Below are 144,179 nucleotides of genomic sequence, written 5' to 3' on the forward strand. Positions count from 1 at the left end.
TGGAGAAATCCTCACTTTTCCATAAATTTTAGCAGTTTGCTCTATCCGTATTCTAATTTTTCTTATCATAGTTTCTCAAATAATTATGGTGTTGAAAGCATAAAATTTGACATTACTTTTGAAAATATAATAGGCAAAACATACACTCCTTAGTATCCTAGTAATCCGTTTTTACTAAATTGTATATACCTTCAGATAAATTGATCATAAAAGTAGTGATACCTAAAAATCAACACTTTTAAGTGAGTCAGCTTTACTGTTAATGATTAATCTTCTTACAGTGATTTCATTTAAGCATGCAGATATACAGTGGCTAAGACATGGTAACTTTATTTATTTATTTATTTGACTTTTTGTCTTTCTCAGGCCACACCCACGGCATATGGGGGTTCCTAGGCTAGGGATCCAGTCGGAGCCATAGCCGCTGGCCTAAGCCATAGCCACAGCAATGCCAGATCCGAGCCACATCTACAATCTACACCACAGCTCATGGCAACACCAGATCCTTAACCCACTGAGCAAGGCCAGGGATCGAACCCGCAACCTCATGGTTTCTAGTCACAACCTCATGGTTCCTAGTCGGATTCGTTTCTGCTGCACCATGATGGGAACTCCTGGAAACTTCATTTTGATAATTGATACTACCTACATAATATCTTAGATCACTTTAACATCAGCTTTCAGCAAGATGTATCTAAACTGGGAATATATGTGTTAACTTTTAATACTAGTTCATGCTCAGAGAGTTGTAAAAAGGTCATTTCTTCTTCACCTTGTGTAATGCTTTCTTGGGGAAAGTAGGAGTATATATTCTCCAGTAGGCTGGAGAAATTGTTTGGCAAATTTACAAGGCTACACCATATTATATTTAAATATCTACTTTATATATTGAACTCCAATATTAACTTTTCCCAAAATTAGTACCAGAGTAAGAAATTTTAAAAAGGCACATACGAAAATGCTTATATTGGACATAATGCTATGAAATTTTGCCCTAAACCTATTATTTTGCAACCCTCTATACTATATAGTTATTGATATCTTTTATGCCTTCATCTTCAAATTTTTAGAAGAGTGTCTAGGAGTTTTCAAACTGATTTTTTTTTTTTTAATTCAGCATGTTTGTGGACCCATTTTCTTCATAATTGCCTTGGCTTTGATCTTGGTTGCTGATTTTTCAACTAGTCCTGTGGTTCTGAATTTTTTCATATGTCATGGACAAAACTGTGTCTCTAGGGCTTCCACGTCTCCTGCATTAATAGAGCATTATGCCTATTGCCACTGTAACACGGTAGTCATAAGATTACTCTTGAACTGTCTCTAGTGTTTGTATCCATTGTACACAAGTACTGCTGATCACCTGTCAGAACTATTATAGATGCTAGTGATTCCATAGTAAGCAAGAACATCAAGCCTCTAGTGGGTAAGGGAGCAAAAATAAAATTAAGAGCATTAAATAATATCAGGAAATGGTAAGGGCTATGAATTAAAAATAAAGATAAGGGGATAGAAAGTGAAAGAGATGCCCCTATAGAAAGGACAGTCAAAGACATTTTCTCTGAGGTAACCTTGAACATAACACTCATGAAACAAGGCAGCATGCCATGTAAATGTCCCAAAAGAGGAAATGGCAAGTGCAGAAGCCCTAAGGTTTGTATGCTTTACATGCTTACTAAGAAGACCAGTGTAGCCTAAACAAGGCCAGGGATCTAACCCGCAACCTCATGTTTCCTAGTCGGATTCGTTAACCACTGAGCCACGATGGGAACTCCAAAAGGTACACATCTTTAAGCAGACATATTTTAGATATAGATTGTGTATTAATATCTAGTAGAGTCTTAGTTGGGTTTGGAGCAAGGTATGATCTGAACAAAGAAGTTAAAAAATAGTAACATGAATGTAACATACATATGGTAATATCTTCACTTGTGAATTCTTTTGAACATTATAATTAGTCTATGTATTTACAAAATGTGTATGTTTTAGATCTCAAGAGCAACAAATTATTGTTTCACAAAGCAGTGAAGATATGGGCACTATTTGAGAAACAAGGTAACTGTTTTTGTTTTTTAAATGTTAAGTCCTTGTTACTTATTGGTTTGGAGTCCACCTTGGTGCAAAACAAAGTGACTTTCTGGTGTTCCTGCTGTGGCATAGTGGGTTAAGTATCCAGCATTGTCTGTGTGGTCCTGTGTGTTTGATTCCTGGCCCAGGGCAATGGGTTGAGGATCTAGTGTAGCTGTGGCGTAGGTCACAGCTGTGGCTCGGATTTAATCACTGGCCTGGAAACTTCCACATGCTGTAGGTGTGGCCAAAAAAAGGGTAACTTTCAAAGATACATATAAAACAATAAGGTAGGAGTTTCCATTGTGGTGCAATGGAAATGAATCTGACCAGGAACCATGAGGTTGTAGGTTTGATCCCTGGCCTCACTCAGTGGGTTAAGGATCTGGCATTGCCGTGAGCTGTGGTGTAGGTCACAGATGCAGCTTGGATCCCCCGTTGCTGTGGCTGTGGTGTAGGCTGGCAGCTACAGCTCCGATAGGACCCCTAGCCTGGGAACTTCCATATGCCATGGGTGCGGCCCTAAAAAAAAAAGTAAAAAACAAGTAAAAGAGAAAACAAAGTAGAAAAGTAGAATAATAATATGAAGCCAGGGAATAAGTTATATACAAGTCATATATAAAATGGTCCTATTAGGTATTAATATATAATGTAATATATGCATATATTGTTTTATATACAGATATGTAGCCCTCCCCCATTATAAAAGCCAAGCCAAATGAATGGCTGGCTTTATGAAAGTTTGATTTAAATTCTTCGGCAGCATTAAGAATTGAATTTACTGATCAAAACCTGTCGATGTTTGGGACTGATAAGGTCAGAATCAATTTTACAAATAGTACAGAAATCGGTATGATTGTTGAAATCAGGTTTCTATTCAACTTCCTTGAAAAGGAATCATATTATAGGATTTCCAGCTGCCTTAATTGTAGTAATACCATGAGGAGGTAATGTGCAATTTGTTCTCAATTTAATTTAGAATAAAAGGCTCTAAGACAAAAGAAGCATTCTATTTTGTTAGAAAATGATTCTCCAGGAGACTTGAGAATACCAGTTAAATCATCCATTTGTGTTTCTGTGTTTACCAAAGCCTGTACTTAACCCAGATAAAGTATATGCTACTGGAAAATAAGATTTTTCAAGCAACATCTTTGATAATAAATGAAAGTATCATTGTAAGCCACACTGTCTTTCCACTGCTATCTTGAAATCCTCTCTTGCCTCCCTCCCACAGCTTTGAGGAATTCTTTCTGGTCTTCACATTTTTATTACCTTTAATAAAGTCCTTCACTTGTGTGGATTTTGAGAGTCATATTCATAAAAGAGCAGTTGAACATATGATATCCATAGCGTTTTTTAAAAAGTTATATGCTCTGTTTCATTGTCTACATTCTTCTAAAGCATCCAGTTCTATGTTATTCATATTTTGTCCACTCAAGGTGCTTGATTCATTTCTTTGTGTTCAGAAAATAGCAAAATATATGGTCCCAGAGCTTCTTTGCTTATGCTGGTCCACTCAAGGAAAACACGTTCTCCTCCTCTCTGCCATCTCTTCCATTACTTTAGAAATACTAGTAGAAGACCAGTCAACCCACTACCATGACCAAGTTTATACTGCTTGCATTTGGGAAATCATTTCCATTTGAGCATATTCTTTACAAAGATTGGGGCTCTTTCCTGGAGCAAATGCAAGTGAAGACATAAGAACGTTCCCTCACAGCCCTGGACAGGCTTAGTGCCCTCTGCTTCCACAGAAGTCCAGGCAACCCTGCATGCTAAGTTTCATTAATGACCTTTCAAACCTGAGGAAGACAAAGCTTTGAAGGCTGAGAGATACCGCCAAGTTACATGCCCAGTAAATGGCAGAGCCACGATTCAAACCCAAACCCAGAAGTGGCTCACTTCAAAGACTTTGCTCTTACTGATGATGCTTAAATACCACTCAGGCTTAACAATTTTAAAATACCCTCATATTTTAGTTACAGAAAATTCAGAGGCATCTTCCTGGATTTCCAAATACAAGTAATTAGAGCGAACATGAATTAAGCCCCCACTACAGGCAATGTTTTTTCTTTACTCGCATCATCCAACTTACATTGCAAAATGACTTTTAAGTCACATCCTTTAATTTTTAAAAAATTTTATAATTGAGGAAACAACTTCAGCAGTATTAAAACACTGCGCAAAAGCACTCAGTTGATAAATTATGTAGCTATGATTCAGACTCAGGCCTGGCTGATGATAAGAAGGACATATTTACCCATTTGTGCATGTTTAGGGATTTCTGAAATTGAACTGGGGTAAAGGACAAGCTTGGGTTCAAGGAAGTAAAAGATGACTTAGGAGGTAATGAGAAAACTTTAGAGAAAGACAGGGATTTATTGCTACACACATCTGCTTTCCAAAGGGGGATAAACTCTGGAGTTATGGAGCCATGTGCTCACATTCCAAACAAATATAAAACGGTAGTGAGCAAAGGAGGAAGAGTGGTAGTAGGTGGCCTATATCCTCTTCTGTGATATAAGAACTCTTCCTTGTGCACACAAGGTCTGTCTGCTTCTTTTCCATCACCTTGAAGGGGAAAGATGTAAGTAATAGTAGTTGATTCTTGATCCAGATCACTCATGTATGTTTTCAGGATAATATATAAATAAGTATAGACACAATAATCTTATTTCCTGACCTTGTATGAGACTCTAACCTTGTGCAAAGGTATTTCTTTTTAAAATTCTCCATAATCCACTTTTTATCTGATGATCACCTTACTCTACTCTTTCTGAAATGAACTTTGGTTCTGGTCTTCACTATCCCTTGAGAATGGGCACTGCCGTATTTGGAACATTATACAATTTATTCCTTTCTTCTGGTTTTCTTTTTATCCTTTTCTGTCTAATTTGTGAGTATTTGCAAAGTCAAGCTTAAGTCACACGTTCTGCAAAAAATCATTTTTTCGATCATCTTGCTTTTGAAGCTCACCCTTGGACTTCATGTAAGTCTTTCCTCCACTCATTTATCATTGTGCTATGCGTTATTTCCCTCTCTATGTGCTAAATCTGAGTTATTAGTTCCTTGAAAACAGGGTACAATTTTATACTTGTTTGGTTTCCCTCTAGCAACTATAGTACTGATCTCAGTACAGTTTCTTAAAAATATGCATTGATTCACGAAAGACAGAAATGCTTCTTCCTAATGAGCCAGGTTTCCTAGATTCTAGAACATCTAATACTGCTCTGTCTAGAGTCCCTTCAAAGATATTGGCTATTCCATTGAGAAATTTGATAGATATAAGGAACCAGAACGTCTATGTCATTCTGATCCTAGATTTTTAATTCCTGAATATTTATTTTATTGAAAATCAGTGTTCTTTTAATGTTATAGGCAATGAACCACTTATTTTACTAACCTGTGCTCATTTAGAGTAACTCAGGGTTTTTACAACAAGAAAATTTTATTCTCACATTTGTAGTACGTTTTTTCTTGTCCATAGTAATGAAACAAATAAACTATTTTTAATGTTTTCATTTTTCATGTTCTAGATCATAAACATGACTTTTCCTTAAACTAAAAATCTTCTTAAAGTATGATATATTTATTTGGTACCTAGCAATTTTTGAAGGTATGAACTTTAATATCTTTTGGAGTATTTCAAATATTTGTCATAATGCTTTGTTTTTAATGTTATTATTTTATTTCACCCCAATACTGGTATTTTCTTTACTCCATTCCATCTTGTTTTTATTTTTTCCCTCAAAATACAGCATTGTGATACTTTTAATAATTAATCATGAACTGTATTATTCTGATTTAAAAATTTTTTTACATCTTTTATTTATATGTGTGTGTATATATATATGTATATATTTTTTTCCTACTGTACAGCATGGTGACCCAGTTACACTTACATGGATACATTCTTTTTTCTCACATTACATGTTCCATCATAAGTGACTAGACAGAGTTCCCAGTGCTACACAGCAGGATCCTATTGCTAATATTCTGCTTTTTTTATTTCCTTTTCTTTCTGATTTCTCCAGAAAGTTAAAATTTATATACTTTATAATTCTTGCTTTGAGCATTTCATCTAAGGATGTTTCTTCCCATTTCAAGTATGTCCATTAATTTGTACTTTTCTTTTACTAGAAATTCTGATGTAATAAACCACCTATTTGTAGCAATGTTACCTTCTATTTACTTTATTGACAGTGATGATCAATTCTGTCATAGTTTTTGCATTTTAGTAATAAATTATGTTCAAATAACTTCTTTTAGGCATATATTTAAAGTACAGAATCAAACAATTGAGTTCAAATGAGTCAAAGACTTCTTTTGCCCTGGAATCAAAGACCAACTAATCAAACTGCCCTAATAATTTATTTTTCTGGGATTCAGTATTTGATGCCATTGTTTATCTTTGTGAAGTAATAAGAATCAGAATAAACACTTAAAAATGATGGTATTTTACATCACTATTTTATGAAAAATATCGATTTGATTTTTACTGCTCTATTAAGGAGTAAGACAATTTAGCAGAAATGGATTCTAGCATGAGCTAAGTTGTCATGGCATTGTGATAATGTCTATCAGGCTACGTTTAATATTCAAGAGACAAAGGCACAAATCAATTTGTTCATACAAGATGGTTTTAAATACCAAAATGTATCCAGAGACATGTGTGTGTGTGTGCGCGCGTGCGTGCGTGCCTGTGTGCACATGTGTGTGCAGTTTGATGAGCCAAGATTCTGGATTTAAGAGGTTAAACGGAATCAGAATCTGTCAGGTATTGAATACAAGAGCTAATTAGAAGTTTTATAGTGTCTGGTCTTATATCTAGGTCTTTAATCCATTTTGAGTTTATTTTTGTGTATGGTGTGAGGGAGTGTTTAAATTCATTCTTTTCCATGTGGCTGTCCAGTTTTCCCAGCACCACTTATTGAACAAGCTGTCCTTTCTCCATTGTATATTCTTGCCTCCTTTGTCATAGATGAGTTGGCTGTAGGTGCGTGGGTTTAATTCTGGGCTTTCTATCCTGTTCCACTGATCTATATTTCTGTCTTTGTGCCAGTACCATGCGGTTTTGATGGCTGTTGCTTTGGATCCACCTCTTAGAGTAAGGACAGTAAAAACAAAAACAAACAAATGGGACCTACTCAAACTTCAAAGTTTCTGCACAGCAATGGAAACCCTAAACAACACAAAAAGACAACACACAGAATGGGAGAAAATCTTTCCAAGTGAATCGACTGACAAGGGATTAATCTCCAAAATTTATAAACACCTTCTGTAGCTCCATACCAAAAAAACAAACAAGCCCATCAAAAAATGGGCAGAAGATCTAAACAGACAGTTCTCCAAAGAAGACATACAGATGGCCAAGAAACACATGAAAAGATGTTCAACATCACTCATTATTAGAGAGATGCAAATCAAAACCACTATGAGGTACCACCTTACACCAGCCAGAATGGCCATCATCCAAAAGTCTACAAACAGTAAATGCTGGAGAGGGTATGGAGAAAAAGGAACCCTAGTACACTGTTGGTGGGATTGTAAATTGGTGCAACCACTGTGGAAAGCAGTATGGAGACTCTTCAGATAACTAAAAATAGAAATGCCATTTGATCCAGCAATCCCACTCCTGGGCATCTATCCAGAGAAAACCACGACTCGCAAGGACACGTGTACTCTGATGTTCATTGCAGCACTATTTACAATAGCCAAGACATGGAAACAACCTACATGTCCATGGACAGAGGAGTGGATCCAGAAGAGGTGGTACATATACACAACGGAATATTACTCAGACATTAAAAAGAAAGAAATACCGGCATTTTTAGCAACATGGATGGACCTAGAAACTATCATGCTAAGTGAAGTCAGCCATACAATGAGACACCAACATCAAATGCTGGAATCTGAAAAAAGGACAGATGGAACTTCTTTGCAGAACAGATGCGGACTCACAGACATTGAAAAACTTATGGTCTCTGGAGGAGACAGTTTGGGGTGTGCGGGATGTGCCTGGGCTGTGGGATGGAAACCCTGTGAAATCAGATTGTTATGATCATTATACAACTACAGATGTGATAAATTCATTTGAGTAATAAAAAATGTTTAAAAAAGAGCTAAATAGAAGAAAGTAGGGCAGATACAATTTAGATATTAGACAATTCATTACATAAGAGAAAGTAGCAGGTTTTTAGGCAAAGGAAAACACTGACCCAAATGGTTTGCCATTATTATTATCACTGTAGAACCTTCAGAAAATGTCTTAGTAAGGCAATAGACCTTTCTCTCACTAGGGAAAATAGAAATTTCTTGAGTTTTAATAGCTAGAAAAAAATCTCCTATGAGGGCTACACAGAGAATGTGATGCAAAAGTGTTGTTGGAAAGTAATATAAAGGCATTAGAAAGGGTGGGCTATTGTCCAAGCCAGTGGAATGAGGTGGCCATGAAGCCTGTCTTGACATTCAGAAAACTAAATAAGGGAGTTACCGTCGCCACGCAATGGTTAACAAATCCCCATGTTGCGGGTTCGATCCCTGGCCTCCCTCGGTGGGTTAAGGATCTGGCATTGCTGTGAGCTGTGGTGTGGGTCACAGACGTGGCTCGGATCCCACATTGCTGTGGCTCTGGTGTAGGCCGGTGGCTACAGCTCCGATTGGACCCCTAGCCTGGGAACCTCCATAGGCTGCAGGTACGGCCCTAGAAAAATCAAAAAGACAAAAAAAAAAAAACCCAAACTAAATAAGGACAAGCAGCTTCTGTAGGATGAGTGGTGGCACTCTATGTACAAATAAAGTTTGGAGGGGCTCAAATTCAAAACTTTGTTGCCCCGTTTTGTCTAGAACCAACTCAGCCTTGAGGGGAAAATCCAAATGGGTATGGCATGATCATTTTAAAATAATCGGCTTATAAATCACTTAGTTTTGCCCTTTCTTATTTCATTTACAATAGAATGCATAATATAAATAATAGTTTAAGTTTAAAAACAAATGAATGAAATGTAAATTGTGTGTCTAGGTCTTATGTTGTATGTATGTGTATGTTTGCATATGTGTGCATGTCTTACATACTGTGTAGTGAGAAGAGTTTGGATCCAATATATCAGCGTATGAACTCTGCCTATATATCTAAAGCTTATACCTTGAGCAAGGTATTTAACCGCCTTGATCTTTAGTGTTCATATCTGTAAAATGGGAGTAATATTCTTTGCATTAAAATTTTGTAAAGGTTATATAAATTAATATACATAAAAAATATAATTCTGGGTCAAGCAAATACAAGGTGGTCAGTAAATATTACTTATTTTATTTATTTATTTGGCCACAGCTGCAGCATGTGGAAGCTCCTTGGCCAGGGATCCAACCCATACCACAACAGTGACCTGAGCCACAGCAGTGACAATGCCAGGTCCTTAAATGCTAGGCCACCAGGGAACTCCAATATTATTATTAATTCACTATACCTTGTTAATTATAACAAGATACAACAATTCTTCATGGTGCCAATTCTTTGTTTTTAGGATGGTGGTACCCGGTAGTTGTAGAAACCTAATATTTCCTTTTAACTACTTTACACATTATTCTTGGTAAAATATTAGATTCTCTTGTGTGTTTCTCAGTTTTCCCAAGAGTCATTGCATATCATACTTTAGGTCTTGGTCAGCCATCAGAGTACACATTTAGTTCATTTAGGAGTTTAGAAGCTAATGGCCTCATTGCAAATCCCTTGACATTTTAAACCAGGCTAAATAAAGAAAGCAGGAGAGGATTTTACATGAATTCTCCAAACTGAGAGGGTTATCAAGTTCATTTACATGTTTACCAAGGCTGCCAGCCATCCTGACTTGTTTAGAGGAGGACTGTTTTTATATGAACTGCACTCCATTTCTGATGGTCTGTTGGCAGTAAAACAGCATGAAATCTCACTCATCATTATTACTTACTCAGTGGACCTGTTTTTCATCAGTGAAGTTTGGCATTTAATCAGAGTTTGGGGTGCATCATTTCTGAACATGTATACAGTGCTAGAGGCAAAAAAAATCATTAAAATTTGGCTCTTGGTATAATGACGAGGTGCATGAATGGGGGTGGAAGTTGTAAAGGACTATAAAACTGTTAAATTTGGTGTGTGGGAAGAAGAAATTATTTGTAAAACCCATAAACCTCTGTAGCCAAAATATCTATTACATGCTAACTGGCACTAATGAGCTGTTCCTAAAGCCCCGGTCACTAAAATATGTATTTACTTCTCTTTTTGTGTGAGTACATTACAAAAAGGAACTGCAGGTTCTCCCCACTATTTCTGAAGGAAAAAACCAAGCAGTCTTAATACTACAAATTTAAGGCATAGGCCACATAAAAAAAAAAAAAAGATACTATTTTTAGAAACCTTTACTTCAGAAGCAAGGATTTCACATAAGCTTTGGGGCTAAGATTTTCTAAATAGGTTTTCTTATTTTTATCAACATTATGAAACAAAAAATATGAATTCCGAAAGGGACGATGTTTTAAAATGTTAATACTTTCAAAAGAAAAAGTTTCAGTATATATGTAAATATACGTAAAGCATACCATGAAACACTGTGATCATTTAGAGAAAGTGATGAAAAGAAAAAATAATATCTATAGTTTATCTGTATTTTTCTATGTCTATACCTATGTCTACATCTCTACCCATTTCTATAGTGCCATTCACTATCTTTATATCCATATTTATCTGAGAAGCCATGAAAACCAGTTTTTATCAGTTATAAACATCCTGCAAATGAATATGAAATAACTAGATAGAAAAAATTAAAGTCCCCTTATCACCACAGAGCCAAGGTTCCAGTCATGCACTTCAACATGCTACTTTGAATAGAATGTATCCAAATTATGATAAATTCATATCATTGTGATAAATTCAGATCCCAAAGGAGGGATTTGAAATATGGCCTGGTGATCTGAGATTATAGTGGGCTTGACTCTTAGACCAGACTCAATATATCCTTGGGAAAGTTAAATCCACTCATCCAATTCCATTAGTAAATTAGCACTAGCACAATTGTAAACCCCACAGCTACTGCTATTCATGTCAAGGGAATAAGGGTAACTCTGGCTCTGTTCCTGTAAACTGCCAGTAAACTGCTTCCAGATCTTCAGAGGTGGAAGCCTGAGTCAATCAATCTTTATTAAGCAGAGCATCTGAGCAGGAATAACAATAGCAAACCAATCTGTTAATTAATGGAAAGATACAAGAATTCAATAAAAATTTAATGCCTTCAGATTGGGGATAATGATAAATAAGGAGACGGAAGACATTTTTTTTTGTGGATGGTTTGGCTTTTGCTCCATTCTGATGTGGAAAAGCCTACCAGCGAGGATCTGGACTTCTTGGGCTATTTATTGAAAGAAGACAGTTGAAAACCGCCTAAGCCCATTTTGAAAATCTCCTTCCTAAATCTTTAAAATCAGCCTCTGATTTTGGTTATCTGCTTTATTTTATCCTTTACCTCATTAACTAACCCAGTAATAGTCACGACTAAGACTCATGTTCTGGACTTCATCTGCCCTAAAAATTTCATCTGTTTGACCCAAGTGTATTGAGTAATGACTTAAGGACTGAGAACTCTGGCTGCTGTGGCTGATTGGCCCAGGCAGACACATTCTCTGTCCTTTCTGAGGTTATAGGCCCCATTGGGATACATGAAAACAGTTCTAATACTGTGTTATTTGTGTGGTGATATGAAAGTCCAAGTTAAGGGATTCAGCAAGGCTTCTGGCAGGAAAACCTCTGAGTTGAAATCAGAAGGATGGATTGGAATTAGTTGCCTGAACAATGGGGACAATATGAACAGAGCTGGAGGATGTGTGGCAATTCCAAGGAGCTAGAAAAAGGATCTATGTGGTTAGAGGTGGAATTTAAGGAGGGAGAATGTTATAGAGATCAGATGACAAAGGAAAAGCCAGGCTTTGATCACATACCCTCTGTTAAACCAGGTCAAGGAGTTTGAAATTTCTTCAAATGGCAACATGATGCTTTCGAAGCACTGTAAACTCTCGAGAAAATAGTTATAGAAAGATTCAAACTGTAATGAGGATGATAGATTGGAGGGAAACAGGCTAACTATTTAGGAAACTGGGAGAAAATGTGGGTTTTGGCAAAAGATGACAGTCTGGATTAGGGAAATAACAGTGGAGGTGAAGATGAGCTGGTGTGTGTGCATGTGGAGGTGGAGCGTGGTTAATAATGGACACAGGTCACAATATGGGACAATGGGGTCAAAGGTGGTGCTACTTTCTGATTTAGGGTTTACAGTAGGGGAACAGACTAATGGGAGAAGATAATAGGTACAGATGAGACAAACTGATTTTGAGATGCCTGTGGAATAGATGGGTTGTATGGCATTAAAGGGTAGGGTTTGGAGATTAGGAAAAAATAGGGGCTTTAGATGTCGATTTAGGTAATCAGCACATAGATGGTTACCCATGCCGAAGAAGTGTTGGAGAGTCTGGAGGACAGAGTAGATGGAGTGAGAAGAAGAGACAGTTGAGGGCATGGGCAGCAGTTTCCTCTCTCAGTGACTCGCCCTCCTCTTTTATTGTCCTCCCTTCCCATGTGGATGACAGGAAGATGCACAAAATGACAAACACACAATGCCTCAGGTTATTCAGAGAAAACAGAGAATACTGTGCTGAAATGATATCAATAGACAAGGACCTGATCTATGCACATAACAATGGAATGATTTGAGATAACTTTTCTACTGAGGACTTTGGTCACACAGAATCCTGTTCCTCAAAAGAGCGGTATATGTATGAAAGAATAATTAACTCTATATCCCTGCCAGAGACGCCACCAGAAATGTTCTAGAACTGGTCATTGGTCTCTGTCCTAAAGGCAATCTTTTAGGGTTTGCCACAATTTCATTTATCACTTCCAAATAAGTCATCTGTAAGATTTCCTAAAGGATTCATTTCCTATGATATTCATTTGCGAATTTTTTTGTATCCTTTTAAAGAAAAATTTGCATGGTTCATTATAGATTGGAATATTTATAAATACCTGCATTGTTTTTCAATTCCAGAACATTCTTTCTCCTTTTGCAAGAGCTTGCCAGTGTATAGAAAGCCAAGCACCCTGTTTATAAGGCTCCCAAAGGTGTTTCATTTTTAAGAAATAAATCAAAAGTACTCAATCAATTAATGATTGCAGTGACAATAGAACGTATGTCATACAAATGACCACTGAATTCTGCCTTTACAATGAATGCATTAAAAGGGTACAATTTATGTATTTTACTTCGAAGAAGTTAAGAAATAGCGTCCATGTACACATCAGCAAAAAGTTACCAGAGAAAGGTTTTTGCTGCACACAAAACCTTAGGCAGTCAGTTCTGAGCGGATTTGTTTTACCAACAAGGAAGACTTATCCTGCCAATCAAGCCATGATGAGGACAGCCAACAGGGTTTAGCCTATACTGAAGTGCAGACTTTTTGAAACCCTCCATTATAATCCTCTTTTGTAATCTTTTTTGTTCTCTTTGTTTTTGTAATATAACATTTCTTATCTCACAATGGAGTAGCCCCTCTTTTTCTACTTTTCTTTTAGAAGAAAGAATAAACTTCATAATAATTCTGGGGTAAGCATAGATAAAACTGGCAGGAAAATGATAAAGCAGAGAATTGGGTAATAATATTGTGTCTTTCTTCTATGTTTAGGGACAAAAAAATTGTCTTGACAAGTCAGTGGATATGCCATTCATTGGCCCATGACTCAGCAGAGGTCACTTGGCAATTGCTAGAACCCCTTCCATCCTACTTGTGCTGGTTCCTCACTGAGAGTGTCACATAGCACAACTGGTGACTCCCAAACTCCCATCACAGAGAGTTGAAATTAAAAATGGAAAAAAATCCTGTCAATCAATGTAAGCGTTCAGGGACACATGAAGGAAATTTAACTGAATTCAGATACTATCCCTACAACAATCCTGATTTGTCTTGCTCTTCTTTACTTTTAAAGAAAGTTGTGTTGTTTTGTTTGTTTTCTGGTATAAGTTCTATTAAGTTCTTTCAAAATACTTGTTTTAAAATTTTTTCTAACTAAATACAGAACTACCATATGATCTGGCAATCCCACTCCTGGCCATATATCTGGACAAAACTTCGATTGAAAAGCATACATGCACCCCTATGTTCACTGCAGCACTATTCAGGATAGCCAAGACATGGAAACAGCCTAAATGTCCATCAATAGATGAATGGATTAAGATGATGTAGTACATAATACACAATGGAATACTATTCAGCCATTGAAAAGAACAGAATAAGACCATTTGTAGCAATGCGGATGGAAGTAGAGACTCTCATACTAAGTGAAGTCAGAAAGAGAAAGACAAATATCATATGATATCACATATCTGGAATCTAATATATGGCACAACTGAACCTGTCTACAGAAAAGAAAAACTCATGGACTTAGAGAATAGACTTGTGTTGCTAAAAGGGAGGGGGAGGGAGTGGGATGAACTGGAAGTTTGGAGTTTGTAGATGCAAATTATTTCCTCTGGAATGGATAAGTAATGACATGCTACTGTATAGAACAAGGAACCATATCTAATCACTTATGATCAGACATAATGGAAGATAACATGAAAAAAGAATGCATATAACTGTGTCACCTTGCTCTACAGCAGAAATTGACAGAAGACTGTAAACCAACTATAATAAAAAAAATAAAAATAAATATTTTTATACATCCTTAAATGGTTACTACAAGTTGAGTGAGCATCCATCATCTCATATAGATAGAAAATTAAAGAAATAGAAAAAAAATGTTTCCTTGGGATGAGAACTCTTAGGATTTACTCTTTTAACAAGTTTCAAAATGTACAAACTTCCAGGCATAAGATAACTAAGTACTAGGGATGTGACATACAATGTGATAATTATAATTAACACTGCTCTATGTTTTATATGAAATATTTATTTTGTTTCAAAGTGCTGTGGAATAAGTTTAGGCATTACAGAAGAAATTAAATGCAACCCATGAAGAATCTAATGAATGCTGAAAGTGGAATAAGCTACTATTGATTTTACAATGGCACAGGGATGCATATTTTTAGGTTAAAAACTCAGAATATTTGCTTATGTTTTTGTTTTTGTTTTTTTTCCCAGTGGGCAGTAAAACATTTCCTTAGACAATATTCATTCTAACATTCACTTCGTTGTAGCAATAAAAGCTTTTAAAAGAAAATAGGAAAATTAAGTGAAAACAAAGAAAAATATCTCATCAAATGGATGCGTTTTTTTTTTTTTTTTTTTAGGGCCCTACTCGGAGCACAGGCTAGGGGTTGGATAAGAGCTGCAGCTGCCAGCCACCACCACAGCCACAGCCACACCAGATCTGAGCTGCGTCTGTGACCTATACCACAGCTCACGGCAACGCCAGATCCTTAACCCACTGAGCAAGGCCAGGGATCAAACTGGCATCCTCATGGATACTAGTCAGGTTTGTTAACCGCTGAGACATGACGGGAACTGTTGGATGCGATTTATACTTGGTTCACCCACACAAGTGAAAAGCATTTCTAACTAAATGAAGAAACAATTGAGTATCATGATAGAACTATGGACAAAGATCAGTGAAGACTAGTGTGATGGCAGCATTGCAGGATGAGGGGAAAGCAGTGGGTCTGTGGTAGAGGAATTTGAAGTGGATTCACACTATGGCAGTGAGTGCTTCCCTAGACAGCTGGGTGTGTCTTCATGGAGAAGGGGAACTCCAGCTGAGGAGGAAAGGAAGGAGATGCTCTGCTTGGAAAAAACCGTGCAAGGCGGTGTGGCACAGAGAAAAAAAACGTGTTTTTCTGGAATAAGTCCTCCCTGAGGAACGTTAGGGGGACGTTTTAAACTTTTTTTTTTTTTTTGGTCTTTTGTCCTTTTTAGGGCCGCACCCACAGCATATGGAGGTTCCCAGGCTAGGGGTCTAATCGGTGCTGTTGCCACCTGCCTACGCCAGAGCCACAGCAACGCCAGATCCAAGCCGCATCTGTGACCTATACCACAGCTCACGGCAACACCAGGTCCTTAACCCACTGAGTGAGGCCAGGGATCGAACCTGCAATCTCATGGTTCCTAGTTGGATTCCTTTCTGCTGTGCCACAATGGGAACTCCTAAACTTTTTTGTATGAAGTGGTTCTAAAGGAATGTTATAATTCTGAGAACTCCAGTTCATTCACTGTAGTTTAAAAAAAATGGGGGCAGTTCCCACTGCAGTGCAGTGGGTTAAGGATCCAGTGTTCCTGTGGCATGGGTCTCAGCTGTGGCTTGGATTCCATCCCTGGCCCAGGAACTTCCCTACATCATGGGTGTGGCCAAAAAAAGGGTGAAGAATGTTTTCATCAACATTCCTCCTTCACATATATCCGAGCCCTGTTTTGTTTTGTTTTTTTCTGGATAAGATCCTTCAACTCTATCACTCTAACTCCACTGCTATACTCTTTATTTGAAATGTTTAAATATTTTTTATAATTTATGATAAAATTCCTTTATTTTAATTATACTATAAAATAAAATTTTTGTTTGTAATATCTAAGCATCCATAGAATAAAGAAAATCTAGCTCCTGTAAAAAATTTGATTTTCTATAATAAGAACGTCAAAATTCAATTTTACATAGATAGAAGGAAAGATAATTCCAACCAAAAGTAAATGAGGCATGTGCATTTTCTACATATGTGAAATTCAATAGGCATTTTATCTATGTGTGATATAAGTAGGTTATGAACGCAAACTCGATTTATTAGGTCAATGGATTTTGACTTATAAATTTGGATGAGAAGTAATGGAAGTTCTCACTTCAATGTACATATCCTATAAGATGATTATTTATAAGCTAACTTAAATTTATTGATAGAAATGTAAAATAGTGGAACTTACCAGGTTCTCTGGGGATAGTTCATCTAATGGTTCCCCTTGAGTATGACTTTGAAGTCCCTTATCAAATATATCACCCTTTTCTGGAAGAAAAAAAACAAACCCTCATTCAACCATCTGACAGCACAGTCCCCAGAATGGACATATTTCAGCAATGATCTAAGCAGAGTAGAGAGGGATTCTCCGCTTCTTCTTTGCAGAAGTCACATTCCACCGATAAAGCCCAAGATTATGTTAGTTTCTTCAGACGCAACTATTTGACTTGGTTGAAACCAAATGCTAAAACCTTTGTAAAATCTACTGACATTACCTCAGGAATGGGAAACAAATTGGATCCCTCTTAAAATCAGTTCAACGCAAAATGTAATGAAAGCCTTTTGGATCTGCTAGGAATGTGTTAAAACTCTATCCAAACACGCATCCCCAGAGTTCGAGGTGATGTGAAAGGAAACCATCAGGGAGAAGGTATATTTGCAAGTCATTTTCAGGATTAAAAAATACGTAAGGAGCATGTGGTGTTTATTGATAATAAGGGTGGGGAGTAACTAAAAAGTCAAGTGTTTACACTTTGAGCTGCAATTGTTTATAAAGCTGCTCGTTTTAAGCAATTCTGAGGTTGTATGTGTCTACATACACACACATACATACACATATATGTATGTATCTGCAATATTTATTTCATTAATAAACACAGGAAAATAAATGAATTGTTCTTTTTTTGAATTTTAATATTTTTATTTATTTCAAATATTCATAAAAACCTGAATTTATGATTCTGAAGTAAGTATGCCCATAGTTAACTCTTTTGAAAGTATACCTTCTTCTTGTTTTTTTTTTTTTTTAATTTTTTTATTTTCCCACTGTACAGCAAGGGGGTCAGGTTATCCTTACATGTATACATTACAATTACATTTTTTTCCCCCACCCTTTCTTCTGTTGCAACATGAGTATCTAGACAAAGTTCTCAATGCTATTCAGCAGGATCTCCTTGTAAATCTATTCTAAGTTGTGTCTGATAAGCCCAAGCTCCTGATCCCTCCCACTCCCTCCCTCTCCCCTCAGGCAGCCACAAGTCTTTTCTCCAAGTCCATGCTTTTCTTTTCTGTGGAAAGGTTCATTTGTGCTGGATATTAGATTCCAGTTATAAGTGATATCATATGGTATTTGTCTTTGTCTTTCTGGCTCATTTCACTCACTATGAGAGTCTCTAGTTCCATCCATGTTGCTGCAAATGGCATTATGTCATTCTTTTTTTATGGCTGAGTAGTATTCCATTGTGTATATATACCACATCTTCCGAATCCAATCATCTGTTGATGGACATTTGGGTTGTTTCCATGTCCTGGCTATTGTGACTAGTGCTGCAATGAACATGCGGGTGCACGTGTCTCTTTTTAGTAGAGTTTTGTCCGGATAGATGCCCAAGAGTGGGATTGCGGGGTCATATGGAAGTTCTATGTATAGATTTCTAAGGTATCTCCAAACTGTTTTCCATAGTGGCTGTACCAGTTTAAAATGAATTATTCTTGAATAAATGCAACATATCTGCTGCATTAAATTCACTTAGAAACATGTTGGAACTGATGTCTTCAAAAGGCAGAAAATCCAAATACATTGAAGAACATTTAGTTCCTAGCTCCTGATTGTAGATTATAACCCTGGTTGTTACATTTCAAAACTTGTTCCTAACCCCTAGCTCGGGAACTTCTATATGCCATGGGTGCGGCCCTAAAAAGACAAAAATCCACAAAAAAAAAAAAAACAAAAAACAAAAACAAAAACCCAAAAACCAAAAAAAAACAAAAAACAAAAAAACCCCCCAAAAAACCCCAACTTGTTCCTCATCCACTGTAGCCGGCAGAATCTGGGCTGAAAGAATCATCTATACAACTTATTGTTTTTTGTGGCTCTTTTGTTATGAGTACAGTCAGGTTTGCCTTTGTGATCCTCTCAGAGATAATGCCTCTTCTTTACACACCATCTGTAATAGCCCACAGGTAGCTCTTTCCATGGGATTTTCATGTTTATGCACAAATACTGTAGTCGGTGGGGTTAACAGATGCAAACTATTGCCTTTGGAATGGATAAGCATTGGGATCGTGTTGTATAGCACTGGAAACTATGTCTGGTCACTTGAGATGGAGAATGATAATGGGAGAAAAAGGAATGTATACATGTATGTGTGACTGGGTCACCTTGCTGTGCAGCAGAAAATTGACAGAACACTGTAAATTAGCTATAATGGAAAAAAATAAATATCACTATAAAAAAACCCAAAACACACTTATATGATATAAAAATGATAAATTGTACATTTAAAAAACCCCACAAATATTGTAGTTGATACTTTGAAAGAAAAGCAATTGTCTCAAAAATTATTTGCTATTTTCTCCCAATCTAGTTAGGAAGGACCCAAGATTCTATAATATAGAATTTAAATTTCAGGCAAAGCAACTGGAGAAAATTCTGGGAGTTTTCATCTTGAAAGCTCGCTTTGCCTCCCTGGGCACTCCAGAGCTCTCATCAGGTTTATTGCTCTTGGTTTCAATGTGTGTTGAGCAGTTTTGGCCACCAGAGAGCTTTCTTTTTTTTTTCTTTTTTTTTTTTTTTGTCTTTTTGCTATTTCTTTGGGCCGCTCCTGCAGCACATGGAGGTTCCCAGGCTAGGGGTCGAATCGGAGATGTAGCCACTGGCCTACGCCAGAGCCACAGCAACGCGGGATCCGAGCCGTGTTTGCAACCTACACCACAGCTCACGGCAACGCTGGATCATTAACCCACTGAGCAAGGGCAGGGACCGAACCCGCAACCTCATGGTTCCTAGTCGAATTCGTTAACCACTGCGCCACGATGGGAACTCCCAGAGAGCTTTCTTATCAGGGGTCTAGCCTCTTCTGGTTAGAAGCCACAACATCTGCCTTTCTTCATTATTTCTGTCCTTTTCATATTAGCCTGATATGCTACCCAAAATGGCCCAGCTATCATTCATTTTATGTACATTGTATTATTCACACAAAAATCATTTGTTGCCATTGGGAACAGCATAGATATTTAAAAGTATTTTTTTTTTCTGTTATCACTAATTACCTACATCCCCACTTTTAATATTATGTTAATTCAAAAGAGCCTATTAATGGGTTTACATTTTATATCTGCGAATATTTTTATGGAGTGTGAAGCAATGAGTATATTATTAAAAGCATCAAGAGGTAACTAAAGGAAATCTTATGTTAACAAAAAAAAAAAACTAAAATCTTATGTTAACTAAAAAAAAAAAAAAGAGTATGTTTATTAGAGAAAATAAGCTCAAGAGTTTTCATCCTGTGACTTATATATGTCTTCAAGCTGCTTCTGACAGCATAATTGGCAAAATTTCATTTTGGTTCAGAAGGAGGCATAATGCTCCTAAGTTTCCTGTAGTGGCAAGTGGAAGGAAAAGTTAATGCAGCAACTGAGGGCAAGCACATAAAGTGATAACTGAAGATGGAGTCTCAGGATTCCATGAGATCTTAATCCACACTGTGATGATTTACTGTCCCTAATCCCAATGGGAAGATCTGAACTGAGTCAGTTGATTGACAAATGAACCCTGTTTTTTGAGAGAAGATACTATAGCAGACTAAAATAAAATGTGTTTATTGAACAAAGGCATGGGATTATACTTTGAGACTTTTAAGTCATCCTCAAATTCTGAATTATATTTTAAGTATCTACAAATTTGTGAGATATTGTAAATATTATAGTATAAATTTGGTATTTATGCTTATCGATGTAATAGCTTAGATTGCAAGTATAGTGCAGGCACCTGGCACATGTTAAGGATTTTAGGCTGTTCCTATGAGAGCAAAGAGTGGCACATTGAAAATATCTGGCATTTATATGTAATAATGAAAAAAAACATTTTTTTTAAATGTCAAGGAAGTCAGTTTGTGGTTTCTGGATGGGCTAAGTTGATCACTGAAGTGTCTACATTTCATTACCACTTCTGATTCTAATTCCTTGGCATGCTTTGGTTTTAATTTAATTGCTAAAGAAATAAGGTCTACATATTTAATCTTTGTTCCATTTACCTATCACTTCAGAAATATTGTTTATTTCTTGTTATAGGACATACTGGATGACTCTGCATCCAAGATACAGGCTGTGATGTGGTTAGAGTTAGGGCTTGGCATCAGCTCCTCTCTGATGTGGCTGTGTTAAGTATATGCTAAAGATATATTGGAACTTTGTAGCAGTTTTAAAGAAAATTCAGAAATGTATAATATATACAAATACTAGTTTGTTTCTTCTTTCCTCCTTGTTCCTTTTGGAGAGTTACTGTAAAGTTTGGTTCTTTGGAGATACTTCTCCTTCCTGTCCTTTGATACTTAAACTATTTTATATAAATTTAGAGACAGTCACATTGGCTGTCTTCATTTCATTTCTTTGGACCCAATTTCCTCTTGATTGTAAATTTGTCATTGGGGAATCTTTTTCTTCCTTTAGGCCAAACAGCTGTTTTTAATTTTACTTTTCTTCTTGTTTCCCCCCCCCCCCCCCCCCCACTAAGGAGGTCAAGTTCCTTTGGGGGAAAACTTCAGATCGTTATGTTCTTTTCTTTTCTATCAACATGTACAACAACAAAATACAAATTGCTTTTGGGCTGAGAGTTGCTGCGGTAGATTTAGTAGTGTTCATTTAAATACCTTTGCATTTCTAAATGTTAATACCACTTCTAACTCTCAGATAAAGCCCAGTTAGAAGCTTATTATAGCTAATTTACTTTCATCTGTAAATATGAAAAATATATTTGTAGCCATGTGGTAGTGGGTTCCTGTAAAGAGTGACCTTTATTTAGCTTTCCTATTTTGCATGTGTCCACACTCCATTTGTGAGTACCTAGGACTGCTTAGCACAAATCATGAATCCAAAGCTTATTTCATAATGGCCATGTTTTTGGAACTACTTGTTTCCTCAACATATATCTTTGAATTAAATGACTCATTGCACCTCTGTTCTTCTGAACGGATAGACTCTCTTAGGAAAAAGTTAGAGAACCATAATAGTGAGTAGTACTATGGATATGGCTATTCAAGTGCAAAGAAATGTTGGTAAAATTTAAAAAATAAATGTTCATTTACATTTAATTTGACAAAAGCATAATACCTGAAATAGAAAAAGTCTGCCATATCTTTTTGAAAGTCAGACTGTCATCCAGGCCTACATGACCCTAATTCCTTCCTCTTTGTGAAAGCAAAATGGTCAGATAGAATATTCATTGAAAAGAAAATAAGCTCTTGGTTCTTGCTTTCCTTCCTCCCAAGAATTTGATATGTAGATTAATTCACATTTAACTGAGCTATGTGTTATAGAAACACAAATAGATTCAGTTGAACCTTGCATGGGGAAGCTCAGGTTAGCTTCCCACAGCCTTATAGTCATTTTCTGTATTTGAATTTGGGCAGAGAAATCCATGTGTGTGTTAGCTATGTGAAAGACCTTGCTTGCTTTTTGCTTATTCATTTATTTTTTTCTCTTTCTAAAGTTCCAGAGATTCAAATATTCACCACTTTCAAGGTTTGTAATTCAAGAATTGTGAGGAAAAATGGGCACATGGGGACATGATTTATCATCTCTTTCTTGTCTCTGAGATATAGAAGAAGAGAGAACTTGCATTTATGATTAAAACCATGGAAATCACTAAATTGCCAGTCCTTTTGAGAATTTCAGTCAAATACAGAATATATAAGGTCAGGCTCAGGAAAAATACTTGAGGGCAACATGCTAGTTAGACATTGTATCTCTAGTGATAGTACCAGGCAGTACCATTGCCATAGGATGCCAGGAGAAATAATTTATCAAATTGGCAAATGACAGCTCAGTAAATTGGACTAAGAGTTTTAGTGGCAGGAGCCATAACAAGAGATGGTGTAGATACTATAGAAAACAGAGAGGGGCTCCACTTAATTAAAAAGTAAATTCAATCCTAGTGGTCAATGCTATTCCTGTATTTGTATTTTGCAAATTCAACAAACAAATGCACACATAAAAACTATAGAGAAGCGGAGTTCCCGTCGTGGTGCAGAGGTTAACGAATCCAACTAGGAACCATGAGGTTGCGGGTTTGGTCCCTGCCCTTGCTCAGTGGGTTAAGGATCCGGCGTTGCCGTGAGCTGTGGTGTAGGTTGCAGACGCGCCTCGGATCCCGAGTTGCTGTGGCTCTGGGGTAGGCTGGTGGCTACAGCTCCGATTAGACCCCTAGCCGGGGAACCTCCATATGCTGCGGGAGCAGCCCAAAGAAATAGCAAAAAAAGCCAAAAAAAAAAAAACTATAGAGAAGCGAGGCAGAAGAGAAATGGAATGCAATTCTCCATATTTACATCTTCTTTTCTCTCAAAAAATCATAAAAAATATAAATCAATGGTTCACATCTACATTATGAAAGAGCCTATAAGGAACTGGGAAAACAAAACTAATAAAATAGGTTAAATAATAGATTTATCATTGTGGGGGCTTTGTAGGGGCTTATTTATCACCTCTCTGCCTATCCTTGACTTCTTAACTAACTGAGGTGGATGCAAGGGCCAACTGGACATTAACATATAACATCAAGCTATCTTTTAAAATGGTGATGGAAAGTACAGTGTTTATTTGCAGGGTGCCAAGCAAGGAGTTTGGGTGGCTCATGCTCAAAAAACCTGAACTCTTCAATGGCTTTTCCTCAAGCTATTTCTTGATTTGAGGAAACAGCTTAGTCTTACTTGGGGTATTTTACAACTTCTCTAAATGAATTCACCTGCTCACCTGTGGCTGAACAGCTGGAGACAGCAGACTTTCTCCCAAAGGGGCAGGGCTGGCCTTGGTGACATTACTTAGCCTTGGAAATAGAACAAATTTCATTCTGAGCAGATACCTACAAGAGAAGGAAAGCAGAAAGATACACGACCACAGGGGAGCAATGACTTTCCATACATTACAGACACTCAGTAGAAAAAACAAAGGATGCCTGGCTCTCATAAGTCTTTGTAGCTTCCCTTTCAATGAGGAGGAGTGAGAAATTGTATGCTATATCAAAATGTTTCACCATGATGAGAACAGTGCTGGTTGATGTTTCTTTGGTGGAAACATGCAGAAATATGATGACTGAAGCTGATATATTTTCCCCTGTCATCCTGAAGGAAGTCTTGAAGTTCAAGTACTCAAGCACAAAAAAGTAACATGTTAACTTATAAAGAAAGTGAAAATAAGGCTCATTTCAGATTTTGAAGAATTAGATACCAGAGGGCAATGAGCAATACGAAGTATAAAAGAAAAATATTGTGATTGGAGAATGTATCAATCTAAATAATCTCTCATGCCTGAAAGCAACCAAAAATATATTTTTAGATAGATAAATACTCAAATGGCACATCATGTAGTTCTGGTATAAGAAGAGAATAAAGTTTTTCTATAAAGAAATTTCTGGGTAAAATTACTGAAGTGATCAAAATGATGAAATTAGCCTTTACTATAATAAATGAAGGAATAAGACATTATGAATCTAATAATATCTTTTCAGAACAGTGACAACCTTAGCCTAAATGAAATACGACATCAAGAACCAACACATTTCCCTCCAGAAACAGCACAGATGGAAAGTTTCTTTAAATGTAAGGAAGAGGATCCTAAAGGTTCTAATCAAGAATTCTTTAGTTGGGAAAAGGCAGCCATGTGACTGAGTTTCTGCAATGGACTGGTGAACAGAGAGTAACATCTAATAGATGGGCTACTTCAAGAGCTTTTGCCTTTTATCAAAATGAGACTGGATTCATTGGCAGCTATGGATTGAAAAAGGCAGAGACATAAACTGGAAGGAACATGCATCCTTGAATCATGGATTAGAGAAGAACCATTGCTAATCAGAAACGCTTGGTTTATACTTACATAGAATAGGTTCTTTTATACTTGAAGCATTATATATGAAGGATGGTTGCTTCTTACAAAAACTGTGACTACTTGTCAGTATATGGAACATACATTTTTATTCCTTCCATCATTACTAGCATATATGCATTTTTCTTTTTTTTTCTATATAAATAATCTATTCTGTACTGTCAGTCCAAATATACGATTATTTTCCTGGAATTTTTTGTATAAAAATGTAGGATGTTTTTTAAAGATTTGATAAATATTTCCAAAATTCTGGACTAATATCTTCTTTCCACTGATTTGTGCTGAAACAACTTCTACAAATATTCTACATAAACAACACACTGTCTGCCTCAGGAATATGAATTCTGATTTCTGTTTGTTCTAGATGCAAGTCCCACTGTTTAAATTATTAGAGTTTTATCATACATCTTAATAATTGCTATTATGAACTCTCACTTATTTCTCTTTCTCAAGGGCCTATTTGTTTCCAGTCACATTCTTTTGATATTCTTTTCAGAAGTACTTTGTTAAGATCCTTAAAAATTCCATAGAGAGTATTATATGAGATGCATTTATTTAATAAATATTTTTAGGAAATTCAATATATTTATAATATTCAGCATTTCCAACCATAAATATAATTTTATGTTTGCTTTGTTAATCCACTTTAGTAGAAATTTGTACTTTTCTTCATGTACTCATCCATACTTTAGTCAAACTATTATTTGTATTGCAATATGAATGGAATACATGAGATTTAAACTTTTGGGAAAATGTATGTTTTAAAAAGCAATTGTATTTGGAATCATTTTCTGTACAAAAGATTCTGCTTTATAAAAATAAGTTAACATAGAAATCTATACACAGAATTCCATATGACCCAGCAATCCCACTCTTGGGCATGTGTCCAGATAAAACTTTCCTTGAAAAAGACGCATGCATCCACATGTTCATTGCAGCACTATTCACAATAGCTAAGACGTGGAAACAACCTAAATGTCCATCGACAGATGATTGGATTAAGAAGATGTGGTATATATACACAATGGAATACAACTCAGCCATAAAAAGAACAAAACAATGCCATTTGCAGCAACATGGATAGAACTAGAGACTCTCATACTGAGTAAAGTAAGTCGGAAAGAGAAAGACAAATATGATATGATTTCACTTATATCTGGAATCTAATATACGGCGCAAATGAACCTTTCCACAGAAAAGAAACTCAAGGACATGGAGGGCAGACTTGTGGTTGTCAAGAGGGAGGGGAGGGAGTGGGAGGAACTGGGAATTTGGGGTTAATAGATGCAAACGATTGCCTTTGGAATGGATAAGCAATGGGGTCCTGCTGTATAGCACTGGGAACTATGTCTGGTCACTTGTGATAGAGCATGATAATGTGAGAAAAAAGAATGTATACATGTGTGTGTGACTGGGTCACCTCACTGTGTGGTAGAAAATTGACAGAACACTGTAAATCAGCTTTAATGGAAAAAATAAAAATCATTAATAAGAAAATAAATAAATAAGTTAATATGAACCAACAATGACTAAAAAAGTAAAAGGCCCATTTGTTCTATGTTTAGGCTAAGTAGTTACACACTTTAATATATAAAAAATAGTAGTTTCATCACTTTTTTTTTTTGGTCTTTTTGTCTTTTTAGGGCTGCATCCTTGGCGTATGGAGGTTCCCAAGCTGGGGGTCTAATCAGAGCTGTAGCCTTCGGCCTATACCACAGCCACAGCAACGCCAGATCTGAGCCACATCTGCAACCTACACCACAGCTCATGGCAACACCGGATCCTTAACTCACTGAGCAAGGCCAGGGATTGAACCCTCAACCTTATGGTTCCTAGTCGGATTCATTTCTGCTGCGCCACGACGGGAACTCCTGAGCACACTTTTTAAAGGTCAAGCTATATCTGTATACTATGTCTCGCTATGGATGCCATACTTTAAGACAAGTTTTGTAAAAGTGAACTTGCCTAGGTGAGGAAGATAAAGATTTTGAAGATTCTGAAAGTCGTGCTAAACAAAATGGTAAAATTGGGGATGTTTTAGCCCCCAAGAGGGAAAAGCTTGATAATAAATGTAACAAAAATTGTGAAGGGTTATCCTATCAAGGAATAGATTTTTCGGGTCTCTGACATGTGGTAAAACCGGGACAAATTGATAAAGATTCAATGAGAGAAATGTTGAGACCATGTTAAGTCAAACCTTTCAACCTCTCAAAATGTCCAAAAGTAAGCTGGGCTGTTTTCTGAGGTGCTGAGTTCCAGCTGGCCTGTGCAGGTCATCTGTCAGGGACACAGGGTAAGACATTCTTACATGGGGTTGCAGCCTGGCCTCCGTGTCCCTAAGGTCCCGGCCAGCTGCGATTTTGTCATGAGACTGTCATGCAGTGAAGGTAGTCCCTATGGTTAGGGGAGCTACATTTTAGCCAGCTCAGCAGTCAGTCTAGAGCCAACTATGATTTTATTCTTCTGTCCATTAATTCTGTGCTGTAAATATTCTGTTTGTGCAGCAAATTCCCTACTCCCCACACCTGCAGTTGAAAATTTGAGTTACACAAGCAGGAGTTTCCTTCTCATGTGCAAACAGGCCATTCTAAGAAAACACAATTTCCCCTGCCCCAATTAAGTATTTTCCCCCTGAAAGAAAAATTCTGTCATATTATGTGGTAATCATATTTTAAAATTATCTCAGGTTCCTGGCCCCAAATGTAGACTTTTTAAAAAAAATTGTGGAATCTAGAACAAAAATCATCATCTTTATAATTTAGAGCATTTATTATATATACTTTTTTTACACAATAATAACTCCTTTAAGAAGCAATCAGAATTCCTGTTGTGGCTCAGTGGAAAAGAACCTGACTAGTATCCATAAGGATGAAGGTTTGATCCCTGGCTTTGCTCGGTGGGTTAAGGCTCCAGTGTTGCCAGCTGTGGTGTAGGCTGCAGACACAGCTCAGATCTGGTGTTACTGTTCCTACCATGTGGGCGGGCAGCTGCAGCTCTGCTTCGACCCCTAGCCTGGGAACTTCCATATGTTGCACCTATAGCCCTAAAAAAAAAAAAGAAAGAAAGACTCAATCTCATGAGACATCTCTCTTATATCTAAGCTCACAAACTTAAAAGTAAATTGAATCTAGAAACAATGTATTGTAGAGGATATTATTAACTGTTATAATACTGTCTTTATGTCCTAATTTCAAGCACAAGTAAAATGAAGAACTAAAAGAATCGGCCTCCCAAGACTTGGTGCTGCCCTTTGTTGGAGGGGAGGTGGTCATACCTTTCACCACAAACTGATTCACTTGGCTGATGCTTTTGCTATACTTGGGATTCACCAAACAATGCTATACTGTGGTTGCTTCTTAACTTTTTTTTTTTTTTTGTAGAAGAATAACAACAAAATCATCAAAATTTTGAAAGGACTTTCTTGTTTTCATATCAGGATTTTTTTTTCCTCCCATTCTCTTAAGTCCCTGACCGATCTGGGAAACTTTGGTTTGTGACGCCCTCTCTCTTCGTGCGGTGTCTTATGCACAAAGACTGCCCTGGCACACTGAAGAAGGAACTGGGAGCCTGGCAGTGCCCTCTCTGGATGATAGGACAGCAAGTTCCCATCGCTTTCCCTGGGATGCTTCTCTCTCTCTCTTTTTCTCGAATCCTCCTTGCTCTAGCTTCTGGGACTTACCCATGATGTCCTAGTTTATCTTTCCAGTCTTGTCACTGGTTTCCTGAGAAGACTGGGAGACTTGGAGTAAATTCAAATGAATGTGTTCAGTCATTCAGTGTGATTAGTTTAGTTGGTAGGAAGTTTATCCTGGAGGTGCTGTAAGAGTGGAAGGATAAACCATCTATTTTGATATGCCAGTTTCTTTGTCTACAAAATTTTATTGAATATAGTTGATTTATAATGATGTGTTAGTTTCAGGTGTACAGCAAAGTGATTCAGTTTTATATATATATGAAAACTGAATATATATATATTTATATACAAACATATACATACACACACATATATATACACATTCTTTTTTACATTCTTTTCCATTATAGGTTATTAGAAGACATTGAGTATAGTTCCCTGTTGATTACCTATTTTATAAATAGTAGTATATATCTTTTAATCCAAATCGCCTAGTTTATCCCTCTCTCCCCTTCCCCTCTGGTAAACACAAGTTTTTGTTTTGTTTTGTTTTGTTTTGTTTTGTTTTGTTTTTTAAGTCCCGAATTGGACCCAGATGAACATGAGGCAATGGACAGAGGTAATATTATGAAGATGACAACAGCATGTATTAGTGATGTGTTGGAAGCAAGGAGTAAAGAGAGTAAGATTAAATATATGAAAAGATAACTATGAGGGGGGCATGAAATGCAAAGATACAGATAAGCGCACGTCATGATGAGAGTTCAGCCTAGGGAACCTTAGTCAAATTCAGGGACACGAGGGAAGGCAAAAAATGAGAAGGCATCAAATTTAGCCCTTTAAAGGTCATTGCTAGGAAGTGGAGCCAGATAGTGGATTTTAGGGAATTGAGTTAGAGACAATGAGGAAAGCTGCTTTTTTAGATACTTCGCTATAAAAAGAAAGAAGTTTTGAGGCACAATCTAGAGAAGCATGTAGCGCCTGGAAGGGTTTTTACTTAATGAGAGTGATCAGAGAATATTTATATGCTGATGTGGAAGAGTCATCCATCAACAACATTAAGGTCTCAGGAATGATGGCTAATCCATGGATCAAGGTCTGGAGAAGACAGGTTTCAGATGCAGGTACACGGATGGCCTGGAAACTGCCTCCCCTGGACAGTGTAAACAAGACAGATGGAGGTGCCGCTATGGGTGAGGAAACAGAGATGGGGGAGTGTGTTCCTAGTGGCCTCTGACTTTCTCCTGTGGTGATGAAAGGGTGGTAATCTGCCATGAGATGAGAGCATGTTGAGACGGGGGCATGAGGGTAAAGGTAAAAGCTGGGAAAGAATGACAGCTGAAGGGACTGGGAGAGGGAGCTTTTTCAGAATTTACAACTTGGCGGCTAAAGAGTTTTGAAAGCCCAGATTAAAACACATAATATAGTTTTGTTGGAATAGCTAATGGTCTACATTGTTATGTGAACATGTGTTCTCTGTTTGAAGCTGTGCCTAACTTTGCAGCGATGGTTGTTTTTTGCAGAGGGACACTTTGGAAGAAGAGCAGGAGAGAAGGATGCAGGGCAATGGGTCATCAAAAATAGGAAGTAAATGAACTAAATAAATAGGGGAAATGGCTGATTACAAAGGGTTTGGCAAACTAAGAGAGCAAACTTAATGAAAACAGAAAATGATTGGGATAAGAAAAGGATAACGGAGTTCCTGTCATGGCTCAGCCAAAATGAATTTGACTAGCATCCATGAGGATGCAGGTTCGATCCCTGGCTTTGCTTAGTGGGTTAAGGATCTGGTATTTCACTGTGCTGTGGGGTGTACGTTGCAGATCCTGCGTTGCTGTGTCGATTCGAACCCCAGGCTGGGAACTTCCATATGCTGCAGGTGCAGCCCTAAAAAGACACACACACACACACACACACACACACACACACACACACACACACGCAAAAAAAAAAAAAAAAAAAGAAAAGAAAAGAAAGAAAAAGAAAAAAGAAAGAAAGAAAGAAAAGGATGTCAGTGCTTCTCTCTGTTGAGTTGGGACAGCAGTTGAAGGCTGACGATGTTGGAGAAGCAAAGTGAAAGTCAAGTGATCCCAGCTGAGGTAATTAACAAACCAAGGGCTTCAGGTCTTAAAAGAGGCATCTGAATGATTTAGGAGTCTCTCTAAATTATGACAGGGAGGAAAATGATGAGATGGATGCCACATCTTTGAGGTGGCAGGAACCTGAAGGGAAAACTTGCTTTTGAAAGACTTTAATTGTTAAACAGTAAAATGTAATGTAACATTCCATGAACTGCTGTTGCAACGCTAGGATCATTGTGCTCTCTGTGCCTAAAGTTCTCTTAAGTAACAGCCAGGAAAAAAAAAAGGAGCCCAAGAAAGGAGGAGGAACAAAAATGAATGAATGAATGGTAGGTCTATGAGGGAAATAGAAAAAAGGGAAAAGAATGATGCAAAGAGGGATTCCAGTGTTGGTCATGCTTCAGGTTCAGCTCCAGTTCAGCCAATTCCTGACCGATAAAACTGCCCAAGCTAACAATCAGATTTCTCAATCTATAAAATGGAGGGAATACTGCAAATACTGTACATGGTAGTAGTGAGAACTAAATCTCACATACAGAGTACTTAAAAGAGTGCATGGCACCTACCAAGTGCTTGAGAAATATTAACATTTATTATGATTACTATTATTATTATTCTCTGACTCACAATTAGGAAGACAGACTTTCTAGAAAAAGGAAAGCAGTGCCTTATAAAGCCAAATATATATGAGTATCTACAGAAATGTTCTCTTTAATCATCTAAATAATAGAGTCTTGACAGAGATCTCTTTCTGTTTTTCACAAACTCAAAAGTATTTGCTTTTGGATAGACTCTGCACCTGCTGTTGGGCAGCTTGGGTTGTACTTAAATCACCAGCCTCAGAATCACCAAGACCTGACCCTGAATGTCAGAGTTAGAATTTTTTTCTGGTGGAAAAGGAAAGAACAGGAAGACATCACTTACAATATCAATTTTAGGGACAACTCATTCATTTCAAAGAGATCAGGTTCTCAGCTTGCAGAAAATCTTGAGGTTGGGCTTATTTTTTTCCTCTTTCACTATTACCCTCTTATAAAAGTGAATTGAATGTATCTAAAAGAAAATATAACTTTGTAAATCATGTTCAATTTAAGTGTAAAGCAGTTAATGTGATTTAAAAATATGTTTGCCAGGGAAAAAATTTTTGCAAGTTTTTCCAAAGGTTGAGCCTCAGGTTCACATAAAGGAAAAAGAATGGACTCATAAACTTTTTCAACAAAATCATAAATATACACATTACTGAAAAGATATTATTTTTAGTGCAACAATAAGGAACTGCTGAAATATTTTTGTCCTTTATGAATCTATGCTTGTGTTGCATTCAATGCAGTGACATGCTGTGCATCTAGAATTGGCTTGGCTTGGCATATCTCATTGCCCAGAGATACATTCTTTTCTTAGGAATATTGTAGGGGATTCTGCTTCATGTGGGAAGATTTTTTTTCTTTTAATAGTCAATTCATCTACCCAATTTGTAAAAGTACAGATTTATTTTTGGAATCTATTGAATGGACTGTGTTCTTCTTACTCTTGGTACATTGAATGTATCCTCCTACAACCCTACCTCTCAAATAAACTGTATTTTAAGCCAAGATCATTCTCCTTCTCCCAATCACTGTATTTCTTTAGATGGCAGTAGAGGTTCACCTGAGAAGTGTCAATAGGAAGTCTTTAAAGACTTAAAGTTTTCACTTATAGGGAGTTCCCACTGTGGCACAGTGGGTTAAGGATCTGGTGTTGCTGCAGCTGTGGTGTAGGTTGCAGCTGTGGCTTGAATTTGATCCCTGGCCTAGGAACTTCCATATGCCATGGGTTGCAGCCAAAAAAGAAAAAAACATGATAAAGTTTTCACTTAGAGAAGAATTTTCCATGTACCTCTAGGTAATTCTTTGTATTACGAAAATAGATGGCCACATTACCCTCAGATTTGCTATATTCTCATCACAAATTCTCTTAACAAAACACAGCACTTATTAAACACCACCAAATTCAGCGTCATGTTAATAAGCACTGGGGTACAAAGATAAACATTTTCTTGCTCTCAAGAAATATGCTATCTGGTTGACTTCCAGTTTGGAGAAAAGCAGATAGCAAATTATATTATAAAAACTCATTAATATTTTTGGAAGACTCATGCCAGACCATCTACCCACTTCAGACCCAAGTTGTAGAATAGTTACATTATTTATAATGTTAGAGCTAAAAAATATTTTTGTACCACTGCATTCTTGAATTACAAATGTTCTGCATAAATACATGACTATAAATAATTCAAATAGTACAAAAACATACAGGCTAAAGGATGAAAGTGCTTAGCTCTCACTTTCCTTATCTCTCTCTCCAACTTCCTTGCCTAAAGGCAAAAACTATTGCCTGTTTAAAATGTATTATTTGTAAGATATATTGAAAAAGAATAAATATCTCAGTGTGCATCTTCCTATCCAAGAACATGGGATTTGGGCAGCATATAAATCTTTTTCTATTATGTTTTCTGATTTCATGTTGCTAATTCATAGAAAAGTTATTTTTGATTTTTATATTTTTACTTTTAGCAGCATTACCATCTGTTCATATTTTTCCAATATTTCTAAATTGAATCCATGTCCTAGATAAATATGCCATTGACACGTAACCACATTTTCTTTATTTCCAATGTTTATTCTTTCTATTCATTTTCTTTCTCTCATTGCGCTTCTTGAGTCCTGAGAATTTTGTTGAGAAGTAGTGATGGTATTTCAGTCAGGATCTTTTTTGGTTGCAAATATATATATTTAACTTGAATAAACTTCGGCAAAAAGAGGACATCATTAGGAGATTCACACAGCTTGAAGCGTGGCCTGAAAGACACTCTAAATCGATCGCTGATGTGTAGCCAGGGCTCATTCCCATGTTAGTTTTTTTTTTAGTTTTAATGAGGTATTGGCCTCATTTTTCTACAGTTATTGATTGCCCTCTTAATGACGGAACCACAGATACAGAGCTTCATGTTTCCCATCTCAGAACTTCTACCACTAGCTGGAATTGAATCCATTTCTTTTGCTTTTTTTTTTTTTTTTTTTTTTTTTTTTGGTGGGGGAGGCACACCTGTGGCATATGGAAGTTCCCAGGCTAGGGGTCGAATCAGAGCTACAGCTGCCACCACAACCACAGCCACAGCCACATGGGATCTGAGCTGCATCTGAGATCTACACCATAGCTCACAGCAGTGCTGGATCCCTGGCCCACTAAGTGAGGCCAGGGATTGAACCTGAAACCTCAAGGATACTGGTTGGATTCGTTTCCACTGCACCACAACGGGAACTCCTGCATCCCCTTCTTCAGCTTCAGTTTGAAAACCATAAAAACAAAACCTAGAAAAGAAGGATGATTGGCTTGGCTGGGCTCCCATATTTAACCTTAAATAATGAAGTAGGACTTGGTGGAAACCTTCTTTCTTGCTGTGCAGTTATCTTGCTGTGGGAAGCTGGTTCCTGGGGAAGGGGGTTATGTTTCCCAGAGGATGGGAATAGTGCTAAGAAGCAGACAAACAAAAGGCAGCAGGTGGCCTAATCTTGTTAGTCCCTTTAATGGGACTGCATTAAAAAATTAATCCATGAAGTGTGATATGTGATAACTTCTGCAGTTTTTGGTAGATACACTTTAAGAAGATAAGGAATTGGTATTCAGTTTTATGTCTGTGTGTATTATGTTTTCAGCACTTGTCTAGATGATTGCCTAGAGTATATCTTAAAGTCAATTTATGATGTTTTGTATTTAAAAGGATTTAAAAAGATGCAAATGTCCCTTGCTTCAACTCTGTCTCCTTTGCTGGTTTTTCTCTTTTCATTTGTTTCTCTTCTTCCTAATCTTCCCCCACCCACCCCCCTTTATTGACACGCCCTCCCTCCCTCCAACCTTGACAAACTACAAGCTTTGGGGAAACAGCTCTCAAAAGAACTATTCTGACAATTGTTGGGCTGGCGTTTCACCAGTGATCTCAGGCAAGAGAGGCGCGAAAAGCAGAATAATCTCCACAAGTTTAGCAGTAGCAGAGATGAAGAAAACTACAGGCTGGACAAGAGCACAAGGACACACACTGAGTATCTGTGTACTCTTTTTTTTATTATTTAAATGAAGTGTATTTCATTTATAATGTGTTAGTTTCAGGTGTACATAAAGTGATTCAGCTATACATACATATATATCTATTTTTTTCAGATACTTTTACCTTATTATAAGATATTGAGCAGAATTTCCTGGGATATACAGAATGTTCTTGTTGGTTATCTATTATATATAGTAGTGTGCATATGTTTATCTCAAATTCCTAATTTCTTCCTCCCATACATTTCCCTTTTGGTAACCATAAGTTTTTTTTCTATGTCTGTGGGTCTATTTCTGTTTTGCATATAAGTTCATTTGTATCTTTTTTAAAAAAGATTTTACATATAAGGAAGATCATCAGTGGGAATGTAAATTGGTATAGCCACTATGGAGAACAGTACGGAGGTTCTTTAAAAAAAAAAATAGAGCTATCATATGATCCTGCAATCCCAATTCTGGGCATATAACTAGAGAAAAGCATAACTTGAAAAGATACATGCACCACAATCTTCACTGTAGCACTATTTATAATAGCCAAGATATGGAAGCAACCTAAATATCCGTCAACAGAGGAATGGATAAAGAAGATGTGATACATACATACAGTGGACTATTACTCAGTCATGAAAAAGAAATGAAATAATGCCACTTGCAGCAAGTTGGATGGACCTATAAATTATCACACAAAATGAAGTAAGTCAGAGAAAGATATATATCATATGAGATCACTTATATGTGGAATCTAATAAAAGTTATATGAAAGGACTTATTTGTAAAACAGAAACAAACTCATAGACATAGAAATCAAACTTACGTTTACCAAAGGGGAAACTGTGGGGGAGAAGAATAAATTAGAAGGTTGGGCATAACATGTACACATTTCTGTATATAAAATAGATAAACAAGAACTTACTATGCAGCACAGGGAAATATACTCAATATTCTGTAATAACCTATATGGGAAAAGAGAATGTTCATATGTATATGTACATTGAATCACTTTACTGTATACCTGAAACTAATACATTGTAAATCAACTATACTCCAATAAATTAAAATCAAACAAACGAACTGAAAGTAAGACCCTGGCCCTGGGCTTCCTTAGGTAGTTAATGCCCTCAGACACGCTTCCCTAATAGCAATGGTGAAGACGGCTACCTTATGCAGTAAAGAAGATAATCTTTACTATTGCACCCTAAATAAAGCTGCTAAGAAGAAAACAAAAAGAAAAAAGAAAACAGGTAATACTTTTGAGATGGCGGCCAAAGTGTGACCACAGACATGTTAAGGAAATGGAAATGCATGTCACTTAGCAAGATGAAGCTTCTGGGCCAAGAGGAAGGAAAACATCTGACCTTGGGAGCAGCCTTAGAGGTGAGAAGTCAATAGGTAATAAAGTTCTTGCTTCAGTGTAACCCCTGGAGGGAGAAGAACCATGAGGATCCAGGTCCCTTCTTCTGACAGCAATATGGTGGTTTAAGACAATGGTGCACATGCTACCTTCTCCCATGACTCCTTTCCAATTCTTGGCTGATCCTCTTTGGGGTAAGGGTACAACTATAAAGGGAGCCTGGCTGAAATCAAACTATGGCCCCCAAAACATCACTAATGTTATTCCACATCTGGCCACCTCTAACCTGTGAGTTTAACTTGCCCAAAGTACAGAAGAGAGACAATGGGGAGATGAGAAGTTGAAGTCACTGCTTCTGACCAGCGCTGTGTGTACTGCTAAGGGCTTCATTTAATTGATATATGTGGTTGGCTTCAAGGAAATTATAATACATTTATTTTTGCTACGCAGATTGTATCCCATAGACCAACACAAGTATGACCTGGTTGCTTGTAAGAAATCAGATTATCAGGCTATATCCCAAATGTACAAATCATAATATGCATTTTAAAAGGATACATAAGTATCCTTGTCTTTCTCTATCTGGCTGACTTCACTTGGTATGATCTCTAGGTCCATCCGTGTTGCCACTAAAGGCATTAATTCATTCCTTTTTATGGCTGAGTATTATCCCATTGTATATATGTACCACATCTTCTTTATCCATTCCTCTGTGGATAGACATTTAGGTTGCTTCCATGTCTTGGCTATTGTGAATAGTGCTGCAGTGAACATTGTGGTGCCTGTATGTTTTCAAATTATGTCTTTCAACATATGATTTTCTCACTGCCTGTTTTCTAATCAAAGTACTTCTTTTTTGTAAACTAATGGGATGCTTGTTCTCCTCTTTTTATCTCAGTACAGGAAATGACAAACAGAAAATTTAAGACATTCCCTATACAACCCATAGTGCTAAAAATGATTATTTAGATTTTATGTATTTCCTTCTATATTGATGTATATCTTTTTTTTTTTTTTTTCACTGACGTATAGCAGACTTGCCATATATTAGTTCCAGGTGAACAACATAGTAATTTGACATTCATGTACATTATGAGATCATCGTCATGTTTCGTCTAGTTACCATCTGTCACTATTTAAAGTTATTACCATACTATTGACTATATTCCCTATTCTGTGTATTACATCCCCATGACTTATTTATTATGTGACTGGAAGTTTGTACCTCTTACAATGTGATCTGCAAATATTATCTCTTATTCAGTAGGTTGCTGTTTTGTGTTGTTGCTGGTTTCCTTTGCTGTTCGAAAGCTGTTTAGTGTGATGAATTCTCATTTGTTTATTTTTGCTTTTGTAGCCCTTGCCTGAAGAGACAGATCCAAAAAATGTTGCTAGGATTCATGTAAAAGAGTGATCAACAGAGCTTTCTTCTACAATTTTTCTTTTTTCTTTTTTTTTAGTTTCAGGTATAATATTCAGGTTTTTAATGCATTTTGAGTTTATTTTTTGTATATGGTGTAAGATAGTGTGTTCTTAAGTATTTTTAGGCTTTTACTTTTAAATTTGGACAGAATTTGTGAGTTCTTTTTGGTGGGAATTATGCCTTTATTTCTTGGATACTACTTAGGGCTTTAGCATAATATTTTGTGTACTGTGAACATTCATTTTGTATTTTCAATCGAATGAGTTTTAAATTTCAGTTTAGTAAATAGTTTCTACTGACACTTCATTGCCTCCAGAGTACACAAAGAATGACTAAGAGTCGCCTGCTGAGTTGGGCACAGTGGTTATTAAGTGATATTGTTAGGTTTTTCCTTACCCTAAATGTTACAGAAAGAACTAGAGCATATTTTACAGCAATTAATTGCTCCTGCCAGGTGTGTGTGAGAGAGAGAGTGAGCGAGAAGGAGGGAGAGAGGAAGGAAGGGCGAGAAAGAGAGGAGGAGGGAGGGAGAGAAAGAGAGTTCAAAAGCAGATTGAGTCCAAGTCAGCTACAAGTAAACAGAATGCTTAACTTCCTCAATGATGCCTGCTACTAAAGCGATAAAATAAAATTTGAAATGGGGTCAAGGCTTGTGAGTACACATGAAAATTATTTCAAGTAATAAGAACTAGACAAGAAAGAGAGCACACTGTTTTCATTGGGGAAATATAAGACTCTACTTAGTCCAGCAAAGTCCTTGAATCATATCAAATTCAGTATTTGCAAAATCTCTGTAGCATCTCCCTGATCTCACATCTTATAACCACTCTTTAGAGAGAGCCCAGAGAAGTGGCTGGGAGAAAATCTCATGCAGTTGGATAATCCCATGTCCCAGATTCTCCTCTACACTTGATGGCTGAAGACAATTACTAATGGCATTTCTTTTACTATAAAGATGCCATTAGAATGGGTGATAAACAGTATAAAACCAAGCCTCAGGGGGAAAAGGAAGGTAAATAGACATGATAAAAATGAAAATGTTATCTTCCACCAGTAACACTCACATTGATGTCTTTTCTGTGCGGATCTGGAGCAAGAAGGAATTTTCTACTGAGTGAGAACAGTCTGTACTGTGCTTAAGGGCAAGGCAAAGAGGAAGGCAGTGGGAGGAAAAGCTACAATGTTTGCTGGAATATGTCCTTTGGTAAAGGAGTCCTTGTGCAAGGTCTCAGTTCTTGACTCATCAGCTTGTTCTCGTAAAGGCTTGGAGCCAGCGAGTCCGTCTGGCGTAGGCAAAATCTGTCTACGATGAAGGTCAGTGCAAATGGAAGCATATGAGGAAATGTACTCCCACGCCTTAATTTTTTTTTTTCCTGGATGAACATCTGTTCTAGTCTTAGAATCAGGAGAGCTAATACCATGGGAAGTAAAGGCTATTTCCTAGACTGGTCTATTGCCCAAGACCACATCCTGAGGTGCTGAGAAGAGAAAGAACAGCTGGGAAGGTACTAGTGCCAGCTGCTAGGCGGCTGTTTTCATGATTTTTATTATCAAATGCAGGATACTGGGCATGCCAGAGCTGCATAGAGACTTGAATTTCCAAAAGTTTCTTTGGAAGAATCATAAAGGTAGAAACAAATTTATAAAATTTAATGCAAATAAAAATTACATTGTAATAAGGACAAGAAGTTACATTTTTCAACTTTTACTTTTGTAAATGTTCACCAAATAGTATGCAAACAGGATTTTATCCTGCGTCTAGTGGTTTGCTCTCTAGTATTAGTTCTCATAGTCTTAGTTGATAAGAACAGTTACTTATTTTTCTCTACAGTTGACACATTGATCAAAATCTTGGACTTATCTTTGAAACCTTCTCCTCTAACTTTTTTTTATTCTTTGTCACTCTTACAAGTTGCCTTGGAGTCTCTCTCACAGGTGCAACATTTTCCCCTCCTTCAAACAATCCTGGACATTGTCATCAAATAAATCTTCTTAAGGCAACACTCTCATCTTTCTGGCTGAGAATCCTTTGATAAATTCTCCTTGATTGCCAAATAATGCATGAAATATTTATTTTAGTATTCACAGGTCCTTCCAAATTTGGTACTCATCAATTTTCCAATGGTAACTTCCATGCTTTCTTTAGATACAATTCATGTTCCAGGCAAACTGGAATATTTAACACGGCAGCAAAGACCCTTCACAAATCCGTCTGTCCAGTCGTATCACATGTACCTTCCGTCTCTACCACAGAAAACCATCTAATCTTTCTCTCATGCTTCCAGACGATTCATGTGTTTTGCCTTTGAAAACTGTTGCTCGCTCAAATATCCCCTTTCTCTCACATGTTTGAATTCCAAGTCATCTCTCAAAACCTATATCAAGAACACCCTGAGGAGCCTTCCATGTACTCAAGCATAGATGACCATTTTATCCTTTTTGGCCACCCTTATATTCAGTGCATTTCTTTATAAACATGCTTATGGCCATTCATCAGGTTAATAGGCCACTCCTCCTTTTCTCCCCATGTAGACTAAGCTAATTGAGGGCTAAAAGACTCTTTTGCTCATTTTTGTAAATCCTGGCACAGTAAATTCTCAGAAAATTAATGTTGATTGTATACATATTTACTTCTTGAACTGTGTTTTTTATATCTCTGTACCATTTATTCCTTTAAAAAATTTTTTTATTATATTTGATTTACATGTTCTGTCAATTTCTGCTGTAAATCGACCCAGTAAAAGTGACCCAGTTATACATATATATATATGTATATATATATATATACACACACACATTCTTTTTCTCACATTATCCTCCATCATGTTCCATCCCAAGTGATTAGATATAGTTCTCTGGGCTACACATCAGGGTCTCATTTCTTATCCACCCCAGATTCTATAGTTTGCATCTACTAACCCCAAACTCCCACTCCATCCCACTCTCTCACCAACCCCCTAGGCAACCACAAGCCTGTTCTCCATGTACCATTTCTGAAGCCAGTTTCTCTTCCTAGAATGTCCTTGTATTCTCATTCATGTGTGCTTTCATCCATCAGTACTAAGAGAACCTGTGGCTTTGAATGAAAGAAATCTTTGGTTTGAGGACCACCATTTCACTCCCAGCCTGAGTTATATGCTTTCACGACTACCTGTGCATAAATACATCATGTGCTTTGTACGTGACACTTTAAATCTTTCTTCACATCGTGGCCCTAACCACCTGGCTGATGAGTATATCAATGCGGGAACCATATTTTAAAAATTTCTTTGTAATATAATACTTAGTATATTGCCCTGCACATGGGAGGTGCTCAATAACTGTTACTGACTATGAATTGATGGCTTTATTTCCATCAGCTTGACATCCCACTATCTAGAACAGCAACGTGCTGCTGATAACATAGGGAGTTGTGTTGCACACTCTCTCCTTATTAGTTGCATAAGCTCTGGGGATTATCACCGTTTAGTTATTCATATCTTAGGAAAAATCCTTTTCTCTTACCTCAGCATCGTTCTATGTCAAGTCTGAATGCATAAAAATATTTCTCCTCTACATCGTCTTCTCATTTAAACATTTCCTTCATGTGGAATTGTATTACACATATTCTGAAAGTCTAAACAAGACATTTGCACTGGTTTCTTCCCAGGATATGTCTAGTTATTTTTGAAAGAATCCCACATAGCTTAAGCATGATTTTTCTTTTCTTACAGAAACCTTTTGCCTTTTTTATACCTGTTATGTTTCTTTCATTGGCCCATCCATTAATATAACCCCCACATGTTTGTCAAGTAAGAAACTGATACTCATTGGTCTATGTTTCTTAACCTAATATTTATGATCTTTTATTTGGATTTGATTCACCTAAGTAATCTAACAGTCCTAAAATATGGTAGAAACGGAATAATAAATTTTACTTCTTGGGGAAGAGTTCCATATTTTCATCTTTATATTTTTTTTCAATCTTCTTCATAGCTATAATCTCATTCTAGGAAATTATGCCAAATAGACACTGCGGTATATTTTTTCAATGTCTAGTACATTTTAGGAATAAACATCTGTCAGATATTTTCCTCAATAAAGACCAAGGCATGCATTTCAATGCTAATCTCTACTAGCCCATCGCCTTCATATTCCTCTTTTTTTCTTCATTTCTTTCCCCCTATGGTACACATCAATGTCTGGAACTCTAAATAGTTCACTTATCTTTGTTTATTGTCTGTCTTCCCTGAATGGAATATTAAGGACCATGTAGCATGTAGCCAGAAACATGAGAAAGTTTTCTTCATTGATTGGAACTATATTCTAGAACACAGAACAGTGCTTGGGGTCGATTAGTTCTACAATAAACGTGTATTGAATAAACAAATTCATTTGTTTTTTTTCTACTTCTGTTTATTCCTGAACATGTCTTCTAAATATCAATCAATAAATGTTGTCTTTCTCCTACTGATGAACTGAATTTTTTATATTTGCTTACATATTTTCCTGCCTTCTCCTAGTTGGTTCTTTCATCTTTTTCTGTGGAACATTCTTTTTTTTTATTTATTTTTGTCACTAGAAAGACATTTTGAAAGGAAGTTGGAACTGAGAAAATAGGTCGATATTTTATTTGTGTCTTGTGCAGAGAAAGCGTCTGATAAGACTCAATAAATATATGAGCCAAAAAGTGTTGCCTGTCTCAGAAATGAGTGAGTACATCCTCTGGCATTGAGTGGAGTAGAGCATCAGTTGGTACTCAAGCTGTGAAACCACTACTGGACTAATTAACACAATAGCCGTATTGTCTCCTTAGGAACTATGTAGCATCCTTTCTGTAGTTGCAATATATTTGGTTCATAACATGTTTTTCATTCCCTGTTGATAGCTTAGAACTGGTTACTTTCATTTCAAGTGTGCCAGATAAAATGAAGCTGTATTTCATGTCCCTTAGCTCAAACTTTATAAAATAATGTAGACATCTCCAATAACTTCTATAAATGCTTCTGAATATTTAAAAATTCTGACTTTTTAATACTTGGTCACTTTAAATGACACCATATAAAGCTGCAAAAAGAACTTATTGACTTAATCCATTCAAAATCTTTTAGATTTAAATACTGGGATCCAAATCGATTGGCTTTCTTGCAAATAACCTGAGTTAGCTACATGAGATTCAGTAGGACTACATTAAACTTTTGTTAAGGATTTATGCTCCCAAAGCATAGTAAAGACAAAGAGTTAGACAAATTTACATGCATACCCAGAGGTAACGGATTTCAAGGGTGCAAGTATGGGACATAGAGAATTCCTATTTGTTTCTCTGCCAATTTCTCGCTATGTTTCTTCATTCAAGCCATAATTACATTGCTAAAGATTCCACTGTGGCAAGTGAAAAGATGAATGGAATTTAGGTCTCTTTTGTGAGCTCTGAGAGGAAAGAGAAAGGACACAGTAAAGCTTTTATTGACCCAAGTCCAAATCCAGTGTGTCTAACTAGGAAATTGTTTATTCAGATGAAAGCCAAAAGGCATCTCAGCCTAATGTGGCTGAGACAGCAAAATCAATTCTGAGCACAAGAGCTCTGTTGAGTAAATGTTTAAAGGAGAAAAAAAAGGGCCTGCACAAATTAATAAATGATACCAAGCATAAGAGAGATGTAGTCTATGCCTCATATCACTTTTATGATATACTCTTTTATCTGTGTTGTTTTGCTGGTGAAATAAAATTGCCCATTTTCTTCATCTATGAAAAAGAAAATATGACATTACTAAAAGTTATTTTTACTATAAAAATTGATTAATGATTTGACATAATTTTTCTTTCCAAAGAAAGGATGGATTTACTCTCCCTATTAACTATATTTGATCCCACTCCTCCAACATAAAGACTTCTTGTGCATAATTAAGGATAGGCCTTCACCTTTGTTTTATTTTTTATTGGCTGATTTTTGCTTACTGCTAATTTTTAAAAAAGCATAAAGCAATATTTAAATGGGTTTCTATGACTCATTCTAGGAAGAAAGAATTTTTAAAAGACAGATTTCATGTTTCTTATGAAAGAAACATGCTAATAAACAAATTTCTTCTTAGATTTTTGTGGACAAAAAATCGGAGTTTGTTAGTGATTGTCTAACAGCCATTAATAAAATTTTGTTGGCTCCAGACACATGCAATGTAATTTCTTTTCATCGTACATCTATCTGTTATACGTGTTTTGATAGATAAGATCTAAATTTAGTAACTGTCAATCAATATGTCTCTGAAAATATCTTTAACAATCACTTCCTCACACTGGGTTTTTACCAAAAATGTTATCTTACCTGATTTATGTGTTCGTAGTGACATACTATAAAGCTCTATGTTCTCCAAAACTTTTCACTGAATTTATACTAGTGAATGAGGTAATCACTAGAAAGCATGTTTTTTTTCTATAACAGCATATTACATTTAATATGTTCAGCTTGGTGAGTATTTCACGTTTCAGCATAGGTGACCAGTATCACTTAAATATTTGCCAAATGATGAGTTTACATGTACTTATATTGGAGGGATTCTGTTTTATAGATGTGAATATCTTGTTAACTTTAACAGAGACTTAGAAGCTAGACTCTGCAATGTTGTCCCAGAAAAACCGATTTAATGGAAATATAAGCCTTATATTGTATGCCATGCTCATTTATCTATTTGCGCACAAGGTATAAAAGAAGCGATTATCTTGCCACCAACTTAACATTTGTCTCTAAAATCACCGACACAACTGAACTGCACCTGGGATATTTGGAATTGTCCATCAGGTGATCATTACTGGGGTTAAATTATTCAATTGTTCCTAGTTGGTTAAAGACTCCATGGCCAGATATAACTGCCTTGTGCGTTATGAGCTATTTGTGTCATTATAGGCTGTAATTTTGCATTAGTGTGTTAGGAAATAAGAAGTGCACATATGAATTCATCTTATAGGTCATATTGGCATCTTTATTTCAAAATAAGTATGTGCTACTTGGTCTTTTCCCACTTCACTTTTATGCTCCAGTTATGAATTTCTACATGACGTCGACGTACCATGTTTTTCTTTTCTGCTTTTGCTCTTACTTCTTTGGGAACATTCCTTTAGACATTCTCCCGGGTACTTCCTTCTTGGTTCAGATGTCATGTTACCTGGGAAGTGCCAAGATTCTATACCGGAGCCAGGACTAAGTGCTCTGATAACAGAGTATTTCCACTGTTGCAGGTACTAGATCATGTTCTTATGTATTACTTATATATTTATTTCTTTATATTTTTGGCAAATGCAGTTGTATCTATTTAAGATGTACATTGTGATAATTACCAAGATCCAGATAATGAATACTTCTGTCATATTTAGATTATTCACCAGTGTTTTCATGTCATCTATCAACTCCTTAAAGACTGATCATTTTAATCAATTTGTTCCTCAAAGCTTCTAACAAGGCTTACCTATAACAGGTTCTCAAGGACGATTCTGTCGCATTTGTTTTGTTCTTTGTTCTTTTTTCTTTAATATCTTTATCATAAAATGAAATACACAGATAAAGCCATACAAAATAAATATATGGCTTTGTGAATTAAGTTGGACACACTTGTAATCGCTACCCAAGTTATAACATTACAATGATACCAGCTACCCTAGAAATCCTCCATTTGCTCCATCCCAATTACCCCTCCTTTCTCTCTCTAAAACTAGTCTCTTCTGTGCTTTTCTTTATATTTTATCACACAGGTGTATATCTGTAGACTCTGTAACTGACTCCTGCCACTTATTTTTTAATTCGATGTCTCCTTTAATTTACAGGTTTCATGTTCATTCATTTATTTTCCTTCTAGTTATCGCCTTTCAACAGGCATGCACCTATGGACATATATCTTAGTAAGCAAATAATTCCTGAGTTTCGATTAGAAATAGGTCCTGCTTCTGTGGCAGCATCATGCAGCCTCAACACAAGGCACACGACTTGGTGTGAAGCACCAGGCCAGATTTTTGCCCCTGCTTACTCTTAATCTAGGTCTTGTGCTTTAAAGAAACTACACAGCCATACGTAAAGTAACCACATGCAGTAGTCCTGGTAATTACTTCCAGCGAAGATACTGTATATAATTTATGCTTCAATGCTGTATTTTCTGTGACAGACCCATAATGATAATAGATGAACTATGGAAAGGAAACTGAAAACCTCTTAGATGGGATCAAATAGAACATAAAAGTCTCCATGGCCATAAGTGAAATAGAAATATATATGAGCAAGATGAATTCATGGGTATGCTGAGCTACCAGCATCCTGCGGTATTAAGGAAGTTGCTCCTGCAGGGTCATGTGAAGTAAGTGTTCTGTGTGAGATGGTGGCTGTAAGCCAAGTTCACTCCATGAATATAGCGGTGTGATTGGCACTGCTCCCACCTCCCACCTGGGAAAGTAACTGGAAAAAAAAATTCTAGTTGCTTTCTGTTTTTATGAGTTAGAGGAAATGGTGAGCCTGGGGACAGGAGAGGAAATAAGACAGGATCACCAGCAGGATCTGAAACTTATTTTCCTTCAGCTTAGTGACTTAGTATCTGCAATACCTATAATGTCACTGAGTTGCAGAAAAGACCACAATTTCATTTTCAGGTCTTGTCCTGCACCGGGGATTTAAGGATGGAGTTCTGTGACCTTGCTGGAGTCTCCCTCTGCTTCCTCCAGAAGTACAGCAGACTCACAGCTGAAGACCATTTACTCTTTTACAGCTTTATTTTCAGAATAGTTGGAAAATTCTGAATGTGGACGAAATATTAAGGATGATAATGACCTATGTGTATTTTGTCTAATTTGGATGTTTTCAGACATTATTTCTTCAAGTATTGTTTTTGCAATTTTTTCTCTCACTGCTCCTTCTGAGACGCACATGATGTGTGTATTGGTCTGCTTTGTGAGTGTCACTTCCAGGTAGAAGCCTCTTAGATCCAACATGCAATGGAAAAGGAAGAACTTCACAGAGCATTAAGCCAAGGGGTATGGAGAATAGTGGACAAAGAAGCCACATCCAGGGAGCAGAACTGGGCTATCCAGGAACATTCTCCCTCTTCAGGGTAGATGAATCTTGAAATGTCTACCTAGTATATTTCAGAATTTTACATACTTCAATCTGCTGTTCATCCCCATCTCTCCTTTTTTACAACAAGGTGGGTTGGGGTTTTTTGTTTGTTTGCTTTTAGGTTACCTTATCTTTATTTATCCATTTTATACTGGGTGTGTGTAGGCAAAAAAACCCCATCTTTTTCGCTCATAGCTTTCAATTTAAGAGGAGCACTTATGAATGTAATGTGGACAGTCATGAATCATTTTGTAGTGGAAAGACTGCCATGCATCATCCAGAGATCCTGCTCCTCAAACTTGATGATACAGTTGGATGGGACTTGTGTGTCTCCACTGAGTGTATTTTGAATACAGGAAGAAGAGTATTCCAAATATTGGTGATCAGAAGGTGAGACAGTGGTAATCACTGGAATTAGGATTATATTCCCGTTCTTCTCCTTTAATGTATATGTTAGGTCTGGACTTCCTTTTCTATATGAGTAGAAATGATATGTAACCCTTAGGAGCTGCTGCATTGTTCACTATTGTCTTGTCCCTCAACCACAGTGGTGATGAAAGGAAGTACTGATGTGGAGCCCCCATCAGACTAGATCTCTAAATGATATGCATGTTTAGTGTATGCAAGAAACAACCTTTTGTGATGTTTACACATTGATGGTTGATATATTTTTTTTAACTGCATCTTAAACTAGGTTATACTGGCATTGATACTACTTAAATGTGAAATCTAACCTCAAAGGGATACATTCAAACAAAGCCCTTAGAAAGAGATAAATTATGGTAGAGCTAGTAGTGAACAGTGAATCCATCAAAAAATAGAATTAAGGGAGTTCCCATCGTGGGTCAGCAGAAACGAACCTGACTAGCATCCTTGAGGATGCAGGTTCAGTCCCTGGACTTACTCAGTGGATTAGGGATCTGATGTTGCCGTGAGCTGTGGTGTAGGTTGCAGATGTGGCTCAGATCCCGCATTGCTGTGGCTGTGGCGTAGGCCAGCAGCTGCAGCTCTGATTTGACCCCTAGCCTGGGAAACTCCATATGAAATTATAGCTTAAAAAAGAGAAAAACAAGTATTTGAAACTTTGATAATATAAAAATAAGAACATAACTAACAAATGTAATTAAAGGAATAGTAAGAGTGCTAACATTTTAATATTTTATAGCAGGAAGTAAAATAATATATACATTAAAATGTAATTAAAATGACTTTAACTTCATAATATTTAAGAACATATCTCATGCTGAAAGAACATTCATCTAAAGTTTGGAAATTGCTTTGTTTTAAATTCAGTTTCTCTTTCTTCTATAAATTTAAATACAATAAAATTTAAATTTTAGCTATCATGACAAAATAATATAATCTAGGTTTTATAATACTATGCCTATCCATCCATCCATACCTCTGCTATTCATCTATCCTTTCATTTGTATATTCTTCTATTTATACAGTCATGTGGAGATATGCTTGAAATGCTATTTTTAAGACAGTTACAGTAATTTATAAGTGATAGGATTTGTAGAGATATTTTCCCATATGTTTTCTACTTTTCTGTATTGAATGCCTTTTTTCTATCTTTTTTTTTAAACCATAAAGCTATAAATCTTCAAAAGAAAGAAAAAAATACTAATTTCTTGGTTAGGGGTATCTCAAGTAACTTAGGAAACATGGTATCAAAAGTTTCTGTTATGTTTCAGTTCCTATCAAAATTCTTTTCTCTTCAATAATTTTAACATACTAAAAAAAAAGACTTTGAGGAAAAATAATATGATGTGTTGGATGGAGTTCAGATCTAGTGTTTTACCTCTTTGATAAAATACATGAAAATAATCTGAGAAGAAGAGATTGAGGGACGTGGGCGGAAGTACATAGTTACCTGAAGCAACATAATAACCAAGCCCTTTGAAAATAATCATTCTCTAAGCACTTCATTTTCTCTTTCCTTCACACCTAATTCATTGGAATACACCCATATTTTGAAACATTGGATTTGGAAAATCAAATTATTACTAGTCTGGTGATTAAACTGCTCTATCCATCTGCTAGTATATTGTTGTTATGAGTTGAGCGTAGCCCAAATGACAACAGCCATTGTAAATCACTTTCATTCAATTCAGGCAGTGATTGTATGAAATCATTTAGGAAAAAAAAAAGTGCTGGAAACAGATTTTTCCTGTATTAAAATGAAGACAAAATAGGAAATGCAATATAATGTGTTGAAATTGAAGTGGACTCTCAGAAACCTAATGATGTCTCCAAGTAGCAGCACTTTGGATTATCTTAGTGGAGACTACATCCAGAGAGATTTCTGGTCTAATGGACAGCCCAGCACTGGTGGGGTTGTGACGTTTGTTTAATTAGGGGGATTTTTTCTACTCTCAGAATGATTTTAATGCTCTAGTGCACTTGTCAAGCTTCTTCATTCACTAAAATTTTTCGTATTTTATTTATTTATTTACTTAATCTTATCCTATCCTAACTCATCTCATATCATCTTATTTTACTTTATTTTGTTTTAGCTTATTTTGTTTTGTTTTTTAGGGCTGCACCTGCAGCATATGGACGTTCCCAGGCTAGGGATCCAATCAGAGCTGCAGCTGCCAGCCTGTCACAGCCACAGCAACTTGGGATCTGAGCCGTGTCTGCCACCTACACCACAGCCTCGTGCCTAACACATCACTGACACGCCAGCTAAAGGGAGGTGACTCAGGAGGTGGAAGTTACCATGTGGAATCTGTGAGAGTTTGAAAAAGTGGTTCAGATACAAGGCTTTAATTAATTAATTAACTAATTGGAAGAGAGAGAAGGGATAGGCCAAAAAGGAATGGCATGGTCAATGTTTTGAGGCAACTGAGGAGGAATGAATATTTTTGAAAGAGTGAATTACTCAGGTCTACTAGAACAAAGTTAGATGTCGGAAGCCACGAGGGGAGGGCAGTAGACACTGGAAAGAACACCTGGGTCATATTAATAGAATCCCATGGGTAAAACTAAGGAATTTTAAGGAATTTCAACCTTTTTACATAAAATGTTGAGAAATTTTAGGTACAATCACATAATGTTGGCTCAGTGACTAAAGTAAATTACATGTTAGTTGCATATCCATAATTTCAATTTTCTAAAAATGTTTTTTAAGAGCAGAAACATTTTTTAAGGGAAGAAGCTATACATTTTTAACTATATAATTATAGTAACTGGCACAGACCCTAGTGTATTTTAGGTGTTGAACATGTATTTTTGATTAGACGGTCATTTGAATTTGTTAAGTGAAACAATATTCTAAAAGGTGTGAAGTGATTCTTGCTTTGGACTATAGGGAAACAGGAGGGAGGCAACTAGGTAGGTAAATAAACAAGACGTATAAGTTTAGAGGTAGGTAGATGAGTAGATGAAGAAAAACAAATATACCTGCATAAACACACAAACACATGTACAATCGATACACACCAGTCAACCATACACAAATAAACCATACATGCATACACAGGCATACACTTAGATGTACCCACACAAATACACGTATGTTCATACAAATAGATATACACAAACACACACACATCTACACACATGTATCTGTGAGCAACAATAGATAAATATTAGAGCTCTGTTGTAACAAACCCAAAGCTCACAGAATTATCCAGGAAAACAGAGGGGCAGACAAATAACAGATGGAAGAGGATTTAAAAGAAAAAAGAATAAAGAGTTTATTCTCCGTGAAGAAGAGACAGCCTAAGTAGATTATGGTCTTGTAGGCAGATTTCCCAAATTCATATTTCTCATTGCCAAATATTTACTTACACCCTACATATTATCTACCCTCGAATCCGAGTCTGGGGATGGGTGGCATAATTGTATTTACCAAATGAGACAATGTTTAATTTTTTTTTCTTTATGCAACACAAACACGTGTAAAGAAAATGAAAAAATACAGAAAAATAGACATCGAGTGCATTATCACAAACCCCAAATTAAATGGTGCTAATTTGTTTGTTCATTCTAGTTTTTAATTTGTAGAATAGGTGTTTCATTCTGACATGTTAAGGTGACACTCTCTAAGGTTTAGCTGGTTTTGTCTACTCTGGGTCTCAGATTAGAATGCATGTTAGTTTAACAGATTCATCTGATCTGGTTAGCCATCTGTGACAGTATCAGGAAGGGTTATTAACATTATACTTCGTGAGTATACTAAGAGGATTAACTAAGAGTGACAAAACCAACATTAGAAAACATTATTGTTGGTTTCAACAGTGTATACAATCAATTCTATAGTGATCTGTAAAATATTTGAAGTTTGCGTGCCTTCTCACTCAGAAGGGTGAAAAAAATCCCCCTATTTTGGTAGATTTTTGGGGGGTGAGGATACTAAAGAAAATATGATTAAGATCTGATGTACCGGGTAAGTCTGATAGTGAAAATTTCTCTTAATTTTTCTGCATTTGAGAGAACCTTAATTTTCCTGAGTCCTGCAAAATATTTCACTGGTTAAAGAATTCACTTGCATCTCTTGAAAAACTTGGATGAGAAAAAACATTACTATTATTTAAATTTTATTCTTTTAATTTTTATAGAATTCAAATGCTTATTTTAAAAAAATATGGAAAAAGCAGAAAGAAGAAATGAAATCCATGTTGTTTTTTTTTTTTTTGTCCTTTTTACAGCCACACCTGTGGCATATGGAAATTTAGAGCTGCAGCTGCAGGCCTTTGACACAGCCACAGCAATGCTAATCCAAGCCACATCTGCAACCTATGCTTATGGCAGTGCAGGATCCTTAACCCACTGAGAGGTCAGGGATTGAACCTGCGTTCTCATGGACACTATATCAAGTTCTTAACCCACTGAGCCCAATGGGGAACTCCACAAATCCAAATTTCAATCGACTGTAATTCAAATTGTTTTTCACCTTTAGATAATGTGCATTTCCCCCACTATTTTCAAGGCGTTTCTTTGTCTTTATTTTCAGAAGTTTGAATATGATGTGTTTCTTTGGGTTTATTCTGTTTGTAGTTCACTCAGCTTCTTGAATATGTAGGTTTCTTTCTTTTGCCAGATTCAGAAATCTCTTTGCTATATTTTTTGCATATTTTTCCAGCCCCTCCTTTTTTTTTTTTTTTTTTTTGTCTTTTTGCTATTTCTTGGGCCGCTCCTGTGGCACATGGAGGTTCCCAGGCTAGGGGTCCAATTGGAGCTGTAGCCACCAGCCTCAGTTAATTGTGTCTTCTCAGTGTTTTCCCTCTATTGATTGTTGGTTTTCCTTCAAGATTTACCTGGTTCTTAGGGTAGCAGTTGACTTGTGATTGAAATGTGGGAGTTTCTGAAACTCTATTATGAAACTCTGCATCTTATTTAGCTCTGTTTTAGCTGACCTTTTTTTTTTTTTTTTTCCTTTAGCATTATTCTGGCAGGGACAGAGGGAGAGGGGAAATCTGGCAGGAACAGAAATATGGGTCCCTACTCAGCCTAAGGACACACGAGCAGAGAGAGGACTCCAGGTTCCTGTTGGGCAGAGGTGGAAGTCTGGTTCCCCATGAGGCCTCCACTCACACCTCTCTGGCTGAAAGGGTGGGGGTGCCTCCTTACTGCTCCCGTGGCCCTCCTCTGATATCATGGAGGGATGGGCCATTATCTCTGGGAGCTGGTGCATGTCCTCTCCATTAGGCCTCTTCTGACACCATCCCAGCAGGTGGAGGAAGACTCCTGGTTGCTGCAAGCAGGGTGTGTATCTAGGCTCGCTGCTTGGCAATTACAGGTGCAGATGGGGCTGAAATCTTTGTTTTCCTTTGTCTTGAGTAAAGTAGTTATTGTCTAAAAGTGTCTCTCTAGGCTGCCCATCCTGCTTTTCTTTCTTTTTTTAATTTTTAATTTTTATTTATTTTTATATAATGTTTTTTTTTTTCATTATAGCTGATTTACAGTGATCTGTTAATTTTCTACTGTACAGGATGGTGACCCGGTTACACATACACGTACATATTCTTTTTTCTCACATCACCATGCTCCATCATAAGTGACCAGACGTAGTTCCCAGTGCTACACAGCACGATCCCATTGCTCATTCATTCCAAAGGCAATAGTTTGCATCTATTAACCCCCAAGCTCCCCAATCCATCCCTCTCCCTCCCTCTCCCCCGTGGCAACCACAAGTCTATTCTCCAAGTCTTTTTCTTTTTGCCTTGTGTTTGTTGGCATTTCTTGGTTGCCAGTTTCTTTAGCTCCAAGTCTACAATATATGAAGCAAGAAGAAAACTCAGAAAGTTCATCCGCTTGTTATTCCTTGGGTCCCAAAGTTCCTAGCTGTCCTGACTTTTGCTCTCCATTCATGAGAGTCTTCGTACGTTTCCTTTTTATAAAAATGCCAGTTTTTGTTGTTGTTGTTATAGGTAGTGGGACAAATAGGGAAAAGAGAGTCTACTTTGTCTTCCCACATGATGGATCTTGAGAAAACAGATTTTGAGGAAATGGCTTAAGATGAATTCATGGACAATCAGCAGTCTGAAAAGTTAATCATAGTCTTCCAGTCAATTCCAACTCTGTGCAGAGACTGGTAATCATTCATATTCATTTTCATTAGCTCATTTTTATTAATGACCAAAAAAGATTGACAATCATAGATTAGATTATAATCATTAGATTATCTGACCAGTTTACTTAAGAGGACTTTCCTGAATCGGCTTTCCTGGAGCAATTCTTGAAAACAGAACAGGTTTTCAGTGGATGAGGCTTAAAGACAGTATTGTGCCCCCAAAAGAGTCTTGGTAGATTTCTTTCAACTCTTTATACAGATGACAACATGGGTGATAACATGTTATAAATGTTAAAGAGGCATTTAGTTGCTTCACTAAAGGTCTCCTATGTATGGAACATTTCCTTTCAAAGTAATAGTTTGAAAGTCAATTTTGAGTTTCTTTTATTTCCTTACATTTCTTTCAAAGAGTAAATCATTCCAGGCCTAGAATAGAAATGCTTAGTCTTCTGAGACTCCTCCCATAAATAGCCAAAGGGATAACTGCTTGGCCTCATGAATTTCAACATATTTCTTAGCAAAATCATAGATATCCAAATGTAAATTCCAGCAATCTGGGATGTCATGTCAATATGAGGAACTCCCAAAGGGACTCTGGAACTCTCGTGGAATTACTAGGTTACAGCAGTAAACACAGTGGGCATAGTTTTTCAAGAGTCAAAACAAAGTATGATCTATGTAACATACTCAGTATCATAAGTAATACAAGCATAATACAAAACAGGTGACTAATATTGCTTAACTATTTAAGCATACCATATGCGATAAAGCATAGCCAAATGGTAATTTAATTATTTCCATGAAAATGCAGACACATTCCAACACTTAAAAAGCAGATGATTTACTGTGAACTCTGAGGCTAGACATGTGATTGTGTAAAGTGATGAAATTTCTGTTTATTATATAGAATCAATTATAGAAAAGTAAATGAATATTCAAATATTCTGGGGAAGAAGAGTTGTGCTTTTTATGGGGAGAAGCCAGTCATCTGAAAAAATATTTCCAAGAAATATGTTCTGCCACTATGAGCTGAACATTTGTACTCTTTCACTCATTTACTGAGAACCTGAGACTCAGATGATTCCAGACGCTTCGGTGCGCCTTGAGGACTGCATGCCTAGCTGAGACTATCCCTTAGATAATGCAGCTTGTGACAATCAAATGAGAAACTATATTTGAATAACCAGATGATGAAAAGTATTCTTCCTGATATTGGACCGGCAGCATTAATATTCTTTTCCAAAGAGAAAATATGAATAATTAAATGGTGTAGCTGAGTCATGTGTAAGTGATAACTACAATGATAGAATGAATAAAGCCTCCTGGTCCTGACTTGTTTGGGGCATCTGCTCCCAGGACATTTCAACTTGAATGGGGTACTGCTGGCTTCAATCGGTATCCAAAATTGGCATATTTTCTTGAATTCTTTCTTTCAGTACCAATATGCATATTTTCACTTTACCTGGTCTGCTTGGCCTTGACAAAGCATATTGTTGAGTGAACAAAGCTAGTGTGAGAGGCTAGTACTGTACAATTCTGCCCATATGACATCCTGGATGAGGCAATATTACAAAGCAGTAAATAGATCAGAAATAGCGGAGCAGGTAAGTAGGTGGAATGGGAAGAGGGGGACTGGTAGGCGAAGCACAGGTGATTCTTAGAGCAGTGAGACTATTCTGAATGACATTTTAATGGTAGATACATGTCATTATGTGTTTGTCAAAAACCATAGAATGGTACAACACAGAGAATAAGACAGTATAAACTATAGCTTTCTGCCAATACTAATAATATGGCAACGGTGGTTCATCAGTTGTAACAAACATACCACACGAAAGAAAGCTGTCAATAAAAGGTGTAACTGTGTCCAGAGGAGAGGAGATAGAGGGGAACTCTCTGCTCATATTTTCTGTACCCCTAAAACTGTTCTGAGAAATAAACTCTATTAATTTACAAAGTAATAAAGTTGTAGAGTAGTATATAATATGCAAACTTTTAATTAAATTTCCTACTTTGAGGCCTGGGCTGCCCACCCTCTCAGCCTTATCTGTCTAGTGTCTTAGTCTTAAGAATGAAAACCCTCCTCGCCCCTAATCCTAGGCACAAACAGTAGGTGAAACAGGACTAAAAGCTCTGGCTTTTCTTGAAGTAGATTTTTTAATCAATGTTTTGACTTTTTTTTTTTTTTTTGTCTTGTCTTTTCCAGGGCCATGCCCGTGGAATATGGAGGTTCTCAGGCTAGGGGTCCAATTGGAGCTGAAGCTGCTGGCCTACACCACAGCCACAGAAAAGTGAGTTCCGAGCAGTGCCTGCGACCTATACCACAGCTCATGGCAACACCAGATCCTTAACCCAGGATCCAAAGCCAGGGATCGAACCTGCAACCTCATAGTTCCTAGTCGGATTCGTTAACCACCGAGCCACGACGGGAACTCCTCTTTTGATTTTCTATATTAATACTCTCTGCATTCTGTAGACCTTGAACTTGAGTATATTTTGTAATTTCATCTAAATTTGCTCTGTGCTGTAGTGTCCTCCTGTCCAGATGGATTGAAACTTTCTCTGTTCTGTTAATCCAATTACTATTCTATTTCTTTTCCATCTTCAAAGATTTGTAATACCTAGTGTGCTATTATCTCTTTTTTCTCATTAGTCTTAATATCATAAATTGTTTAAATTTCTTTTTAGTAAACTTTAACGGTGAGAAGGAAAAGGCACATACAACCAAACAGTTATATTTAATTAAAAATATAGGTAGCTTTCAGAGTTCCCTTCATGGCTCAGTGGTTAATGAACCCAATTAGTATACATGAGGATGCTGGTTCGATCCCTGGCCTCTCTCAGTGGGTTAAGAATCCAGCGTTTCCGTGTGTTATAGGTCACAGATGCAGCTCGGATCCGGCATTGCTGTGGCTGGGGCGTAGGCCGGTGGCTTCTCAGCTCCTTTTCAATACCTATCTTAGGAACCTCCATATGCCGTGGGTGTGGCCCTAAAAAGACAAAAAATATATATAATATATAGGTAGCTTTCTAGTCTTCTCTCTCTGCTTTCTTTTCACGATTCCCATGTTTTTCTTTCTCTGGACATTAACCACTCTTATTAAGTTAAACATCCTCTTTGTCCATACATTGCATAATATGAACTACTTTAAATTGAATAATAATGGTTCTTGGCAGTTAATTAATCCAACTGAATCATAAGACAACATTTGATGTAATTATTTAATTAATAGAAATGAAGTTTTGCAATACCGAAGGACGTGGATACATACTGAAGGATACTGTAGATAAGAACTAGGGCTCAGAGCCAACTGAGAGCAATTCACATTTCAAATAATGAAATGATGAATTTTCATTGCTTTTTTTTTTTTTCTTCTCTAAGCTTTGCATCCTGATTGAAGCAAAGACATCTGTCTTTTCCGGGATAGCAAGAACTTTGGTTGCTGTGGCAACATATTGACTGGGGAACTTAAAATAAAGGTGGCTCCTTTCCAAATCGCTTTTTTTTTTCTTCTTCACAAAAACAGCACACATTGGCTAAAAAGCTCTACTGGAAACTTTATAATCAATAAACCTGTTGTTTGCTGAAAGATTGTACCCCAAAACTCGCATGTCAAACAGGTGAGAAGTATACATTTGGCACTCATAGTTTTTTAAACTGTGAAACACTGCTCTATATCATTTTAAACATTTTCCTTCCTTCCTCAATCCCTCCCTCCCTCCCTTCCTTCCTTCCTTTTTTATTCTTTTCTCTAGTTTAAAAAATGGGATGGTAGCGACCTGGGTGAGTGCAGGAGGAGGGGTAAATGCAGTGAAAGAAACTCTTCAAAGGCCTTTGCTAAGGCAGAGCCTGGTTGCTAGGGCTTGAAAAGATTGTTATTTGTAGCTAACACAAAGTTATTCCAAAATGCACTCAGCCTTAGAAGCAAACAAGTTCCAAATTTTTAGGAGAGGCATGCATTGAATCTCCCAACATATGAAAATAATCTTTTGACACTTTGGGATGCATATATATTTGTGCATTAAATTTCATAAAATGCTGAGGGGAGTAATTTAAAAAAAATCCTTAAATTGAGGACATATATCTTTAAAAACTCATATATTTAAAAACACTTGAATTTTTTACAGTATCTCTTTGTAAATTTCATATTTTAAGCAGTGTTGTAAAGTTGGGTTCATCAACAATAAACCTGCATGACAGGAAAATAAATGTAATTCTACTTTTTTTTTTATTGACTTTTGTCCAGGCCTGGAAACTTGCAGTTTATTTCTTTTCCACTTATTTAATGAAGTAACACAAAGTAAATGATATTTGATGGAAGAATCATAAATATGAACTTATTTAACATAAAGTTACTTAAATTACCTAGATAATTACTCCAAATTTTGTTATAGGACCAGACTGAGGTCATCTACATAGATTTAGTGATTTTTAATGTCACGATAAATTCAGTAAGCAAAGAAATAAAAGATGTTATCTCTATTAACTGTTGGTTACATGATTTGAGATAATCAGTTTTCAAAGTCATTTATTGGCCTAGAACAATAAAGTAAGATAATTTTTTGAGAGCATATAAATTTAAAAACTAATATTTTGGAGTAATGATCAAATGTTAGTCTTTCTTTCCCCACCTCCCTGGTAAGGGTTCACGCTGTCATAATGCAATCAAGTAATATGAAGTTGATTAGAGGTTTTTAAGGTAAAACCAATTGGAAATATAAATCCACCCATGCATGAAAATTGTAGGACCCTGAGCTTACACACTTGATCCCAAAATTTTATAATTTTTTTTCATGAAGCCTCTTTATGACTATGAATGATGACAGGAAGAAACAATGTCTTCTGTGCAACACTTAATAGGTGTGGCAAGAAGGTGCTTGCATAACATTCATTTCCTTAGATGGTTTTATCATCTGGGGAGTGAAGTACATATTTTCAAGAATAAGCATCCCCTGAGAGAGAAGAGTAATTGACTGGCCATCTCTGGTTTTGCTTTCTTGTCCCCGTTGCCTCTGCTCTGTCCTTCTTCCTCCCAGTGCTCTATCCTACAGGTCCCATTATCTTGTTTCTCTCTTTAGGTGTGTGACACTCGAGGCACCTGGCTTTATTTCTCCCATATTCACCTCACTCTATACATTCCTCTTAATCTTATAATTTCGTCTTTTTTTTTCTTTTTCTTTTTGTCTTTTTAGGGCCACACCTGTGGCATATGGAGGTTCCCAAGCGAGGGGTTGAATCAGAGCTGGAGCTGCCAGCCTACATATGCCACAGCCACAGCAATGCAGGATCCATCGAAGCCGCATCCCCAACCTACCCTGCATTTCATGGCAACCTCTTTAACTCACTGATTGGGGCCAGGGATCAAACCACATCCTCTTGGATACTAGTGGGTTCGTTACTGCTGAGCCACAATGGTTTTCTTGATTCTTTATGAATGAAAGATGAGTTAAAAAGTATTGTCATGTAAAGACCTAAAGCAGAGGTGAACATTTACCTCTTCTTTCTCTAAAAATCTGTTAACTTGGTCATTATCTCCACTCAAAAACGTCAATCAGTTCTACTAGGTGCAGGCTACACTACTTCAGCATATAGCACTTGAAATTAAGTAAAAAAAAAAAAAATTAAACACACTTACACCAAAACTTTAGCACCTTACAATAAAAAAACATACTGTAAAAAACCCAAAGAATAGTGAAAAAAATCAGTCACAATTTATTATGTAGAATTTAATGAAAAAATGAAAAAGATTTTTAGCTTATAAGTTTTTAAATGATTATTCAATATTAGGAATCTCTCAGAATAATTTATTTCAGGAACAAATCAAAATGAATGAAAATGTTCATATCACTTGAAACTGAAACAGGATATGGTAAAACTCATTAGCCTTTCTGAATTAAAAAAAAAGTCTATGTAAAACAAAATAGAAAAGAACATAAATATTATGTAAGGACTTCCACAGACCAATAGCAATTAGTATAATAAATATTAATTTCTAAAGCTATGTAAACTGGGGTTTAAAGCCATAAAGATAGGATTAATAGATACAAATTACTATGTATAAAATAGATAAGCAATAAGGATATATTATATAGCACAGGAAAGTATAAGCCACTATCTTATAATAGCTTTTAATGGAGTATCACCTGTAAAAATACTGAAGCACTATGCTGTACACCTGAAACTAATATAATATTGTAAACTATAGTTCAATAAAAATAAATAAAAAATAAATCCAACTTGGTAAATTCACTTGATTTTGAAGTTATGTCTAATGTAGTAATACAAGAAAATTAAGTAATACAAGTTTATGCTTTCACCAAATGCCCAAATAATAAGTTGAATTAATTTTTTTTTTGTCTTTTTGCCTTTTCTAGGGCTGCCCCATGGCATATGGATGTTCCCAGGCCAGGGGTCTGATCGGAGCTGTCGCCACCTGCCTACGCCAGAGCCACAGCAACGCAGGATCCGAGCCGCGTCTGCAACCTACACCGCAGCTCACGGCAATAGCTGGATCCTTAACCCACTGAGCAAGGGCAGGGACCGAACCCGCAACCTCATGGTTCCTAGTCGGATTCGTTAAGCACTGAGCTATGACGGGAGCTCCCCAAGTTGAATTAATTTTTACAAAAATAATTTCTTGGCAATAAAAATAAAAATAATTAGTGATGATTTACTCTGTACCAGTCACCATGCTAAGCACTTCTTTTTCCTTTTTCTTTTTATGGCTGCATCTTGGTATACAGAAGTTCCCAGGCTAGGGGCTGAATTGGAGCTTCAGCTGTCAGCCACAGCCACAGCCACAGCAATGCAGGATCTGAGCTGTATCTGCAACCTATGCTGCAGCTTGCAGCAATGCTGGACCCTTAACCCACTGAGAGAGGCCAGGGATCAAACCTGCATCCTCACAGAGACAAGTTAGGTCCTTAACCTGCTGAGCCACAGTGGGAACTCCCACCAAGCACTTTTTAAATTTATCTCATTTTCATTGTCCAAGTGGTCCAAGATGTTGTCTCATCTTAGAAATGAGAGTGTTGGAATTTATGGATGTTTCCTAAGTATACACAGACAAGAAGTGGTAGAATCAAGATTCGAATAGAGATTTAACTCAAAGGTTAAATTCTAAACCATGCAACACTTCTGTCTGCATTGAAGACTTTTAACTATGAATAAATTAACTCATATTTTTGTGTGGTCAAAAATTAAAATCTGGGAAAAATGAAAAAAAAATGAACATAAATGGGAACTCACTGTATAATGGATTGATTGCCTGTCACGAAGAATTGTGTAGCTCAATCATTTCTATTAATTTCTAAAATTAAAGAGCTCCATTCTTTAAAAGGCCTATTTGCCTTTTGAAATATCACTTATATATCAGACCAGTCTGTCAGTTATGGTTAATTAACAGTAAAAGTAAATTCAAAACTATGCAGAAATAATCTGTTAATTTAATAAAACAACTTTCTGATAGTTTTCTCTAGAATGAGTGTAATCATCTTAAACCATCCCAAACCAAAGTATTTAGCTAATTTATTTTGTGTCATTAAAACCACATTTATATAACTTAGGGATAAACAAGAAACTCCCATATTTGGCCCTGGATAAACCAAACCATAAATTTAATAAGTAAATTGTTCACTGTTCACTGTGTTAATATTTTTCATGAAAGAAAAATGATACATGAGTATCTTTAAAAAAAAAAAGAGTTTTTCCTTGGTATTTTGTTATCCTGTGCACACCACCATAACCAGGAGAGGATCTAAATTCCTACACAATAGAAAAGCTAAAGTCAAGGAGGAGAGACAGAGTGAGTCACAACCCTCCAGCTGTAGCAGCTGCAGACCAAGTTAGCATCATTAATGCACTTCAGAATTTTGCTTTTTAAAGTTATTCTAACATGCTTTATATACTATGAATATATTTGAAGTGTTGATGTGGATAACACAGAATTCAAGCTTCATGGTAAGACAGAGTTCAAGTATGATAGCTTTCACTTTTTTGAAAAAACATCACAATAAAAGAAAAGACTCATTATGTTTTTGGTGAAAATTTAGCTACTTAGATATAACAATTCATCCTCATCAACTATTTATGGTCTTTGGCCACTTTGTACACGGCATTACTCTGTATTCAATCAGGATTTAAATCTTGATTCTATGAATATGATTTGTCATGGAATAAGTTGGTTATTATAAATTACTGGGTTTTTTACGATAAATGGCACATTAAGAAAAGATAATGATGTAATTATGGATACATGACATTTTAAATCTACTTTTGCAATTGAATCCATTAATTCATTTCTGAATCCATTACATTTGAAGCTATTTAAATGGTGCTATGCATTTTTCTTATTTCCATCTTCATCAGAGTAACTGAAAAATGATAATCACCGAATCAAATCCATTTGTAATTCCAAGAATAAATTAATTGAATATATAATAATGAAATGAATTGATTCCTTAGTTTCAGACACATTAACCTGAATAGGGACTTCTACAATTCTTTAATGCACCTATTGTTTTAGGATTTCTACTGTGACCTGACTTTCAGGCTTAAGTTTTTAAGTTTTCTTACTTATGATTTTGTTGCCCTTTCTTTCTGCAGCTGCACTCTGAATTAATGTGTTAGTACATGTTTATAAACCCCATGATGGAAAGAATGTCTTGCTCATTTTTCTTATGCCAGTAGTTCTTAATCAGGGGCAAGTTTTCCATCCAAGGGGACATTTGGCAATGTCTGGAGACATTGTTGTCTGTCACTAAAACTGTGGGGAAGGATGCTGCTGGCATCCCGTGGATAGAGGACTGGGATAACTGCTAAACCTCCTACAATGCACAGAAGAGTCCCCTCCATCAGAGAATGATCCGACTCAAATGTGAAAAATCTGCTTTACATAATGGCCTTGTAAACAGTACGATTTTTAGTCCTACACTTTGATAAAAGAGGTAAATTTAATCTCCTTATTGTGAATAGCATGTTATGGAATGAGGTGACCCTCCAAAGACAAAGGGCACTTTTATGAGGATCGAAAAATCAATAAGTAGAAATAAATGTGAAGCGTTTTGATTCCAGTAAGTTGGGATCAAAGCCTTCGGATGCTTTTTAGGACAAAATCTTAACTCTCTCAACACAACTGAGCGCTAAGCTAAGCTAAGCACATTTAATCCACTGGTTTGAAGCCTGTGGCATGTGGAGCCTAGGGGAATGAGCAGTGTCCACTTGAGAAGGACAGATGTAGAGGGTTTTAATATTTCTTAAAGAAAGTGAGGTTTTGATTAAGGGAGGGAGGGAATGGAACATGGTGAAAGGTTGAGCATATAGATGAAAGCTCTTTTAATAAGATTTATTTTATTGATAGAATATATTTTAAAATTTTTATTGGAGTACAGTTGATTTACAGTGTTATGAAAGCTACTTAAAATGGAACTAGGCTTGGGAGAGCAGAGTGGGCATTGTTGAGAGAGATCCTTTATGGAGGAAGACTCAAGGCACAGCTTATGTGGGGGTGCTCTTCTTTTCCTGCTCGGACTGAGCCCCCAGGGCCCAGGAGGTTTCAGGATTTCATCACTCAAAATGCCAACATGACAGAGAAAAGAAACTACTTGGATCTGTAACTTTGTATATGATATTAATTTTTTTTATTATTAAGCTACAGTTGATTTACAGTATTGTGGCAATTTCTGATTTACTGCAAAGTGACCCAGTCATACATACTTATTTATATATTTTTTCTCATATCATCCCCCATCATGTTCTATCCCAAGAGATGGGACACAGTTCCCTATGCTGTACAGTAGGACCTCACTGCCCATCCATTCTAAATGTAATAGCTTGTAACTAATAGCCCCAGACTCCCAGTCTTTCCCACTCCTCCCCTCCCTCGACAGCCACAAGTCGGCTCTCCATGTCCGAGTCTATTTCTGTCCTACCGATAGATTCATTTATGCCATATTTTAGATTTTCCCTATAGGGATATCATATTGTATTTGTCTTTCTCTTTCTTAGTATGAGAATCTCTAGTTGCATTATGATATCAACTTTTAAAAATTAACTGAATTTTCTAATTGATGGAGTCAGCTCAGAGTGGGAGATGAGAGTAAGTAAAAAGGTCCTTTTGGGCACCTGGCTGAGTCTGAAAGAGATGAAGGGCAGACTTGCATTGATTGTGTTTAAAAATAGGAATGATTCCATGCAAAAGCATATTTTTATTATTCGTTAATACATTTTTTGCATAGTTTGGCTTTCTAGATTTTTATACCACTGATGGATGCAAAGTTTGACCTGGATGCCAAGTTTGAGCAGTCGCTCATTGCTCTAGAGCCCAGAACTTGTACTCAGGTTTAATGCTTAATTCTTGTACTAAATGAACAATAAAGGGTCACCAGATATTTGAGGAAAGGCTCCCTGTGAGAGAAGGAGGCCTGTTCCTGCCCCTTTTACCTGTCACCGCAGGGGAACAGAATGTAGAGACTGCTTCCAATGGCAGTCAGGTAAGTTCCTATTGGACCAACTTCAAACTGGTAGGATAACTATAAACTCTGGAGAAAATATTCTTAAGACTACCCAAAGACATGAGAGAGTGGACACAGGCAAGAAGATACTGCAGAAGGGCTCACACTTGGAAGAAAGAATGACATGGAGTGAGTTTCTCTCTCTTTTTTTCTTGTGTCTTTAGGCTGATATCAGGTCTGAATTCTGCAGTACAAGGTGATTACTTAAGACTATGTTTTGGAAAGATTTTTCTGTTTAGAGATTTTCCATTTCAAGGAATGGTAGGGTGGAATCTCCTGCAGTGGAGCCAGGAAGTCCCCTTTGCATAATAATGCGAAAGACAGAATGAATTATAATGCTCTAGGAATTCCTGTTGTGGCTCAGTAATAATGAACCCAACTAGTATCTATGAGGAGGTAGGTTTGATGCCTGGTCTCCTTCAGTGGGTTAAAGATCCGGTCTTGTTGAGCTGTGGTGTGAGTCGCAGAGCCCTGGCTCTGATCCTGCGTTGCTGTGGCTGTGGTGTGGGCTGGCAGCCGCAGCTCTGATTCAACCCCTAGCCTGGGAACCTCCGTATGAGGCGGGTGTGGCCCTAAAAAAAAAAAAAAAGAAATATAATGCTCTAGCAAGGAACATTGCATGGATGTATAAATGATAAAAAATGAAAGGAAGCTAGTCCTCAGGAAAAAATCCAATTTTATTATTTACTTGAATTGAGTAAGAATTTATATGATAATGTGTGCCCTAGTCTGCTCTAAGTGATCTACAAATATTAACTCATATTAATCCTCTTTATAATAACCACTATATACACATTTTACAGATAAGGCTATGGAAGCACAGAGAGGTTAAGAGACTTTCCCAAGGTCTCACAGCTAACAAGTGCCGGAGTCTGTTTTTGTTTCATTATCAACACGGGTGCTAGAGCCAATCCATACATTCCTCCCCTACAATTTCTTACACAATCTTTTGTGCACTGTGGAGCCACAGCAATATTTCAGTACAAATACTCTCCTTTACTAAAGGTTTTGGGTAAACAAGTCTCCTTTAGTTGTTGGCTTCAAGACCTCTCAGCTTAGTTAGAAGGCACCTGACATTTAATTAAAATACCAGGCCATTTTTTTAAAAAAATCATATCTCTTATCACAACATAACATGCATTTCTTTCATATATTCGAACCCCCTTTGCAATGGGACCAGGGACCGCACCTGGGCAGTAGCGTTGTTTGCCTTGTCCACCACCACGTGACCTCTGCTCCTGCCTGCTGGCCCCAGCCTGGCAGAACCTCCTCCTTGAGAATTTCCTGTACATCTTTGCTAGCCGCCTCTGAGAATTTCTTGCCCAAAATTTCTGGCCTCTTTTCTCCCCCTTCCTTCCTTCCTTCCTTCCTTCCTTCCTTCCTTCCTTCCCTTCCCTTCCCTTCCCTTCCCTTCCCTTCCCTTCCCTTCCCTTCCCTCTTTCCTTCCTTCCTTCCTTCCTCTCTTCTCTTCTTCTCTTTTTTCTTTTTTAAGGGCTGCACCCATGGCATATGGAGGTTCCCAGGCTAGGGGTCTAATCAGAGCTGTAGCCGCCAGCCTACATCACGGCCACAGGAACGTGGGATCCGAGCTGTGCCTGCGACCTATACCACGTCTCATGGCAACACCAGAGGATCATTAACCCACTAAGTGAGGCCAGAGATCGAACCGCATCCTCATGGATACTAGTCGGGTTTGTTACTGCTGAGCCATGACGGGAACTCCTCTCCCCCCTTTTCATCTCTTTGCTTACTACCCTTCACCACAGGTTTTCAAAGGCTTCCCAGCACCTGGTCTGTTGCCAGCTTTGCTGTTCTCCACAATACTCTAGTTATCTGCACTGCTTAATTCAGTTGCTTTATTGTATATACATTTTTTTTTTTTTGTCTGTTTGCTATTCCTTGGGCTGCTCCCACGGCATATGGAGGTTCCCAGGCTAGGGGTTGAATCGGAGCTGTGGCCGCCAGCCTACCCCAGAGCCACAGCAACGCGGGATCCAAGCCGCGTCTGCAACCTACACCACAGCTCACGGCAACGCAGGATCGTTAACCCACTGAGCAAGGCCAGGGACCGAACCCGCAACCTCATGGTTCCTAGTCGGTTTCGTTAACCACTGCGCCACGACGGGAACTCCAAGTATATACATATTTTTGAGAGAGTAGTTGACGATGAGAAAACTCGAATTCAGTTTTGGAAAGAGTTGATGTTTCACAACCTTCTTGATAATACAACATTTGTAAGCAAGGCTTTAAGTTATAAAAAATTGATTTGTTTTCTGGGCAGGTAGAACATGCATAAAATAATAGAAAGGTACCCTGTCCCTTATAATAAACACATGACATAAAAGATCATGTAGTCAATCACCGTAAAATTATACAAAGAGATGGAGAGAGAGTGAGCAAAGCTTTAGAATAGTTCTTCATTTCAATTATAGAATAACTTGAAGGAACATTAATTTGAATTTTCAAATTCCTATAGTCTAATGAGGAGAAGGTCTGCCACCTTTAAAATTTTTCCATGTAGTCTCAACTTTGATTACTTTTTCCTGAAACTAAAATGATGCTGGATAAAAATCTGGAATTAAGACTTTTTGGATACACGTTTTATTTACATAAAGCCTTTTTTCCCTTTAATCAATTCATATAATCTGCAATGAGAGGCAAGTCAGGTATAATATTCTCTTGGTTATTGCATTCATATAATCATGCAAAAATAGTAAAATATTTTATTTTTCCTCCTTCGCTTTACTAAAATTGGTGGCTTACATCATACTGAGAGGCCCACATGAGTATTTGTTTTTAAATTAGGACCATATTCTCAATTCGCTACACAATAAAGGGATTATACATTTAAAAGAACTGTATGCAATCAAGAAGAAATTTTAATTAATCACAAATAGAACTGGCCTATTGGAAATAATTTGACCCGACAGTTTGAGGTTTGATCAGCATAACACAGAGATTAAGAAGACTTTTGACCTGAACAGAGTCGGAATTGGTTCAGTCTGGAACTTTAGAAAAGGAAAGCTAATAGGTTCAAATCACACAATATCATTGTTCCCCATAACGCAACCATCCCATTAGCAAACAGTGAGAAACTTGCTTAGTTTCTGTAGAAACCATCTAGCAGCATATGTAGATCTGGTCTACAGTGAAGCAGCAGAGATGACGCCGCCCCAAACCATGATCTTTCTCTCGTGTTCTCTATGTGTAAAACACTGAGCCAGCTCTTTTGTAGCCCTAATTGACTGTCTGTATCAATTAATGGCCTGATCGCTTTGCAGCTTACATTTATGTCTCCACAGTAACCAGTTGGCATTTGGAGAAGGATAAGAATACTTACTGGGAAGTAATTAAATATGTACAATATAAAAGAATAATTGAATTTTTTTAGCTAGCCAGAGGAACAGGGCTCAGCAATTCATATTTTATAATAGCAACTTTGTGTGGAAAGCCAAAGGTTTTACTAAAATGGAATTCTTTGGTAAAATAACAACAATAATATAATAGATACATGGATTATACAGCGAGAGTAAGAACAATTTCAACAAATGAAAACACTGAGGGGGAGAGACTTTGATGATGCATTTAAGAAGCTGTCATAAGAAGAATGGATTAAAAAAAATGAGATACAGTAAAAGGCAGGGTGGGGGTTGGGCAGAACTTGGCTTTGAAGTCAGAGAGTTTGTATCTTGCTTCCAGTTTCTTAGCTGGTATGACTCTGAGAAAGCAGCGTGATCTCTCTGAGCCTCAGTTTTCTTATATGGTAAGTGGGACTACTAGTATCATCTTTACAAGTCTATTGAGGAAAGTAAATAAACTAGCGTTTGTGAAAGATTAAGAATTTTTCCTGTTCCATGGTATGTGCTTAGTAAATATCATTACTGTCATCATCCATCATCATTTTAATCTTGGGAAAGAGTGAAAGGGAAGTGCAATATGATAACTAATAACTACTAGTGAAAACAAACACACAAAAATCACTTTGAAAAAATTTCAGAAAGAGTTCTTCTGTGTTACTCCAAAGGTTAAACTAGAGCCAATGCACTGAAGAGAAAGATTTCACTCCATATAAACAAGTAATTTTCTAACAATTTGAGTGGCGTGAAATCTGAAATCAATCTGATTGTGGAAAATCACCCATCAGCTTGTTCGACAGGATGATGCCTACACTGAGATAACATGGGAATAGTTAAGACAGCTTATAATTCCAGTACTTCTATTAAGAAATAAATCCAGGAGTTCCCGTCGTGGTGCAGTGGTTAACGAATCTGACTAGGAACCATGAGGTTGCGGGTTCGATCCCTGCGCTTGCTCAGTGGGTTGACAATCCTGCGTTGCTGTGAGCTGTGGTGTAGGTTGCAGACGTGGCTTGGATCCTGCATTGCTGTGGCTCTGGCGTAGGCCGGTGGCTACAGCTCCAGTTAGACCCCTAGCCTGGGAACCTCCATGTGCCACGGGAGCGGCCCCTAGAAATAGCAAAAAGACAAAAAAAAAAGAAAAAAAAGAAAAAAAAAGAAATAAATCCACACAGTGACCAGCTTCCTGAAGTCGTTAGGGCATAAATACCAATAATTATAAAGGTGTCAGCCACATAATAATGACAGACAACTGCACATAAAAATCTTTAAGAAATGAAATTCATATAGGATTATGATATTGAAAATATTTATGGATACATGCTATTATAATTTGACATTCTGAAATTTTACAATATATGTATCAGTTATAGAAGCAATTAAAAGTCACCAGCTATAAACAAGATGAAAAAATAACAGTTCACCCTAGAGAGTTTAGAATTTCCAGATGACCGACATAGAAGGTTTAAATTTTACTGAAAGCAAACTGTGACCCTTGAACATTGGTCAATAGTGATTTCACAATTTTATGTCTTTAGAGTTTGAAAGTACAGTTCTTTTAAAAATCTGTAATAACTCAACATTTTTCATAGTAAATAGGAGAAAAATATGTAATCCTTATATTCACTCTATGACCAGTCAAAAACTTTGGTAGCAAATCTTTTTAGAGAAAAAAAAAAAGTATACTATCAGAAACAAGATGGTTCTTATCCTGTCCTTAGGGAACAACTGTAGGTTATCACAGTGGTTTATATCTTCACATATATCCGGCATCTGAAATTAAATATGCCATTTTCATATAACTAATATGTTATGTAAAAATGTGCTGTGAACCATACAGATAATTCATTGGAGATTTTGATGATTTTGAGAGCAAGAGGCAGGGTGCAGCCTAGGACTAAGCAGTAAGAAACTGGTATCTCCTCCCAATTCTGCCACTAAGTAGGTGTGAATTTGGCAAAGTCCCCTAAACTCTCTGATTTCAATTTCTTCACCTGCATGGATAACCATGAAGTTCTTTCGGGGTTTGAAATGAAAAGAATACATCTTTTAATAGAATTCATTATTCTTCTGAGACTAACTGTTACCAATTATAATTTATTGGTAGAGAAATCAGGGCTAGAAAGCTTCTTAAAAATTAATGTCCTATTTTAAAAATATTGTATTATTTTTCCCTGCTAAATCCATGGGTGCTTATTTGAAGTTTAGGGATCAGATCTGGGGAAAGATATTTCTTTGATTGAAAACCCAAGTTTTTTTAAAAAACTCAGATTCTTAGAAAATTGTGGCCATAAAACCTCTCCTCTCATTTCCAGGGTCATGTCAATAGAGGGAAAAGGTTTATTGAGCAAGTCAGTACTGTCTGCTGTGAGGTAGCCTGGCCTTAGCCAAGTGACTTCTCTGAAGCCCTTTTTCAAATACAGAGACTTCTGACTTCCTTAAATTTAACATTCATGTTATTCATTTGACTAACTTCAAATCTCACGGTAGTTTCCAAAATACAAAAGTTCATCTTAGAGAAGAAAGGCTTTTTTGTTTGTTTGTTTGTTTTTTAAACATAATTTAAATATTACTTCTAAGTTTGAGATTGTGATAGATTGATTTTCTTATAGCACAATTTTTGGTCTATGGGTAATAAAGCCATTACGAGGAGGTATTTTTAAATAAAGAGAACGTAAATAGCAATATACATTAATAGTGTAGAAAAACTTATCAGTGCTTTACAGTGGAAAGATATCTTTCCTTTCCCTCCAAATTCTAACATACCATGTTTTTGGTCTTTGCTGATTTCTTCTAGTTTATAGCTACTTTGAACTACAATTCTCTATAGATTCCTTCCACAAGGTTCATGAAACACTAAAGATTAGTATAAATCTTCTTAGAATATTGTCACATGCCTAAGCTTAAACTAACCTCAGGTAAAAAGAAGGAAGTAGTAGAATTTGTTTAAAATAGGCCTGGTTCACTCCATGGGACTGGAGATATTATTTTTGAAGACCTTGGCTTTGTCAAAGAGGAGGGTAACTGAATACAATTAGAAGGGGAGAAGTTGGGAACAGTTGTTGAGTAGTTAACCAGCCAGTTAGTTTCTCGGTTGTACAAGCCAGAGGAAGAAAGCTGGTGATGTAACCGGTATAAAAACAAAGGACATTATCACCATCCACCTCCAATTCCATACATAAGACATTCTTCTTCTTTTTTTAAATTTATTTCTATTTTTATTTTAAGGACTGTACCAGTGGCATATGGAATTTCCCAGGCTAGAGGTCAAATTGGAGTTGTTAGCTGCCGACCTAGGCCACAGCCACAGCAATGACACATCCAAGCCGAGTCTGTGACCTACACTGCAGCTCACGGCAACTCCAGATCCTTAACCCACTTACCAAGGCCAGGGATCAAAGCTGTATCATCATGGATATTAGTTGGGTTTGTTTCCACTCAGCCACAATGGAAACTCCCAAAAGATACACTGTTGATAAGAAAATACGTCACTTAGAGCTGTGTTTCTCAAATTTCAAATGAATATGGATTATGTGAAGACCTTTTTAGATTTGCAGATTGTGATTCAGTGTATTTGGGGAGTAGCCTGGATTTCTACATTTCTAACAGCCTCCCAGGTCCTGTACATGCAGCTGGTCCAAAGCCCATATATTGTATCGGAAGCCATGTGATGTCAAACTAACTCCACTTTCTTGTTAATAAACATCACCTGCTCAAAGAAAGTAATCACAGATAGTTCTGGAATTACAGAAGAGGGTATGATTCCTTGAAGTTTAGATGAAATTTTTTTTCAAAGGATTTTGTGCATCAATTATGCCATTGCTACTTGTATGTCTGGTGGCATCACATAAGGATATTTTTTCAAGAGGCCAGTGCATATTATTTTTCCGAGTAACTAGGACTTAGAACAATTTAATCCAATTTCAATAATCCTTGATTTCTAGAATATGGTTTATTTTCCTCATGCAGAATAAAACATATAAAGAATGTAGAGCTTCAAATGTCTAACAAAGGAAGGATATGGTTAATCTGAATAGCAATTAATACATGTATCTATCATTTTAAGGATTTTATGAAGCACATTGGGCAATGAATGAATAAAAGTTTATTATGACATGACCCTGACACTACTTGATAAGAATCTAATGCAAGCATTTGAATCATTCAATAATTTTTTTTTTTGTCTTTTCGTCTTTTTAGGGCTGCACCCACAACACATGTAGGTTCCCAGGCTAGGGGTTGAATCAGAGCTACAGCTGCCGGTCTATGCCAGAGCCACAGCAATGTGGGACCCGAGCCACGTCTGTGTCCTACACCACAGTTCACAGCAATGCCAGATCCTTAATTCACCAAGCGAGGCCAGGGATCGAACCTGCGTCCTCACAGATACTAGCCAGTTTGATAACCGCTGAGCCATAACAGCAACTCCTGAATCATTCGATAATATTAAAAATAGAATATCCTACAGAGTTTTGTAAACCAAGCTCAGGTCAGGTGCTTACTGGGCTATATTGAACATCTCAGCCTCTTGTTGTGAAATTTTACAATGAACTTTTCCAAACAGGTTGGGAAGGAAATACTTTAGACAATTAATATAGTTTAGTAAAATTGATTTTTTAAAAGGACTGCATAAATGCTATGTTAAATTTACTTGCATTTCAACATTGTGAAAATATTCATATATAATACCTCAAAAAATGTTGGAAGTGAAAGAAAAGGTAGAAACCATGGTTCAGTACTTGGTAAATAGAAGCCATTAATTATCTGCCCAGAATATTTCAAGATTGATTTTTGTGAAACTGTAGCAGATATTTTTGATCCCCAAGTCACAACTGTAGATCTGCCTCTAATTTTAACTGCAGCAGTAGTGAAAATTCCCTGTTCATTGACTGCATTCCACTTTGAATACTCACTACACATTTCTCTAATTTTCTGCCTCAGGTTCTCAGAAGTTGAGCCTGTAGGAGTCTGTTAAGCTTACGTGCAATCATAGGCTGAAGGTTTGGTGAGCTGATGCTCTGAAATATTCTATATATTTCTTAGCAGACTGGGTCTAAAGAACACATCCCTACATTGTCCTTACTTCCAGATCTGTCTCATTACTCATTTTTTTTTTCCGGGATCATTTGCACATAAACTACCTGCATGTTTCAGGCTCTACTATTGATTGAACTCAAATGAATATGAACATTTTATAAAAATTGTTATATAATATTTATTATTTACTTATTTATTCATCAAATATATATTGAACACCTGCCATGTGCCAGACCCTGTGATAAATCCTGGAAATACCATCTGATAGGAAAACATGACACCAAGTAAGTGAAATAACATTTTAGGGACATTATGGACCCTACAAGGTGCAATGGGGGTGCATGGGTTATAATGGCTTTTTCTGTGAGGTAAAGGAGAGCATTTGGTGTTGCAGAGACTACAAAACAGGAAGCAAGACTTGTTAATATAATCTTCTGGGGTGTGGAGTGGGAAAAAGTTAGATAATCCAGTTAGAGAAAAGTCAGAATGTAAAATAGCCTTACATGCTTGTCCCAGGAAGTTTGAGGAATTTTCTAAGACTGATCAGAGGAACCAAAAAGGGTAGTTAGGAAATGGATCATCAGATATCTTATTTCTGAGTTTATTGGATAAATATGAATGAGCAAGTTAATGGAGTCTGTGATTCTAATGTGTTTTAACTAAGGACAGACCTTTATGTTGAAGTTATGTGCTAAATTTGTTTACTCAGCTTATTTTGTAATGGAATTAGATAAAATAAAGAGCTATTTTTCAATCACATTTTTTTTTTTTTTGCATTCTGGAAGGGTTAAAACAGCTGAATTAAGAACTCCAGAACAGGCAGTTCAATGGGCTTGTTTTATATGCACTAATATATCACTTTTTGGTGAGATCCCAGAGGCATGTGTGCCTTCTGGGGATTTTTTTATTGTTATTTCCCCAATACAATTTCTTTTTTTCTACTGTACAGCATGGTGATGCAGTTACACATACATGTACACATTACATTTTCTCACATTATCATGATCCATGTAAGTGACGAGATATAGTTCTTAGTGCTACACAGCAGGATCTCATTGCTAATCCATTCCAAAGGCAATAGTTTGCATCTACTAACCCCAAGCTTCCAATCTATCCCACACCCTCCCCCTCCCCCTTGGCCACCACAAGTCTATTCTCCAAGTCCATGATTTTCTTTTCTGTGGAAAGGTTCATTTGTACCATATATTAGATTCCAGATATAAGTGATATCATATGGTACTTATCTTTCCCTTTCTGACTGACTTCACTCAGTATGAGAGTCTCTCGTTCCATCCATGTTGCTGCAAATGGCATGATTTTGCTGTTTTTTATGGCTGAGTAGTATTCCACTGTGTATATATACCACATCTTCCTAATCCAATCATCTGTCTATGGACATTTAGGATGTTTCCATGTCTTGGCTATTGTGAATAGAGCTGCAATGAACATGCGGGTGCATGTGTCTTTTTTAAGGAGAGTTTTGTCTGGATATATGCCCAAGAGTGGGGTTGCTGGGTCATATGGCAGTTCTATGTATAGTTTTCTAAGGTACCTCCATACTGTTCTCCATAGTGGTTGTACCAGCTTACATTCCCACCAACAGTGCAGGAGGGTTCCCTTTTCTCCACACCCCCTCCAGCATTTGTTATTTGTGGACTTATTTATGAGGGCTATTCTGACTGGTCTGAGGTGGTATCTCATGGTAGTTTTGATTTGCATTTCTCTAATAATCAAGGATGTTGATCATTTTTTCATGTGCTTATTGGCCATCTGTATATCTTCCTTGGAGAAATGTCTATTCAGGTCTTTTGCCCATTTTTCCATTGGGTTGTTGGCTTTTTTGCTGTTAAGTTGTACAAGTTGCTTGTATATTTTAGAGATTAAGCCCTTGTCAGTTGCTTCATTTGAAACTATTTTCTCCCATTCTGTAAGTTATCTTTTTGTTTTCTTTTTGGTTTCCTTTGCTGTGCAAAAGCTTTTCAGTTTGATTAGGTCCCATTGGTTTATTTTTGCTTTTATTTCTGTTACTTTGGGAGACTGACCTGAGAAAACATTTGTAAGGCTGATGTCAGAGAATGTTTTGCCTATGTTCTCGTCCAGGACTTTGATGGTGTCTTGTCTTATATTTAAGTCTTTCAGCCATTTTGAGTTTATTTTTGTGCATGGTGTGAGGGTGTGTTCTAGTTTTACTGATTTGCATGCAGCTGTCCAGGTTTCCCAGCAATGCTTGCTGAATAGACTCTCTTTTTCCCATTTTATGTTCTTGCCTCCCTTGTCAAAGATTAATTGACCATAGGTGTCTGGGTTTATTTCTGGGTTCTATATTCTGTTCTATGGGTCTGTATGTCTGTTTTGGTATCAGGACCATAGTGTTTTGATGACTGTGGCTTTGTAATATTGCCTGAAATCTGGGAGAGTTATACCTCTTGCTTGGTTTTTGCTCCTCAGGATTGCTTTGGCAATTCTGAGTTTTTTGTGGTTCCATATAAATTTTTGGATTGTTTGTTCTAGTTCTGTGAAAAATGTCATGGGTAATTTGATAGGGATTGTGTTGAATCCCTTTGCTGTGTAGATTGCTTTGGGCAGTATAGCCATTTTTACAATATTAATTTTTCCAACCTAGGAGCATGGGATATCTTTCCATTTCTTTACATCTTCTTTAATTTCCTTTATTAGTGCTTTATAGTTCTCAGAAAATAAGTCCTTTACCTCCTTGGTCAGGTGTATTTCCAGGTATTTGATTTTGGGGGGTGCAATTTTAAAGGGTATTGTGTTTTTATATTCCTTTTCTAATATTTCATTGTTAGTATACAAAAATGCGACATTTCTGAATGTTAATCTTATATCCTGCTACTTTGATCCTCTCAGTCGATGCAGAGAAAGCATTTGACAAAGTTCAACATCCATTAATGATCAAAACTCTTACCAAAATGGGTATAAAGGGAACACACCTTAACATAAAGCCATTTATGACAAACCCACAGCAAATATGATACTCAATGGAGAAAAGCTGAAAGTCTTCCCACTAAAATCTGGAACAAAACAAGGATGCCCACTCTCACCACTGTTATTCAACATAGTACTGGAAGTCCTAGCCACAGCAATCAGACAAACAAAAGAAATAAAAGGCATCCAAATAGGAAGAGAAGAGGTAAAACTGTTACTGAATGCAGATGACATGATACTATATATAGAAAATCAGAAGGACTCAACCCAAAAACTACTTGAACTGGGGAATTTTTGTTTAACCTTAATTTGATTATAATATCTTTGAAAAAATATCCCCTAGAGATATATACGTATGTGTGTGTGTGAGTGTGTGTATATCCAAGAGGAAACTGACAACTTCAGGCTGTGGAGATGTGAGATAGTTTTACCACACAATAATGGAGGGACCCCCACGGGGAGAGGACTTGGCAACACCACCCACACTTACCGTGGCCACCACGTGTTATCACTGTAGACTCAAATACTCAAATTTTGGAGTTTCTACTGCTGTGGTTTTCTGGCACAATTATTTTTTTCTGGATGATCATCCTTATGCTAAAGCCATAATGCATAGAATTCACTGAAGGAATTGGACATTTAAGCAATGAAGAATTAAGTAGAGGAACATTAGAGTGGTATGCAAGACAAGAAGCAAGGATAAGGATAGAGTAGAGCATTATGGAAGTGACCTAAAGATTCAGTAGAAGTGCTTAGCACAGGCCTGGACCACTGTTGAAAACAAGTCATGACAGATAACTGCCAAGATATATATTAAGCTCCTCTGATTTGTGGTTACAATAATTGCTTTCATTATCATATATTCTTTATCTTAGTTTGCCATGCCAGTTCCTTGTCGGTCACTTGCCAGACCCAATAGATATGAGATTAGATGAGAATTACTGGCATAGTGACTGACATAGAGTAGCTGCTCATGATATTAGTGGTGTCTGTATTTAGTTGAGTTATTGAGACAAGAAGAGATGTGTGATATGTACATGCCGCAAATAACCCAAAATATCCTATGCATTTAGTGGCTGGACCTCTGCATTCCTTGTTCACTTTGACTCCACAGTCACATGTTCAAGGCTCATGGCCGCTCCAGAGTGTGACAGACTTGTACAGAAAGTATATCCTTTCATTCTTAACAAACTGGAAAATGGTATGAAATAAATAAATCATGTGAGCTTAAAAATGGCACAAATCTTGTTCAGTGAGAAGTGTCTCCTTAAAAAAACTTTACTGAGGTATAACTGATATACAAAGAATGGCACGGATTTAATGTGTACAATTGGATGGGTTTGGACAAATGGCAAACAGCACAGTCAAGGCATTAGGCATATCCAACACCTCCCAAAGTTTCCTTTGGTCCTTCTCTCTCTTTCTCTCTTCCTTTGGTAAGAATGCTTTGGAGATCTACCTCTTCGTGAATTTTAAAGAGCACAATACTGTACTGTTAACTCTAGACAATATATTTTATGGAAGATCCAACATTCATCTCGCTTGTTCATTGAGCATAACTGAAATTTGATATTCACTGAACAGCAACTACTCATTTCTCCAACACTTCACAACAGTGGCAACCACTGTTACACCCTCTGTTTCTATGATTGTGAAAATTATAGATTCCTCAAATGAATGGAGTCATACACTATTTATCCTTCTGTGACTGACATATAATTGAGCCTGGAGGACAATATGCTCAGAGAAACATTTTCCTTGATGAACTTTTATTCTGGCAAAATTTCAGATTTAGGATATTCTTCATGGACAGTCATTCTGCTTTTTCACTTCCAGTCCTTGGGGGTATAGATAATTTCCTTTTCCTTTCTAAGTGATTAGGATATGAGATAGTCTAATTGACTTAGCATAATTAACATAATTTAAAGTGGAAGAATGTTGATGAGATGGAAATAACTTTTAAATGTATTGTCTATATGTAATATTGGTTAAATTTAGCAAGAAAGCCAGTAAGTCACAGTTGGGTGAAAAAATAAGATTATTTGAAGACTTGCTCAATTTCTTTCTATTGTGAGGACTTTGTCTTACATACTCTGTCTGTAGTCTAACATTAAGTTGTTAATATCCACCTCATAGGGAATATTTGATAATATTAGGAAACTGCCTTGAAATAGTGTTTAATAAATAAATGATGATGCTGTCTTCTAATTTTCATTTTTGCCTAATAATTTCATAAAACTGTATTTTTATTCTACAATATTTATGAATTTCCTTCTACAATGTTAAGTATAATATGGATACCAAGATATGTAAAATTCTTAGTATATTTAATAAGACAAACGTTTTCGTATTGCCAAAATACAGTTGACCCATACAGTCAAAAATCTGAGCATAAATTTTACAGTTGGCTCTCTGTATCCCTGATTCTGCACCTGTGGTCCAACCAACTACGGATCATATAGTACTGTAGTATGTATTCATTGAAAAAAGCAACTGCCTCTAATTAAACCAACACAGTTCAAACCTGTGTTTTTCCAGGTCAATTGTAGTTTCTAATGCATATATTCTTTGATTTACCCAATAGACAATGCTGCAGCATTGAAATTTTTAAATAAGTAAAATAAAGTCAGAATATTAAGACAAAGGTGAATATTGTTAGAATGAGCAGTAAATTATATAAAATCAGAAATTACGTAAGATGATTCCAGATGACATTCTTTTTGAGCACAAAGTGCAAATATTAATGGTTTGTCCCATGCTATGTTCTGAACTCACTAAGGTCAAAATTTTAGATATATAATTTATCAAACATTGATTATATTCCTTGTTTTGGCACCTCATAAATGGATATTTGTTAAATTGAAAGGATAGTTGAATATAATTTTGGTAATGGATTGATACTTTTGCATTGACTTGATTGACACTCACTGATAATTAAACACCTGTGTGTAAGATACTATTTAAGCCCTATTGAGGATATCCAAAAAGAGTCTAAGGCATTTTTTTCTTTGGACACACCCACAGCATGTGGAAGTTCCTGGACCAGGGATTGAGCCCATGTTACAGCAGTGACCCAAGCTAGATTCTTAACCTGCTGAGCCACAAGGGAACTCCCTAAGGCATTTTAAAAAATTTGAAATCAGAAAAAATAAAGGCTGGAGGAAAAGACGGCAGGCTTGCAGAAATATATGGACACTTGAAATCACATATGCATTTAGTGTAGTTTTTGCTTCCACCAATCTGATTTTTATTTTGTTTTGTGTTCCTGGAGATAGAATCTGTTAAGGCCAATAAACTTACTTCAAAAAGGGAAATTTAGGAGTTCCCGTCGTGGCACAGTGGTTAGGAATCCGACTAGGAACCATGAGGTTGCGGGTTCGGTCCCTGCCCTTGCTCAGTGGGTTAAGGATCCGGCGTTGCCGTGAGCTGTGGTGTAGGTTGCAGACGCGGCTCGGATCCTGCGTTGCTGTGGCTCTGGCGTAGGCTGGTGGCTACAGCTCCGATTCGACCCCTAGCCTGGGAACCTCCATATGCCGTGGGAGCGGCCCAAGAAATAGCTACAAAAAAAAAAAAAAAGGGAAATTTATCAGCTTCTAGTTTTTTGGGGCAGAACAGCCACAGATTTCAGGTAAATGATCTGAAATGTTCTATACCCAATTTCAACATGGCCTTGTAAGACTGATCCCCACCCCCAACTTTAGATGCCAGCTGCAAGCTCAGGTTGTCACCTACGCTTCTGATCAACTGACTGTAGACTGGAGGGTCCACTGATTTCCTCCTTGGGTGTTAGAGTGGCTTACAAAACTCAAAGGAACATTTTAGTGGTTTACTATAAAAAGATATAACTCAGGAACAGTCAGATGGAAAGATGCATAGAGGAAGTCATGGGACAAGGGGGCAGGGCTTCCATGCCCTTTCCAGGGACACAGCTCTCCCAAAACCTCCAAGTTTTCACCAATCCAGAAGTTAATGTAACCCAGTCCTTTTGGGGTTTTAGGAAGGCTTCATGATAGGAATAATTGATAAACCATTGTTCTTGGTAATTTAACTCAATCTCCAGACTTTCTCCCCTCCCAGAGGTCAGAGGGGTGGGAATAAAAATTCCAACCCTCTAATCACATGGTTAGTAGTTACTTCTCCTGGCAACCAGTGTCCATCCTTAAGTGTGGTCTGCAAAGTCACCTCATTAACATAACACAAGACAACATTATGGCTCTCATCACTTAGGGAATTCCAAGGGTTTTAGGAGCTCTATGACAGAAAGGTGATGAAGATCAAACATTTTTAAATTATAAATCACAGTACCACAGATCACTTTTTCGGAAAGTTCAGAAAAATTAGAGACAGTGATGCTATTTTGGAAGCTACTCAAATTATCATTTTAAGATTAAGAAAATGGCCTTAAATCCCACTAGATATTACATCAACACCTTCCATGAAACATGGCATCTGCATACACCAGGGCATAGCAATGAAACACAATAAAAAGGGAACTTGACGCAACAGCTGTGTCTTTCAAACTTCCATTTTAAGCAAGCTAGATTCATGACAGTGTAAAAAAATATTCAACGGAAACCTCAATTAAATAGATTAGAGCAGCAAGAAGGGCGAGTCTCTTGCCCAGCAACCAAGGGCAGAGCCCAACAGGAAAAAGAATCTTTTCTTTCCTGGCAAGGACTCAGCCAATGGAAATCCCTGGACTCTGTTTACTATAGTCCTCCCAACTTTCTTTTCCCTTCTATAAAATGTTCCCCTTACCTTGCTGTGTGGAGGACTTGTATATATCTTGTTGTGATTGTAGATCCTGCATCGCAATTCTCTGCTGATCCCCCATCTTTCCTGGAGAACTATCTGGTGGTCCATTTGTTTCAGGTCAACAACTGTCATTTGCTTGAAGTAGCTCTGTAAATGGCAAGTAGAATAATCAGTACATGTTTGCGTTGCCTAATTTCAGTGATTAGACTGTAAAATAGTTGGTATTCTCTGTTCCACTCAGATTCATTGTACTATATTATACGTACAGTTAGAATTAAACAATTTTTTCATTAAAGTTAAATTAATTTTAATTTCAACTAATCAATTAACCAATTTTTATTTTTGCTATTCTTTTATTTCTGAATTTATCATACTTTTTTATTAGCTTCTAACATATATCTAAAAAGAAAATATGCATAAATATGAAATAAAAACATAACGAGCCAATTAGCTTTACTTTTTGTTACCAAGCCCCATATAGCAAGGCCTGATGGAGTCAGTGGCTCTTCCTACCACACTCCCATCAGCTGTATTGATTGTGGAAGACTCTAAAGATGTCTGGGGGCCTTCTTGACTAAGAAAAAGTACTGCATCGGCACTGAGGTAGAAGTGGACTTATGTGACTTGCTTATTCTTGGACTATCTCTCGGCTTTCCTCTTTGTTCTGTATCTTACACTCACCCCAAATTAGATCTCCAAACTGCCCCAGTTGCCTATTGTGCTTCACTTTATTGTGCTTCACTTTATTGTGCTTCACTGATACTACATTTTTTACAAATTGAAGGTTCTGGGAATCTGTATGTCAAGCATGTCTATTGGCACCATTTTTCCAAGAGCATTTGTTCACTTCATGTCTCTGTGTTACATTTTGATAATCCTCACAATATTTGAAACTTTTAACTTACTATTGTATTTTTTATGGTAATCTGTCATCAGTGATCTTTGATGTTACTATTGTAATTATTTGGGGGGCACTGTAGAACATGCCCATATAAGACTGCAGACTTAATCAACAAATGTCCATGTTCTGACTGCTCCACCAACTGGCCATTTCTCTCTTTTCCTCTCCTCAAGCCTCCCTATTCCCTGAGACACAACAATATTGAAAGTAGGCCAATTAGCCCTACAATGGCTTCTAAGTGTTCAAATGAAAGGAAGAGTTGCACACCTCTCACTTTAAATCAAGTTAGAAGTGATTAGGCTTCTCGAGGAACGCATATCGAATGCTAGTCCTCTTGTGCCAGTTAGCCAAGATGTGAATGCAAAGCAAAGTTCTTAAAGGAAATTCAAGCTTCTATTCCAGTGAACATACAAATCCTAAGGAAGTAAAAGAGGATTCTTGTTGATATGAAGAAAGTTTTAATGATCTGGATACAATATCAGACCAGCCACATCATTCCCTTAAGCCAAAGCATAATCCAGAGCATGGCCTAACTCTCTTCAATTCTACAAAGGCTGAGAGAGATGAAGAAGCTTCAGGAGAAAATTCTGAAGCTAGCAGAGATTGCTTCACGGAGATTAAGGAAAGAAACTGTCTCTATAAAATGAAAATGTAAGGTGAAGTAGCAAGTGCCAAGGTAGAAGCCACAGCGAATTATCTAGAAGATCTTGCTAAGATGCTTTATGAAGCTGGCTACAATGAACAACAGATTTTCAACGCAGATGAAACATCCTTCATTTGGGATAGAATGCCAACAAGGACATTCATAGCCAGAGAGGAAAAGTCAATGCCTGACTTCAAAGCATCAAAGAAAGGACAGGCTGACTCTGTTGCTAGGGGCTAATGCAGCTGGTGACTTAAAGTTGAAGCCAATGCTTATTTACCATTGAGAAAATCCTCAGGCTTTTAAGAATTATGCTAAATCTACTCTGTCTGTAGTCTATAAATGGAACAACAAAGCCTGGATGACAGCACATCTGTTTACGACACGGTTTACTGAATATTTTAAGCCCACTGTTGAGAACTATTGCTCAGGCAAAAAGATTCTTTTCAAAACATTACTGCTTATTGGCAAGGCACCTGGTCACGCAAGACCTCTGATGGAGATGTACAGTGGGATTAATGTAGTTTTCATGCCTGCTAACAGAAAATCCTTTCTGCAGCCCATAGATTAAAGAGGGATTTTGACTTTCAAGTCTTATTTAAGAAATACATTTACTTTGTAAGGGTACAGCTGCCATAGATAGTGATTCCTCTGATGGATCTGGGCAAAGTAAATAGAAAACTGTCTAGAGTTCATTCACTATTCCAGATGCCATTAAGAACATTCTTGATTCATGGAAGAAGTCAAAATATAAGCATTAATAGGAGCTTGGCAGAACTTGCTTCTAACCCTCCTGGATGACTTTGAGAGGTTCAAAATCTCAGTAGAGGAAGTAACAGCAAGAACACTAGACTTAGAAGGTGGAGCATGAAAATGTATCCAATTGCTTCAATCTTACGGTAAAATGTTCATGGAGGAGGAGTTGCCTCTTTTGGATGAACAAGGAAAACGGCTTCTCAAGATGTAAACTACTCTTGGTCAAGATGCTGTGAGAATAGTTGAAATGACAACGGAAGATTTATTTATTTATTTTTGTCTTTTTGCCTTTTCTAGGGCCACTCCTGCGGCATATGGAGGTTCCCAGGCTAGGGGTCTAATCGGAGTTGTAGCCATTGGCCTATGTCAGAGCCACAGCAACTCGGGATCCGAGCCGTGTCTGTGACCCACACCACAGCTAACGGCAATGCCAGATCCTTAACCCTCTGAGCAAGGCCAGGGATCGAACCCGAAACCTCGTGGTTCCTCATCGGATTCGTTAACCACTGTGCCACGACAGAAACTCTGACAACAGAAGATTTAGAATACTACAGAGATTTAGTTAATAAAACAGTGGCAGAGTTTGAGGGGATTAACTCAAATTTTGAAAAGTTCTGCTGTAGTTAAAATTCTATCAAATACTATGGCATGCTACAGAGAAATCATTCAACAAAGGAAGAGTCAATGAAGAAAGCTCCAATGTTATGAAATGGCCACAGTCACCCCAACCTTCCGCACCCACTACCTGATCACTCTGCAGCCATCAACACTGAGGTGAGACCCTTCGACCGCCAAATGAGTATGACTTGCTCAAGGCACAGATGAAGGTTAGCATTTTTTTTAACCAATAAAATATTTTAAAATTAAGGTATATGCATTGTTTTTTAGACATAATTCTATCGCACATTTACAGTGTAGTGTAAACATAACTTTTAAATGCAGGGGGAAACCAGGGTATTCATGTGACTCATTTTGTTGTGATATTCACTTTACTGCAGTGGGCTGAAACTGAGCTGGCAATACACCTGAGTTGTGCTTGTAGTGATTTGTCTGCACTGTCTACTCTGTGTTTCTCCAACCTGAATCATTAGGAGATATAGAGAGCTTAAGTGTTTGGGGCCTTGGCCAGCCCTTCCCTTGGTCTGCCTTAATAGATTAGTAGAAGAGATTCAGTATCTCAAACCAATGTATTATCCATGAGAAATAAGACCTTTGTATTGGAAATCGAGTCAACTCAGGGCATTTAATTAATGAGAACCCAGTTTGGGTGATAAGAAGAGATCTGTTCTTAGGGTCAAGATGAAATCATATCAAAATAGGCATAGCTGCAATGTGTAAGTTTTGGGGTTTTGAATTGGTGGTATTGGACAGATTTTAATGGTACAGGGCTGAATGCCCAGATTCTATTCCTTGTTGTGGTTTTGTGTTTTGTTTGATTTTAATCTCTTCCTCTTATTCATTACTATCATTCCCAAGTTATAGAAGCAAGGAGGTAACTTTGTCAGGGTCAACTTTTCAGTGTGGCACATTCCTGAGAACCAGACCCAAATGTGCTCTCAAATAAGCTCGTGTGTGTGTGTGTGTGTGTGTGTGTGTGTGAATTTTGGGAATTGGGTGAGAAATAAGAAAAATGGAGAAAAATTAAAACTGTAATCATAGTAATCTGCTTGGTTGGTCTCCAGAACATCCAGAGATGTGGTTTTTTTGTTTGTTTGTTTGTTTTGTTTTTTTTTGGTGGTTGTCTGACCTGGCTAAAAACTCTCAAAATATATTAGGTTAAAAAAAACCAAGATTTTTAGTTGTAGTATATGAATTAGCCACAGGAAGTAACTGGAATTAGCTAAAAAACAAAGACAAATGGATACTCTGACCATTATTACATAGAGGTTTTTCCATCCCAACATCATCGGGTGAAGGAAAACCTTAAGCATATTACTACAAATAAGGGCTCGCCTTCATAGAACCCTCCCAATCTTGGAAGCAGGTTTAATAAGAGTAAAAAGGAAAACTACAGTTAGGAAATAAACTTCACAACTTTGTAAGTGAACTAAACATTATTGCTAAGATTTTGAAAAGTGGAAAAAAAAAAAAACCTCAATGAGGCACAGAGTCATCTTTACACATAGGCTTTGATACTGCAGTCCAATGACAATCCGTGTGGGAAAACAACAAAGATTATGGCAAGACGTCTTTTTCCTTTAAGAAAAGGAGAACCAGGACCCAGGTAAAAAATCACATTGACATTTACAAACACTATCCATGTAAAGAGGTTAGGGGAATCTCAAAGTAAGAGCGGTCTAGTTTTCTAATCCAGAATATGGCTTGCATAGAAGAGTGTGTGCCATTAAAGTTACAACCATTACTCAGGACCCAAAATATTCAGATTTGAGGAAATGGAAGATTGAAGGAAAAGCAGTAGATCTACATTGATCCACAGGGACTTGGGCAAGTCTTCAGAAATACAGGTAACCCTGAAGGTTGAAGAGCACAAATTTCCATTTCAAATACATGTCCTACGGGATTTTCCAGATGAGCAGATGTATGAAAAGGAAATTTACTCAAAAGAAACGAAACACACACAAAGGCATCATGAAGATTCCAAATATGTGATGTCTTTGCTCATCACACCCAAATCTCTGATGCTGAAAACTGGAAGTCACCATGTTGCTTTAAAATTTACTTTAAGAAATGCAAGTCTGGGGTTTAATGATCTAAAGTTAAACCCCTTATAGAACTCATTCATCCTATCATACTAGTTACTTCCCATCAAGAGCCAAAGACAGTAACCAAAGATTTGTGAAACACCAGAGGAAATTGCAAGGAAGAGACTCAAAAGTTCAAAGAAGAGCTGATGTCATCCCCCTCTTTCCCAACTGTCATAATGCCAAGTTCAGGTTAAGGGTGAGAAGGAGGGCAGAATAACACAAAAACTTGGCTTTAATTTACCTTGTCAGAAACACAAATAACTTATTAATAAGGTAATAGCAGGGCAGAGGTGAGGTGAGAGCCATGCCATGTGGGTGTTGGTAAAAAGAAGTAAGGGAATATTTCCTAATAATTCATTATACATGGGTAAAATTTTAATTAAGCAGAATTATTAGAAAATTTTACTGGATTTACATTTTTATTAAATGTGGCTTTGGTAACCTGTAGGAATCTTTTGCATATACTGGCATAGATGTTTTTGGTAGGATTTCAAAATTACTCTATGTGGCTTTTCATTAGTTAAAGGTTTTTAAAGTTCCAAGTTTTATTCGAAAACATAGTAATATTTAAAGGAATTATTGACTTTTTAAACTGATACATTGATGAAATGGAATTCCATACCTCAGAAAAATTTGTGAAATAAAGACAAGGGGAACATATGGAACGGTGAAAGATTTCAAGAAGTGCAAAGGAATCAAATGAATTTTGAGGTAAGATTAAGTAAACTCGTGACCTTTCTTTCCAAAGCTCCACTTTATCCCACCTTCTCTCATTTCTCAACCTTCCTTGTTATAAATAATAAATATTATACCTTCGTAAAGTCCAGATTTTTCAAACAGATTCCTTATTCTACTTTCTCAACAATTCTCGAACCTCTTTCATTCTTAACTCTTTTCATTCATACCTGCATCTCTCTCTCTCTCTTTTTTTTTTGGTCTTTTTAGGGCTGCACTTGCAGCATACAGAGGGTCCAATCTCAGCTGAAGCCGCCGGCCTACACCACAGCTACAATGCCGGATCCTTAACCCACTAAGAAGGCCAGGGATTGAACCCGCATCCCCACGGATACCAGGCACATCTGTTAACTGCTGAGCCATGATGGGAACTCCATACTGCATACCTCCTACACCATTATACTTTCATCCAACTCACTGTTATTCACTGGATTCTACAGGCCAGGCACTATCCCAAACACCGGAGAGCTTGCTGGAGAAACTTCTGAAGCATAGAGATAGATTCTAACGAAATAAAAACTGACTGATTGAAACCAGTGAGTTATTATTTCATAAACAAGACAAAACTGCTATCATTTTGTGATATGAATGGTAGAAATAAACCCTGTTTAAAAGAAAATAGATGCAGGCAAGTTTGGGAGTGATCCATGACATACGAACGGGTCCTATTTGAAGATTTACAGGTTCTTTGTCATTTCTCATCTTTCCCCACCATTCTGCAGCACTTTGTTTTCTGGCCAATCCTTCTGTGCCATGCTTTTTTCCCTTGGCTTCCCTGAGGAGACTTTCTTCAAGTTCTTTGCTATGTTGCATCCATTTCCACCTCTCATTTCTAAACTCCTTAAAATATATGCATTTCTCCAAATCTTCTCTCTCTCATCTCATTCAGCATTAAGGATTTAACTAAAACTCCTGTAATCATCATCAACACTGTTTCACCAGCATCACAAATGAATTATGTGCATAATTAACTACCTCATTTTCCCAGCCAAACCAACTCTTTATATCACCTATTTATCTGTGCTCTACTTGAGATTTCATTTAACTTAGTGCTCTGATGTCTCTCCATCATGAATTCAATCTTTGCCCACTCAAATATTTTAAAGTTTCTTTGGCGTTCCCATTGTGGCTCAGTGGCTTAAGAACTGGACATAGTGTCTGTGAGGATGTAGGTTTGATCCCTGGCCTTGCTCAGTGGGTTAAGGATCTGGCATTGCTGCTGGTGCAGCGCAGGTTGCAGATACGGCTTGGATCCCCCTTTGCTTGGCTGTGGTATCGGCCAGCAACCGCACCTCCTATTGGACCCCTAGCCTGGGAACTCCCATATGCTGCAGATGTGGCCCTAAAAAGAACTATAAGTGATAATAAAAGTTTCTGAAATATTTTCCCTCACCTCCAAAACCCCATCTTGTGCAGTCTTATTTGGCCTATATTATTTCAATATTTTAGGACTGGATTCTCAACATCATTTTTCCTGGTAATCACCCCCATTCTTTGCAATTCATTGTACTTGGGCTTTAAATTGCTTTGCTTGAAGCCTACCTTGTGTCACTACCCTGCCCCCAAACAAACACACATCAAATTTTTGATGGCTCTAGATGTCCAGAGAGTGCTCCACTGAGCATGATGTTTTATCAGAGAACTTATGCACATGTCTTCCATAGTCCCAGACCAGACTAGATTCCTAGAAGGCATGTTCCATATTTAATTAACATCATTTTCCCTGAGTAACATAATGCTTGCCTTGGGGTTGTTGAGTGGAAGCTAAATCTGTATTTGTTGCATAGACAATTGCGCTGGAAAGTCTGAGCCAGGAAGATTCCTCCGTCTTCTTTTGTCTTTTCCCCATTTTCACTTCAGTAGCAGAGTAACTGCCTTCTTTTTCTTGAGGATGAATTTAGAGATAAAGTCTTTACTTCGAGGTATTTTTTGGGGGGAAGCGAGTGGCAATGTTTTGTACGAAAAGATTTTCCTAGTCCTAAATTATAATTTGGAATGCATTTTTCAAGTAAGGAAGAGTGTATATATTGGTTAGATTCAGTTGAAATGATGCAACTGATACTCTATTTCTGGGCGTAAAAATTAAAGAGAACTTCAAGGATTCTGGAAACTAAACTATTATGGTGATTTCTATACAGAAGTATTTTCCAAACTTCAAAAAATGATTTGCAATAAGCTTTTTAATACAACATATACATAATTTGGATTCCCAACATGAAGCTAAGTAAAAATGAAGTTACCTTATTCTAGAGGATTCTTTATTTTAAAAAAGGTTTTTATACATTTTAAAAATTGCTGAAAATATTAAGGATTTTATACAATTTCAAAAATACTGTTTCTGTCAAGTTTTCCAAATACGTGTTCTATTAAAGTATAATAGCCTTACTTCACTTTCAACTTTATAATATTCTGGTATCTTGCTTAAACATAATTTTTTGAATGTCTATGTCTTAGTGCATATTTAGAAATAGATTTGTGCCTACAAAAATAGACTTAAAAGGTAATCGTACCTTTTAAACATTTAAACAAGTTTGATCTGTCTTTTTGTTTAAATTTTGTAGCAAAAGTCAGAATTTGTTGTCTTTTGGTACAAAGCTCATACTTCCCACTCATTTTTATTTTTAATTTTTTGTTTGTTTGAGAATATCAGAAATATCAGGCATCATTTTTGGAATAATTTTCCAGATGTTGCCCCACTAGTTACCGATATAAATGCATTTGCAGGAAAGTTTAATTGCTGCTAATTCAACTCAGGATCCTGTTTATTCTCCTAATTGCTCCCAGGCATTGAAGGAGTGGTTAATATATTAGAAACCTCCTGTTTTCCTGAACCTTTGCCTTACCCACTGGCAATTTTGTTAGGGAGAAAAAAAATCTGCTTTTCATTTATTCTCCCTACCTTGAAAGCACTTGCATGAGGTCTGGCAACATTATTCTGAAGATTGTCCTTGAAAAACTTTTCTCTTGCATCTTCTTATATGATAATACCATCTTATTCCATTTGTCACAAAGGTGTGACAACTGTTATTATCATCACATGTGTGTATACAACTGTATTACTCCCATGACAAAAAAAGTACTTTTAATTTCACGTTGTGAGGTCCTGACTACAAACTGTAGATCATGATAACGGAGAAGTAGCCCTGTCAGGGACAGTAGGTAAAATACACGAAGAGATGATACACAAGTGCGGGGTCTCTGTAGTACCAATGGCTACCTGGTGCTGGGGAGTATGGGGGACACTGGGGAAGTCAGAGTGGCGATTCAAAATACTCCATCTTATCAAACTGAACAGTAAGATTTTTGCTCCATGTTTCACCATATTAATAACTGAGAAATCACAAAAGAAGAAATAATTTCAATGTCTTTTTTTGCACACACTGCTTCTTTCTTTTCACTGCAATGTTTTCTAATTTTGAAGTGGCACCTTCAAAGAAAGAATCTTCCCTTTCTCCTTGCCTCTCTCTTACCTCCACCAGATAAATTCTGTCCCCAGATAATAAAAATATCAATAATGTTTTATTTCAAATACTCAACTCAATATCTTTATTGCAAATATAACATTAAAATACTATTTTTATTCAGAAAGAAAAGTAAAACTGCAATTACCTACTTGGCTGCCTCTTTGTAGCTACCTAATCAAGTTGTACTGACGAGTTCTGTGGTTCCTCAGATTTCAGAAAATCTTATTTCTCATTAGAGGAATTTTAATATATTAGTAGCTAACATTATCACACTTTCTTTTTGATGATTTATTGTCATTTTGTTCGCTGGTCCTTTCTTACATTCCATGACCCAATAAACTCTCTAAACAAACTCTCCACATCTTTACTGTTAAAGTGAATTATTGCCTTCCCCTGCCCCCATGACTAATTCTTTACCCAATTCCCTTTCATTCTGGGACCATGATGACATCACATCCCTCGTATCACTGCTTACTGTAGTTCCACCGAAAGTTCTACATTTTCTATTGCAAAAATTCCCCCAAACTGACCTTCCTTCCTCCTAATTTTAGCTCTGTGATCTTGGGAAAGTCACTTCGACTCTACAGTATATGCAATTTTTATTTGTAAAAGTTGGATTTGTTCTGGTTGACATTTGAAGCCCATTCTAGGTCTAACAATCAATCTCTATCCTGGCTTACCTGACTTTTTCTATTTTCCATAAACTCATCCTATGAGGCTAATGTAATTGATACCGACTTCAGTCAGAAATGAAATCATTCTCAGTAATACCAATAGCTAAATATGTGTTTTTTGCCTAATTTAATCAATGGATTAACATAGTGATAATTTATAATCAACATTTCCTTTCAAATATTTCCATTTGACTTCTCTCAGTAAATACCGATTTTTATGTATAACATTTCGAGCTGATGCAAATGAATAATGAAATTTATACTTTCGTAGGTTCCCCTCCCTCCCTTCATATTTCTAAGCTCTTGCTAGAATCCTACCCTCATTTCAGAAAATAATTTTTTATAGGCCTCCTATTTTTATTCATTGTGCTAATTAGATTTTTCAGAGCCCTGTATTTTTGTGTTATGATTTAATAAAAATATACAATCTTTCTCTTAAACACACACATATTATACAAGTCTTACAGAGACATATTCAGGTCGTGCTTTTATTTTTGCAACAGTAACAATCTTAATATAAAATAAATCACTTCCTTTCTCCTGCATATGTCAGTGCTTACCACTTGTGTCATTTTCTTCACACCCTTTCACTGGAGAAACAGATGTTATATGCCAACTGGACGAAAACGTGCTAGCAGGCATTTGCAGACCACCTGGCTACCTGGATGGGGTTTTGTGCTCCCAGGGCTGGTTTTTCCATCTTTGTGATTCATTTAGCCTTACTTCTTGGTCAGTCAGATAATAATTTCCAACAGCCAAAAGCAATTGACTTTGTGTGGAGGAATTAAAGAAGGACGTGATGGTTTACATCATGGGGCAAGGAGACACGCTGACCCTTCTGCACTGAACATGTAGCCTGAAGAAGAATGTGAAATACCTAGATGCCAGTGAAGTTCCCAAAGGTTAACTGTATATTTATAGATGTAATTGCAAAATGTTCCTAGGGCATAGGGTATCTCTGAAAATGCTTTGTGAACCTGGTTTTTTTTTTTTTCAATTTTTACAATTATAGCTGATGTACAATGTTCTGTTACGTTCTCCCGTACAGTAAAGTGACCCAGTTAAACATATACATATATATATATTCTTTTTCTCACATTATCCTCCATCATGTTCCATCACAAGTGATTACAGTTCCTGTGCCTATTTTTAATACATGCCCAGCCACATGAGGAATAGAACCTATGAAAATGCCTGATTTCTATAGCCTGACTAATTGTGCTTTGGGTACACAACATGGGTTAGCTACACAGCTTCTCTCTGGTGACAGAAAATTTGAATGTGATTTTTGTTTCTTCTCCACTCTTACTTTCACCTCTATTTCAGCTAAGATATCATCCCCCTTTCTAAAGCTTAAATCGGTAAAATGCCAATTCTTTCCCCTCTGCTTTCCATATTCATTTAGTCATCCAATTCTTTGAAATCACTTTTATTTCCTTTCTCACATGTATTACTTTCCTGGAATATGGCTGTAGTTCATTAACTAGTAACCTACTCTCCAGTTTTGTACCTATCCAATACATATTACACATTGATGCCATAATATCTCCTCCAAGTTCACTACTGATATCATTTTATTGTTTGAGAATTACAGCAGTGCAGAGTGGAGAGCCTTGAGTTCAACTCCATTATGTGTGATTTGGGGCATATTACCTAAGTGCTCACTGTGCCTCAGCTTCCATAACTGAAAAATAGGAATAATAACAGTGCCTCACATAGAGTTTATTAGGGTGAAATGTGTTGGTACAGTTAGAGCTTTCAGAAAGGTTCATAGCACACACTAAGCAGTTGGTAAGTCTTTCCCAGTATGATTTAAAAACTAGCAATGGGTTCCCAGTGGTTCTAGGACACATTAATGCAACAGCCAAGATTCTCTGAAGTTTGTCCAGATATTATGCTCCCGTAGACACAATTTAGAGTCTGGATGAGAGGAAATACTGACTAAAGGTTAATTACCTTTTAAGATACCAAGTGGCCAGTTGGACAACTGATGGAAATATATAATATAAATACTTCATTAGAAGATAGATAAGAAAAAGCTTGCTTGCTAGCTTTTTTTCATTATATGTACAGAAGTGTTTCACTACTGATTTTATTAGGAACACAGCACTTAGCACAATTTCACTGGAACATCCTCCAAATGGTTACGTCACAGTTATTTCAAATGTTCAGTTGATTACTTCTCCCACTACACTATGCAACCTTATAAATGTATATGGCCTGGCCATATAATAGTCATATCAACAGATCCCCTGCATAGCCTAATGCACAACATAGAACAGGTGTCCTAAGAAAGCCATCATCAAACATTTGAGAAAACAGCCCATTAGATCTTATCTTGCGAGTCAGCCTACCTCTTTTACAAAGCATCTTCATGTATATTTATTTTCAAGATGCAATAAAGTTGGTGGTGAAACGTACTGAGTAGGGGGCTTTTTTGCTTTTTTTTCCTCAGGAGGCATTTCTGCAAGATTTGGGCAGGGGGATGGCATAATGACTATAATTTAAGCTACTGCATTGGTCCTTATGAAGTGTCTGTACATTTAAGGCTCCATATGGTAATTACGACTTCCTTAGAATGAGTCAGGGTTGTTTATGCTTTCATAAATCAAGCAGCTGCAGCAGAGCAGACAGACTCCATATTAGCACTTCCTCCTAAGACTGTGAATGTGTTTAAAAATTTTTTGCAAATTTCTCATGAATTCAAGTTGTTTGTTAGAAGTGATAGTTTTATGAGACTGCCACATGGAAAATGTCCTTCACTCTCAGATTTTCCATTTGTGATATAAATCCACATTTAGTACCATTTTTAGAGAGGCATTAAAGCTGATATAATAACCCCCAGCTGAGTTTGATAAAAGGGGAGCTTAATTTACAGGTAAAGTATGGTTATATGAAATGACAGCTAAAAAGTTATGAGTAAGACTTAGAATAAAATTACACACTAACTGGTGGATAATTTATTTCCTGCATTCAGTCTTTTGACTTTACAGGGAAAATGCTGCTATAGCAAGTACTCAAGTAGTTTCTTTAGCATTACAGACTGTTTTGAGGTTACACTGAAATAGGTGGAACTATATATGTTTTATTAAAAATACTACATATGTGGTGAATATTTACAGTAATTGACACATATACTATCTGGTTGTATATATTTTTTATTGATGGGATTTAATCATGCTAGCTTTGGTGAATGATTTTATATTTCAGGCTCAGTTTTATCAGCCATAAAATGAGAGTGTCGAAATCCAGCATGATTTTTTTTTTTTTGACAAGACAACTTTGAAGAAAGGTAGCTGTATACATCAGAAAACAAAATTTAGGAGAAGAAAAAAGTACGGTTAAAGAATTATACCACTGTACATATATTTTATTAAATAGTCAATTAAATGACATAGAACATATTAACTATTTCTTTTTCTCCTCCTCTCAATCTTCCTTCTCCTTCCTCCTTTTCATTTTGTTTTTTAGCTAGAAAGGATGTAAAATATCACAGAATGAGTTTCCCTTATTTTATATGTGAAAAATTGAAAAGCATAGAAGCTAAATGAAATTTCTGTGGCCATGTATTGACAAATTATAAAGCTGGAACTTGAAAGCTGTTTCTCTACCATCAAGGTGATTGCTTTTTTCGTTATTTCACTTCTGGGTGTGGAATCTACATTATCGTATGTGACAGATGAAGTAAATGAGTTTTCTGAGAAATTAGTGAAATAGTGGTCAGGAAGAAAATAATGAAGGCAGTGAGTACAAAGTGTTAAATGTTTATATTCCTTGTTACTGCCTTTTCTATAAAGACAATATTCTATTTCTAAGATATAATAATTAGCTTTCATTTGATCTATTCTTGTATGCTTTTGTATTTTCAAACTATATTAAAAGTATGCACATTTTCCTATCAAGTGCTATTACAAGTATGACATATTTTAATGAAATCAGGCATAACACTGTCCTATTTAGGATTTATGTCCTACTTTGTATTCTCACACACAATTTGACATTCAAAACATATGACCTATTCATTCTGAGTGTTGATTAAAGCCAAAATAGAACAATTATTTCAGACTGATACTCTGAATGGAATGAAAAGCAAGACGGTAACTGAAATAAATGCCTTAGGAGTGAAGAGTTTTTGAGGAAATATGTTAACGCAGGAGAGAAACCACTAATGATTACAAGAGGAGCTAGCGGAGTTCCGATCATGGCTCAGCTGAAATGACTCTGACTAGCATCCATGAGGATGCAGGTTCCATCCCTGGCCTCGCTCAGTGGGTTAAGGATCCAGTGTTGCTGTGAGCTGTGCTGTAGATCACAGATGCAGTTCAGATCCCGCATTGCTGTGGCTGTGGTATAAGCTGCCAACTACATCTTCTGTTCTACCCCTAGCCTGGGACCCTCCATATGCTGCCGGTGCAGCCCTAAAAAGACAAAAAACAAACAAACAAACAAAAACCACCCAAGAGGAGCTTGCTGCCTTCACAGTGTGAGTCGCCATCCTCCGTGCTTGTGTGGCTTGTCGTCTGTGTTCTCTCTTTCCTTCTCCTCAGTCCTGTCACTGTAGAGTGTAAGCTTCCACTTCAGGCCATACATGGGGACGAAGGCATCCTTACCAGGGAGTATATAAATGCTCTCTGACTAAAGTGAGGATTGTTTAGTAATCAAGATAATTTGTATTATTGCCACTTCAAATCTATTCCTCTGTTGGCTTTTCCTTGTCATTTCTAACAGGTTCAAAATGTTCTTTCCCAAATGGCACTGAAATTACCTTCTTGTCCTACCTTCTGGCATCCATGTGCATCCCTTTTTTCAGAGTCTGTGTGGCTTTTCCCTGACTCTTGAGCTGTGTGTTTACCCACAGGGAGTTCTGCTTTGACTCAGTGATTTGTTCTGAATAACCCTTCTTGCCTGCCTTGACCAAGCTTCTCCAATCTTTGCCCTAAATCTACAGCTGGCTGCATTCAGCAGAACATTGTAGAGTATTCTTCCACAAGGGAGTTGAAGAAAAAAATTTAAAAACATTTTACCATTGTCATCATATACATACATTACACATGTATTTATATTTTTAATCAGAATAATATACAGGGCAACAATTTACAATGGCCTAAAATTTTAGCAGCTTGTTTTTAAAAAGAAGAGTCACTGACGGAGCACTTTACTTTGTGCCAGGCACACCACAATTTTTTTTTTACATGTCATTTCTTTAATTATCATAGCATTATGACTTGAATAGCATGACCTCAGTGTTTCAAAGTAAGATACTGAAGCTGAGAGGTGTTAAATTGTTGAGCTTTGTTCTCATCATAAGCAAGTGGTGGGGCTAGGATGTGAAGGCAAGTGCACTGGATGCAAAAGTTACATTGTGCTGTCATATAATATTGCTGTACCACCCATGCAAGTTTTGATCTCACCTCACAGGACGCATTTTATCTAGTTATTGGTCCTCATTTTAGAACAAGATGGCTATGGAACATCCCAGCATCTTTTCTCCTAATCAAGTGACTGTGAGAATGTCCTGCTGAAAATGTTTCTTAATGACAAAAAATATACATTATTCTACACTTCACATATTTAACCAGCTGCATTGATATTCACATGGGTTAAAAAAAAAATGGGCTCAGGCTGTTTTCTGGACAGTATCTGCTATGACACTTACAAAACAAGAGCAGATCATTGTTTTTGATCAAGGCTTTTGAGGTTGAAGTTTATGAGCTCTCATCACTTTCAAGCATTCTTTGAATCACCTGAAAAATATTTGTGTATACATGTGCATATATGTATCCTGTGTGAATTTTTTCTCTTTTTTTGACCATGCCCATGGCATGTGGAAATTCCCAGGCTAGAGACTGAAGCTATGCCATAGCAGTGACTCAAGCCACTGCAGTGACAATGCTGGATCCCTAATCTGCTGCTCTGCAAGAGAACTCCTAAATTTTTTTGATAGACATAATTATCTATAGATATATTCATTTATCTATATGAATATATATTCATATTAGTATATTCTTTTTGTTGATATATTCATTCAAATCTTAAAGTATTCTAAGTTCTAGACTTAGAGTCCAATAGCACAACCTCTAAAAATTCACTACTAGGTAGAAATCAATTCCATTTTATGTATAGTCAACAAGCAATGAATTCACTAAAATGTACTACCATTTAATTGCCTTTTTCTGCTTAAGGTGCAATCATAGAATGAACTATTTCAAGTGTTGACTTTTGAAATCTTGATGTGAACATAAATTTTGCTCACATCAAGAATCTTTCTTGAATCTTGGAATCTTTCTTAGGAAGAAAATGAGATTATGGAACTGGAAGAAGGAAACTCTTCTAAATTCTCTACAACTAAAGCAGGTTGGTTCTCTCTGTACATTTAATTAAGTGCTCACAAGTATTTATGTCTTTTTTAGTCTCTGAATCCTAACCTCTTGAATCTTAGAATTGAGCAACAGAAATTGTGTAGTTTAGTTTGTGGGGAGATGCTGAAGAAAATAGAGGATTTGTTATTGTTCTAGTGCAGGGAAGGGAAAGAAGAGAGCAGATGAGGGTAAGAAGATAGAAAAAAAAAAAGATGGTCTAATATCATTGCAAACAGATCAGAGGACTTTTATGAGTAGATAGCAAATTTTAACTTGTTTGCTTTCTTAACTATAAGGTAATAATACTGATAATTAATATTCTTGGACTTCTACTTTGTGTCCAGTCATTGTGTTAATGAAATATGCACTATCTCATGAATTCCTTATTACTGTCATCTTACAAGTAAGTGACCGAGATCATACAAAGAGCAAGTGGCACAACCAAAGCCTAGATTCAAATTTATATCTATTTTTTCCCCTCATATTCTGCTGTAAATCCCCTCCAGCTCATCTGCTTTCGGTGTCTGTTCTACAGGAAAACAACTGCTAATAAAACTGCTTGTGTATGGAGCGCATGTGTTTGCACGTTTGATATTTGTGTTTGTTAGCTTATTTTGGTTAAAACTAAGGCAAATAGTTATCTATTTGCATGGATTCCAGTGCAGAGATAAAGAAGTACTTTGAGAAGTAAAAAAAAAAAAAGAAAAGAAAAGAAAAGAAAGAAACAAACAAACCTGAAACCTCAGGTTACAAGAGAGTATAATCTTTTCTGTTGTTTCAAAAAATGTTTCTGCATATTTGAGATTTTCCATAAGACACAGATTAAATAAAATCTATCTTTACATTAAGGGATAGGATGACCTCAGCTGACATCTGAGGTACAGCTGAAATTGCACAATTCAGTTTCGCGGCGTTTATGTCTAACTTTACTAATCATGTAGTTAGTAATATTTTCTGCATTTATTTTATCTGGCAATTTTACATCAAAATAGCCTGGGTTACAGTTTGAGACTTAATATCATTCCTTTTCAGGTGTGGTATATTATTTATCTCTTTTTTTTGTTATTGTTGTTTGTTTGTTTTTGCTTTTCAGGGCCACACCTGCAGCATATAGAAGTTCCCAGATTAGGGGCTGAACTGGAGCTGCAGCTGCTGGCCTATGCCACAGCCACAGCAAAGCCAGTTCTGAGCCGCATCTGTGACCTACCACTACAGCTCACAGGAATGCTGGATTCTTAACCCACTGAGGGAGGCCAAGGATTGAACCTGCATCTTCATGGATACTAGTCGGATTCATAACCTGCTGAGCCACAACAGCAACTCCTATTTATCTCTAGTTTTGAGAAAAGTGAACACCTGTTTCAGTTTGCTCAAAATAGTCATAGTTTATGCCTTTGTCTTAGAAAAATTATTAATAGAGTCCTAGTCTGTACAGTAAATGACATGGTCACCTTATCTTTTAGCACTATGTCTATTTCTTATTCTCTGATGAATTCTTAAAGGCAATTTACTGATTTCACCTTCAAGTTTTCTAAGTTCACAATGATGCAATCCAATTAGACAAAAAAAAATGAACTCATACTCTTGATGCAATTTCTGAGAAATATTGCTGTCATATATCTAGAGTTGACTCTTAGATGTGAGAGAATATATCCCCTATATTTCTCTTCTAAGGAAAGCAGTATAGACTAACAGATAAAGTGAGGACATTGGATTCAATTATGCCTGGGTCCGTCTCTCAGCTCCGGTAATAATTAGTTATACGAATTTCAGGACTTTATCTTTGAACTACTACTCTTTGATTCTGTATTTCTTTATCCTTAAAATGGGTATACTCCAATAAATAGACTTAATAATGCTGCAAATGTTAAATTGGCACTATAAAATAATTAGCATTATATATGACATAGTGTAGGACTAGGCTTTGATAAACAGTCACTTTATTCCAGTTATTATTATCTTCTTTTAAGAAATGACCTTCGATATTAATCAGGTCATGGGCGAATTATATCTGGCCCAAGCAGAAAATAAATTTCTGGGTTTAAATGAACCCAGTCCTTTTATTCACCATTTTTTAAATATAAAAATAATTATTATATGAAAAAATAAGCTCCATCATTGAAGTAAATAATGGGAATGACATATTTGAAAATGTTAGAAACAGAAGTAATTGCCTTACGTATATTCACAAATAAATATTTAACTTCCCACACATAGTTTGGTATTGTTTCAAAGCATTTTTTTCTTTTCTTTTTTTTTATATGTGGTATTTTTATTTATTTTTATTTTTTAATTTTAATTTTTTTATTGTTATTTTCCCAATACAATTTTTTTTCTACTGTACAGCATGGAGACCCAGTTACATATATATGTAGAACTATCATTAATAAGTCCACAAGTAACAAATGCTGGAGGGGGTGTGGAGAAAAGGGAACCCTCCTGCACTGCCGGTGGGAATATAAGCTGGTGCAAGCACTATGGAGAACAGTATGGAGGTGCCTTAGAAAACCACACACAGAACAACCCCATGACCCAGCAACCCCACTCTTGGGCATATATCTGGACAAAAATTTCCTTGAAAAAGATGCACGCAACCACATGTTCACTGCAGCACTCTTCACAATAGCCAAGACATGGAAACAACCCAAATGTCCATCGACAGATGATCAGATTAGGAAGAAGTGGTTTATATACACAACGGAATACTACTCAGCCATAAAAAAGAACAAAATAATGCCATTTGCATTTTTTTTTTTTTTTGCTATTTTAAAAATAATCTACTTTGAGGAGTTCTCATCATGGCTCAGTGGAAATGAATCTGACTAGCATCCATGAGGATGCAGGTTCCATCCCTGGCCTATCTCAGTGCCCTGAGCTGTGGTGTAAGTGGCAGATGTGGCTCAGATCTGGTGTTGCTATGGCTGTGGTGGAGGCCAGCAGCTAGAGGTCAGACTCAACCCCTAGCCTGGGAACTTTGATATGTCCCAGGTGCGGCCCTAAAAAGCCAATAAAATAAAATAAAATGACTTTGAAATATAGTTTCTGAATTAAAAAAAAATTCTCAATTTGTAAATCTCTGCCTCTCACCTGATTCCCAAATTTTCAGATAAATTGAGGTACTTTACTTCCATTATATTTCTCTTTTTAAGAAAACAACTTTATTGAGATATAATTTACATATCATAAATTCACTCACTTTAAGTATAAAACAATGATTTTTCATAAATTTACCAAGTTGTCCTATCATCACTATATCTGATTTTAGAAGATTTTTATCACCCCAATAAGATCCTTCATATCCTTTTACAATTGATCCCTTTTCCCACCCCAGCCCCAGGCAAAAATGTTAGTTTTATTTTTTATTTTTTGTCTTTTTATGGCTGCACCCGTGGCATATGGAGGTTCCCAGGCTAGGGGTTGAATTGGAGGTGTAGCCGATGGCCTACGCCACAGCCACAGCAATGCAGGATCCGAGCCATGTCTGTGACCTATACCACAGCTCACGGCAACACCAGATCCTTAACCCAATGAGCAAGGCTAGGGATCAAACCCACAACCTCTGGTTCCTAGTTGGATTTGTTTCTGCTGCTCCACAATGGGAACCCCAAATATGTTAGTTTTATTTATATATATACATATTTGTTTTCTCTCTCTCTCTCTCTTTTTTTTTTTTTTTTTTTTTTTTTTAGGGCCACACCTGCAGCATATGGAGGTTCCCAGGCTAGGGGTCCAATCAGAGCTGTAGCCGCCAGCCTATGCCAGGGCCACAGCAATGTGGGATCAGAGCCTCGTCTGCAACCTACACCACAGCTCACGGCAATGCCAGATCCTTAACCCACTGAGCAAGGCCAGGGATTGAACCTGTGTCCTCATGGATGTCAGTCAGATTCGTTAACTGCTGAGCCACGACGGGAACTCCCCAAAAATGTTAGTTTTAAAATAAGCAATTTTATTAAAACTTTTTCCTCGTTCCAAGGCTTCTCTGAATCAGGAGCAGCATTGAAAAGAGAAGACACATCTCTTACACCAAAAGATGAACTGGGGTGAGAGCAGATTTGCATATTCATTAGATGGCAGAGGGGACTGGGACAGTGCCGTGGGCAGGGGAGGTCCAGACGGCATCATTCAGCAGAGTCCTGTATCCTCTCAGGGCAGCATAAATTCAGAGACTTTTAGTGGAAGTCCATGTCCCAGTGATTACAGAAACCTCACCCTTGTCTCATAATGCTTCATATAGAACATATTAAGATTCGTAAAATATTTCAAAATTGATTACACTTATAGTATACCATTACACCTGTATCACATGCTTTGATTCTACCCATATGCAACTGTATCAGTTCTTTGTTGTTCTTTTCTTGGAGATGAATGGAGGAAAAACCTTCCTAATTTGGAAGCAGAAAACTTGAATCCCGACTTAACTTTCAATACTGTCACTTTTCCATCTAGCAAAGGAGGGGGTAACATTTCCCTTCTCTACTTTTTTCTTCTTCTTTTTGGTGAAAATCAAATACTTAGCAGTCTAGAACACTTTTAATCATCTCTCACCTGGACACGTGCTAGTAGCTTCCTCACTGGTCTCCTTACTTCTTTCTTTCTCAAAAGCACTCTGGACAGAGCAACTAAGGTGCTTTTTAAAACACAAGTCATACTTAAAACTCTTCAATTCCCATTGAGAGAAAAATCCAAAATTCTTTCTGAAGTATCAGGACCACATATAATCTTACATGTGTCCACATTTCCAATATTAGCATATTAAACTTTGTTCACATGCTCAAGACAAACTGGCCTTTTTTTTTTTCTCAAAAAAATCTTGGATCGTCTTTTATTTTCATGTTGATTAGTATTCATTGAATATATCCTTTCCTAAAATATAAGATTCCTGAGAGCAGAAAACATGTCTGTCTTGTGCCCTGCTATACTTTAAGTACCTATGACAGCTCACAGTAAATACTAAATAAGGAAGTATTAAATGAACCTGTTTTCTGTATACACATCTCCTTCTCCATAAATTAAATGAAAAACAAATGAAGAAAAAGCTCAAGTACTGTTAAATTTGTATGTTGATCATATTTTAATGAATCCATTTTTTAAAACAGCCCCAAAGATGTTTAGTAGGTATAATTCTGGTGTTGTACTGGGGTTAATGGTCTTGTATTGATTTGTATCGGACAATGTAGTATATTGCTTTGTTGCGCTGCTCTTATTCTATGTAAATTGTAACCCCCCCAAATAAAATATTACATGGGAGAAAAGTTATAGAAGAGATCTAGCTCATGAATACAAAGGGGAGATACTACAACTCAAGATTTCCATGAGAAAGGTCTGCACCTTTGGGTGAAGATGAAAAAAAGTCAGAATGAGTGAAACCCTTGGAAACTTTTTATTTGAGGATTTATAGCATTTATTTAACTTTATGAAATTATTTTTTATTGAGATCTATTTTCTATTAAGTTTTGATAGTTTTAAACTTCTTAAAAACTTGCAGCTACAGTTATATTACGAATTTGGATAAGGCTGTTTGCTTTCTCCTAAGAAAAATCATGACAGATCTCCAGGGACAAGTGTTACTCGGATTTCAAATTCATTTTTCAACAAGCTGGAGCAGAGCTGAGAGAGGAAAAGAGAGAAGTTGTGATGAGAAAACAGGTGTCATTTTGCCACACACTGAAAAATAGTTCTACATTTCTCTAGTGGAAGACTCTGGATGTCGAGTAACATATATTTTTTAAAAATCAGTAGAAGTGGTTAACAATTGACAAGAGGAAAGGTGTGGTTTTTTTTTTGTTTGTTTTTTTGTTTTTTTTTCTTTTTAGTCTTTTGTCTTTTCAGGGCTGCACTTGTGGCACAGAAGGTTCCCAGGCTAGGGGTCGAATCGGAGCTGGAGCTGCCGGCCTACACCACAGCCACAGCAATGGAGGGGATCCGAGCTGCATTTGCCACCTACACCACAGCTCACAGCAGCACCAGATCCTTAACCCACTGAGTGAGGCCAGGGATCAAACCCGTGTCCTCATGGGTACTAGTCGGGTTCATTAACCACTGAGCCATGATGGGAAGTCCTAAAATGTGTGTTCTTAAGAAACAGATTAGGTGCTTGTGTTTGTCTTGGATTCACAATCCAAGTTATCCAAGTCATACTTTTTTTGCCTTATCTTCTTTATGCACCAGGAGAATACCAAGATCATATCTCTTTATGTCTATGTGTATACACAGACATTCACATATATATGTACAAACATACAAACACACATATAAACAAATAACAAGAGTGTATTTCCAAGCATTTTTGCCATCATGTTGGGCCATATGACTAGTCCTGACCAATGGGGTGAAGTGGAATTAACATGAAGGACTTCTGGATCAAGCAAAAAAGAGTAGATCTGAATTCTCTATTCATTATCTTCCCTTGTCACAGTGATGTAGAAGCCAAATGCTCCAAATGGCAGAGTTAAAAATACAAGCCACCTGGACCACTGAATCACCACTTGGAAAGTGGCCGCTCTGCAGCAGCACTGTGTAAGTGAGAAACGAGGTTTTATGTGTTAAGCTACCGAGAGTTGGGAACTTGTTGATTATTGCAGCATAATTCAGTCAAGAACTTACCAGAAAGCAGTTCAGATTGTTCAAACTGAGTACACTTAATGCAGGAAACAGATTGCATAGATGGTGTAAGAGTGGACAAAACCAGAGACAGTAAGGCAACCTCAAGATTAGTTGTAAAAAGCTGCTACTCTTTGGAACAGAGGGACAGTGGGGGAAGGTACAGAGGTGGAGGCCATACAATGAGAGCTAGGACCATAGTGAGGCCTGCCTGATGGAAACTGGAACAATACAGGGAAGCACTGTCTAGTGGGAACTAGAAAGAGATACAACAGAGAGCAAAGGTGATAGGATATCTGCCATTCTTTCCTTCCTCTCCCCCGAATCTCCAGTCCGGGTCTCCCTTGGCTGCTTTTCTCAAGAGCCCAGGGGTAAAGGGAGCTAAGGAATGTAGTTCTGGTATTGCAGAGCAAAGTGACTCTGAAAGCAAATTGGCGGTCAACTGGCCCAATAGCCTAGGCTATTCTAGTTAGTAGACTCTACAGGAGAGATAACAAAGAAAGTGTGTACTTCTCAAATCTGAATGATGCATCCTTCTTTATCAAAATGAGAGGGCCAGTGCCTGTTCTGAGACCCAACAAGCTCTTCCTTTGATTTTAACAAACTCCTAGAAGAGAAGGGAAGCAGAATGAGAAAGGACATTGGAATGAAAAGGAGGAGGTAGAATCCTGTCTTCAACTCCTTGTAGAGGCCAATAGCTTTCCCAGTGTTTGTTTCTTACTTATCCTTCAATGGGTTTCATAGCAATGCCTTAGTGAACCAGGGATGGCGATACTGCTCTTGGGGGAGAAGATGATCAGAGAACTAGAAAATCAGGGCTGAAAGGAATGTAGGATGGCATCCTGTGACAGAGATTTTTGGTTTGTACCCTATTTTATTGATTGACATTGGCCATAGCTGGAAGGCACATTCTCAGCTGGTTAGCAGCCAGTTAAGGCTGTGGGACTATTCACTAGTCAAATCAGGAAAAGTGTTTAAGGGAGCTGATAGCTGGACAGTGGGCATTTTTATGCTTTCCCTCTTTCTCTTATTATTTGAAATGCTGAATTGATGCTTGGAACTCCAGTGGCCCTTTTAAACCATGAAGTCAATCTCAAATATGGCTGCCATATTATTGGATGAAAGATCAGCAAGAGGGAGGAAACCTGGGTGCCTGATGTATAAGGAGGCGCCAAACCTACCCAGACAATATTCCTCTGGAGGTCTGTTTTGTGAGCAATGCTTATATAAATGTTTCAGCTGTTCTCTCCCGGTTTTGTTTGTTATATACCATCTGAATTGATCATTATTGATTTTTCCTCCCCACCCCTCAACCACTTCTATGCATGTTCTTGATTCCAAGGAGAAGAAGCAGCAGCATATTTCAAAGGATGCAATTTTTTCTTCAGTAGGGCTGAACCCACAAAAGAGATGTCTGAAACTGCTAAGGGATAACTGAACGTATTGTATGGATCTCCTAGCAAAGCTTGAAGCAGGGCTGGCTTTAGATATTCTGTGGTCAATCACCCATATTTACACAGTGCTTTCTTTTTTTCATCTCTTTCTGATTATCCCTTGGAAGAGGTCAGAAATGAACTTTCTTTTTTCTTTTTTTAATCTAATGGACTGACCAGTGTCAGAAGGGACATTTCAGAGATATTTTAAGCAGGCTACAAGAGTTTCCCAGTTTAGTCCTACCGCAAATCCATCGTTGATCCTGGATGGAGGCTTACAGCTGGCAAAGGAAAGGAAATACAGAGTTCAAAGTAAGGTGAGGGGGCTCAAGGCCAAAAAATTGCATATGCAGAGACTTCTTACGGCCTTCCCTAGCCCATATGGAAGTTCACTGCTTTTACCATTTAGAGGTCCCAGGAGAGCCTGTCTGGAAGGAGAAATAAATCCCTATCCCCACTAACACCAGATCCTGCTGCTGCATGTGGGTTATTACTCAGCGGGCACAGCTGCACTTGCAGTTTTGTATAAACATTCGAGGCCTTTCCTGAAGCATGAGTCTCACTCTTTCTTTTGGAGAGCTTTCCTCCTCACTTCAAGTCCCCTGAACACAGAGGATCAGCAGGAACGGAGCCAAATGTAAATCATGTTAAAGGGTGAAAAGAGACAGTATTTGGGCCAGGACCCAGCATACCCACCACTTGAATCCTTCCTGTAACCCACACGACGCCAAATGCAATGTGCCCGGGAGATCTGTGCACAGAGGGCAAGGCCAGGCTAAAGCATATTCTTCATCATTTGCGTGGCTTTTGCCCTGAATCCCAATGTAATATCACTTCCTCAGGCAGTTACCAATTGCAACTGGCCCTAGACGGGTGTCCCGTGCCAAATGCGTGGGAGGAAATCCCCGCCACCAAGGCTGACTTGGGGTTTAACTCCTCACCTTAATCTCTCCACCCATTAGGACCGAGGCCAAAGAACCGTTCCTGACTTTGACAATGATCCATTCTTGATGGAAAAAGGATGAGCGAGGAGGAGGCAGGAGCTGGTCCTGTTTGGATGGCAGATGTATAAGAGATAGGACTGGAATGTTAGCTTCCTAGAAGAGGTCAGGCTAAGATACTGTGTTCATGTTATTTCTACTCCCTTGTTGAAGTAGAAAATCCACATACACATCAGCAGAAAAATTCTTTTTGCCGCCATAACATCTATTCTCTCCGTTACTGGTTATAGCTGGTTACTGGTTATAGCTGTTACTGGTTACTGCTTATAGCTCCTTACCCTTCCTGACTCATTTGCCCTCCTCCTTTGCATCCAGCGGGATGAATACGTTCCAAGCCCAGACAATCAGTGAATCCCATTCCTCCAGCCACGACAACCCAGAGATGGCAATGAGAGCCAGTGAAGCTGAGTCCCATAGTTCCCAACTATGGAAATTGCATTAAAGCTCTTGAGAAAGAAATCATACCTGTAACTAGACTTTCTGAAACTGCTGGCGGTCATTTTGTCTTTTTTAAAAATCAGCCCAAGAATGGAGCCAATGCAGAGGGAAAAGACATTATTCCTAGATTTTTCAGTTTAATGAGGAAACCATTTCTTCTCTCTTCTTCCTTTTTTCTTCTACTTCATTTCCTTCCTTCTACCCTCCTTCCCTCCCTCCCTCCCTCTCTTTTGTTCTTCCTTCCCCCCCACTTTATTTATTTATTTTGCTAAAGCTTATTTGGTTACATTTTTGACACTCTTGTCTAATAGAAGTTTGCTACACGTCATGTTTACTGGGTGATTTGCCTATTTCACTTACATGTTAATTGTATGTGTCTTGAAAATGCTTTTCATATTTTATTCATATATGCTATTTTTGCTGATCCATAGGTTTTTTTGGGCATACAATCCAGACTCCAGTCGTAGTAACCAAGGCTAAGGAATTGCAGTATTAGTTGATTTCAGAAATTTTCCCTAGATCCATTTGTCATTTCTGTCGTTCCTTTGAAAATGACCCTACTTTTATTAGGTACCCTCTACTCTTTGAGATATTCTTTTCTATTAGACAACAGAACTATCTGAACACCAGTTTTATTCATTAACTGCCTTTGTTCAATATGGCCCTAGGGGACTGAGTTGCTGCCATTTGTGTGGTACAGCCTTTAGAAAATGTTTCATATCATTATTATTATTATTATTTGTCTTTTTGTCTCTTTCCAGAGCTGCACCTGTGGCATATGGAGGTTTCCAGGGTAGGGGTCTAATCGGAGCTGTAGCCACTGGCCTACACCAGGGCCACAGCAACGCCAGATCCTTAACCCACTGAGCGAGGCCGGGGATCAAACCCGCAACCTCATGGTTCCTAGTCGGATTCGCTAACCACTGAGCCACGATGGGAACTCCTGCTCCATATTATTTTTACACTCCTTGTTGTGCTATTAAATTCCATTCTCTCATTGATTACAGTTTACATTATTTATTCTGTAGAAAGCTGGGGAACCATGGACAAAATATTGGAATCTATATTGCTTTTCTGAGGGTACTGAACTTAAGTTGGCAGAGCATCTAACATAACTTAATAGAATGTATGCTAGTAAGATGCGGTATGTCTGTGGTGAAAGATGGATCTGTAAATGCTGAAGCTTTTCAGTGAGTTGGAACCAAGAGCTTCAACTTGTAGATATACTGAGTCTCACTATTTATGAGTCTTAGGCTGGCAAACCAAAGAGTTTCTAGCAGCATTGTTTCCTGAATAAAACTCTCTCTCCAAGCTAATCACGAAGCTTCTGTAACAACCTAAATTCCTTCCTTAGTCATGAAGACAAAGGGATGTCATGAGTGAAGTCTTTATCTTAAGCTCTGAAGACCTGCTTCAATTTTTTTTTTTGCTTTTTAGGCCCTCACCCATAGCATATGGAAGTTTGGGCTAGGGGTCCAATTGGAGCTACAGATGCCAGCCTATGCCACAAGTAGAGCAACACTGGATCCAAACCGCATCTACCACCTACACCACAGCTCACCGAAACGCTGGATCCTTAACCCACTGAGTGAGTCCAGGGATTGAACCCGCATCCTCATGGATCCTAGTTGGGTTTGTTACTGCTGAGCCACAAGGGGAACTCCTGAAGATTTGCTTTTACCTCCAGAATATTCTGCTTGCCTGGGCGTTTGCTATACCCTGTTCTCCTTTGTTTGAGGCATTTCCTCAGCCTTGATCTTGGCACTAAATATTCCTACAGTTACTCTGATCAGCGATCAGGATCTTTGTTCATTTTATAGAAAAGCTTCCCTACAGATGATCCTAAGTTTGCAGCAGGAAAGCAGCACAGGTTATAGTATTTGCTCTATGGTGAGCAGTATGGAAATGCATTGGGCTTTTGGGTTAGGCCATTGCCCTTACATTCCAAAACCCCAAAAGGTAGACCAAAGTTCTTAACTCTCTAAACGAAGCCTGGATTTACAATAGGCTGAATTATCAGTTTCCAATCTCTCTATTCCCTGGATACGTCTTGTATTTCTTTGGGATTTTAGATTTCATTAGCTTAGAACATCCACAGAGCAGCATTTGGTCTTCTCATCCTCCCATATATTTGTTCATAATTACACTTAAGGTGTCGACACAGCCTGAAGTTGGCCTTCATCGCTGTATAAAGGTGCCCCCAAACTTGCTGTTTTATAGATATTTGCATTCTCTATGTAAGCGAGTTCTCTAACAAATGGAAGTTCCCAGGCTAGGGGTCATTACCATTGAGCCACAACAGAAACCTTATTTTTTAGTTTTTTTTTCCCTTTTTTAGCTGCACACATGGCACATGGAAGTTCCAGGGCCAGGGGTCGAATCTGCACAGCTCTGGCCTGAACTATGCCACAGCTCTGGCAAACCTGGATCCTTATCCCACTGCATCGGGCTGGGGCTCGAACCAGCAATGCCACATAGAAAAGCCGGATCATTAACCCACTATGCCACAGCGGGAACTTTCTAGATTCTATTTTGATGTATTATGTCATATGGAAGGACAATAAAGCTAGAATCACCCATTATTTTAAAACTAGTAAGATATGCTTATCAATATTATCTTGTGTGAGACAATAGGAATATCTTTAAAAAATCAGGACAAGCATCCTCATGCCTGGGAAAGTTAACTGTATGATTTTTTTCATGTTTTTCTTTAGGTAGTTTATCTCATAAACTATGTAGGATTTACATATTTCTATTTTCCAGCAAAATATGACCTTTGGGATCCATTCTCTTATCTCAGAGTTTTACCATTAAGATTACATGGCATCCTTCGGAAAACTCTTTGTCCCCAAGATGTCAAATATGTGAGCTTCTGACTATTTACCCAGTCGTTTATCCTGACTAATGGCCAGAGGATATACTTGGAGGAGACGGGAAAATCTTTCAGGCTGATTTGCTCTAATTGTTCCTGCTAAAATCATCTGCTCTGACATTACTTCCTGACAGTTATTGTCAATTTCCCCAGCTACTGCTTATTTGGGTTCTGAAGCTTGATTCAAAATATCACCCGGAAGCTCCTGGGGGCCTCTGGAAAACAGGGAATCAAGGCCATCCCTGTTGGTCAGATGCTGCTAGAAGATCCAAAGTCAGAGTTGCCCATCCCCAGAAATGCAGAACTTCCATGTCCGAAGGGACCAAGTAGCTCTTGAAAGATGTGCTGCTAACCCATAGGAGTGGCCTGATGCCTTTGAACTTAAAACCAAAATAGACCAGGTCACACACATTGCTTAAGATAAGGGCAAAGCATCTTGGCTCTTTTAAAACTAGGTGACTCTACTCTTTTTGATCTACATGCACACATATGGGACTGGACTCTGCATCCTGAGCTCTGGGAAGGACCCTCCCTGTAAAGCTGGGAGAAATTCCACCTTGAAGAGAACTTTGTTACCAAAGATTCCCCCCAAGGCTTGATGAGGCAATATGTGGGATTAGTTGAGTATATATAAATTGGAAGGTCTAGTGAAGTCTGAGTGGGAGTTGCATTTGAGTTATTACCTAAGATTTTTAAAAATATTTTTCTCATCAGCATTAATGAATGCTCACCATAGAAAATGTGGGGTTGGGGGAGGGATCTAAATCTCATTAGGATATATCTCTTTTTCTCACAAGCCTATTTAGGCACCACTGTGTCTCCTAGTGTCTTCATGTGGGAAATCTCTGAATCTCCTCTATGGATTTGGTTGATAGTTGCTAGATATGTTGCACATGATTGATCTATGTCAAAATGTCCATCTCCCCAGCCTTTGAATTTCCTCTACTAAAGCAGACCAGGGAAGTTCCAGCATCTCAGGCATGTTGAATAAAGGTCATTATTGAGATGAGGCTTCAACTAACCAATCAAACTGTCACTGCTTGCTACTCCAAAGTTACACCTAAATCTACAATCACAATGAGAACACCAATGGCTTAATGCAAACAAGTCTAACTTTATGCCCCATCATATTTGAGCACCATCATCTGAAATCATTTACATGTGTATTCCCCAGATTTTTATTGAAACATATTAGGAAGGTCTTATAAGGTCTTTGGCTTATTCACTATATTTTTTCTAGATGGTGTATATACCAAATTCTTTCTTTCTTTGGAACATTCTGAGATCTGAGAGCTGACTTTTTTATGAACCTGGAGGCAGTGAGAAGAGGTAGAAGCTGAATAAGAAGTAAGGCTAAGAGGCCTTTTTTCGGGGGAACAACTAAAGAAAGATTTTTAATGAAAGGGAGGCAGTTTACTTAGACATATGAAGAGGTGGCTGCTTCTGGCAAGGATGGCCTAGAGGGATTTGGGAGAACATGGTTCTCAGACTTGTCTATGTCCTCACAAATCTTCCCATTCCTTTCTGCCCAGTGCCTATCCTTGGTATAGAAAACTTAGAGAATCAGGCATGTAACCAGCTTGTAATTTTGAAAATCACATAGTTAGATCTGGGGTTTTAGCCTTCGCCATTGTGGCAAGCAGAACAATGATCCCTAAGATGTCCATGTCCTAATGGAAAGAACTTGTGAATCTGTTACCTTACAAAGGACTTTACAGATGTGACTAAGTCACTGATCTTGAGATGGTGAAATTATTCAGGATTATCCAGATAGGCCCACTGGAGTCACAAGAGTCCTTATAAGTAAAAGAGGGAAACATGAAAATCATCAGAAAGAGAGATGTGAGATGTTACTGGCTGGCTATCAAGAGGAAAGTAACCATGTACCAGAAATGTAAGTGGTCTCTAGAAACTGGAAAAGGCAAGGAAATGTATTGCCCTAGAGTCTCCAGAAAGAACACAGCCCTGCTGAAACAAATTGACTTTTAAAAATTTAAGTATAGTCGATAGTCAATATTATTTTAGTATCAGGTGTGCAACATAGTGATTCAGTATTTTCATAAATTATACTTCTTTAGAAGTTATTACAAAATAAAGGCTATAATTCTCTATGCTGTAAAATATATCTTTGTTGCATTTCTATTTTATATATAGTAGTTTGTTTCTCTTAATCCCATATGGCTATCTCACTCATCTCCACTCCCTCTCCCTACTAGTTTGGTTTCTATATCTGTGAGTCTGTTTCTATTATGCTTTAATCATTCATTTTTTTTAGATTTTAGATTCCAGATGCAAGTGTTATCATAAAGGATTCGTCTTTGTCTGATTTATTTCACTAAACATATATTCTCTAGGTTCATCCACATTGCTGCAAATGGCAGAATTTCATTCTCTTTATGGTTGAGTAATATTATGTGTAAACACACACACACACGTGCACCATTTATCTTTTGATGGATTGTTTCCATCAAAACAATGGAAACAACAATGGTTGTTTCCATTTCTTGGCTAATGGAAATAGTGCTGCTACAAACTTTGGGGTGCATATATCTTTTTGAATTAGTGTTTTCATTTTTTTTCAGACATATACTCAGGAGTAGGATTGCTCAACAAAGAGTAGAGAAAGAATCAGAGGCATATAGCATAAAATATAAACATAGAATTTAGAATCTTGATAATAATTAATAAAATAATTGAAAAAAAACACGGGTCAACATGCAGCCACCAAGAGATACGACTCGAAACGTGATAGGGGCTTGAGAGGAACTGAAGCAGGGGAACTTTATGCCTTATTTAATATTAATAGTATTCAGTATTACTAAAAACTTTTAAAAATATTCATAAGTGGCAGTTAAAATTAAGAAAATATAAAATAAAGGAGAATCGTCACTCATTATTAGAGAAATGCAAATCAAAACCACTATGAGGTACCACCTTACACCAGCCAGAATGGCCATCATCCAAAAGTCTACAAACAATAAGTGCTGGAGAGGGTGTGGAGAAAAAGGAACCCTAGTACACTGTTGGTGGGATTGTAAATTGGTGCAACCACTGTGGAAAGCAGTATGGAGACTCCTCAGAAAACTAAAAATAGAACTCCCATTTGATCCAGCAATCCCACTCCTGGGCATCTATCCAGAGAAAACCACAACTCGCAAGGACACATGTACTCCAATGTTCATTGCTGCACTATTTACAATAGCCAAGACATGGAAACAACCTAAATGTCCATGGACAGAGGAGTGGATCCAGAAGAGGTGGTACATATACACAATGGAATATTACTCAGCCATCAAAAAGAACGAAATACCAGCATTTTTAGCAACATGGATGGACCTAGAAACTATCATGCTAAGTGAAGTCAGCCATACAATGAGACACCAACATCAAATGCTTTCACTGACATGTGGAATCTGAAAAAAGGACAGACAGAACTTCTTTGCAGAACAGATGCTGACTCACAGACATTGAAAAACTTATGGTCTCCGGAGGAGACAGTTTGGGGTGTGCGGGGATGTGCTTGGGTTGTGGGATGGAAATCCTGTGAAATCAGATTGTTATGATCATTATACAACTACAGATGTGATAAATTCATTTGAGTAATAAAAAAAAGAAAAATAAAATAAAAAAAATGAAGTAGAACTCTAGTACTATAAAAAAAACCTGAAAAACATCAAAAAACAGAAAGAAGGTAAATTAAAATCATATGCTATTCTGTTAAAGAAAAATCATTGTTGACATTTTGATGTATTTTTTCATTATCTTTCTCTTTTTCTCTCTTCACATATGTGTATACATATGTGATGCATATATATCATGCATATATAAGGATAAATGCAACTTTATGAAGTTTTAAACAATATTTTTTCAGATTTAAAATATTATTAGGAAATATATTTTAACAGTTACAAATTGTTCTATGATATGTACATATTCACAAATATATACATAACTATATCATATATGTGTATGGAGACATACAGATTACTTAAAATTTTTCAATATTAGAAACAATACTCTAACAAATTCCCTGGTACATAAATATTCATATATATGTATATATTTCATTGTTTCTCTTGAGTAAACCCTCACATGTATTTTTAATCTCCAAGTTTCCAATTCCTTGTGATCATTAATCACTGGCTTGAAATACCAGGTATCTTCCTCTTCTACTGTTTCCCCGGCCCCCACTTCACAAAGCTGCCTTTTCTGTTTGCTCCCACGCCCACGGGGTCAGTGGCTTCTCTGAGTATCTCACCTCGCTATTCTTCCTGGCCTTTTTCAAGCACTGACCAGGATCCACCACCTAGTCTGGTCCGGTCTCAGGGCTAGTACTGGCCTGGCTGGCCCTGACTGTCCTGTCGCAAATCTTTTCTCAGGAAGATCGATCTCTTTTGGAGCTTTTTATACAGCCTCTGTCTTTCAAAGGGGTATGAAAAAATTTCTGGGCCTGGTGCCAGTAAGTGTGGCACATAGATAAACCAGAACTCCCCACCCCGCCTCCTCCCAACCCTAATTTTTCGCTTCTAAATACTTCCTGCTTTTCTATGGCTATGAGACAAGAGACAAAACTGTCCTGTTTAACATGCAAAGAGCTAGTTCACAATCAGATGGTCATTTCCCCTGTAAATACGTTGTTTCACCCCCTTTAAATCATTTAGTTCTTTCTTGCTATCAAAGTTGAAGTTAAAAATGCTATCGGTGGAAGAAAAACCACCTATGTATGCAACACCTAAAATGACTCAAAGCAGAGCTGATCTTTCAAATGATAAAAAAAAAAAAAAAAATTCAAAGATTTTCTGTTATATCCTAGACCTTGGGCTTCAACCTCATTCAAAGCACAGGTTTTCAGCAATTTTTATTGCTCTTTTTCATACAGTCAAGCAGGAGAAGAGCTGTATGGTAATTTCCAGGGCCTGGAGAATTAATTAATCACCTCCTTGCCTGTTCAGTGGATCCCGTTGGAGAAAAAAGCTCACTTACATTGACAGATCATCCTCCCTTAAGACCCAAAAAGGTGCTGTGTGCCTGGAGGTCACTGCTGGGGGAGGGAGGATCTGCCCTCTGCACCTGGGGGCCTGGCCTGGCAGGTGGTGCAGTGACCTCTGGTGGAGCAGGGGGCCAAAGAGCCATTGTGTGCAGTGAGGGGCAGCTGGGCCGGAACTGTTGAGGACTTTAATTTGCAAATTCCTTAAGAAGCACATCCTGCAATAAAATTTACCAGTGCCACCGAAGATGGACCCTATTGTATATTTACTGCAAATTCATATAGACATCTCTTACCTCATGTTTTTCTGACTCACGGCAACAGCTTTTTTCATGTGTGGAGGAAATTATTGATGTCTGTTTTTGAGTCCTGGCAAATGTTAAAGAACTTTATCTTTTCTATTTCCGATTTCAAAGAGGAAATAGAAATTGGCTGTATGAAGGGTATATATTGTTATGGGTTTAGATTAACAATAGTAATATGGGTGTGTAAAATACCAAATGACCAATAAATTTACCCATTCCATTACTGTTGAAGCCTCCACTAACTATGTGAAATCTGTCTGGTTACTCTTTCACTTTCCTTATTTGTAAAATTGGAATGATAATTCAAGTCACTTGCCTCCTAGGATTGTAGTAATTATTCGAAGAGATAATGCTGTCAAATTCTTAGTTTAGTAGCCGGTACATATTCATCTGAGACAAATATTACTATTATTATTTCTTCTTAAATATACTTTCAAAATTATATTGTAATTAGACTTATGCGTATCAGTGTGTTGACCAGTATCTCTACCCACACTAGGTTGTATAAACCTTTTTCCATTGTATATATACTCTATACCTTTCCTGATTACCAATGATAATAGTAACTGTTATACATTGTTTTTCACTTTATAGAGCATTTTTATATTATATCCATCCCATCCTCACTGCAACTAAATGAACCAGATATTAAGTTCTACTTTCCTTTACCCAGTAAGTTTAAGTAGCTTACAAAAATTCATTCATTTATTTATTCATACATTTTAAGCTTTAATTACTATATTTTTTTGTGTATGTTATGAGCTTCCCCAACATGACAGGCAAGGAAGTGGCAATAGTAGAACCTGAACTCTGTTCTTTTGATTCCAAATCCCATAGACTCAGTTACTCCTGAATAACATTTGGGCCACTCCAAAAGCTTGCCAACCATCTGTATTGTGACAATGTGAAGTAACCTCAACTCATTTACCAACTTTAGGCCAGATGGATCATAAATTCTCCCAAACTGGTAAAAATCTAACGCTTAAAAAAAAATCTCAGAGTTCCTGTCATAGCTCAGAAGAAATGAATCTGACTAGGATCCATGAGGACCTAGGTTCGGTACCTGCCCTTGCTCGGTGGGTTAAGGATCTGGCATTGCCATGAGCTATGGTGTAGGTCACAGACACGGCTTGGATCTGGGGTTGCTGTGTAGACCAGTGGATACAGCTCTGATTCGACCCCTAGCCTGGGAACCTCCATATGCTTCAGGCACAATCCTAAAAAGACAAAAAACCAAAACCAAACCAAACCAAACCAAACCAAAACCTCACAACATGATTTCACAACTTTCCTAGGTCTGATAATTTCATAAAATTATCTAAAGCTCTATGAAAGAAAAATTGTCATTGGATTAAAGTAAAGTTATACTTTAGTTTAGGTGAATATATTGTATGCCAGATACAGAGACAAATAAAGCAGGGAGGATAGAAAAGCCTGGGATGTGGAAGGACTGTTGTTATTTTATTTTATTTACACAGCAGGATCTCATTGTTAATCCATTCCAAAAGCAATAGTTTGTATCCCCTTAACCCCAAACTCCCAATCCCTCCCACTCCCTCCCCCTCCCACCAGGCAACCACAAGTCTATCCACACCCTCTCCTGTACATCCTCCTCTGCCTGGCTTTTCCCTTTCCTTTCTTCTGTTGCTTTTGTATGGCCTCTGGGCTGAGTGTTGCTATTTTAGATCTGAAGAAAATGAGGGCAAACCCATGTAGACATCTGAGAAAAGAGCACTCCTGGGAGACAGAATAGCTCTGAGGACATTTGAGGGATTGTGAGAAGAACGCTGTATCAGAATGGGCAGGAGAAAATCCTAGTTCAGTTTGGAGAGCCACAAGGGAGGAGCAGATAGGGTGCATCTTGGAGCCACTGGGAGGATTTGGTCTTTCTTTTTTATTTCCTGAATACATTATTTTTTTTTCTACTATATGGCATGGTGACCCAGTTACACATACATGTACACATTCCATTTTCTCACATTATCATGTTCCATCATAAGTGACTAGACATAGTTCCCAGTGCTACACAGCAGGATCTCATTGCTAATCCATTCCAAAGGCAATAATTTGCATCTACTAACCCCAAGCTTTGAATCCATCCCACTCCCGTGCCCCCTGCTTCAACAATCACAAGTCTATTCTCCAAGTCCATGATTTTCTTTTCTGTGGAAAGGTTCATTTGTGCCATATATTAGATTCCAGATATCAGTGATATCATATGGTATTTTTCTTTCCCTTTCTGACTTACTTCACTCAGTATGAGAGTCTCTCGTTCCATCCATGTTGCTGCAAATGGCATGATTTTGTTGTTTTTTATGGCTGAGTAGTATTCCACTGTGTATATATACCACATCTTCCTAATCCAATCATCTGTCTATGGACATTTAGGATGTTTCCATGTCTTGGCTATTGTGAATAGAGCTGCAATGAACATGCGGGTGCATGTGTCTTTTTTAAGGAGAGTTTTGTCTGGATATATGCCCAAGAGTGGGGTTGCTGGGTCATATGGAAGTTCTATGTATAGTTTTCTAAGGTACCTCCATACTGTTCTCCATAGTGGTTGTACCAGCTTACATTCCCACCAACAGTGCAGGAGGGTTCCCTTTTCTCCACACCCCCTCCAGCATTTGTTATTTGTGGACTTATTTATGAGGGCTATTCTGACTGGTCTGAGGTGGTATCTCACAGTAGTTTTGATTTGCATTTCTCTAATAATCAGCGATGTTGAGCATTTTTTCATGTGCTTGTTGGCCATCTATATATTTGGTCTTTCACTCTGAGATGTGAAGGCGAGGAGGGTTTGGGGCTGAGGAGCAGTGTGATCCACATAAGCTTTACAAGGTGAGAGTCTGGGACAGAAAGACAGCTGCTGTCTCAAGAGGTGGCTTGCCCCACACCTTCACTCACTCACACTTTGGTATAGATCTTCTAATTTTAGAAAACAATTAAAACCAAATTTTTGATGGAGACCAAAAGCTGGTCTTCTTGACCTTCTAGAAGAGTTAAGGAAGCAACATTTCTGTATCTGACAGGCCTCCTGGATCTGCAAAGCAGCAATTCTTAAGTTAATGCTTCCCTGACTTCTTAAATATTTTAACTTTCATTGATTTTTTTTTTGGTCTAATGAACCATTATTAGTAAACATACACATGTAACTATGTGTACATTATGTTTACACTTAAAAAGTAAATATCTGCTATTGTTTAAGTTACTAAATATTTATTCTGTATGGTGAACATATGACAATGTCATAGCAGATTATTAGAGAAATTATCAAGTACTGCAAACACCCAATTGTTAGCACTTTGAGCATAGGAATCATGTTTATCTAGTCTTTATGTTTTTCAATTGATAGGGCAGCTCTTTTTATGAGAGCTCCTTTCAAAATAGTGATGAAAATGCCGCAGGAGCGGCCCAAGAAATAGCAACAACAACAACAACAACAACAACAACAACAAAATAGTGATGAAAGTGTTTTCATTAATGTTCTGATAAAATCTGGTAATGATCATAATAATGACTCAGTTCACCATGATTTGCTTTTTTCCCAAAACTATCTCCAATACATGCATGCACTCTATTCCCCATCACACTGCCTCCCTGTGTGGAAGAACATGACCTTGGCCTCTCTTTTAAAATAACTGAGTCAGAAGAAAGTACCAAATACCTAAAAATAATCTCTCCCTAATATTTAGATTTGAGACCAAGGCTGAACCCATAACCTGGAAGATTATGATCCACCTGCCCTCTGGATGAGAGAAGCAAAGGAAGTTAATTTGCTTAGAGTGAAAATAGTGAAACAGATGTCATATAGGAGGTAAGCAGGGGTAGTGAAGAGTTTTGAAACTTTGTCAATTTCTGATTCTAGATACTTGGGAGGCGTTGACTTATTCCAAGAGAATTTCTGTGTCCTTATATTGAATTCTCACTTTCTACCTAAACTAACTATGACTGTTTTCTGTTACTTATCCTAAGTAATGTAACTTTCTGTTCTTCTGATAACCCATTTAAACCTTATTAGGTCTAGCAATACTGATTTAATGACAGATATAGCACATGTAAGATTAAACCAAACTTTACCAAGAGCCAAATAAATTTGTTACTTCATTTATTTAGGGGGAAATTCAAAGGTATGAATGGGCAATCAATTATAAAATACTACTGATGATTTATGAAGACATTTTGGTTATTGCCTAATACTTTGTCCTCATCTTTGTAGAGATTTTTTTTTTTAATATATGTAATGGTCTTATGAAAAGCATTTCAAATACCATACATTTCCATGCAATAGTCCTCCCATTTAAATGTTAATAAAATCTATTTGCATGCAGATAAAAAATCAAAACATGAAAATATCAAAACATCAACTTATAATATGGTGTTATAAGTGGATTAAAGTATAAAATGAAGTAAGAATACCAAGGTTTTGTTTTGTTTTGTTTTGTTTTTTTACTAGTTTATGAAATCTTCAGTTTGGTGAGGCTTAAATTAAGACCTACAAAGATTTGGAATAGTAACTACGTTACAAACAAATAAATGGTCTAGTCCTGGAGATCAGGAGTCTGATTGGAATTATTGACTCTCCACAGAGAGTCATTCTGCATACATGCGTCCTGTAGTTACAGAGTTGCAAACAGTTTCTGCCTAAGTTTTTGTCTAGACTTATAAAAACTTTCAATAAAGTCATGGAGACATTCAATCGCTTCCTGTCTCATGGAAAAAGTTGTAGAACCAAAGTCATGCTGCCTTTTATAAGGTGATTTCTGAGCTTGTGGCCTTTCTTTTAGTGCTTCATCTGAATCAAAGAAAGAAAACCAGGAACTATGACTATTAATGACACAGTGGAGGAATTGTCTTGAAAAACCTCTGTTGAGCAATATTTCTCTCAACTATGAAAGTAAGCAAAGTAATTATTTTATGATAAGAAACATCAATTTGGAACATAGAACTTGTTATTTATTCATTTATTAAGTGGCAGTATCTATAAGAAGTAAAATTTCATTGCAATAATATTGAGAACTTTATAATGAACCTGTTAGTCAAACAGGTTCAAGATATCTATCCTCATCAAAATATCTATCCCCTATAATATTATTATTATTAATTTCCCTATGATATATTTAAGGTAATATATATTCATGTTAAGATAACATTTGTATCATTGAAAAACATACAGACACAAGAAAATTATATCTACACTTCAAAAAGTTTTCATTTTAGCTCTTGGACTTAATGTTTTTATTTTGCTAGAATCACATAATAGTTATAAAATAAGCATAAAATGCTTGAGTCTTAATAGTTACTGGGATGAGTTAATATGCTAATTTAAAAATGCTCAGATGAGTGGAGGTCAGATTTGAGAAGAGTTGGCTTTGCTGCTTCTTTGATCACCAATCAAAACAATGTTGGGAGTGAGGACATAACAGGGCTTACAAATGAACTCCTTAAACAAGCCTATGTGTAAGGAATGAAAACATAAGAATCTGTTTCAAAAGAAGAAAAAAATATCAAACCAGGAGGCTATGAAAGTTTAAGAAGGACTTTCAGGTTAAGAACAAGGACAAGTACAGAATCAGAAAATAAAAAATTTAAATTAGAAAGGCACAAATAGTACACTGTGTGATATAAAATTAATAAAGCTGGATTCATCAACCAAATGCTGGATCATGGTAAAAATTTTTAGATGAATAGATGTAGAAGTGAGAATCATATATCATAATCCTGAGTCAGTTTCCCAAGCAAGTACCTAAGGACAAATAAGCAGGATGAATTGCTGGACTCTCAACATGAGGACAGCTTAGATCATTGTGGCAATGATGTGAGGCCAATTCTAATGTGCCTGAGAATCTGATCACGGTTGAGTTCTTTCTGCTTCTGCAGCCTCATGGGTACAAAAATATTGGTGAGACAACCTCTGCTAATCTTTTCTATACCATAAAAACATGACTTATTTACTCCTTTGTACTTGAAAACCTATGAAAAAAGTATATATTTAATATATATATTAAACCAATTAAAATTCACTAAATTATTTTTGAAAATATTCCTTAGCATCTAATATCTGTAAGGAATTGTGTTACATATCATATAAAATTCAAGCTGCCAACATTATAATACAAGTACTGATCAACTAATACTTGGTTGTAATGCCAGATAGATTTTTTTTTAATTTAATCAGACACCAGTAGTAGCTCTCAATTTTCACCTTGGAAGATGTTACTGTTTCTTCAGAAAGGCAGGTCTGAGCCATCTGATATTGTCTGTTGATTCTGGTCAGCATGCGGACACACAAAAAAATTCCAATATATGGCTTACCTAATGAAACAAATCTGTGTGGGGCTGACTAAACTAGGCAGAGTCAGGGATGCTGAAAGTACAGTTCAGATATATTAACTATATAAAGGAGGAAAACTTATCATCAGATGCATGATATGGATGTGTCTCAGAACAGAACTGCTGTCCTCCAAAAAGGTTGGTCTCCATCCATGCAATCTCCATCCAGATACCTTTCCTGAGCCCATCTGGATTTAATATTTCTCTTCTTAGTGATTTATCCTAACATGGGTATGACAATTATTTATCATGGCCCACCTCCCGCACTGGACTGTTTCATTTTTTTAAAGTACTCGCCATAGCACCCAGAACTGTGTCTCTTGCCATGGATGCATTTAAGCACTCCTATATAATTAAAAAAAAAGTATGTAGAAATTTATTTGGTACATACAATTACTATAAATTAGTATTACTATTTTTTTCTTTTTTGGTCAGCCTGCATCTTGTGGAGTTCCCAGGCCAGGGATCAGATCCAAGGTGCAGTTGTAACGTATGCTGCAGTTGCAGCAACACCAGACCCTTTAACCCACTGTGCTGGGTGGGGATTGAACCTGCCTTCTGGTACTGCAGAGATGCTGCTGATTCTGCTCTACCTCAGTGGGAACTCTTATAATGTAGACAATAAAAATTCTTACTAAAAGTTTTCTCTTCATTTAGAAGCACAGATTTTAAAGGTATTTTGCAAAGATTTTCTCAGTTTTTTTTTCTTTACAGTGAGCAAAAAATGTTTTATCAGTAAATTATATTTTATCATTATGGCCTTAAGATTTTAGTCAAAGACATACTAAATGGCATCAACTTAAAATACTTTCATACACTGACTGATGACAAATATGTGTCAAAATAAGCCTGGGTAAAATTATAAAACAAGCACACCTATTATTGATGTCTAGATATCCTTGTGGACAATATACACCAGATCACTTCCAAGGAGGTCTCATTAGGTGACATTTGTCACCTTAATGAAGTTATAAATGTCTAGGGTATGGCTGTCAGCTCTGTAGGCTCTGACACAGGTGAAAGATACATTTTTCATCATACCATACCATCAACTAAGGACTCAAGAGTGATGTATTAACACTGAATTCTGGTAAATTAATTTGCAATGATATGTTATAGCCATGCCAGTTTGCTTGAATGGACCTTCCCACTCTCAATTTCTCTGACTGTCCCTTAAATAAAAAACATGGATCCCATTATTCTACTTGCTCACTAACAGTAAACATTCAAAGTCAGAGCACAGGCCCAAGAGTGGTCAAGTTCATCCTGCCTCCCTATTATCTAAGATTCATTGGTTTCTCATAAAATCGTACATAAAAATAGAGTTTGAGATAGACAGAGGGTAGGAAAAGTCCAACTCATAGAAAGAGACAGCAGCAAAGCAGGTGCCAGGGGCTGAGGGGTGGGAGAAATAGGTAATGGTCAGTAAAAGGATGTAAACGTTCAGTTATAAGATGAATAAATTCTGAGGATCCAATACATGCTGTTAACACTGTATTGTAGGATTGGAATTTGCTAAGACAGTAAAACTTAAATGTTTTCATCCCATGAACTGATAAATGTGTGCATCAACGTCATTGTGGTCATTTTTCACAATGTATATGCACGTACATCAAATCATCACACTGCAGATTTTAAACATCTCACACTTGCAGCAATTCCCACCCGTGAATTATTAGAAAAGGAGAACAAAAAAGAAGAGGTGTAAAGGGTAGGGAGGGAGGTGATGAAGTAAAAGGAAGGAAATTCAACCCTGGATACACTCCCTTCCTCCATCCATCTATTTTCGGTATGATATTGCAGTACGCTTACATAATTATTTGGATTTGTATTCCTAGAAAATATTTTGATGCAGAATTTATACTGTATAAACTTTCCCTGGTGAAAATGGATGCCTGGATAATTTTCTTAGAGCAAGAGAACCCTTGCAAATTTGCAAGGACAGGTTAGCCACTCAGAAATGAATAAAACGTCTTATTTTCTTAGGTGGCGCATGTAAAGATTATGTCAAATAGTCTTAAATATATGTACGTGTGTGAATGGAGTTTTTTTAAATTGTCTTTTTAGGGCCATCCCCGCAGCATATGGGGGTTCCCAGGCTAGGGGTCGAATCAGAGCTGTAGTCGCTGGCCTACACGACAGACACAGCAATGCCGGATCCGAGCCGTGTGTGTGACCTACACCACAGCTCACAGCAGCGCCGGATCCTTAAACTACCGAGCGATGCCAGGGATTGAACCTGAGTCCTCAGTGATACTAGTCAGATGCATTTCTGCTGAGCCACAACAGGAACCCCCATCTTTTTTTTTTTTTTTTAAGGGTAAAAGGTATTCAGAATTCTGCCAAAGTAGAAATAGGCTGCTATCTAATGTATATTAAGAGACAAGGCCAACTACATAATAAACATTTGTTTGATTTTTGTAAACAAATAATGGAGCACATTATCTATGTGGTTAAGGTTTATGATTTGAAACTAAAGTGTAATTTTCAATTTTCATCCATGATGTTGAAATAAGATAATAAAAAGAAGGAAACCAGCTAAATATTCCATTGCATCTAGAAATTATAAATATGCCCTTTAGTCTATATGGAAGACATTATACTTTATACACACCTATATTAAAAATAAAATATTAACATTCTGTTACCACCTCAGTTCGCCTTTGTAATTTATTCTCCTACTCCCAGTCTTTAATTGTCCATTCATTAAAATCAGTACATTCTGGAGATTCCATAATCATCCCTTGAAGGGATGAATTTAAGTGATAAGCAACTGAGGAGAAACTGAGATTTTATGTTTTATTAAGTGAGGTCCTTTTGTTGTAGATTCTCATAGAACTTCTTAACCCTGATAAAATGAAACCTGCTCCCAATAGAACCTCCAAATGTTATCCCCAGGATAGGTTCTGGAATAGTAATAATCCAAAAACCTTCTTGTAAACCCATGGAAAGCATTCCAAAATGTCAAAGACCCTTGGTTTAAAAACAGTGATGATGACATTAATATGGAAAACACCTGCGGTAATTCAGGATGTATATGTATGTGTCTGCACGCACGATGTTCGATTTTTCTTGTCGTTGGATTGATATACCTACTTACCAAAGAATAGAGCCTGTTTGTGACAGAATAGTAAGATAATTTGTCGCTAACACATGCATTGCTACAAGTTATAACAGTTAAAAAAATATTATAAATTAAAGTACCCACGGGTCATTCAGCTCAGCTGGCAATACACCTGAATAAAAAGAGAGGACTGGACTTGATCTCTAAGCCTGTCACTTATTTCTTTCACACAAAAAGTATGGGACACAGGTGGCCAGAAGTCAAAGATCATACTTTGCCTGAATGCTTCATAAGGCATGGTGCAAATGTACGGGACCTGCTGGGTGAAATCAAAAATCACTAGAATGGGGTACAATTTTAGTGACCCAGGTCAAAGGCCACACTGCTTTTGGTGTTTTACAAATGTTTGACAGATTAAATACCCACCTCCTAGGGATAACGAATAGGCCACGGAGCTAAAAGTATTCATAGGCATTAAAGCTTCATTCAGAATTCTCCTTATGAAGGATGCAGGTCACAAGGATTAGTAATATGGTTACAATAATTTTTTCCCGTTGTTGAAAAATTACACTCTGGACAATATCCCTGAGTGTAACTGCAGGTCACCCAATATGAAGACTAGAAAAATAAAAAAGAAAAGAGTAAAAAAAGAATCAGGCATACCCAGGCCTGTCCTTCCCTGAATTGTGGAACTATGCTTTCAGGATTTTTTTCATATTTCATCATATGTTTTTCTTGGATGTAGTGTCATTTTATCACTAATCTATAGAGATGATTTTGCTGATACTTTTACTATCTCTAGAAAGTTGACCTGTTATAACGATGTTTGGACAAATAATCCATGGGTGTTATCAGGACAACAATGTGCGGTACTTTGTGGAAAAATGTTTTATATATATTTCAAAATGCTCCAAAATAAGGCAGTATTAATATTAAACACAGTGTTTCTTTATCCTTACGTGAACTCGCGAGAAAGCATACTCACAAAATTAGTTTGTGATTTAAAAAAAACCCTCTTTTTGGTTTTCTTTGAAAATAATAATTTAGTTTCTTTTGTGGCTTTATGTAAACCAATGGTTTAAATTACTGGAGTCAGAATCACCTGGAGGGATTGTTACAACACAGATTACTGGGCCTCACTCAAGCATTATTTAAAAAATTTAAATTTTTTCATTTTCCCATTTGATTGAGGTGTAATCGACAAAAATTCTATGTGAGGAAGGTGTACGACATGATGGCTTCATATCAGGGCACACTGTGAAATGATCACCACGATCAAGCTAATTGGCATTCAGGACCTCACATAACTGCATTTTTTTCTCTTTTTTTTTTGTCTTTTGTCTCTTTTTTGTTGTTGTTGTTGTTGTTGTTGCTATTTCTTGGGCCGCTCCCGTGGCATATGGAGGTTCCCAGGCTAGGGGCTGAATCGGAGCTGTAGCCACCGGCCTACGCCAGAGCCACAACAACGCAGGATCCGAGCCGCGTCTGCGACCTACACCACAGCTCACGGCAACGCCGGATCCTTAACCCACTGAGCAAGGGCAGGGACCGAACCCGCAACCTCATGGTTCCTAGTCGGATTCGTTAACCACTGCGCCACGACGGGAACTCCTTTTTCTCTCTTTTATCTGTCTATCTCCCGCCCCTCAGGCAACCACCTGTTTGCTCTCTGTATCTACGAGTGGGCTTCTACTCCGGTGTGTTTGTTCATTTGTTTTATTTTCTTTTAGATTCCACAGAACTTTTTATTCAGTCATGGGGTCTGAGAGCTGGCATTTTTAATAGATGCCCAAAGGATGCAGATATTGGTAGTCCAGAGATCCCACTTAAGATCCACTGATCTAAACAATGCGTGATCATAACAGCCCTGCTTTCTTTAATAGCGACTCTTAGAAGATCTAAAAGCCATTTTAAAAGAATTGTTAATTTTTTATTAATCACACTAAATTGGCACTAATATCATTGTTATTTTTCTTTGATATCCAAGATAATGTTGACTATGTTTATGCTGGGAAGACTACTACTGAAAACTCAAGTCACTCATTTTTCTTTTTCTTTCTTTTTTTTTTTTTGTAGGACTGCACCCACAGCATATGGAGGTTCCCAGGCTGGGGGTCGAATTGGAGCTGTAGCCACCAGCTTACGCTACAGCCACAGCAACGCCAGATCTGAGCTGCATCTGTAATCTACACTACAGCTCACAGCAATGCTGGATCCTTAACCCACTGAGAAAGGCCAGGGATCAAACCTGCATCTTTATGCATATTAGTCAGATTCGTTTCCTCTGAGCCATGACAGGAACTCCAAGTCATTCATTTTCTAAATTAAACAATGGTTGTCTGCTTGTGCTCTTACAGATTAATTACTATTTCCAGATTTTACTACACAGAAATTCTTTTTCATCAGAAGTGGTGAGAGCCACTTCTGCCTCTAATGCCTTTACTTTATATTGGTTATTGTCAGCTTTTTTTTTTTTTTTCTTTTCTATAAGGGAGTCTTTGCCACATAGATTTTTTAAAATCTCCTTATTACAGTAAACCCAGGTGACTCTAGTTTTAACATATAATATGGAAAAGTCTTAGAAAAACAGGTCCAAACCTTTCATATTCACTTTGGCAGAGGTGGGTCATGTTGAGTCTATTGTCAATATCCAACTTTTTATACCAGAACTTATTATATGTCCTAGACAAAGAGATCTGCAGAAAGAAGATGGGGACCTAGGGAGAAAGGATGTGACAGAAACACTCAGCTCTTAGCATCACATCAAAATGTTGCAGTGGATATTGCTATTGGCTTGCTAGTGCAGTTTTATCCTTTACTCTCCCTCTGATTATGTACTTTTCTTTGAGGTTCTTTCTCTGTTGATTCTTTTTAGAGCCAGAGATGGAGGAAAGTAAGTAATAATTTTGGTGCCCATTATTTTCTAACTGATAGTAATTAATTCTAATTCTAATTCTCATGATACTTCATTGCAGATGCAAAATTCTAGTTACTAACTGATTTCAATGATCATTTCGAAAACTATTCATGCATTAGAGACATGTACTAACTTTTTCTTTAAGATTTCTACTTAGACACACACACACACAGATACCATACACAGGGTTTTCAATTTTCCAAAAAAATAGGAAAGGATTTGTAGCAGGCAAGTAAAGGGATATGGTTAATGTAAAAACATATGCTAATAATACACTGGGCTTAACTTTTATTTAACAACCTCTTGGAAACATAGATGTGACATCTGTTTTTAGATTTTCAAACTGATTTTTATTTTTACCCTACTTATATACATTTTATATATAAGTATACACATACATACAATGTGTGTGTGTGTGTGCGTGTGTGCATGTGTGTGTGTGTGTGTGTATCCCCAAGGGGTGGAGATAATAGAAATAATATAGATAGAGCATTATGTAGGACAAAGGGATGGGTATGGAAGTTATAAAAGCAAAATAAACAAGGCCAAAAAATGGCAGAAGCATTGCAGGTGTGTTCTTTTCCTTATTCTCTCCTGAAAAGGTTATCAAATAGGACTAATTCTAGAGAAGGGTACATGCACAGAATATATCTTAGTCCCCTCAGTCTCACTCTCCTATTCTCATCCAAGATCCTATCCTACCCAGTCTATCAACAATTGTAGGAAAAAGCCCTGCTATAATTTACCAGAGGGTGAAAGAATCAGCTGGCCTTAAGATTACAAATAATTTTTCCAAAAATCTTTTAATTGCATCTTTACCACTACCAGGACTGGGAAGTGGTAAGAGCCACCTTTGCCTCTAATGCTTTCATTTTATATTGGTTATTGTCAACTGTTTTTCAACACATAAATGAGCAGGAGAGGAGAATGGTAATTATACACACAGAGGGAGGGAGGGAGGGAGAGGGAGAGAGAGAGGGAGAGAGTGTGTGTGTGTGGGGGGGGGGGTGGTCCCATTGAGAGGAAATATAGAAAGGATTGCTTGTGAGAGAACCTCAGGCTCACAGTAAGCTCCATGCTGAAAACAGAATCTTTTTTTTTTTTTTTTAAATCAGTGAAGTACTGATGTTCACATACAGATACCTAACTTGAATATTCCCCCTTGTTCATACAATGGTTTATTTCCTTAATCTTTTTGAGTTTTTTTTCCTCCATTAGACCATAACACTGGATTCCTTTTCTTCCGAAAAATCATCAAATCCAGTATTATACTACAAGGTCTAGGTACAAATTTTGACCAACTGAATTATGAATCTTGCTTTACCCACCTTCCAGTTTTTCAGACATCTAAGCAGATGGAGAACTTATTCAAAATTTGGAAGTCAATATTAAAACTTAAAATACAGTGGTGGTTTTTAGGTTAAATATTTCTCAGACAAAGTGGGAAGTCATTTTTATCCAATGCATGACTTGATAAAGTATTCTCTAGTAAGGAATTTTCTTATGAATGAATAAAAGAGATTTGGACTTTGATAGCCCTTCATAAATCTGCTCTCTAAACACAGGATTCTATTTTTCAAAACTAAGCTAAGAAAATAAAATCTGCCACATAGAAAGATGCTGATTATTGCTGCTCATATGTAAAATTCTGAAATATTGCTCACTGAGGTTTGAATACCTAACACTTTAGTTACCTTTTCTTTTTCTGTTTTATGCATTGTGGTGAAGAAGCATGCTTTGAATGGCTAAGAAAAACTAGGGTTATGATTTTACCATCCAAGAGCCAAGATGAGGTCAAAACTCTGAACTAACCTACCCTGCAGTTGCCTATTTCTAGGTGACACCAGCACATCCCTGGTTTGGGTAGCAAGAAAAGTTCCCAGCAAAGTGAAGATATTTTAAATCCCAATTTAATCCTCTACTTCACTCTCATGTGTCCTGGTTCTACAGGTTTGCGAATCGACCTGGCGGTGATTCCTGTTTCCCTTTTATCTATGCTGTTTCTGATGCAAAATCCTCCATAACCTGAAGTAACATAACGGAGACTTCCTTGCAAACATAACATTGACAGTGTTCATTGATTTTGTTGCCAGTGGTTACTGTGAAAAAGGTGTAAGTACCTCAGTTCATATTTTTACTCACCATGGTGGAATATACTATATGCTTAGTGGATCAAGGACAAATCCAGATCTTAAAAAAAAAAATTCTAGTTATGCATACATTTTAAATGGTGCTCATGTTAAAAAAAAGAATTACTGATCAGAACACTGGGTCAGTCCTATGAGTATTCTCCTAGGTGTCTACACGAACTCTACACAGCTTGACTGAAATATCTTATTATCAAAGATTAATTCTTTTCACTATGATATGGTAGATTATTGCAAGTAAGCAACTAACAAACCACAAAGAAATGTAAAGACCATGGATGTTGAAGAGGAAAGATGAAACTGGGTTGTTGCTGCATGGAGCATGTATGCCTGGAGAGCCTGGCTGAACAACTCTAACTATGAGGTCCCATTCTCAGCACTGCAGCTCATTAATGCAAGTCTGTCGAACTCCTGAGGAGGGCAAGAGGCCTCTGTATGTGTTCTTCAGGTCAGAGGGGAGTAAAGGTCTTTGGATTTAGATTCATACCTTGAGTCTTTTCATCTAATGAAAAAAAGTTAAGAGTATGGGCTTTTGGCTTCTGCTTGAATGGGTCCACCAGCTCTGCCATGTGGTGACAGTGTGACTTTGAAACTGGGATGCTGTTTCTATATCCACAGACATGGAGCCAGGAAAGGAGCCTACTTCATAGATTTAAAAAGGGATTAAGAGAAGTAAATATAAATGTAAAGTGTCTGACACATAGTAAGCACAGACTAAATGGCAATTTACAGTATTATGAGGGAAAGATTATCCATACATATATATCTGTCTGTCTGTCTATATATCATCTCTTTATCTCCTACCCGTCTATTATTTATCATCTATCATCTACTTAGTATCTATCTTCTATTTGTCATCTATTATCAATTTATCCATTATTTATCTACTTATTATCTCTCATCAATCTATTCATCTATCATCTAGATGGCTAGCTATCTTCTGTCACTCTCATCTATTATCTATCACCTATTTGTCCATCTACTATCATCTATTTATCATATATCTACTTTTTGTTACAAAAGGCATTCAATGTAGATAAAGACATTCCACCAAAAAAAAAAAAAAAATCTGTGTCTTTCTTAGACTGCTCAGGAATTTCAAGCAGCCACCTGAAATTGATGCTACCTGTTCTGTACTTTGCCCTGAAACTGATCTACTCATGACTTAATATAAAAGCCATTCAGGAATAGGAACATGTCTTCTCGAACTGTAGTTTTCTCCTCAGTGGAGTGGAGTATGTTTATGGAGCACCATCATCTGGATTTGTAAGATATCAAATTGTCGCCTTAGGTCTGCACTTGTCATTATCATTTTGGGGAGGGCTGATATGCTATATGATACCAAGAGGAGGAAGTAAAGTCAGAAAATACCAAAGAAGCCACATTAAAGTGTAGCTTAGGAAAGAGATACAAGCCCAGGAAACCTCGAAGCTAGTGAAAGCTGGACAGACGACTCATGATTAACTGCAATTCCACTCAGGCAGCGTGCAATTGTATTCAGATGGAGGACTTTAGATACTGAGTGAGGACATAAAATACTAAAAGAAGAAGCAAAACTGTAAAAGAGCTTTGGTGGTTGTGAGGAACTCTGTTATTTTTGAGCGTTTTTCCATGGTTTGCATATTATTAGCAACCTGAGATGAGTGGATTTGCCTCAGAGCCACACTATAAATCACCACAGAGGGAGCTGTGATAGTCACTGTCAATGCTCGTGTTCCACACTAAAATGTCTTTTTGTGCTAACTTTCTCTTCTTCCTCTGCACTCCACTGACCATCAATCACAAAAGCAGCTTGGCCATTTCTCTCTGTCTTGCCTCAGTGAACTCCGACTTTCCTTGACCTTTAACCCCTAACTGGAATGCACACGGCCTGGACGCCTCTGTGGGCCCCTATTCACCTCTCCCAAGGAGCCTCCCTTCCTGGCACTGAGCTGCAAGGCAATATTTTCCATCTGTTGAATGAAGAGCATGACCCGGGCAGTTGGATATGGTTTGGGAGCCCACGGCAAGCCGATGATGCACAGCTCACTTTTATTCCACAAGCCCCTGAGAGATAAGAGGCCTTCCTGCTAGGCTGAACACAGCGCCTGGCATTCAGAAATACATGCTCCTTCCTGAATCGCTCAATATGTTTTATATTCAAGCCAGAAACAGTTCGGGTTGTAATAATCTAAGGATGAATCTAATCGGAAGTTATCTTGAAATGTGTGAGTAAGCTTCTCTTTCATACACCAGCTGTGTTCTTTCCGTTGAATGTTTATTGGATGGGGGTCAGCCGGTGTTTATTATGTAGCAGCGGGGAAATTTAGTCTGCTCCAGAAGGACCTAAGAGGCTTTTCCACGGAGAAGAGAGGAAGAATGGTTCATCATGAGTTCAGATAAATTTGGGGGCCTCTGATAAAATCGCATCCTCAGATTAGGGAATATTTTTCTTTATAAAGCATTTTAAAAAATGTTTCATCCATGACTGCTAGTTCTCATTATCAGAATATTTGAGACAAAATTGTTAAAATAACTTTGATAAGGCTAAAAAATAATTTTCACAAGCATGTAAAAAGGCATTACAGGATTGTGATAAATGTTTATATATAATCTTAATTTAAATTTTGAGGAGAAAAATAAGTTGTTAGGTATTCCTGATAGGATCATTAGCTTTAAAAATCAAAATGGGAAGAAAAAATCTTGGTAAAGGAAAAAAAATATTATGTAATAATATTTACTTGTTCAAAACATGTCAATTGCTCCTCAAGAATTGAATTATAGGTCCTGGCATGGTTTTCAAGACTCTTCATGACTACACCCAAATTCACTGCAGTCCAACAGCACCACTTGCCCATATAAAAACATCCAAATATTCTGACATATTTTCTTTGCCTGAAATTCCCTTTTCCATCAATTTTGCATATTAAAATCTAACCTACAGAGGACAGCCTTATTAAATAATCTTTCTAAATCGTCCTTATTTCATTAATATTCTTCCTCCTGGAAATAATCACATTTTAACTATTTTGTTCTCTGAAGGGCTTTCATGTTTCCTCTTCTGTTTGCAACCACATGATAGCTATCTTTTATTGTACATGCACTGCCTTTAGATGTGCTAGGTGTAATACTTGTGTTACCTCATTTTATCTCTGCAGTAACTTTTTGAGGTTAACATTATTATCTTCATTTTACAAATAGGGAAACAGAGTACAAGACAGGCTGAGACACTTGCTCAAGGTCAACTGATGTTTTATGGTCAAGGTGGAATTTAAACCTTGAATGTGCCTGATTTAAAAGCCCAATTTAGGGGGTGGGGCAGAAGGCCTAGACAGACATTTCTCCAAGGATGATACACAGAATGGCCATTAGGCACATGAAAAGATACCCAGCATTGCTAATTACTAGAGAAATGTAAATCAAAACTGCAAGGAGGTACCAGTCAGAATGGCCATCATTAAAAAATAAATGCTGGAGAGGATGAGCAGAGGGAACCCTCCTACACTGGTGGCAGGAATGTAAATTGGTACAGCCACTATGGAAAACAGTATGGAAATTCCTTAAAAAAATAAAAGTAGAGTTGCCATATGATCCAGGATTCCCACTCTTGGAATGAATGGATAAAGAAGATGTGCTATATTTATATAATGGAATATTACTTAACCATAAAAAAGAATGAAACAATGCCATTTGCAGCAACATGTACAGAACTAGAGATTCTCATGCTAAGTAAGTCAGAGAAAGACAAATGCCATATGATATCACATATGGAATCTAAAATATGACATGAATGAACTTATTTATGAAACAGAAATAGGCTCACAGACATAGAATTCAAACTTACGGTTATCAAAGGGGAAGGCAGTGTGTGAGGGATAAGTTAGGAGTTTGGGGTTAGCAGGTACAAACTACTATATATAAAATAGATAAGCAAGAAAGTCCTACTCGATAGCACAGGGAACTATACTCAGTATCTTGTGATAAACCATAATGGAAAAGAATATGAAACAGAACTTGTATATATAACTGAGTCACTTTGCTGTACACCAGAAATGAACACAATATTGTAAATCAACTATACATCAATTAAAAATTTTTTTAAATTAAAAAGCCTAACTTTCATTTTCTCTGTCCTGGTTTTGAAGGCATTTCTGTGGACAAGCACTGACTATAGGGCCTTATCTTAATCTCTTTAGACTCCAAAGCATCTAGTTTGGTACTGATATTGCCCATGAATTTTATTGGACTAAATCAAATTCATAAAAACTTCGTCGAGTTTATTGAAAAAGAAATATAAAACTGCCCTTGGTTTTGTTTAGATATTTGTCTCAGATCCCACAATTGTTCCATATGAAGTAGTTCCAACATATACACACAAAGTACTCGGGCATGTAAGGTTTATGTGAGCATGTATAAATGTGTGGTATAATTATCCACCAATTTTCAGATAAAAGATGGTTTATTTTTTTAATACCTGTCACTCCTGGTTTCTCTCATTTACTGAATTTTTCATGATAATTTTGAGTGTTAAAAAGAAACTAGAATTCTCTGGTGCAGCAGGTTAAGGATCTGGTATTGTCACTGCTGTGGATCAGAGGTTGCTTCTGTGGCAGGTTCGACCCCTGGCCCTAGAACTTCCACATGCCATAAGTGCAGCCAAAAAAAAAAAAAAAAAAAGAAAGAATTTGAATTTTCACTTGTTAAATGACCTTTATTCTGTTACTATTTGGTTAGTGAAAGTCTTTTGCTTATTATTTTTTCACCCTTAAATTATTTTATAGAATTTAGATTTATTTGGAACAAGTACTGAGCCATGTTCCTTGTAAATGAATAAGACTAAGATCTTTGACAGCCTAAATGTTGTGAGGAAGAATGCTGGGGGAAAGCAAGTAGGGACAATGTCAACCTTTGAACCAAAGAAATGTCACCAAATGTTCTGTTTTCAAGGTCTATGTCAGAACGTGTTGCCTGCCAGGGCATAAACAATTATAGGTATGGTTACATAGACACTTAATACATTCATCTATCATTTTAAAGTTTGATTAACAAAAGGCAGCTTTGCCAATTTCAGTGTAACAGAATGTGTGTGTTTGTGTGTATGTGTGTGTGAGAAAGAGAGAGAGAAAAGGAAAGGTATTGAACTAATTGTAGAAAAATTCACAACGTTTTGGTCCCTATCCACTTTTAACTGTCGCAAAACTTGGCCATCAAAGTTTAGTATCCTTCCAAGTATAAATTTTGGACAGTGCCCAAATCCTTATGTATAAGATGTAGGTTGCCATTAAAAAGCCCATAGCCTATTATGCGTATATATGTAATTATTGAAAGAGATAAAATGTTACCCCTGGTTCCAATCTTCCTCACTTCCAATCTATCCTTTATTTTCAGTTAGAGGAATTTTTCTAAAATATAAACAGGAATATGACATATTCTTGGGTCAAGCCCTTTGTGTACTCCATGACTCCCATGATAAAGTTCAAATTTGTTGATTTACCCCCCCAAATTGTTTCTGACATGGTTCCGCCCTACATTTCTCACCTTAACCACAAGTACCTAAAACATCAAGACATACATCTTTTTATTTCCTGAATTAACCATGTTATTTGAGAGAATCCAGAAATACTTAATGAGGGAACCAAGACTCTTGGAGAAGAGACGGACATTGACAAGTAGAGGAAAAGGGTGTAAATACGCTGAGCACGAGGTGTTATAGGCCAGGACAAAGGCTGAGGGCAGGAGAGGCATGGGTTGCCAGGTGAAGGGGAAGAGCTTATAAGGGGTGTAAATGCTCTTGGGAACCGGAATCTCGGTGACGGGTGGTGGTTGCTGGTTCTTAACTCTCAGATGGTTCCAAGATCCTTAGAGTTGGGAAGGGTCTCAGAAATTGAAGGGAGGAGTTCCTGCCATGGCACAGTGGAAACGAATCCGACTAGGAACCATGAGGTTGCGGGGTCCATCCTTGGCCTCACTCCTTGGGTTACAGATCCAGCATTGCTGCAAGCTGTGGTGTAGGTCGCAGATGTGGCCTGGGTCCCACATTGCTATGGCTCTGCTGTAGGCTGGCGGCTGTAGCTCTGATTGGACCCCTAGCCTGGGAACCTCCATATGCTGTGGGTACGGCCCTAAAAAGTAAAAAAAAAAAAAAAAAAACCAAAGAAAGTGAAGAGAGGAGATGAAGAAGAGGAAGAAAAGGGAGAAAGAAAAAAAGAAGGAAAAACTAAGCTTCGTCCTCTAACAGAACTCATCTTTACAATTTTGTTCTACGTTGATTATATTTCGGCAAAAATACTTTTCTGTTAACAATGAATCTACCGAACTTTATGATACTCTTGGCTACCGGCTTATTTCCTGGAACACGTGCAAATCAGTTCACATTCAAGACTGTGAAATCATCATAATTTCACATGGAATACTCAACAGTTAATAAATGGAGTCCTAGATATCTGTACCCTTAATTCTTATGGTTAAAGCATGTATTATAGCAACAGAAGATCACCAACTGGTATCCTTATTTTTAATTGCTGAATAGTGATTGAGGTCATGGCTTTCTTTTCCTTTCCAGTAATTATTTATACTGTTGATAGGACATAGTAGAAATGAATACTATGTTTTAAAACACAGTGATGTATTTCTTTCCCAAATGTCAACTTAAAACATTACATAGCGTTTAAAACGTCCCCCTTACATTTACAAAGAGCCTTGAGAGGAGCTGGGAAGGAAAGCTGATTCTCATTACTCTTTTGAAGTTGAGACTGAAAACAAAAGATAAGAGTAGGAAATTACTTATATCCGAGCCAGTTTCCTATCGTCATTAATGAAGTTATCTTTATCTCTCTGAGTTGTTTATTGTTCTGATTTAATATGAAAGTTGATGTTTCTTAAAGACACTGTTTTCTTTTGAGGTTAGTAAAAAAGTAGATAATAAACTATCCATAAACCACAAAAATGAACCTATAAATCTACTGTGCAGTTTTATTATGCTTCGGATTTTTTTTATATTCTCATGTATTGATAATGAATTACATGCTTATGTTTAAATACTTTCTTCTAGGCTTTGAAATTTAGAGTATAAAAGATAGTTTTTACTATTTTTGATTTGAAGTGAATCTATGTTATAGATTTTATTAAGATTTATTAAATGCGCAGTTCCCATCGTGGCGCAGTGGTTAACGAATCCGACTAGAAACCATGAGGTTGTGGGTTTGGTCCCTGCCCTTGCTCAGTGGGTTAACTATCCGGCGTTGCCGTGAGCTGTGGTGTAGGTCGCAGACGTGGCTCAGATCCCGCGTTGCTGTGGCTCTGGCGTAGGCCAGTGGCTACAGCTCCGATTAGACCCCTAGCCTGGGAACCTCCATATGCCGCGGGAGCGGCCCAAGAAATAGCAAAAAGATGAAAAAAAAAAAGATTTATTAAATGCATCAATTTCCTAAAAATCTATTTTAGTGAAATTTATTGAAAAACCTCATTTTTATTATTAACTTCCTTATTTAGATTGTATTTACAAAATGCTTCCCTGTAAAATATAAGTTAAGTGTTCCTATACAGAAACAAAAGTGGAGCTATAACCCTCCCCTCACCTTTTTTCTTCGCAGCTTTCAAGGTAGTTGGGCTTATAAGACTCTTCATAGTTTGCTATTTTTCAGAGTTCCCATTATGGCTCAGAGAGCTAATAAACCAACTAGTATCCATGAGGATGTGAGTTTGATCCCTGGCCTCAATCATTGGTTAAGGATCCAGTGTTGCCACAAGCTGCAGCGGAGACTGCACATGTGGCTCAAAAGCCGCGTTGCTGTGACTGTGGTGTAAGCCAGCAGCTGCATCTCCAATTTGATCCCTAGCCTGGGGAACTTCCATAGGCCATAGACGTGGCCCTAAAAAGAAAAAGGCAAAAAAAGAAAAAGAATGTTTGCTATTTTTCATTGTGTCTTTTAGAGCCACCATACAGCCATAATTACTATATCCACAGCTTGATTTGATGCTACATTTCTTCATTCTAATATAGCAAGCTCAGCTGCATTCATTGGACTGGGAAGAAACAACTGAGTACAAATGACAACATATTGTGCTTTTAAATTTAAAAGATTATCACCTATCCCATAAGCCAAACAAAATAATACCTCAGCAGGAAGAGCTTTCAACCTATCTTGTCATATAGCATGTGCTTTTTTTGGCTCTGTTCTTTTTTTGTAGTATGTATTTGTATATTTTATGTTTCTGAAAATCAGTTGCAGAGAATCTGACCCTTGTTTCCAAATTTTGTGTCCCATCTGCCACTTTATTTCTCATTTAAGATACATCCAATGTCTCCAGGGAAATGGCATGGAAAGCCCAGAGGACCTTTTTTTTTTTTAATCTTAATTTTAATTTTTTTGTCTTTTTAGGGCACCCACAGCATATGGAGGTTCCCAGGCTAGAAGTCAAATCGGAGCTGTAGCCACTGGCCTGCACCACAGCCACAGCAACGCGGGATCTGAGCCACGTCTGCGACCTACACCACAGCTGATGGCCACGCCGGATCCTTAACCCACTAAGTGAGGTCAGGGATTGAACCCGCATCCTCATGGATACTAGTCAGGTTTGTTAACCACTGAGCCATGATGGGAACGTCTCCCAGAGGCCTTTTGATCAACTCCTTATTGAGCATTTTAAGCAGAAAATTTCTCCTGTAGTCGAGAGCACTAAAAAGACATTTTCACCCTGCGGTTAGAATTTATGTTTAACATATATTACAGTGCCTGTAGGGTATAAATATACAGCTATCCCTTCTGTTGTATTACTTCATTGTCATCTGCTATGTGCAATAATTAGTTACAGAAAAAGTATAATCCTTTAGAGCAAATTTTTCTTGGCATTTTAGAAATTAAACAGGGCAAAACTTTAACTTTCATATCTTCATTTTGTAATAATATATGCATATAATGCAGTCAATAATTCAAATAGTTAATATTACCTTTTAAAAAACAGCAGTTAATGTATAGCATTGAAGTCACAGGATATTCATGAAACTCAGAGGGTGAATCTTCCAGTTGTGCAAAATGTTTGACTGTGTCTTTAGAAGTACTACCCTCATAAATCTAACCAGAAGAGTTACTGTTGCATATTGGATTATCGACTAACAAGTGATAGAACATAAATCTAAAATAAAAGCAGCTTTCCTAAATCAGGCATCCATGGGTTTAGTACTATGCTAGCTCTGAGAAACATGAAAAGCTGCAATCTCATTGAGAAGTCTAGTTTTACCCAGAGCAGACAGGCACAGAATAATACCTGAGAGTAAATCATCAGACTCGGCTTGCCAGTTCTAAAAATTTTGTGGAAAGAAGATGATGAAAACTGATACTTACAAGATTAATCAGTTAGCTAAGAGTATAAATTCAAACAGCACTTTGCATATTGTGTAGAGTGTTTCTGGGTGACTTCATAGAAGTGGTAATGCTGACACAGCACTTTAAAGGACAGGAGTGGTGTGCTAATTAATCTAAATTAACTTTAACATAAGTAAGGTTAATTCCTTCTCATTGACATATCCTCCTTTGAGTGTCATCCAAGGCAACAAATGGACCATATTTTTTTCATGTTTTTAGTATTACTGATCTTAGAGAAACAAAATAATCGTTATTACTTTTCATTCAGTTTCTATATAATATATAGCTATCCTTTGCAAACTATATAATCTCTGTCTTTTTTTCATGTCTTTCATGAATTTCTTTTTTCATCTCTTTTTCACTTGAAGACCAGTCTTTGTTTTATAATTGTTTATGCACAGACTTCTGTTAAGGCAGAGCTAGGATAGGACAAATAGGCTACTATTGAGCATTCACCATGTACATCACATGTAAGCATCTCAATTTCCCCCTTGCCACTGCAACACTATGACAACAGACCTCCAAGAGTGACAAGGACAGAAAGACGTCTATTAGCAAAAATCAGACTCTAATAGCCTCTGTGACTGCTGGCACCAGCACTGACATATGCTTCTTTCCTATAGAAGAAATACAGATGACATTGTAGTAGGTCCCTGAGGTCAGAGAAGACTTATAGGTGTGTTCAGATACATTCCTTCCCTTGTATTGGGTCAGGTGTTAAGCAGGACCTGGAAGCAGCATGACACACAATCTGACATCCAAGGCCACATCAGACAACCAACCATCAGGCACTAGTAAGATTTTCTGTTTGTCTATAGGCAGAGCAGTTTCTCCGCTGTTATTTGGCTTTTGAGACGGCACTGATGATTAGAAAGGAATTATACTGAGTTTTATTTCTGCCTCTGAAAAGGGCTAGCAGCTATCTCACATTATGTCATTCAATCTTTGTGATTTAGTTGCTCTATATATTGACTAGAGATAGGAACATTTGCTTGTAAAAATCAGAAAAAGAAACACACAGTTGTGAAGATAAAATATTAAGCTACCACCATAGGTTTGAAACTTTGGCTAAAATAGTTTCATTACTATTTTCATTTATATTAGATATATGTCCAAAACCAACACTATGTTAGTTATGGGCATGAGTTAACATTCCTCAATCCATTGAGCTTGGAGTCTTCTGCAGAGTACCATCTTATTCTACTTATTCAAAGGGGGTGTCTGAAAACATAAAACTGATCAGGCCCTTTCTCTGTTACAAATATTTTAATAGCTCCCTTTCGTATAAAAGTCCAAACTCCCATTCAGGAGGTGTAAGATTCAATCTGAACTTGAACTACAGTTATAATTTTATTTTCTACCCCACTTCCAGGTACACTTTGCATTCTACCCTTATGAACTATTTGTAGCTTCTAACCCAATGCACTTATTCCTTTATTTACATTTCTGAGTCCCTAGAGGTCAGAGACCATGCTGTCACCGTCTTGTTTTCTTCAGCAGCCCGAGTAATGCCTGGATATGGAAGAGTTTGAAACCTTGCAGGTTGAATGAGACCCTGTCTTGAGTCAGGCTTAGAGCTTACAAAGTAGCACCACATACCTCATCTCATTTAATTCTCTTAATGACACTGTGAGTTGGAGGGGCAGTGTCGTCATGTTCTCCACGAAACTGTGCTTTCAGGTGAGTGATGTAACCAAGATTCTATCATATTTTCCCTAATCTGTGTTTTAATGAACCTTATTGTGTTAATAACATGTATATGATATACTAAATATATATGAGATGCATATATATGTATATACACACTATTGTATTGTTTATCTGCAGAATCCTAATGTAGGGACTCACTATATTCTCTTTTCCTCCTGAATAGCTCCCTTTCTCACTCTTTCTCTGCAGTTCCTGTGGAGGGAGTATAAACAAGGATTGGTGATGTACTGAGATTTTCTTATAGCTGGCAAAGTTCTGGCAAAATTTCCCCTTGAATTCAGATATCCTGTTTGGTCTCATCAATCAATTCAGTGGAACTGAATATATATACACACACACACATCTATATATTTTTAGGGTCGTACCTATGGCATGTGGAAGTTCCTAGGCCAGGGGTCAAAATGGAGCTGCAGCTGCCCACCTATGCCACAGCCACAGCAACGTGTGATCCGAGATACATCTGCAACCTATATTGCAGTTCCCAGCAATGTTGGATCCTTAACAGACTGAGCAAGGCCAGGGATCGAACCCACATCCTCATGGACACTAGTTGGGTTCATTTTCACTGAGCCACAAAGGGAACTCTGGCAATATGTTTTTTATCCTAGCTCTTTCCTTGCTCTCCCCCTACTACCAGCAGGGTGAATAGTTTGGGTTGGCATTTCTCACTTAGGACCCAGTACTCTGAAGGAAATACATCATATGGCATGTTTGCTAATTCATGAGTGTATTAATTCTCCCTATATTCGATAGGAAAATGATTAAGCCATGCTGGAGGGGAGGTAAGTAGTAGTCTCCCCTTACCACAGAGAACTAAGACATTTACCAGGCTTTATTCCATTTATAATGGAGAAGCTAAGGTCTCCATTTACAGAGTTAAATACATCAGGGTTGAAATCCCAGTTCTTCCACTTACTTGATGAGCAATCTTGAGCAAATATATGAATTTTTCTATGCCATTTCCTTATCCTGTGCAAGGAGAGTAATCGCAGTCATAAACAAATATGCATTATGTATCCATTCCATGGCAGGCACTTAGCTAAATTCTACAGAGAGAGAAGAGGGAGCAAGACAACACAGTTCCTACTTTACCAATTTTTAGTTCTTGTGGAGATTAAACAGGAACTGATGTAAAGTGTTAGCAAATTATCTGAAGCATAATAAGATGTTTACAAATATTACTACTATAAATGCTATTTCTACCCCAAATATCTATGACATCAAGATCCTGGAGTGATCATTCACTTGTTTATTTAGTTCCTTCTGGGGACTGTTACATATTGGAACATATAGATTGTTCCATACAGACTCCCTGAAGTGGGACAGAAATATTTATTCAAATAAAGCAAAATCATGGCTTATTGTAAAACTCCATTAATGACTCAGTGTAAGGCTAAATGCTCTCTATTTGAAATTTATTTGTTCAATTATCTCTACAAAAATTATTTAGCACCTTGTATTCACCCATTATTCAGGTATTTATTGTCTTTCTGCAGACAACTGTTTGCCACCTGCTATTGGCCAGACCCCTTGTTAGATGCTAGGAAGCAAAGTCTGAATTCTTTCCCTCAGGGAATTCTTTATCCGGTGAAATAGTATCCCAGTCAGCTTGGGCTATTATAACAAAACAGCATTGACTTGGTGACTTGAACAACAGGAATTTATTTTATAAAGGCCAGAAGTTGGAGTTCCCATTGGGGCTCAGCGGAAACAAATCTGACTAGCATCCATGAGGTCGAGGGTTCAATCCCTGGCCTTGCTCAGTGGGTTAAGGGTCTGGCATTGCTGTGAGCTGTGGTGTAGGTCGCAGCAGCGGCTTGGATCCTGAGGTGCTGTGGTTGTGGTGGAGGCCAGGGGCTATAGCTCCAATTCAACCCCTAGCCTAGGAACCTCCATATACCACAGGTAAAAAGACAAAAAATAAATAAATAAATAAATAAAGGCGGTAAGTTCAAGAGCAGGGTGCCACATAGTTAATTTCTGGGGACCGCTCTCTTCCTGGCTTGCAAATGTCTACCTTCTTACTGTGTCATCACATGGTCTTTTCTCAATGCATATGGGAACCCATCCTCAAGAACTAATTTGTATGTAATTATGCTCCGAAAGCCCCACCTCCAAATACCATCACATTGAGAGCTAAGACTTCAACATATAAATTGGGGGTGGGGGGGGGCACAAACATCCAGTCCATGAAAAATAGAGACACAAAAGAACCAATCATTATGACATAAGAGGTCACTTCCCAATGGGAGCTGTTGAGATGGAGACATCAAACAAGGCCTACCCCTCCTAGAGATTGGCTGGAGATAAAGTTAAAGCAAGAGACACATCAAGTATCAAGGGGGATTTTTTTTTTAAGGATGAGGGAGATTTTACTATATTTATAAACTTCAGTAGAAGAATATGTTGCAGTGGTAGCAGTGATTGGAGACAACCGAGGAAGCCAAATAATGTAGCAGATGGGCAAGTGTAAAAGGAAGTACACAGATGGCCAGGTTGATTTTCAACAAGAAGAGGGATAACTCCCCCTCTGAGATTACAAAAGAAAACATTCAATAGCCAGAAGGGTAGATACATTTGTAAAGTTAGAAGTTTGAAACAATTCTAGTACTGATTATCTAAGTTTTCTCCAAGACAACTTTCCTCGCGATATCTGAATAGGAGACTTGTCGGATTTTTTTTTTTTTTAATTTTTTAATTTTTAATTCTTTTTTGCTTTTTAGGGCCACATGTATGGTGTATGGAAGTTCTCAGGCTAGGGGTTGAAATGGAGCGACAGCTGCTGGCCTACCCCACAGCCATAGCAGCATAGGGCCCAAACGCATCTGTGACCTACACCACAGCTCACGGCAACGCCGGATCCTTAACCCACTGAGCGAGGCCAGGGATCGAACCTGAGTCCTCATGGATACTAGTTGGGTTCGTTACTGCTGAGCTGCAATGGGAATTTCCATGTGGCAAATTTTAACATTTGAAATATTTTTTGAGGAAGTAGGAAAGAAAACTACCTAAAGGAAATAAAAAGTAATTGAGAAATACTAAATCCCTTGGTGAGATGACAACCATATATTTATGGTCAGAAAAAATGTCTACTTGGGAGAATTTCTTTTTTTTTAATTGTTATTTCCCCAATACAATTTTTTTTCTACTGTACAGTATGGTGACACAGTTACACGTACATGTATACATTCTTTTTTCTCCCATTATTAGGCTCCATCATAAGTGACTAGACATAGTTCTCAGTGCTACACAGCAGGATCTCATTGCTAATTCATTCCAAAAGCAATAGTTTGAATCCATTAACCCCAAGCACCCAACCTACCCCACTCCCTCCCCCTTCCCCTAGGCAACCACAAGTCTAGTCTCCAAGTCCATGATTTTTCTTTTCTGTGGAAAGGTTCATTTGTGCCTTATATTAGATTCCAGATATAAGTGATATCATATGGTATTTGTTTTTCTCTTTCTGACTTATTTCACTCAGTATGAGTCTCTAGTTCCATCCATGTTGCTGCAAATGGCATGATTTTGTTGTTTTTTATGGCTGAGTAGTATTCCACTATGTATCTATACCACATCTTCCTAATCTAATCGTCTGTCGATGGACATTTGGGTTGTTTCCATATCTTGGTTATTGTGAATAGTGCCGCAATGAAGTACCAAGGCGCTGCGGCATTATAACCGTAAATGTCTAAAATCAATAAGCTGTATGATGACACTTATAGGCCCAGTCTCTTTAAAATTCCTGGTACTCAACAATTTCTGTTGTTTTTATTGTTAACAAAAATTGGAAATTCAATTTTCTTTTTCATTTGCCTCTTCTACAACCATTTAAAATCCAATTATCTGCCTGGAAACTCTCAAAGGAACATCACACACCACTTTTAACATGTCAGGAGCTCTTTGAGTTATTGTTCACCTGACACTCATCATTACTGTGTACCCCACTTCTTATAGAGCTCTCACATCTAGATCTCCTCCCTATTCTTGCTTCGGTCTTCTACCGAGAATATGCTAATGAAATATATTGATCAACATATTATAAATATAAAATAAGATAAGCAACAGCCCCTTTGCTCAGTGACTCCTCTACCAGTTGGCATCTTAATAAATAAAATTCTGACATTAGATCTGTATTTTTAGTCCTCCCTCACAATTCAAATACAGAAGGAAATGATTACAAGGAAATGTTAACAGGTCTTGGTACTGTTTTTTGTTCACTTATTTGTTTACTTGTTTTCAGATCTTTTCCTAAGAGCATATATTTACAGCGAAGAAAAGAGAAGAGCATGATATACCAGGGCAAGGCGCCCATGTACATGTTGGGGTTGGGAGACAAATACAAAAGAGAATGAGAGCAGAGAAAGTCAACTGGAGGCCCCATGATGTCACTTCCAAAGCCCAATCCTGCCACTTCTGACAGCTACATCTGCTCTATTCTCGAGATGGTGGCTGCTCAGATAAAGAAAAAATTAAGCTTGGGGCTTAAGGAAAATCGATTATAGGTTTTGTTTGGGTCTGAGTTTGTTTAAGAAAAGTTGCAGCACATGAGGGCAAGTGAAGCTGGTAGGAGTTTTAGTTTGAAGGGGTGTGAGTGCTGTCAGGGCATTTTCAGGTGTTGGGAAATACAGATCAACAGCTTAAGAAGGTGAGAAAGTTTGGAGACAATTTGGAAATCATTCACTGGAAATGATCTCCATCAGTTCAGGTCATGGATTCATGTTTACTTACTCCTGGAAGAGGAGGAATGCTTAAAAATAAAAATGCAGTTTCACACTGTGACTGAGATCTCCGGTCTTACACTCTGATAGTTTTTTTTTTTTTTTGGTCTTTTTAGGGCCATACCCTAAACTTCCAGCATATGGAAGTTCCCAGGGTAGGGGTCACATCAGAGCCGCAGTTGCCAGCCACAGCCACGGCAATGCCAGATCCGAGCCATGTCTGCAGCTAACACCACAGCCCAGAGCAATGCTGGATCCTTAACCCAGTGAGCAAGACCAGGGATCGAACCCACATCCTCATGGATACTAGACGGGGTCCTTACCGCTGAGCCACAATAGAAATTCCAATAGTTGATGCCAAATTACTGCTCCAGGAATTTCTATGTCACTTTGGGTAAGACATTCA

The sequence above is a fragment of the Phacochoerus africanus genome, chromosome 13, assembly GCF_016906955.1.
Source record: "Phacochoerus africanus isolate WHEZ1 chromosome 13, ROS_Pafr_v1, whole genome shotgun sequence".
Taxonomy (NCBI): Eukaryota; Metazoa; Chordata; class Mammalia; order Artiodactyla; family Suidae; genus Phacochoerus; species Phacochoerus africanus.